Source organism: Vicugna pacos, chromosome X, assembly GCF_048564905.1.
Source record: "Vicugna pacos chromosome X, VicPac4, whole genome shotgun sequence".
NCBI classification, from domain to species: domain Eukaryota; kingdom Metazoa; phylum Chordata; class Mammalia; order Artiodactyla; family Camelidae; genus Vicugna; species Vicugna pacos.
Genome location: NC_133023.1, coordinates 10868376 through 10990271, shown reverse-complemented (window position 1 = coordinate 10990271; position 121896 = coordinate 10868376). Strand labels below are relative to the sequence as shown.

At 41.2% G+C, this 121896-nt stretch overlaps 3 protein-coding genes and 1 non-coding gene across 6 annotated transcripts; 3 read left to right on the top strand and 1 right to left on the bottom strand.

Moving 5' to 3' along the window:
• The first annotated feature begins 3616 nt into the window (after window positions 1-3616).
• PIGA (phosphatidylinositol glycan anchor biosynthesis class A) lies at window positions 3617-17259 on the top strand. 2 transcript variants are annotated; one of them, XM_015246461.3, is made up of 6 exons: window positions 3617-3746; window positions 5664-6443; window positions 10661-10793; window positions 11538-11670; window positions 11818-12024; window positions 14940-17259. In XM_015246461.3, the coding sequence occupies exons 2-6, from the start codon at window positions 5726-5728 to the stop codon at window positions 15204-15206; spliced, it is 1458 nt and encodes a 485-aa protein (XP_015101947.1). In that variant the 5' UTR covers window positions 3617-3746; window positions 5664-5725; the 3' UTR covers window positions 15207-17259. The 2 variants fall into 2 exon arrangements, with proteins under 2 accessions (XP_015101947.1, XP_031527036.1); XM_031671176.2 differs by lacking the exon at window positions 3617-3746 and adding an exon at window positions 3958-4127.
• Window positions 17260-20267: 3008 nt separating this feature from the next.
• ASB11 (ankyrin repeat and SOCS box containing 11) lies at window positions 20268-47280 on the top strand. Its single transcript, XM_006212638.3, has 7 exons — window positions 20268-20465; window positions 31693-31772; window positions 37027-37134; window positions 39871-40021; window positions 42893-43027; window positions 44153-44344; window positions 46710-47280. Exons 1-7 carry the CDS (start codon window positions 20285-20287, stop codon window positions 46832-46834), a joined length of 972 nt encoding a protein of 323 aa, XP_006212700.1. The 5' UTR covers window positions 20268-20284; the 3' UTR covers window positions 46835-47280.
• LOC116277205 (U6 spliceosomal RNA) lies at window positions 25894-26000 on the bottom strand. Its single transcript, XR_004186686.1, has one exon. It is a non-coding gene; the product is annotated as a U6 spliceosomal RNA (small nuclear RNA).
• Window positions 47281-55078: 7798 nt separating the features above from the next.
• On the top strand, window positions 55079-75384 carry ASB9 (ankyrin repeat and SOCS box containing 9). 2 transcript variants are annotated; one of them, XM_015246464.3, is made up of 8 exons: window positions 55079-55216; window positions 55473-55686; window positions 63278-63357; window positions 64661-64768; window positions 68161-68311; window positions 69916-70050; window positions 71488-71679; window positions 75172-75384. In XM_015246464.3, the coding sequence occupies exons 2-8, from the start codon at window positions 55593-55595 to the stop codon at window positions 75294-75296; spliced, it is 885 nt and encodes a 294-aa protein (XP_015101950.1). In that variant the 5' UTR covers window positions 55079-55216; window positions 55473-55592; the 3' UTR covers window positions 75297-75384. The 2 variants fall into 2 exon arrangements, with proteins under 2 accessions (XP_015101950.1, XP_015101951.1); XM_015246465.3 differs by lacking the exon at window positions 55079-55216 and having other exon boundaries at window positions 55321-55686; window positions 71488-71747.
• The last annotated feature ends 46512 nt before the right edge of the window (window positions 75385-121896 follow it).

Sequence of the window (121896 nt, the reverse complement as noted above, 5' to 3'; positions counted from 1 at the left end):
AAAAGAAAGAAGAAATCTTCCACTAGGACATGCCCCAGGGCATAAGCACTTACTGAGCTTCTGCTATATTTCATTTACTGATGTCTCATTGGCCAAGCAAGTCCCATGAACAGGCCTAGAGTCGATGTGAGAGGGGCTTGGACAAGGATGTGAATATAGGAAAAGTGGTTTATTGAAGGCCACCACATAATAGTCTCCCACAAGGTTGGTTCCTATCTCTAGCCACACGTGGAGAGCTGTTAGTCTCTTACTGTTCTGTAAGAGCTAACTCCTGGTCAGTGTCTTCCTGCTTCCACATACAGAGTCCAGGACCCATGTAGCTTTGTTCTGATCACCATTTTGAATTTTGGTTCTGTTTCTGATACATGGAAATGTTTATGATCTTCTTTGTATCACAGCAGTAACATTTGAATTTTCTCATTTAAATTATGTCTCTTATTTTTCTTTATGAAGCAGAATGAGAAGAGAGGAGTATCAAAAAAGTCCCAATGAAAATGTCATCTTGGCTGGAAGTCTGACTCAACATCAAGTCCGTTTTCCTTAGTACGATCCTCTATTGGTTTGCTCCAACCTTCACTGGAAATGACACCTTTCTCCTAACTGAACCCTTCCCCTTCTCCGCCCCTCACCCCGTGTAATTGCACAGCAGTGTTCACTGGACAGCCAGCCTCATCTCTGTACCCTGGTCACATTGTTCTTGGAATAATCTTACTCCCAGCAGTTGCACAGGAGCCCTTTACTTCCACTACCTAAATGTCAGCAGCCAGAAACACTCTGTCCCTCTGAACTGCCCATATTTTTCTTGTATTTCTTATGTGGCACTTATCACTCCCTACCTTTTATCATAGATATTTACAGATGCCTTACCTCCGGCTTGGTTCCTTGGAGGTAAAGCTCATGCCAATTTTTCTCTGCTTTGTGCTTTGTACACAGATAGTAAGCTCTCAATACAAATGTGTTGCCTTCCTACACCAAAATTATTCAAGAGCTAATTTACATACGAATTTGCAAAGAGCTGAAGTTCAAGGAAAAACGATATCTACTTTTATTTTATACCTTCTCCATTTATATGTCATTTTATACTACCACTGGTACTGACTGCCCTCATATTGTATTAAGTGCGATCAGAAGACACTGCATGTGAATGTTTTGATCTAATTTTAGTGTTTTATAAGAAAATTCTCTAAAGGCATATCTTAATGCCATACATTTAGGTAGAACACTATAATTAGAATTATCTCCTGATTTATAGCTTAGTCCTGCTGCTACAACTCTCTTTTGACTTTTAGAAAATAGCCTTAAATGGAGACCTTTGCGTAAGGTGTAACTGACTAAAAATGGAGTCTCATACCCATGTGAGGATTGTGAACCGTACAGAATCATGATTTATTTGTCTTTTAATGTTCAGTCCCTAGATCAGAGATGAACATGATGAATGGGCAGTGTTTTCAGACGTTGTTGAAACCATTGACTTTGTTGGAGCAGCCTGAAGGCTTCTCCGTCCCCTCCCCCACAGAGACTCAGCAACAGTGTGCCTGTGTTACTATCTATTTATAAAGGTCAGCCTACTCTACAGTATTTAAAATACAAAGAATCTTTCAAGAAAAGTGGATTGCTTTTTACCATTGGTAAAAGGTATATAAAACCTAGGAAAGATGAAAAGCTTTAAAAACACACGATGTTTGATATTCCCTTTATTCCCCACAAAGACTTTTACAGAGTAGGCACTCAGTAAATGTTTGAAGGTAAAGACAGAAAATATTTATTCTCTTTTGAAAATAGCTCATAAAGTTTTTGAAAGAGGATGGGCATCAGGATCTTAAAAGATTCACGGTAGAATTTCAAATACATATTGTGATCAGAACTAGGGCAGTGGCAAATCAGAAGCTCAATAAATGAGGCTTAACCTTCATTTATATCTTCCAGGATTTCTACCCACACTCTTTATCCTAATACCTATTGCAGAGATGAAAAGGAGACCCAAGCAATGCTGTACCATCTGGCAGTTCTGGTGTTATCTGTGAAACCAACTGCAAATTATTAAGATTGAATAAGTATTCTTGAATGTTCATTAGCTTTATTCTCTGATGCTTCAATATTAACGCAGGGCACAGTATCCATTCCCGCTTGAGACATACTCACTAAAGGTGACTCATTAATACACTTCAAATCCTACAACCAAACACTCCTTGAATTATATCAGTGCACTATAATTTTTATAAGGTACACCCCTTGAAATATTTTCAATACATTTAATTGGGTATATGTGCCAGGAATTGTGCAAGCATTGAATAAAGAAATTCATTAATACAACTAAAACTTATTCAATATCTATTACCAGAAACAGACCCGGCGTCAGCTTACTATCTGGCTTAGAAGGCAGACATTTAACAAGCAAATGCAATTGCTAATTTTCAGAAAGAAGTCCATGTGAGATCCCAAGAAGACACAACTCTCTAAAGATCAGACCGAGGAAGAAGGGGGACGGCGGCCAGGCAAACAACTTGACTATCACCTCATAAATGGTATACCGGCATATAGCCAAAATACTATTAAAATACAGAAGAGCAAGGATTTAATTCTCTCTGGAGGTTTGGGAGGGTATGAGAAAGGAGCTGAAATCTTCAGGGATGAATAGGCTTTCTACAGGCTTAAAATGGGTGCTGCTAATGATGGAAGTGACAGTGTTCGGGAAGGCATTTGCTCAGCTGGGGAAATGCATGTACCAATTGTGAGAGGTGGGTGACCATCAGAACACTCCCACTGATTCATTAGCTTCTTGCCCAAGCACCAGGATAGCCAGTTAAACCAGTTTGAGTGGGAGTTGTTATTTCAGGTCAGACCTCAGATTTTTTTTCTCCAGAATGGAGTGTTGCCAGATAAAATATAAGATGCCTAGTTAAATTTATATTTCAGATAAACGACGAATAATTTTTTAGTAAAGTCGCCAATATTTGGGGACATACAGAAAAAGTTATTTGTTTATCTGAAATTCAAATTATTAAAAAATTCCGATTTGACTTTTTATTTGTGTATTTTATTTACTGCATCAGGCAACCCTACCAGACTGGTAAGAACCAGGCAGGTCTGCTGTGGCACATATAATAACATATCACCACGATGACCCCAGTTTTCTGTAGCCTTCCCACCCCAAAGTCTCTCCAGTTGGAAGTCAGACAGAACTGGCTTCCAGAAAAGAGACGCTGTTACTAGGCAACCAAGGCGCAAGCCCACCCGGCAGTCCGCAGGATCCGCGTTTAGAAGCGCGGTGCATCCTGGGAGTGAGTTTTCTAAGTTCGGATTCGCCTCCAACGGCCAAGGGACTACAACTCCCAGGAGCGCCAAAGGGTCGCCTAGAGGCACTCTGGGAGTGCTGGTCCTACAGTGTCAAAGGGTCCTGGTAGGCTGGTTGTATAGAAAAGAGCAAGACCGATTTTTCGAGACTCTCAACAGTAAGAATTCATATAAAGGGTTAAACCGAGAGTTACTGTTTTCAACACGGAGAAAACAAGTCTTCCGGAACATCGTGGCGACACGTGCACGCGCGCGCTGACGTTACATCCCGTGCTGAGAGATACGGCCTGAGCGTCGATCCTGCACGTGACCCCAGCGCCTCTTAGTGATTGGCTGTTTCGGGGGCGCGGCGCTCGGGCGCGGACCCTCCGGATTGGTGCTTCGGCACAGCGGGGTGGGACTCCGGCTGCAGCCGCGGGAGGTCCGGACACTGGCGGCCATGGGACTCGCCGGTAAGTGCGCGTCTGACCTCCCCTCGCCGGTACTCTCTGCCGCTTCCAGATGGGACTGGGCTGCCCGCAGGGGGCCGTGGCCGGCAGTGGAGGGGGCGAAGCCCACCCGGCTTGAGGCTCGGAAGTCGGGGTCGAGGGTCTCCGGAGTCGAGTGGGGCTGAGGGTGCGCTGAGGCGGCCGCGTTGTAGCGGGTTCCGCGTCGGCTGAGGCGAGCGGGGCCAACGGCTCCGGGGTCCCCGGTCCCCGGTCCCCGCCCCCTGCCCACTCCCTGACCGTTTCCCTCCCTTTGGTCCTGGCGAGACCCCGTCTGACTCCGGCGGGGTCGCTGACTGAGCGGGGGTCATTCCTTCCTTGGCCCGGGCGCTCCCCAGCGACCTCTCGGTGAGTGAAGCCGGGACGGCGCCCAGGGGATGGGTGGAAGCACCATCCTTTTGACCCCGAGCCCCCGCGACGTCTTCCTAAGGCTCTTCAGGAGTCCCTGTCGCTAATGACTCCCCAGGGACTCGTTGACCATGGATTTTACGGCCATCTCGCTTTTGCCACTTAAGTGGCTGGGTAGGGACCTAGGGCAGATCGCTCAACTTGTTTGGCTTCTCATTTGTAAAATAAGAGGGGTATTCACTAGACCTCCAAGCCTCTCTTCAGCTTTAAAATCTTAAGATTCTGTGGTTGTGCCGTTGAGCTTTTACGCCACGAGGATGTTAAGGCGTGATAACCAGGTAGACAGATTCCTTACAGAATATTGCGGGTTAATGACAGAACTTTAAATGATTTCATTGGGTTTTCTACTCACTGTTTTCGTTATCATTCATCTTTTAAAATTGAATAGAATTGGAAATTCGGGTTTAGGTGACAAACCATAGTAAGAAAATGTTAGTGAAGCCACTTAAAAGTACAGACTTGAATGATCTCACGATTTGGTAATACTGAATCTTAATTAGTAAATTCAGGTCAACAAGCACCTATTGAGTATTTCTGAGAATGTATTTAAAATAAAGATGATTTTATTGGAGAGAATGATTAGACTTTGCACAAGCTGTTACCTGTTAATTTGCATTTTCTGAGTTTATGGTGAAATCAGAAACTCAGACCTTTAGGGTGGCTTCCCGTTGTATAGTTTGAGTTTCTGGAGGCGTGGAAATCTCATTGTAAAACTGAGGCAGAGTTTCACTAACTTTCCAAGAACCCCTTTAGTTTTAAACGTCTGAAAATCTGTAATTGTGCTGAATATTGAGTGAGGATTTTGCACTGATGGGTAGATCTAGGGAACCCCTGAGCTAAGCATTTCCTACTTTAGATGTAGAAAACGGCCCCAGATCCAGTCTTTATCTTCTGATTCCAAACTGAAGGGAGGGACACTCGTGGAGGAAAGACTTACATAAGTGAAAGTTTAAGAATATGAAGGGAGCATTTGGATGATCACCATTCTTGAATAAAGGAGGATAAGATGTGGAGCTCTGCGGCATGTGCTACAGGTGACACTTAAAAAAGCTCTGAGGAGATAGTTCTAACCCCAGGTGTGTTTTAGTGGGAAGCACAAAGTTAATACTAGCACAAGTGGGGTTAACTTTTTCTGTAAAGAGTCATATATTTAATGATTTGAAGGAACTTGTTTGTTAGCATGGCAGATTACTAGCTCCTGTGGTGTAACACATTATTTGAAATTATGTGTAGCAGTATTTTTAGAGCAAGATTAAGATATGAGGGCTTTGCAGAATCTAGCTCTGTTGTATGGCACATAGTAAATGCTAAGCAAGTAAATGTTGTCAAATGCATAAATTCATTATATGCTTTCTTTTATCCCTAGGAGAAAAGCTAACAGATTCACATTAACAATCAAACAATATTTGTATCTGGATTTGGAGTATGGAATGTATTGTGTTTCTGAGCTGAGATCCTGTTTACTCTCTCTTTCAGGCACTAAAGGACGCATATCTTAAACGAGTTGCTCTCAGGACTAATGCCTAAACCATCTCAGCATGGCCTGTAGTGGAGGAGGTGGACCTGACCAGCCTCCCTCAGCCACACTCTCCCATGTCAGCCCTGGAAGTCTTTCCACGAGTATAACTCATACCCATAATATATGCATGGTGTCGGACTTTTTCTACCCGAATATGGGAGGCGTGGAAAGCCACATTTATCAGCTCTCTCAGTGCCTGATTGAAAGAGGGCACAAGGTCATAATTGTCACCCATGCTTATGGAAATCGAAAAGGCATCCGTTACCTCACTAATGGCCTCAAAGTCTATTACTTGCCTCTGAAAGTCATGTACAACCAATCTACAGCCACGACCCTCTTTCACAGTCTGCCACTGCTCAGGTACATATTTGTTCGGGAGAGAGTCACGATAATCCATTCACATAGTTCCTTTTCTGCCATGGCCCATGACGCCCTCTTCCACGCCAAGACAATGGGCCTCCAGACAGTCTTCACGGACCATTCCCTTTTTGGATTTGCTGATGTCAGCTCGGTGCTTACAAACAAGCTTCTAACGGTGTCTCTCTGTGACACAAACCACATAATTTGTGTCTCTTATACTAGTAAGGAAAACACTGTGCTAAGAGCAGCACTGAATCCTGAAATAGTATCCGTCATTCCTAATGCTGTAGATCCTACTGACTTCACTCCAGACCCATTTAGAAGGGATGATAGTGTAATAACTGTTGTTGTTGTCAGCAGACTTGTTTACAGAAAAGGTAATGAAATGATAGCTACAATTGTACTGCACAGCCTTTTATTTTCCTTGTAGAAAGCTGTTGAATATTTGTGTATATACTGATTGTTTGGCTTTTCCTTTTGTTTTATGTTTTTATAACTACTTCTGCATTAAATATAGCAAAGAAGGGTCTAATACTGTTTTATACATACAAACGGAGAAATTTCTGGGACCGTGGTAAATATTACCTTCCCCCTTCCCCCAACCTTTGATATTTTGATTGTTACTTAAAAGTAAAAACAACCTGATGCTGTTTAATAGATAAGATCTTTTGAAAATTTCCCTACATGTGCAGTAAGAAGCACAGGGCCCAGCCCACCACATAACCCTTTCTTTTCATTGCAGATATTTGGAAAACTCAGAAAAGCACAAGGGTGAAAACTAAAATCAGCTGTAACTACCATTCAGGGATGACCCTAATGAATGTTTTGATTCTAGCTTTCCTGTCTTTTTACGCATATGCTCAGAATCAGTGAGCTTGTTCTGCACATTGCTTGTTTTGTAGCTTGCTTATTTTATTTAATCATAGATAAGACATTCATAATGTACTGGCAGGTGAGTGATGGAAGGCAGGAGGTTTAGATGGCCCAGAGTCCGATCCTGGCTCCATCCCTTGGTACGATCGAAGATAAGCTACTTAACACATCCGAGTCTCAATTGTTTTGTATAATTTAGGCAACCATGGTGATCTTGTGAGGGTTCAGTGATGGTTCCTATGAAGTCCTCAGCCCAGTTTGTCCTCGAGAAGTATCTGCTGTTATCAAGGGGGATTATGTTAGCGCCCCTGCAACACTTCATGGGTACGGCAGTTGAATTTGTCGATCCTCGCTGACTTAAGAGTCTGAAATGGTCTGGTTATTCAAAACATAAATGGTCTTCTGGATGGTATTTGAAAACCTGTCCAGCAGTCAAAATTGTCACTGAAAGTAGGGAATTGTTAAAAAGATGATATGTACACTTAACCCCTTTAAAATATTTGAAGTTAAAATATTATTAACATGCAGTGAATTGCTGACAGTTTGATGTAGGCCTGCAGGATTAAGAGTACTGGTCTACTGATTGGAGCCACATCATCTTTCTTGTGTAGTCACATTCAAAAAGCATAAGTTACAATTGCCAATTTGGGTTTCTTTTAAGTGCAGTGAGAACCTAAAGGCATATGGAGTAATGTGCTTCTGGAGTTTTAATTTGTTTTTGATTTTATACAGTGGTTCAGGATACCCTCTGACAAGCACTCTTTTCTATGTCTTTATTGGATTTTTCAAACCTTTTAGCGTAGTTTCACAGAAACTCATTTCATCAATTTGTGTGCTATTTAATTGAATAACCGAGTATAGTAACAAGTGAAATTGGCATCAGAAAGATTTGTGGACAAACGCAGCTGACTCTAGGTAAGCATGAAGCTCAGTGGTGGGATCAAAAATGTCCCAGTGTATTAGGGAGTGGCCTAAAATCCAGATGCGGGCCTTGGTCAGGATGGTTTACCTTTGGAGTGGAGAACCTTGGTCCATGCAGTGATCCACTAAGCGGAGGCTAGTGAGAAAACTACTGCTAAACTGCAATTTCCGGGGTGAAGGCAGTGACGTGCTTTCATTCTTTACTGGAAGAAGATGTGAATGGATCAACATTTTGTGTTCTGGATCTCTTTGGGGATATTGCTGGTGTGTTTGTTGCAACTTAAAACGTGTCGAATTTGTTTTTTCACCAAATAATATACCTTTGTGAGATAGCTAGCTAAGATAGCATGTGTGGTCAAGGATCAGAGCAAAATTAACTTATCTGTTCAAAGACTGAACCCGTAACCTTTACTGATTATGGTATTTCAACCAGCTGATCTAATCACCAGCTGTGACGGTACAGCCTTTCCTGTTCGCAATCCATTAGTATAACTAATATTTATCAGACCCTCTCCGTATGCCAGGCACTGTGCAAAAAGTAACATTCTGAGAAGGAACGGCCACCTCTGTAGCCCAAAAGTGAGTAGTTGTGTTAATGGTCCATTAATTATTAATAAATTGATTTCTTTAGGAGGTGTTCATTTGGACCAGATATCAAAGGCCACTGGAATGTCCTCAGAGAGGATAAATCAAAAGTCCTATCGCCCAGGTTCCCTGGCCGGCCGCCTCCTTCTCCTGCTGAGCCTGTTTTGCTCGCGGTCAGGGTTTCGCAGTGCTCCTGTGCGTGTGCAGGCATGCCCCACTTCTTGCTCAAGTGATAATGACAACTTACATTTATATTCTGCAGTTGATAAAGCCTGTGCATGATACAGTGCCTCACTTGACCCTCCCAACAACTGTAGGGTAGATGTTATCTGCATGTAAGAGAAACTGAGTCTCAGAGAGGGTAAGTAACTCACCCAGGTTACACAGTAAGTAAGAGGTGACAAACCTGAGTTGAGTTCTTCTTGAGTTAAGGTCTCCTGTTCCCTCCACCCTCGGCCCAGCCACCATTATCCTAGGTATAGATTCAAAAGATTCCTCAAAATATTGTTAGACTGTACTTTAAAAGCAGCTCGAATCAGAACTTGCCTTGTCCCATTTTGTGTGAATATGGTGATTGAAAGTCCTTTTGTATGTTCTTTTGTGTTAGACTCTTGTTAGAGGCACCAGAACATTTTTCGTTTGGGGGTGGACCTTTAGTCTTAGAATAACGTTATAGATCATTGATAATATCCATCAGTTCCATTTCTTCTAAGGTAGTTGTCAGGATTAAATGACAGTGCGTTTAAAGTATGTTGCCTGACATAGTAAGCACTCACTAAATGTTAGCTATTACCAGCAATTAGGATTTTTACTGTATATGTGGGTTTTTATTTTTCATTTAAAGAATGGATTCTTAACTTTTGTATTAGAAGGGACAGAGGGGAAGGAAAGGAAAGAATTATGGGAGGTTAAATGTTAAAATTCATTAAGACACCTGGGTTATCTAGAAATCCAGTTGATGGACTTGGTAATAGACTTAAAAGAAAGATAGCTAAGATTTTAATGAGAAGCCTTCGTAATTCAGAAAAGCCACATGTGAATTTATGTTTGCTAATGCAATCATATTTTGAAAATACTAAGTTTATTTAGTAACTCTTACTTTGCATTACTTAATAAAAATGACCCTATATATATTATTTCTTCTACCATGTTTTTAATAATTGACCTCCCTATATTTAGGAAGATTGATAGAAGTGCAGTTCTTGTGTGTGTGTGTGTGTGTGTGTGTGTGTGTTTCTTAAATTAAGAAACTTTGACTGGGTTATTTTACATTTACTTTCACTTCTGAAAGTGTATGATTTGTAACCGTTAATGAACTAAATTCCTAAATATCAACGTGTCTGTCACCTGGGATAGCCACTTTCAGACTAGTCGGGCATGATTTATTTTTACTGCTTTGTGTTACCTGAGATTGTATGTACATATTACAAGAAACATGTTTTCTTTAAAAAAGGATGGGGGTAACCAAGATGTATCCTTTTGTTCTATGGACTGTAATGATGCGGCCCTTGAGGTCTTGGCTTCATTTTCTGTCATTCAGGGAGAGTGGGCTCTGGCACGTTTGGACGGACTATTCTTTAAATTTTGCTAATAGCATAGTGCTTGCTGCAAAATCCTCTGTCCAGACCGCATTTTCAACGAAATGGAATAAGTGGTTATACTTTGCTGCTGAGCCCTTTCCTGTGGCAGAAAGTAGAATCATAGACAGATGGAACTCTGTAGCTGAAAGAGACCTCGGACTTCAGGTACACAGGTCTCTTCATTTTCTGTATTAGGAAACTTTCCAGTCACGGAAGAGCTTGCTTATAAAGAGGGTGGGACAAGACGCAGATCTCCAGTCAGCTGTCCTGCTCTGTAGGAAATTTTAACTGAAATGTTACCTACCTCAAATGCATTTTTTGGCAGTAGGCGATGCATAAGCACAGCTGAGTAACTTAAAGAACATTGTGTTGAAACGAAACAGAATCGGGCACACGTTGGGCGTGTGGAAGGGAGCAATGGATGTCAGTGTGTATGTCTTCAATCGCAACTCTTGGGGAACTCCTGGCAGTTCATGAAAGATTTCACCCTTCCAGGAAAGGTTTAAGAGAATCAGTTTCTCTACTTAGGGAAGGCATAGCTAATATTTTTCAAAGTGAGCAGATTCTTGGTAGTTTTGATGATTTTTTTTAAGTTTAATTATTAATATCTCCAACATTCAACTTTTTGTTTTCAGGGACCGATTTGCTTAGTGGTATAATACCTGAACTCTGTCAGAAATACCCTGATTTAAATTTCGTAATTGGTGGAGAGGGACCAAAGAGAATCATTTTGGAAGAAGTACGAGAAAGATACCAGCTACATGACAGGTATTGATGGATTCCATACTGTCTTGGGTGAGAAAATAGCAGTTACCTAAGTTTAGTTTTGGCTACGTACCTGCATTAAGTGGGCTGTATCTCTTATATGTACTTGATGAAAATGTAGTGCAAGGCCTATTTTAAAATATATATATAATGGGAAATCCTAGTTAAAGCATTCGTATTTTCATTTTTTTCTGTTAGTCCAAAATTATTTGGGGGCAGTGGTTGGGGCACCTTAGAATGCACCAAAAGAAACCCCCACTTTAATTGGAAATGTTTGCAGATTCTCCAGCCATCGTGAATTGTGATTTAAGTAGTGTGGCCCAAATCATTGTAAATTGCTCTGCACGTACAGATTCGAACATTTCTCTTCCTCGGTAACTTAGATGACGTGAGCTGTGGGCACGTGAAGCAGCAATTTAAAAGGGACATTTTCCTTCTTAGAAATTTAACATTTACTCATCCAGGTGTGTTAATAGTTTCATTGAATGCAGACTGCTTTTGGAGAAGATGCGATTTGATACATGCGGCAAAAGTTAGAAATCTGTTAGCTGTACAAGTTTTAACCAAACAACTTTATATGACCTTTTCTTTTAGATCAGAGTTGGATATATTAATCTTTTAAGGTGGAAAACATTAGAACCAGTAAGAATCCAAATATAACCTGAGTAGCACACTTGGCTAGTAAATGATGTTTCTGTTGTCACATGATTTTCACTCCCCTCTTTTTTCTCTTATCTCAAAAATCAGAGTGCACCTCTTGGGAGCCTTAGAACACAAGGATGTTAGAAATGTCTTAGTTCAAGGACATATTTTTCTTAATACTTCCCTTACTGAAGCATTCTGCATGGCCATTGTGGAAGCAGCCAGTTGTGGTTTACAGGTAAAAAGCTTTGAGGGCTTACGTTATTGGGGTCTCTTGTATTTTGAAGAATAATCAGACAGATACTGTAATACTTTTCAAAGTGGGTTTTGCTGCTTTTCCCAAGATACGAACTGGTGGCTCATAGGTTCTTGTTTTCTTTTTAAGGTTGTGAGTACCAGGGTTGGTGGAATTCCTGAAGTACTTCCAGAAAGTCTTATCATTTTATGTGAGCCTTCTGTGAAATCTTTGTGTGAGGGGTTGGAAAAAGCTATTTCCCAACTGAAGTCGGGAGCATTGCTGCCTCCAGAAAAGATCCATAACATAGTAAAGACTTTCTACACTTGGAGGAACGTTGCGGAGAGAACCGAAAAAGTATGTCACCTGCTAAGAAAAGGGTATTTGAAGATTGTGTCTGAATCTTACTTGATGTTTCATGTACATGTTTGCTGCTGCTTACATACGTTTACCATTTCTGCTCTGTTGCTTAAGTTTATGACATCTCTTCCAAATGAAAAGAGATGAACTATGTATTACTTTTGGCGTATGCTAGGCTAAGTTTCTAGTCATATCGTTGCATTTGACATCTGAAAATAGCAGTGATACAGCATCTAGACCTTTCATTAAACTGAGCATAAAGAAGTTACAAAATTTTCTAGAAGTCAGAACGATTGGAGGCAAAACTAATACTAAAATCTGCTCTTAGATGTTTTTTTGAGGCCGTTGATAATTCTAAAGCACGTAGGTCCATTAGAAAATAAGTGGCTTTGTTTAGCCATTGCAGCAGCTTTATAACATGCAAATATTTAATTCAGGCTGCTTCCTAAAACTCTTGTGTCACTTTTGCTAGCTGCTGTGATTTTTCCATAGGAAAGGGACTTTTTTGCATCTTTGGGCTGACGGAGAACGTAGTAAGTTAGAATTCAAACTGCACATGACACATGTTGAAAGTAGGATCACCAATAAAAGGCAGCAATGGAGAATGTCCAAAAGGCAGGTGCACAAGACAGGGTGATGCCCTTAAGTGGGGGAGTACAGTTGTGGGAAATGCGTCCTTATTTCGAGATCAGGACTTCATTTATTCTCCTCGGTTTTGTCCTGTATTTAAGTACCTCTCATCACTTCGTCTGCCTCCTGTCTCTGATTACCACGTAACAAGCTGGGTGGGAAGACTCCGCTTCTTAGTGTATAGAAGCTGCGAACCAGAAAGACAGTCAGTCGGGAGTGTGGAGAAGAGAGTGCTTTATTTCTACTCTCATTGTGCTCAGCAGCTCATTTCTGGCCCAAAGTAGAGAGCAAGATGGAGCTGAGGAAGCAGAAAGGCTTTCTTACTTGCTTTAAATTGTAAATTCCCATACATGAGGTGAGCCCGTATTTGAATCTAAGTCCAATAAAACTCTTTTTAATCTCTAAAAATTGACACATACAATACATTTTCCACTGAAATAATGAGATGTTTGTGTCAGCAAACAGTTTTGACTGAAATATCTCTGAGATACTCAACTTTGGAGAAGTTTTGTGGTATCTCCACCCATATGAGAGAACTACATGTCTTGGCTTTCCTTTGGAAGTTGGGGTGCAGCACTGATGACCTGCTGTGAGCACATGTCACAGTCGCCTAGGGAGACTTGGCAGGCTCTGGGCCTTTCCTGCTCCGGCCCGCCTGCCTCCCCAGCCACTGCTCGGTTCTAACATGACCCTTGAAGAGCAGAGGTGGAATTTGGGAATGATTGGCAGGGATATTTGGTTAGACAGGTTTTTTTCCCATGAAACCCATCCTGAGAGGCATGGCTCTGTAAGTTGTGACTTCATCTTCTTGATTGACATCATGTAAACCTCAGAAGTCTGAGCTATGTCGATAGTCAATTCAGCGCCAGAGAGCTACAGTGACAATTTATCAGCATATGTTAAAGGAGTGAATTAGGGTTTTTTGAAACCACAAATGTGCTTTTAGTTATTCTTAAAATAATATTAAGACATCTGTATCATTTTCGGTTTTACACTCTAGTGATTCGTAGTATATATTCAGAAAAAAGCTAGTCCTTGCCTATAATGGGCTGTCATCCCTGTCATTCTCTTCATAGTGGTAAATTATTATTTTGTCACTTGAGATCATAAATTACTTCGCTTAATTGGCCTAGAAATAAAGGTGGACACACAGGTGAGTTTGTAGTTGCTCTTTTAATTCTACCTGTTCCACGCAGGACATTCCATCCCTTTCAACTCTTCCTTCTTAGTTTAATTGTGCTAGTTAGAAAATTGATCAAGAAATTAAATCTGTTCGTGCTGAAACATTCTTTTTAAGTTTTAATTTGCCAGACTCAGCATAATGCTTGACATAATTCTGCTTAAAATGTATTCCAAATGTCCTCGGGATAGAGGAGCTAGATGAAAACAACCTGTATCTTTCAGAGGCCATTGACGTGTAGAATTTGCACCACACGTCATAACTTTCTTGAGTTCAAAAGGGGATGCTTTACAGGTCTGATACGTGAGAATGAGCACAAGTAATGCTCAAATGCAATTTGAAACACTCGTGCTGGCCCATTTTGTGTATCTGAGATAAGAATTTTCAAAGATCTTTTTTTTTTTAATATTTCTGAGTTTAGTGCTTAGCAGTACTTAAAATAAAAAGCAAGCCACCTACTACCAGTTCTCAGCAATGAGCTTTGTTTGCCAGTGTTTGACCTATACCATCTACCCAAATATCCCCCCCTCTCTTCCCTCTCCTTTTGTTTGGAATCCATGAAACATTTCTTATATCCTCCCCATCTGTGCTCAGCAATGCAGCCGCCGATGGCTGTGGAAAGAGGAGCCTCTGTGTACCCAGAAGCACACTAGATTGTAACCCTGATTGCAGCTGATGTCTGCCAGAGAGCCTCTCAGCCGAGCCAAAGAAGTTTAAAGGGCCAGTCCTGCTTCAGGGAGTCCCTGCTAAATTAACTATGGCCTCGACAGAGGTGTCCCGAAAAGCTGTTCCAACTTCTCAGACTTTGGAATTCTCGTTGTTGATTAAATGTTGATGGTGGTCTCCCGGGGGACAAGAGCCATGGTATGTTCATCTTGGTATCACTCACTATCTACCCCAGTGTCTTGTCCAGAATAGGCACTCCCTAAGCGTTGAATTGAATGGCACAGATGAGTGGCATTTCTTTCACTAATCACATCGTTACTGTAACAACAATGAAATGTAAGCAGCTTCTGTTGACACCTCTAAAGCATTCCTGGCCTGTGCAAGGCCGCTGCTGCTGGTGGGTCAGCGTGCTCATTCTTGGCCTCTCTCCCGCCAGGTATACGACCGCGTGGCAGGGGAAGCTGTGTTATCGATGGACAAACGACTGGACAGACTCATCTCTCACTGTGGCCCAGTGACAGGCTGCATTTTTGCTTTGTTGGCTGTATTGAACTTTCTCTTCCTTGTTTTCCTGAGATGGGTGACTCCAGATTCTATCATCGATGTTGCAGTAGATGCCACAGGGCCCAGGGCTACCTGGGCTCGTCAGCGTCCTTGCAGTAAAAAAGGGGGTGAGAATAATGAGATGTCTAAAACCAGGTAGAAGAAAGCCTGGATTGCGAGAATTAAACATGATAGCTCTAATAAGACTATTGAAAATAACCTTGCTTTTTTTTTCTTTATTTTAAAAGTTAATTTAGTAAGTTATGCTACCTCTATATCATTCAATGTTTTATTTTGTGGAAAGATGAAAACTTATGCAATTCCTGAGTGTTAGAAACTCCTTGCACTTATTTAAAATTTGGGAGAGAACATTTAAGCCACTCAGGTATGCAATTTTTCAGACTACTGAAATCCCTCTAGCCGAGATGTTTTAACGTTCTATTTTGGGAGCTTTGGGTGCTGAAGGGCCAAACGTTTTCTGGGCATTTTTTGGCCAATTTTAAATGTTCTACCATTAATTAGACATTCACCAGATGTTTACAGATTTTCTTTAGGGAAGTACAACAATAATATAAACTGTTTTAAGTCGTGTTCATACTACATTTATTAGGCATTTAAGTCATGTTCTTAAACATTTATTGGGTACACTCAGTAAGTGTTCCATGTATCAGCAGGTTTCTTGAGTCAAATGGTCCATCCGTTACCAGCATGTTTTAAGCACCTACTATGTGTAGAATGCTGAACTAGGTACTTCCTGCGTTGGTTAAGGACCCGGGGCGCATTCACTCTTTGTTTGTCACTCAAATGGCTCACTTTGTCATAGTCACAGTTGACATGAAATGGAAGATATCCACCATGCCAAAAACGCTCATGCTTTTAGTGCCAGGAAAAATTTGCTGGCATACCCCGTGTTCTTTGATCCTGTTGTATGCATTCTCCTAGGTAGAGCTTTTGTCTTCAGTTGTGTGTGTGAGGATCTTTTGCTTTTTCAATACTAGGGACCGATATCACTGTTGATGCTAGTGCAGAGAAACCCTCCCCATCTTGAAGTGCATAATTCAGTCCTCTGTCAATGCCTTGATGTTTTCCGAGCAGAATGTACGAGGTGTGCCATCTCAAATCTGCTGCTACCCTGTACCTTTGATAGAAGTCATTTCCCTTCACTTGTGGCCTAGCTGACATCTGATGAGTATTGTCAGTGTGCGAAAGTCTTTACCCCAGAATGTTTTACTTAGAGCACATTGAGTTGGAAAATGTTAGGAACACAGTCTCTTTGTGGATGGATGTTGTTAACGGTGATTGTTGTTGCCCAGAGCCATGGGTTTTTAAACCCCAAATTATCCACATGGTGTGTCTTACTAATTCTTGGAACTCCTTAGAGTAAGTTTTTGTGATAAAGGACTGTGAAATCACAAGAATGAGGCACTGTGGGTGCGCGAGTTAGATTCTGTCAGTATTAAGATTCTGTACAGGATTTTTTTTTTCTTTTTAAAAAGTATCCTAACATGCCTGTTAATCAGTTGCCACTGATACAGAAGAAATATATTTGTGTTTTGTACTAAAACACAAATGCAAGAGTGCGATTCTTGAAATTTAGATGTTAGGGGTTCTTTTGTTAAAGAAAAACAAACTGACCCAAACCATTAACTCTTACTGGGATTCTTATGCATAGAAACTGACGTACAAATATGAAATAAACAGTGCCAATATTCATGATAAAGCAGGAAACTGTAACGTTTGGTTTTATTTATTCTTATTCTGTTCAGCAATTTTTAAAGGCATACTACTGTTTTTTTTCTTAGGTTTTTGTTTCTTAGCAGTTTTTCAAAGTTGCCATTTAATTATTAAGTTGCCATTTATTTCAGATGGAAATAGGATTTAAAGTTCTTGCATGAAAAATACGTAATTTGAATATTTTCCTTTTTTTATTTTTAAACAAATGGAAGTAAATTTTGCTTGTTCTGGTAAATCTTAATTTTTCAGGCTTCCCGAATACCTTAATTGTAACTGTCAGTGTTGCACTGGTCAATATGTGGAAACATACCGTTCTACCCTGCTACTTACATTTATTTGAAAGTGAACTTGCAGTGATGAGGAATTTATGAAAAATATATTGTATTTCTTTTGATGTTATAAAAAGTAGCACATGTACAACTGATTTATGAAAACATGCTACATGTCCAGAAATAAAGACCAAAATGACATTTTGAGAATTTTCTGAGTTTGTCTTGTTTGATGAAAAGAATATTATTTACTAGTTGAGCATACTTCTACCTCGCCAGCTTTTTTTTTTTTCCAGTGCAATTTGATGTTTTGCTTGGTCTGTTAGTAAAACAGGAAATATCCTTCAGTTGATGAATTACTCTGTCATCTTTTCTTTCTAGAATATTCTTTTACTCATGGAATAACAAGTTCAATTGTGCCTTTGTTTCCTGATCCAAACAAGCCCTCATTTTTCATTACACTAGAGTTACCACGTGAGACAAATGAATACGTCTGTAAACTATCGTGTATGTGAGCTGTGTAATTAAACGTTACATCTTGTGAGCTATTTTAAGAGAAATTTGAGTTTTGACTTCATTTACGGAAGCCCAGTATATGATCGGGCCATTCAGGATGGCTGTTCTCTTGCTCTCTGTACATCCCCTACCTGACCAGTCCCCTGCTTCACCTACACCCTACTCACAAGACTGACCTTCCTACATACTTGCCCCAGGCCCCAGCTAGTGATCTTTCTAATCTTTAGATCAGAACATCTCTACCATGATAGCTTTTCAAAGGGGCTCCACCATGATAGCTTATCAAAGGTGCGGTGAGGGGCATGCCCCTCTACTGGTTTCCTTGGTAACTGATGAGCCAACCTGACGTCAATTCCCCCTATAACTAGTCATCTCCCCCTCTCCCTAGTAGCAGAGTCGGCTGCCATGTCCTGCCATCCTGCTACCTGCTGTCTGCCACACGCAGTGGGCTGTCGCTCCAGGACCTTGCTTCAGATGTGTAAGATCCCCCATCCATGAAACTTGACGTTTCTTTTGCTGATTCTGGGCTCCTTCTTCAGGCTTGAGGCCGGGCAAGTACAGGGCTTGCAGACCTGCAGGGTGCCGCCCAGCACCTGGCTTCTCCCATTCGCTTTGTTGGAAGCAGTGGAGAGCGGTCACCTACATTGATAGGTTCTGATTTATCTTAGACCGAAACTGATTTCTGGCTAAGTCAGGGTATCTAGTGTTTACTTCTGTGAAGTATTCTTAAAGACCTCTTTATCCTCTGTGTTCCCCAAAGAATCTGACTAGATGTTAAACTGATCATCCTGTGGCTGTATTTTTTTTTAAAACGGAATTCTGAAAATTAAAGTCCTGTACAGATTTTGATTTGTATTCAGCAGTACTTTGGGGAGTTGATTTTCCTTTATCCTTTGTATTTGGCTGGCTTAGTAATTCTCAGCTGGGTGTGGCAGTGGTGATTTTTGCCCCCAAGGGGACGCCTGGTATCTCCTGGAGACATTTCTGGTTGTTACAACTGGATGGGAGTCGGGCATTGGCATCAAGTGGGTAGAGGTCAGTGATGCTGCTAACCATCCGACAATGCTTTTGGACAGCACCTCCCAACGCCCGCTACAACAAAGAATTATCTGGCCCCAAATTTTAATAGTGCGAAGGCTGAGAAACCCTGGTGCTTCATATCCATAAAAGATCCCATGAATTAACTCATTTCAGTAGCCTGTTAGGCTCATCTCGAATGTAATGCTCAAATACAGTAAAGATGATGTCTCAGAAAGAGTAGACATCCATTGGAACCTTAAAAAAGTTGAACTTCTCATGGCATGTAAAACAAAAAGTAGAGCCATATTTTAAATGAAGATGAAGGCCAACATAAGACTGAATAATCCTATATACATTACCGTGCTGATATGAATAAATGGTCACCTTCTTAGAGAACAGTTGGAGAAAGAGACATGAAAAGAATTAAATACTTGTGTTCATCCATGTATTTTCATACACTGGCAGCCTACCAGGTAATCTAAGCTTGGTAAAGTTAACCTTATATGTGAATATCTGTTCTTGACAATGGAAACAGCACAAGACAGTGATATACTGAAATGGATATGTTGTATATTATGACTCAAGGCCGTGTTCTCATGCCTTACCCTTTTAACAGTATAAGGAGACAGTTCTTACATAGATTGTAATTCTGATTTGCCTGAGTGCTAGGAGAAACTCATTTTTGCATTAAGCGTTTATTAAGTAAGATTTATTTAGTCATCTATAATTTTATTCTGGCTTATCTTTCCCTATCTGTTGTAGAAATTTAGAAAATCTAATCTAGCTAAGTATGAAAGAGGACACCTAGATTTTTCCTTCTCTGTTTTTCCCAGGTGAGGAAAATTCAAAATAAATCAACTTGTATTGGCCAGCAGATGCATGTTGAAGAGTTAGGGTTACAAGAGAATATTGTTCAGCGAGGGAAGGTATTGATCCATAGAATTTTGGGGTACTTCATCCAGAACCTAGGGCATCTTCATCCATTCCATTATTAAGTCCTCCATGATCAAGTGTAGCCCACATTTTCCAGAAGGAGGCACCACCTTTACTGGCATGATGGGAAGTGAAAGATCAGGAGTGTTGCTGGGGGACTTTGTCATAGATGAAACTATTACAGCAAGTGGTCTAGTGCTTCCAGTCTGGAGAGGCATCCAAGATGGGCCTTTTATTAAATACTGCCTTAGAGTAAATAGTCTTTCTTAACTGGCCATATTGTAAGATTTGGGCTTTATCTCCCACAAACCTCAGAATGAAGAGAAAATGAAATGTTCCAGCGGCTCTTTCCACCAAGAGCATAGGATGTCTTGGCACTTCTTTGTATGACCTTTAAGTAACTTGCTTGGTCCCCATGAGACGTTTGTTTTATCTTTCCGGTCCTGCCTTCCAACATAACGTAGCAAAAACCGAGATTTAGGAATAAAAAAGCTCTGGACACGAGTCCTGTTTGTTAAACTGAGGAATGTAGGTTTAGAACTCTTGGGTGGTTCTGGTTAGAAGGAAGTTTCTTTAGTTCATTTAACACTGCCATGAATGTCAGCACACGCAGTCACCAAATCACAGTTAGCTCAGAATCTACAAACTGAGTTCTCCGTAACAGGAGCACTGAGAGCTAGAAGGTTTAAAATAGATGTCATATGATACCAATTATAACTCAGTGAAATTTTGCAGTCCCAAGAAACTATACAGAGTATAAGCCAAAATGGAAGACGGTCCTGTTTCCTATGGCTTTAAAAACATTTTTATTTCAATGTTTGCTACTTTTTTTTTCTTCAAGCTTTTAATTAAAGTTTTCTTGGCGCTCCTAACCCATTTCTATATCGTCAAAGGAAATAGAAAAGAAGCTGCTAGGATAGCAGAAGAGATCTATGGTGAAATTTCAGGTAAAAATATGTGAATTTTTCCCCAATACTTTAAAGGAAATCTCCTAGATAATTCATGTGAGTAGTATTTCTAGAAGGCAGATTTTATTTATACTTTGGCTTTGAGTGGGTAGTTTTAAAAAATCATTATTTAAAGTAGCAAATGGTGTTGACTGCACCAATTTGTGAAGCCTTTTTAGCTTTTTTTCCTGCAAGTTAGTAGTTCCATTAGTTTTTTTTAAAGAAGTAAATAGGGTGGTGGCTTCCTAAGAGGATTTTGAGAAACCTCATTTCTACTAACAAAAGAAAGACTTTATAGGATTATCTTCTTTAATATTTTTAATGAAATGTTAACAATGCATTCTAACAAAACTGCTTCCCCAGGAAATGGAATGACCAATACATTTGACTTAAAGCAGCAATATATATGCTCTATATGTATTTCTGTGCTGTCATTTGCAATTCAAATTGCTTAGCCACTTGTCACTGTCAGGAAAAAAACCCTCCACTGAATCCATTTATATGCAGCATTAGGTAAAGCACTGCAAACGAAGGTTATTATAATATGAAATGCCAACCTTTGGGTAAAACATTTTAAAGTCTCTGCTTTGTAGAATTTAGTCTCCATTTCTTTCCAAAAATGATTCACCTTAATTGTAGGGAGATGATACAAAAATAAATGAATCCAATACCGTCATTATTGGGGACTGCCACTCGAGACAGGAGTATTTGTTCGTAAACAGAGTTCCGAATTTCCCTATGTATTTTTAGTGTTCGTAGAGGTTCCAGGATTACCTCATTCTTTATCTAGTATCCATTTCGCCTTGCATCCCGGATTCTCTTTCAAAATAGACATATGTTGTGTGATTCCAATACACTAGACAACTTTAAAGACACTAGACAACAGCAGTCTTATCCCAAGAACTAAGCCCTGCAAAGACAAAACAGCAGAATGCTTCAATTAACGGGGGAAAATGAGAAGAATCTCCAAGTTTCAGGAAGTGGCAGAAGGCCCGGAGTGTGGAAAGAGATTTCTTTTGGGGATTATATTTGTCACACATTTCAGGGAGGTATGTTGCTTAGACTTGATTTTACAAAAGTAAAAGTAACTTTCATTTCAAGTTAAGCATAATCTGAAAAGCTATTTTCTAATTTAATCTGTAAATCTGGGCGAGGGCTTTCTCAAAGTTTCAGTAACAGTTTTGATGGTCTCGTAGCTACCTCTTCATGGTTTAAATTAGGTAAAGGCCGATAAAGTCAGTATCAGCAAGATGTTAAAAATGTTTTCACCTAGGGTTCGTGGGCATTATTTCTGCCTTTGTGGTCCTTAGTGGAGCAAGTATTCTCTTAAGGAAGTTTTATAGTAGTCAAAACCTGGAGCCTTAATACAAATCTCTTAAATAGGGCTCACTCATTCTTTAGCTCAAATATCTTTACTTATTCAAGCGCCTAGGATAATAGTCATTTAATTTGCAAGTGGCATGGTGTTAGAAAGTCAAAAACGTATTTTTTGATGATCACTAGCAAGAGGCAGTGGGGAGAATAGTGCCTGTTAATTTCTCAGTTTAATTTCCTTCCTATATACATGTATATGTGTGTGTGGATGGGTGGGTGCGTATACATATACACACCACTCACTCTCACACGCACACACATATGTAATAGTATATCCAGATGTGGTAAATAAGGCTTCCTATAGTAATGTTGGCAGTAACACGCCAGAAACAGTGATTTTTACATGATTTTAACAGCTTTTTTTTCTTTTGATGCTGTTTACAGTCAGGTACTCTATATATTTAAAGCTACATGTATTAAAGACCAAAATTTGCAGATGGTAACTACTATATATAAAATAAATAAGTTTCTCCTGTATAGCACAGGGAACTATATTCAATATCTTGTAGTAACCTATAATGAAAAAGAATAGGAAAATGAGTATATGTATGACTGAAGCATTATGCTGTACACCAGAAATTGACATTATAAACTGACTATACTTCAATTAAAATTAATTTTTTTAAATAAAATTAAAAACATCAACAAAATTTTGTGCAAGTGTTCAACTCAAACCAGGAATCACCTTTGCTGCTCGCTGGTCAGACAAATACTTGCTGGAAAAGTATGTGACATTTAATCAGTAAGCCAGCTAACTGAGTTACAGAAGTCTCAGCCCAAGGTTACCTTTCTTGATTCCAGGAGCATATTATGTCCCTGTAAACTGTCGTCAGCGCTGTCAAAAACAAGGAGAGGCAGTAAAAAGCTCAGCCAGGGCTGAGTTTAGCCTGTCTAGGTCCTGGCACTTTTCTTTTGGAAGCTGTACTTAATATCACATCCTTCATTAAATACCATTTTTCTGGCTGGAAAGTTTTTTCCATATTCTGGAATGCATCATTCAATATTTTCTTTGTGGTTTAAACTATTACATTTGTAAATAACTCATCAGAATTGAGTTAAGCTATGGTTGGTGGGCTGTTACTGGTTTTTTTCAGGCTGCTTGTGTAATTTGTCAATTATATATATTTATGGTTTTATTTTATTTTTTAAATTGACATGTAGTCGATTTACAATGTTATCACTTATATGTGGAATCTAAAAAAATGACATAAATGAACTTATTTGCAAAACAGAAACAGACTCACAGACATAGAAACTAAACTTATGGTTCCTGGCAGGGAAAGGCAGGGAAATAAATTGGGAGTTTGGGACTTGCAGATACTAACTACTATATATAAAACAGATAAACAACAAGGTCCTACTGTATAACACAGAGAACTATGTTCAATAGCTTGTAATAACCTATAAGGAAAAAATATGAAAAGGAATGTGTGTATATATATATATATATATATATGTATAACTGAATCACTATGCTGTATATATATTTTTCAGTTTGAAATGTTGTCTTGGCCCTTGGTATTTTTATATCCACGTGGGTAACCGGCTCCCACCTTCAGCCCGTAGATATTTCTGCAGGCACGATCTCCCTCCTGAGAGATGGTGTATGACTTTTCAACCTTTGCTAATTTGGCCAGAATTGAAGCTATATTTAGTACAGTGACTTGTTCATCAAACTCGGTAAAAATAAAGGGTAGCTACAGGTTGGTAATCTGTTATTCCCAACCCTTGGGCCAGACATGTTTCAGGATTCAGGAGTTTGGGGGATACTCGGTAGATTACACAGTGCGTACACTGTATATCACACAACACTCCCAGGAGGGCCTGGCGCTGTCTCCCATAATAAAAAGTTTTGATAGTTCTCGAGTGAAAATACAAATATTCACACTAAGTGAAAATTCAAATTAAAAATAATAAATTGCTTCACCTGAGTTCTGACCATGTTTTGCTGCCGAAGGAGCTTGGCATCAAACTTGGGGAAAAACTTGGTTTTTGGAATTTGGAGGGATTTTACAAGTGCAGATAAGAGATTGTGGAACTTCTGTGCCCTTTAAAAGAATTAGTTCTAAGTGTTATGCCTAAAATCCGTTGTCCTTGTTTTTTTAAATTCAAAGGACTACCCTTGATTTTTAAAAAAAATATATTTTAATGGAGGTACTAGCAATTGAACCCAGGACTTCATGCATGCCAAGCATGTGCTCTACCACTGAGTTAGACCCTCCCCCCTAGACTGCCCTTGATTTGTGTGTGTGTATATATATATATATATATATTTTATTGACATATAGGCAGTTTACAATGTTGTGTCAATTTCTGGTATACAGCATAATGCTTCAGTCATACATGAAGATACATATATCCATTTTCATGTTCTTTTTCACTATACTTACTATAGGATATTGAATATAGTTCCCTGAGCTATACAGTATAAACTTGTTGTTTATCTATTTTATATATATTAGCTGGTATCTGCAAATCTCAAACTCCTAATTTATCCCTTCTTACCCCCTTCCCCCACTGGTAACCATAAGTTTGTTTTCTGTGTCTGTGAGTCTGTTTTTGTTTTGTAAATAAGTTCATTTGGTATTTTTCTTTCTCTTTCTGGCTTACTTCACTTAGAATGACAATCTCCAGGTCTATTCATGTTGCTGCAAATGGCATTATTTTATTCTTTTTTATGGCTGAGTAGTATTCCATTGTATAAATATACCACAGCTTCTTTGTCCAGTTATCTGTTTATGGACATTTAGGTTGTTTCCATGTCTTGGCTATTGTAAATAGTGCTGCTATGAACATTGGGGTGCATGTATCTTTTTGAAATAAGGTTCCCTCTGGATATATGCCCAGGAGTGGGATTGCTGGATCATATGGTAAGTCTATTTTTAGTTTTTTGAGGAATCTCCATACTGTTTTCTATAATGGCTATATCAAACTACTTTCCCACCAGCTGTATTGGAGGGTTCCCTTTTCTCCACACCCTCCCCAGCATTTATCATTCATGAACTTTTGAATGATGGCCATTCTGACTGGTATGAGGTGATACCTCATTGTAGTTTTAATTTGCATTTCTCTGATAATTAGTGATACTGAGCATCTTTTGATGTGCCTATTAGCCATTTGTATGTCTTCATTGGAGAATTGGTTGTTTAGGTCTTCTGCCCATTTTTGGATTGGGTTGTTTGTTTTTTTCTTATTAAACTGTATGTACTGTTTATATATTCTGGAAATTAAGCCCTTGTCAGTCTCATCTTTTGCAAATATTTTCTCCCATTCTGTAGGTTTTTTTTTTTTTTTTTTTTGCTTATGGCTTCCTTTGCTATGCAAAAGCTCATAAGCTTAAGTAGGTCCCATTTGTTTATTTTTGCTTTTATTTCTATTGCCTGGGTAGACTGCCATAGGAGAACGTTGCTGAGATTTATGTCCAATAATGTTTTCCCTATGTTTTCTTCTAAGAGGTTTATAGTATCTTATGTTTAAGTCTTTAAGCCATTTTGAGTTTATTTTTGTGTATAGTGTGAAGGAGTGTTCTAACTTCATTGATTTACATGCAGCTGTCCACTTTTCCCAACACCATTTGCTGAAGAGACTGTCTTTACTCCATTGTATGTTCTTGCTCCTTTGTCAAAGATTAATTGACCAAAAGTTTGTGGGTTTATTTCTGGACTCTGTATTCTGTTCCACTGATCCATATATCTGTTTTTGTACCAATACTGTGCTGTTTTGTTGACTGTAGCTCTGCAGTATTGTCTGAAGTCTGGGAGGATTATTTCTCCAGCTTCATTCTTTTTCTTTAGTGTTGCTTTGGCAATTCTGGGTCTTTTGTGATTTCATATAAATTTCAGGATTATTTGTTCTAGTTCTGTGAAAAATGTTCTGGGTAATTTGATAAGGATCGCATTAAATCTGTAGATTGTTTTGGGTAGTATGGCCATTTTAGCAATATTCTTCCAATCCAAGAACATGGGATATCTTTCCATTTCTTTAAGTGCTCTTTAATTTCCTTAGTCAATGTTTTGTATAAGTCTCACTTCCTGGTCAGATTTATTCCTAAGTAAAAAATATGGAATGCTTCACGAATTTGCTTGTCATCCGTGCACAGGGGCCATGCTAATCTTCTCTGTATCGTTCCAATTTTAGTATATGTGCTGCTGAAGTGAGCACTAGACTGCCCTTGCTTTGATGGCCGCACCTCTGCCTGACTCATCATCCTGACTCCATTTTTCTATCCTTCCCACGTCAACAGTTTTCTCCTGCCTTCAGTCCATTCTTGCCCAGTCCTCTCCCTTGCCTTGTTCGGTTTTGCTGGTTGTCTCCTCAAGCCTTGGCCCAGCCATCCTCTGAGTGGTTCTCTACAGGTGCCTGCTGGCTTTCCCAAGTTGGGACAAACAGTCCTCAGCAGGGCTCTGCCACCCCACCTGTCATCTTAGCTCAGGTCTCCTGCTCCCAGTGGGTTCAAAGGAGCCTTCTTTCTAACATGCTGCAGAAAAATGTCTGAGGTATTTAGAGAGTATGCATTTTTTAACTCAGTTTTATTATAATATTTTAGATATCTCAGGAAATTTATTGTCATTTTTTCCAATTACCTTTGTTTTACTTAAAATATTGTTCATTCTGCTAGGACCCATATTTGGGGTCAAAATCAAAACTCCTTTTGAACTGTCTTTTCTTTGTTAAATGCTGCAGGAGGAGATACTACTTCAGATGATTTTGGAACTTGAATAAAAAGAATAAAGACTGTTCCATGGGCCCTGGAGATTATAACCAGTGGGGCAGTTCTGTTTTGTTTTTTTTTTTTAATAACAAATCAGTCATCTCAAATACTTGTTAGTCAATTTGGAAGGGTAAAAATTACAAAGAAACCCAAAAATAATAATTGATTTTTATCTTGAATCCTTGGAAGTCAGACAACTGTATTCCATCTGAACCAACTTTGTTATTGAAATCTATGGTTTTAGAAGTTGTCATGAAATTGTAATTCAGAGGGCCTGAGAACTAGAGATATAAATCACATTCTGAGAAAAAGTCAAAGGGGGGAATGAAAAAGGACTTGAACATTTTCCATACACCTCATCAGGAACAAGTAAACATATTTGTAGAGTAAACTATCTTCAAAATGTACTTGCAGCCCTGTGACACAGGCAGTCTGCCAAATAACTAAAAATAGACTGCCTTAGAAGCCGATGATTGATTCCTACTTCAGCATTCATTTATTTGGAGAGCTTAGATGCATATTTCCTGAAAGGAATGGAAAAACTCCCTAACTGCCAAATAACTTTTATCCTCAATTTCTCACAATTAGCTCCAATTTGCAAAACAAGGATGATAAGAGCGAGAGACTGCCTGTTGGGAATAAAAGTACAAAAACAAAAGAGCCCACCGTGGCAGAGTTTCTGGAAAAGGGGTTTGGGTGAAAACTCAAGGTCCTTTGAAGCAAGTGCTGGAAAACAAAGTGACTGAAAGGTGACTTCCTTGAGAGTGGCTTTGTTTCCAGTTGGGAGACCAAAATGATTTCCACATTTAAGGCAATCCAACTGATTTATTTCACGTTATTTATAGAGATGGAGGTGGGTGGAGCAAAGCATCCCTTACCAGTAAATCTCCCATGAAGATAAGCAGAATGGACAACCCAGGAGTTCTTAAAACCCAAACAGGGTGCGTTCTCAAGTCTCAAAACCTTGGATTTCAGTCCTCTTTCTGCCGCTTACCGGAAGTGAGATCTGATTCGGGGCAAAGGGTTGTTTGGAATGTTCGGGTTCAGGAAGCAAGACTCTTCCCTCCTCTCTTGAAAGCCAAGGGATGGAAGGTCCAGGAGGACCGCAAGTTGAGACAAGTAGCCCCTGAAAGGAGGGGAGCCTGGCGTTTCACCCTCACAAGTCAGGAGTCTACTTCAGCAGCCGACTCCCTGAACTGACCTCTCTGCTCCTCAAACAGGGCGAAAGAGAATTGGAAAGCAGTGGCGTGGAGGGAGACACCCCTGGACCACCCGCCGTTCCCTCTTCCTCCGTGGATCGCAAGATGGCCCCACCCCACAGGCTTGCCGTAGCCTCTGGGGGTGGGAGTTGCGGGGCATCAGAGGATGCTGCATTGATGGGGGACACTAGGGGAGGTGGCCAAGTACCAGTGCATAGGAAAGGGACCTGGGATTGAACCCCGGTAAGAAGGGTGGACCAGGAGGGAGGCCTGCGGTTAAGGTAGGACTGGATTCCTCTTCCAATTAGCCGGGGCGCCATCCCCACCCCACCCCCATCCCCGTCCCTCTCGCTTCTCCCCACCCCTAAGGCACCAGGGGAGCTGGCACCTCCAGAAGGAAGTGGGGAGCTGTGTGAGAACACGCTGCCATTCCTCCTGCAGCCGCTCGGGCGGGAGAGAGGGCCCTGCCCTGCCCCAGGAGTGGGCAGAGGAGGGGAGATGAGGGTTTTTAAAGCGGACTGTCCAGTGGACTGGTCGTTTTGAAATCTCTTTACTGAAGTAGGATATAAATACAGATAAGTGCCCACACCCCAAGCAAGCAGCTGGCTGGATTTTCATGAAACGAACACGGTCAGGTACCAGCTCCCAAGAGCAAGACACTGTCTATGACCAGCATGGCCCCCACCATGCCCACCTCCAGTCAGCCCCTGCCCCAACTCGTGGTACTGTTGACTCCTAACGCCCAAGGTGAGTTTGGCCCCTCCTGTACTTTACGTAGACGGAATCCCACTGCACATCCTCTTTTACGTCCAGCTTCCTGCGCTCAGCGTTAGGGTTGTGAGATCTATCCAGGCTGGGTGGACGGAGTGAGTCTTAGGCGGCTGATGAGTAACAGAAAGTTACTATTAGGAGGAAATTGTGGTTAAGGTTCCTGCCTCCCAGCAGGAGAGGGGACGCCGCAGTCCCCGAGGAGGAAAGTTTTAGAAATAGTAAAGCCATTTCATGTTGATATTCTAAGAGAATCGGAGCAAGTTGCCACTTAAATCCTGGTTTTATTTTGGAAGCAAGTACTTAGAGTACCTTCTGGTGACTTGGTTTGACAGGCTATTGTTAGAAGAGAGCAATAACAAAGCCACAGCTGTGGGTTCGCTTCTTGCATTGGTCGGGGTGCTGAGTTGCCATCCGCGGCTAGAGACCATCCTTGCAACCCCGCTGCTTGTGTCCATTCCCGGGAGCCATGAGGCAAGAGGACAACGTCTGATGCACGCTTAGTATTGAATGAGATGGAAATGTAGTCAAAGAAAGCCCAGGCTGACTAATGCGGATTATATGCATGCATTATCTCATTATTCCTAGCTTATGCAAATGGTAAGTGTTCAAAGAGATTAAAAATACTCCACTCATCAACTTTTAACCGACTCAGGGACAACTGGAGATACAATACACAATATCTTTTCGTGTTAAAAGTTTTGTCTGTTCTTATTATAAAAAACATTCTACATGTGAGGAGTATGGATGCACCAGTGATTTGATTAATATAGATACTTTTAATTTGGAACTAATTTCAAAATGACAGGAAGTTAGAAGAGTGGTAAAAAGAATTCCCACGTCTCTTCGCCCAGAGACTCCATTCATGGTTACCCAACTGGCCAATGAATATCCTTGATAACAAAAGGGTTCATTCCAGGTGCACACGCTGCCTTCTGACTCTGTGCCTCGTCAGACTCCAATCTGTTCCTCAGTCCTTCCTGGAATTGGTTACGGGACAATTGTTTTTGAGAATGTCCCTCAGTTTGAGTTGGTTTTCAGTGTCCTCATGATTAGATTCAGGCTATGCGTTTTGAGCAGGAAGCTTGCAAGCGATGCTCTGTTCTTTCCACCGTGCGCCCTCCAATAGAACCTGATACTGCTTGCCGCGTGTTCCTTCAGATGGCACTCTGTGCCCATCTGCTCCAGTGACTTCTGATGTTCACTTTGATCCCCTGGGTAAGGTGGTGCCTACGATTTTGCTCCTCTGTTAAATGACCCCTGTTCCCTTTATAATGGTGTAATTATCTTGTGGGGAGATCATTTGGGGCAGATTCTGTGATTTCTCCTACATCTAAGTTGGTGTTCTACTATGAGGAATGGCTCTCTTTTCTCCCTATTTATATATTCATTTCAGTGAGGCCTTACAGATTCCTATTTTATTTGCTAGGATATAATCATTATTTATTTTGATGCTCAAATTGTCCCACATTCGGATAGTGGAAGCCCCTTCTAGCCAGGTTCTGTACTTTTTGACATTTCCCATCATTCATTGAGCACTACGTTACTCTCTGGCAAGATATTTGACGCCCATCCTATATTTTTCCCAGCCTAGACTTGGAATCAGCCATTTCTCCAAGGAGTCCTGGCTTAGGTTTTCTCAGTGCACAGTGCTATTCTATCTCTCTGTCTAGATATATCAATATATCTATAGATATAAACATATATATATATAGAGAGAGAGAGAGAGAGAGAACCAGATGAGTCATCAGATTCCACCTTCAGCCCATAGATATTTATATAGGCACTATATCTCCATATCCACACATGTATTGAAAATCACATTTTCATACCAGTTGCTCCAATTTCAATCCAACCCTGTAGAGCTCATTCTAGCTCTCTCCCTTTTCATAACCCAAAGGGCTAGAGAAGATAAAAATTGAGTTTCAGTGTAAGAAGAGGACTTATGGAAATAAGCCTGTTGATAACCCTGATTCTCATCCATTGGAAAAGTTCACTCTCTCCTTGAGGACGAGCTATTTCAAGTTCACATGATTTCCTCTTTGATGGGATTGTTTTTGCCAAGGTCACAGGTATGGGAAAGCCTGAATTCTTAGCACGATCAGGATCACCTACAAAAGGGTGACAATACAGGCCCTTTGTGTGGAATCCAAACTGTATTCCATGCTATTCAATGTATGAAGAGCACAGTTATAATTTGAAGAATGCCTACATTCTACAAACCAGTGTAGATTGTTTTCCAAAATGAATGATTGCCCTTTGGCAAGTTTAATAGAAGGTTACTTCTCCAATGCACCTTTAAGCTAGCTGGTTAGTCTTGCTTACTGACAAGCAATTACAAGAAAAATACATTTGAAAGGCAGTTGTGAGGCTGTTCCCTTAGAGCGCTATTCCCCCACGTGTAATTATCAATCTTACATTTTCTTGAGCAACTAACATTATGGATGGACTTTACTGGCCTCATTAGAGACCAAAGAAGCTGCTAAATACTAGATTGCTATACCCCCACTTTACAGATCAGAAAGGTGAGGTTTGAATAATTTTAGTAACTTGCCCATTTTGGCAGAGGAAGTGGTGGAGGCAGGACTTGAACCCAGGCAGTGTGGCTTCACTGGCCCCTTGCTTAGCTGTCACATTCAACTGCCATCACGAAAACTGTTAGGCAGATGATGTCATCTGGAAAACAATATTCTGCATCGTGAAACATACTCTTCCTTACCCAAAGGAAACAGAGACAATTACCTAGGGAATTTCGAACCAAACCATTCCCCCTGGTCCCTTGGGGTCTCCTTCCTGGTGTATAGGATGTTGAGTTTTAGGGTGGGGGGAGGGGGAGAGGCAAGGGAAAGAAGAAAGTGGGGGAGTTCATTGACCAGCTTTTCCCTTTATTTTGCTTCCTCGAAGGTATTGGATGCAATCACTGGCCATTATTTATTTGCATGAAATACATTGCTATTACAACTGTCCCCCTCTCCCCAGAGAGATTGTCTGTGCCCCCTGTGCACACACACTACCAAACCCGCGGACTGTGCCCTCAGAGGCTTGTCACCCTGCGAAGTGGCCGGCCAGAGAACCTCATGAGTGACGCGAGCCTCCCTCCTCTTCCCCCACACCTCCTGTTACCGTGGAGTGAGAGGACTCCAGACCTTGACTCTGAGTTTGATGTGTGTTTCAGATTGCTGGGCTGATCGGTCCCCACTCCATGAAGCTGCGGCTCAGGGGCGCCTGCTCGCCCTTAAGACTCTAATTGCACAGGTAAGTAAACTAAGGATGTGATCCTTTGGGCTTATGCTGTAATCAAGCGTCATTCTTCCTTAGCTGTAACTGGAGCAGAAGTCTTCCTGGCCCCATCTGGGCCCCAGCACTGCCGTTCCTGGTGTACGTGTCCTCTTACACCTCACCATTTGCTCCTCCTGCCCCGCCTTTCTTAGGGAGCTGGCTGCTTTTCTGCCCAGTTCCATCCTTCCCCTTCTGAGTCTTTCTTTGCTTCATACAAAACTTCCCTGAGAGGCTGATGGGGGATGCCCTCAAACTTCTGTTGTACTAACTCGCCTTATACTCTCCCAGTGTTCCTTCAGCAGCCCTAAGGTTGCATTAGTCAGCTATTGCTCTGTAACAATTTACCTTGAAACACAGTGGCTGAAAACAGTAAACACGTAGGTTCTCACAGTGTCTGTGAGTCAAGGAGCAGCTCAGCTGGGTGGTTCTAGCTCCACGTCTCTGGCAGGTACAGGCTACAAAGGATCAGTGGGGGCTATAGGCATCTCACAGCTTGATGGGGGAATGATCTGCTTCCAACCTCACTCATGAGATTGTTGGCCAGCTTCAATGCCTTGATGCATGGGCCTCTCCATAGGGTTGTGTAGCTGGTTTCCTCCATGGAGGGCATGACAGAGTGCCTAAGAAGGAAGTCTCAGTATATAACCTAATCTCCAAAGAGACATCCCATCACTTCTGCCATGTTCTACTCATTAGATGCCAGTCAATAAATCCAGCCCCCACCCAAGGGGAGGGGATTACACAAGTGAGCCAATACCAAGAATCAGGAGCCATCTTGATCACTGGGAGCCATCTACCCTGACGATACAGTATTTCAAGAGCAAACATTAAACTAAGTTGAGAAATGGGTACATCTTACTCCTTTGGGAAGATTTGTCAAAATCTTCGTTCTTAAGACTCATTTATTTTTACTTATGACTGTATCCCTAGTATCTTGAATAATGAATAGAGGCCTAGTAAATATTTGTGGAATGAGTGAAAGTGTACACAGTCCATTTACTTTATTTTAGAGTCTACGTGTGTACAGAGAAGGGAAGTCATTAGATCTCTTTTCCACATCCTAGCTGCCACCAAACCTGGCTTCCTCATTTTGAATTTAGACAGCTGGGTACACTGCTCCTTTTCTCTGGGTGTGTGTGCCTTTTTTTCTTCTTTCTCCTTTATAAGTTGTGTTACTTCTTTTTTTTAATTTTTTAATATTAAGGTATAGTCAGTTTACAATGTTGTGTCAATTTCCGGTGTCCAGCACAATGCTTCAGTCATACATGAACATACATATATTCCTTTTCATATTCTTTTTCACCATGAGCTACTACAAGGTATCAAATACAGTTCCCTGTGCTACACAGTCTAAACTTGTTTATCTGTTTTATACATGTGAGTCAGTATCTGCAAATCTCGAACTCCTAGGAGTTGTGTCACTTCTTAAGAAAGTCCACTCGCTCATTTATTTTTAAGCGCTTAAAATTTTATTTGGTTTGATTTTTTTCCTTCTAGTTTTCTTGAGATATAGTTGACACAGAGCACTGTATAAGTTTAGGGTGGGTGTACAGCATAATGACTTGACTTACACGCATCATGAGTGATTATCACAGTAAGTGAACATCCGTCATCTCTTATAGGTATAACATTAAAGAAATCGAAAAAATGTTTTTCCTTGTGATGAGAACTCTTAGGATTTACTCTCTTAACAACTTTCATGTACAACATAGAGCAGTGTTAATTATCTTTAACATGCTTTAAATTACATCCCTAGTGCTTATTTATCTTAGAACTGGAAGGTGGTACCTTTTGACTGCCTTCATCCATTCCTTGTCCTCCCACCCCTTACCTCTGCTAATCACAGATCAGATCTCTTTTTCTATGAGATTGTTTGTTTGTTTTTGAAGTATAAGACCCACAACACCTGTTAGTTCTTGTTATAGAACACACTGATTCGATATTTCTATACATTTCAAAATAATCACCATGATAAGTGTAGTTTCAATCTGTCGCCATACAAAGATATGACATAATTATTGACTATATTCCCCACACTATACATTTCATACCTGTGACTCACATATTTTGTAACCAAAAATTTGTACCTCTTTATCTCCTTCACCCATTTCTCTCCTCCCCTGACCTCCTCTGCTCTGGCAGCTACCTGTTTGTTCTCTGTATCGATGGCTCTGTTTCTGTCTTTGAGCACTTAACATGTTATTTGTTTTGATTATTTTTAATAGGTGACATAGTCACATAGTTTAAAAGTTAAAATGAAATAAAAAGGTACACAGTGAAAAGTCTTGCGTTCACCTCCTCTGTCTTGGCTCCCCTCAGCTCAATACTTTTATTAGTATTTTTAATAAGCTTAATTTTAGAACCATTTTAAAGGAGAGTTACAAAGACAGTACAGTGAGTTCCAGTATACCCTTCACCCAACTTCCCCGAGTGTTTATATCTTACATATCCGTGGTACTTTAGTCAAAAATAGGAAATTAACATCAGTACAATCATATTAAGGAAACTCCGGACTTTTGGGTTGACATCAGTCTTCTCACTGGAGTCCTTTTTCTCTTCCAGAATCCAGTCCAGGATATCATATTGCTTTTGGCACTTTTTTTTTCTTAATGGAGATACAGGGGATTGAACCCAGGACCTCACACATGCTAAGCATACGTTCCACCACTGAGCTATACCCACCCCCAGCATCTCTTTTTAACTGTACTTCATAAGCATGTTGGTTTCTATACTGTGCTTCACTAAGTAAAGCTCATTCTTCATGGAGAATTCTTCAACCTTTTAGTACATCCCCACTTCTTTACCCTTACACACTAGTAAAAAATGGATTATTCTACTTTATGTTCTCCTCTCTTACATGTAGACAGTATGGTGTGCTGTGAGCAGAACATTAAACCGAGGATCCGGAGCTCCTGCTGATCACACTGGCTGTCACTGACAGCTGGGGAACCTCAAACCTTATTAATAGTTTGAACTTTCTGCTCCTCCATTTTCTCACGCGCAATGAAGGTGATTCACTGTAGATGATCCTTCGGGTCTGTCCAGCATTGCATTTGTACAATTCCAGGGATTCTGAGTTTGCGCCAGTTTCTCCTTAGTGCACTGCTGCCATCTTGTGGACTATTTTAAATTTTTTCTTATTTTTTTCTTGAAATTATGTATGGGAAAAAGGAAAGAAACATTCTTAGATATCCAGTTGTAAATATATAGCACAGCTCTGGAGTAATGATGTCACATTCAGGACATAAAAATGGACAGGACCAAGGAGGCATAGCCAGGCCCTAAGATGACGGGGCTGACAGCAGGTAAAGAGCCAGTACCACGGAGGTCTGGTAGGGGATCATAGGGACCTAGGTTGGGGTTTGAGGTTCAGGGTCATGCACTAGATTTTGGAAGGTTTCAGCAGCTCACGTGCGAGGCAGGGAATCAAAAGCAGAATTCAGCTGGGGACTGGCTGAAACCTAAACCCTTTCACAGATAGAAAGTCATCTTGGTGGGAGATGGTAAAGGCCAAGTTGTTCGAATCAGAGCAGGAAGTCAGAGCTGGCTGGCAGCTAGGCTGAGTCTGTCATCTAGCACGGGGACTCCAAGTGGAGCATGACAGTGTGGAGAGGGCAAGTGTGTAGGACCGGGCGGAGATCTGGGTACGACAGAGATGAGTGTTAGGAGAAGCCCCTGGCTCCAGACCCTGGTACTGCCAAGACCTCACCGCGCAGTGGAGGCGTGGTGGTCAGCATCACTGCTCCTACAGCACGGAAATCCTGGGAGCACCATCTACTTCACTTTCTAGTCTTGAGCCTGTAAGTCACCTGTGCCAATTCCAATTCTACCTCCTGAACCCTGGACTCTGTCACCTGCTCCTCACACCCATCTCAGGTCCGTATCAGCTTGTGCCTGAACTCACCACCATGTCTTCATGGCTCTCCTTTCTTCAATGTCACCAAGCAACCCTCTGTGGTGCTACCAGTGTGCTTTCCCTAAAACATCTCATGTATTAGCTCCAGACCTTCTACAGCCTAACAGGCATGAAAGGCGCCTCATTCCCTGCAAGACCTGCACCCCCTGTTTGGAATTCAAGGTGTTTCACAGTCTGGCTCAAGCTGTCCCCTGCATCAGCCCCCATCTCCTAGTTCCTCCTTTGTCTTCCCCTTTCTCCCACTTCCCCTTTCTTCTTCCGCCTCTATCACATGTGGGCTCTTTCTGATCCAGAAACTATCCAACTGTGGCCCTGCTGTTACCGAGTCCAAACTTGTTCTGCTCGCTGCACAACAGGCCAGTAAATTGGGAGATGAGGTGTTGGGGTGAGAAACAATGACTTTATTCAGAAAGCCAGCAGACAGAGAAGATGGAGGACTAACATTCTGGAAAACCATCTTCCCCAAGTCAGAATTCAGGCTCCTTTTATACTAAAAAGGGGAGGGGGTTGTGGTTGGTTGTTGCAAACTTCTTGGTGTCAGAATCCTTTGTTCTTGCAGCTGTCCGTGTAGGTCAGGTCACAAGGTCCTGCAGACCTCCCACAAGACACATTCTCTGTTGTACAACGTTTTATCTCTGTATGAATGGAAAAGTGTTGCACCTTAAAAGGTCAGAGCCTTGAGAATGGGCTCTCCTGTAGATTTCAGGCTCTAGGCAACATTCTGTTACAAAAGGTGCAGAACCAGCGAGACTCAGCACCGGAAACAGAGCATTGGGTGAGCGCTAAAGGAACAGATCCAATGTGGAGTCAGATTTGTCCTTCCCTGTTACACTGCCATGGTCTCCTTTGTGTCCTGTATTTGCATATCCTGTTCCCGGCTAATGGATGCTCTTTTTCTTTTTTTCTTTTTGCCTGCCTAGCTTGAAATTTTTTATGCTTCAAGACTTAGCTAAATACTACCTTATTTGCTGTTTTTTCTTACCCCCGAGCCAGACTCAAGGAGCCCCCATGCTCCCAATTAAAACTCCCGCAGCCTTGTCTGTCTCCCCACTAGGCTGTTAGAGGAGAGAGACCCGTCATAAGCTTTGAAGACCCAGGTGCTAGCAGATAGCCTGGCCCAGAAGGCTGAGCAAGCTTTTGTTGAATAAATAAATGAATCCAAGGCTCCCAGTCATGTTTGGACTCCCCTGGTCATGGCCTCTGCTCCTCTCTGGATGGTACCTGCAGGCCCTGAACACTCAGAAACATGTCCCACGACCCTGCTTCCTTTCTATCGCTAATGCAACCTTTAATCCATTTCTCTCCAAATTGTAGGGCGTCAATGTGAACCTGGTAACAATTAACCGCGTCTCTTCTCTCCACGAGGCGTGCCTTGGAGGTCATGTCGCCTGCGCTAAAGCCTTATTGGAGAACGGAGCACACGTGAGTACCCTCCCCGCCCGCGGGCCTGGCTGCCCAGGTGCAACCGCTAACATCTAAAGACGCATCACCTTCCGGACGCTTACCCGCGGTGGGGTGCGCAGGCCTGGCCCCAACCGTGTCCATATTCCTGTACGGCTGGGAAACCCTGCTGGGTACACCTCTCTGCAGCCTCTGTGCCCGTGTGCGAACGTTCAGACAAGGTAACTCATAGAACTCGTGCAAAATTGTGATGCGGACTTGAGAAAAACCAACTTGGGCTAAAGTAATTTGAAAACTGGTCTTGGAAAATTCATGGTAAAACATTAAAAAGCTCACATTTTAACAGCAATCAAAAACCATTCTTAATTCAACACCCTACACCCATAACGATTTTTATTGAGCAGAGTTATCAAACAAAATGAACTTTTAATAAATAATACATGGGAAAAACACTATAAAATTAACTTTATCTTATTTTTAAGTTCTCTCCTTGTTTTCAAGGAGTGACCCAGGAGCTGTATGTAATACAGATAGCTGAGTAGAATTCTGAAATTAGTACTTTTGAAAATCTCAGTGACCTTTATTTAGTTGCCAAATATTGTTTTGTTCATTTCATTTTTTTAAACTCAGTCCTTGCATTCTTTGTCTTGTAAGCTGTAATGCTTTTAAGTGCTTAACGAAGATTTTCTTTGCATTTTATGTGGAGCTGGGTTTCTATGTGTAGAACTGAATATAAAAGTCTTCCGTGGGCAAAGCGATTTTCTCTGGTGCCTTGCGGTCATGTGTCTTCATTAGGTTATGTTTCTTTAAATTACCACTTAATCAACTCTCACGTAATGAGGGCAAGGCTGGGTGGGGACCATTTCCCTTCAAGTTGTTGGGAAATAGCGAACAACATTGAGTCGTAGAGGAACCTCTGGGAGGTGCTGTGGGGGACAAAAAAGAGAGTAAGACATAGTCCCTAGTCTCTGGCAATCTTATGAGGGAACAGTCAATAAATATTATGTTACTTAACATTCAAATCAGAATGAGAAGAGGAGTAGGAGAAAGGTGATCAATCAGTAGTCAATTCCTCAAGACTGGCCGTCCCACGGGTACCTCGAGCTCAGTGCATCTGAAACTGCTTATCGTGTTCTCCCTTCTGGGACCGGCTCCTCCTCTTGGATGTCCAGCTTCGGAGACTCGGTGAAACATATTAGTGGTTTCCCCAGCCCCAAACCTCGAATCATCCTTTTTATTCCATCTCCCCATCTAATTAATTACAATATCCCCTGATTTTACTTCCTAAATACTTTTCAAGTCTGTGCTCTCCTTGGTCCTGTGCCTGTTGTGATCTAAAGCATTTATTATTGTATCAAAATTCTCTCTTTTTGTATTTGTCTTCCCTAAAAGAATTCAGCGTATTCAAGGAGAGGTCATGGTCTTACTCACCTTTGTTTCCAAAACACTGGCGACTAATAGGTGCTCAATAAATGTTGGCTGACCTGAGCCAAGAGAGAAACTTACAGGAAATTAAATTAGAAGATGTCCAGGACTGAGGATGAGAATGATACTTAGTTAAAGCAAATCAGACCAGTTCCACTAAATATTTTTCAGTAAAAATGTAAATAGGTTAGAAATCCTTAGAGTGTATGAATTTACACACATTTGTCCCGTCCTTGTCTGTCTCTGCATCTTAGCATCTCATCTTTAACTTTCCAATTGAATGGGGACTCTCCTGGCACTGCGGAGAAAGGTCTTTTGGGTTTAGGATCCTGATTATCACAAGCAGGTGTCCTTAGTTGTTGAGGCAAAAATGGTTCGACATCAGACTCTCCTTGTCCCACTTTTCAGTCCTACCAGCGCCTCCCCACTGTGCCTTGGTTCCCTGATGGTCTTCCCAGTCTGTTGCTAATACTCAAAGATGCCTCCCAGCTGTGCTGGTTCTCACATGCCTCCCGCATCCCTGGAAGGCACTGAGGTTGGTTGGAGACACCAGGTTGATGGCTATTTTCTTTGTGCGTTTTGCTTGGTCATGATCTCTCTAGGAGTCCCTGCAGGCATATGCAATTTGTGTGGATTATAGTAGACCAGAAAGGACGCTTGTGGCGAGAAAGAACTATGGGGAATTGCTGAGGAGATTTTTTAACAAGTGGAGAGTTTGGGACCTTAAGCTAGATGGTTTCTCCAGTTTTGGTTCCTGCCATGTTTGATCATGATTGGGAGAGGGAGTCGGCTCCATATTAATGGAAAATGGAGAGAATTTTTTGACTACTTACTGGGCTCCAGGCAATGTTCTAGGCGTCTAGCATGTAGTAACTCACCTGATCCCCCCGGTAACCTCATGAGGGAGATTATTTATGATCCTCATTTTACAGATCAGGAAACCCAGGCACAGAAAGTTAGTACCCCAACCAAGCTTTCTGAGTACATCAGGGAGAGAGTGGGGATTTGAACCTAAGCTAATTGTTCCAGAGGCCGTGTTCTAACCACAATATAGGACCACTCCTCAACAGTCAGGAGGCTCTTAAGAAGCTCTAGTATACCCATGAATACATTTTAAAAACTGCCCCATTTTGGCCCACTTGTGATATTATTTATAGGTGAGAGTTGAGAGGCTACTGGTACCTGAAAAACATCCGAGTGTCATGATGTTAGAGTTGCCTCACTCATTTACCAGCACGAGAGGTTTCTCCAGGCTGATATATAGGAATACACACCTGGAGATGGTGATAAAGAAACAGCAGATCCTCTGGTTCTCTCTTTGCCCATCATTAGGTCAATGGAGTGACCGTTCACGGAGCCACACCCCTCTTCAACGCTTGCTGCAGTGGCAGTGCGGCGTGCGTCAGCGTGCTGCTGGAGTTTGGAGCCAAGGCCCAGCTCGAGGTGCACCTGGCGTCCCCCATCCACGAGGCAGTGAAGAGAGGTAAATGAGCCACCACAGGGCACACAAAACACTGGTGGGCTCACTCCAGTGTGCACGAAGCAATGATCCAGTTTTCACCATGCAAGGGTCTCCCAGATCTTCCTCACCAGTAAACTGTGTGTGGCTTAGCCGTCCCACAGCGGGAGCTTCCATATGCCTAAGTCTTCAGGAAATACCACTGTGGCATGAAACAGCTCTTCTTATAACCTGGGGTTGGCTCTCTGTCTCCAACGACCTGTTTCCTGGGGTCAGTCAGCAGGTCTTGCTTGCAACTCTTTGCTGGTGTTTTGGAGGCAGCTGGTGGAGTCAAGGCTGCAGGGGTAACGTGCACAAGCTGGAGTGTGTTTATGTCTCTGTCCTTCCTAGAAAAGAATGGCTCATGCCCCAAAGCCCATAAAATATCAACCATTAATATAAAATAAACTACGAAAGTTTCTGAAAGCCAAGGCTGAGAGTATCTCTAATGGAAGATTAAACGTAACTGCAATATACTCTAGATGAGCTGATCGCCATCAAGGTCATTAGTTATTGAAAAAAAAGTTGCAACTTTAAAAAGCGGGGCATTGGAAATCTTGAAGTTGACTCCAGACTTCTATGTTGTCAGTTCCTTTTAAAATGATGGGAAAGAAAAAAAAGAATTAAAAAAAATAAATTAAATGACGGGAAAGAGTAAAACTAATGACTTTTAAAACTATATGCACAGGCATGAACAAGAAGAGCCATTGAAAGGCCAATGGAATGCGTCATAGGTCACACCTAAAATGTAACATTTCTGTGTTACCCACCGGTAGACTAATTCTCTTATACTGAGATCAGAAATACAATGGAGACGTTAGAACTCTGTGGAACAGTGATCTTTGCTGGTTTAATGGGGATTAAAGTCTTTATTTCAAAAGGCAATAGTGAAAGATTTGCCCCAGGTTATGAAACGTGTCACTTGCTAATTTTGTTTTTTTTTGCAGTGGATTACTTTAAATGATAGAAAAGACCCAAATCTCAACATATATAGGGTTTTGATGTCCTGTACATATTTAATAAACATTTGTTGGGTGGTGAGGGTATAGCTCAGTGGTAAAGTGTGTGCCTAGCATGCACAAGGTCCCTGGTTTAATCCTCAGTACCTCCACTAAAAACAAATAAAAACCTAATTACCTCCCCCCCAAATTTTTTTAAAAAATAAATAATTTGTTGATTTTAATAATTGATGTTGGTCATTTCCCAAACTTCAAGTAAGTCCTTTAAGTTGTAGGAAAATAGTTACTTTGGAAATGATATAAGTGTTTAAAATTTTTAAATAAATACTGATTTGAAGCAAAAATGAATCTTTTATTTGTCTTTCCATCCAAATGTTTAAAAATGGATAAATACTGGGAATAGTTTGAATTACTTAAGTAATTCTGCAGTGCTTGGATGGTCATATATGGAGTATTTAGTATCTATGTACCTATTATATATATATACACTTATCATAAATGTGAATTCATGCATTTCTACGTATTTTTTTCTGTATTAAAAACATGTTAAGGAGCAACGTCCACAGAGTGGAAGGATGAATAGTAAATTCATTATTTTAGATACTATTATACTAGTGCCAATCATTAAACTTTCATATATTTATTTTTTAAAACTTCCAGAGAATACTTAAATTTAACTCAAGCTAGGCTCAGTTTCACTGGCAAAAAAAGGGACAAGGATGACTTCAAAATGTTTTTTTAGATACACTATATTTATCAGGCAGATTTTAGGTAACGATTAGATGTTACTTCTGGATTCTTATAGCTTTAAACCTCTAGTAACAAGCTAGGTTAGTCTGAGTCAATACTGTGACAGATTGATGCTATAATCCAGGTATAATATTTACTTATGTGGACAAACAGATTGAATTCGCAAAATCCTTAGTTGTACATTTTCATGCATAATTATATGTGTAATTCAGAATTTGTGATAAATCAAGCAGGCTTGAAACGAAACTTACTTTTATGTTACCTATAAAGAAAAGGGTGGTTAAGTTAATCACCAATGGTGAGTTTTTTTTAAGGAAATATTTAAATCTTCAAAAAGAAGGAACTCTTTATAAAACTCCCATCAATACCTCAAAAGCATTTGCTCCCAAACAAATCATTCATATGCTGCAAATTAATCATATGTATCTATTCACTGGGCAAACTCTCCAAGGAGAATGCTTCCTCAAAGAGTTCTTGTGGAAGGCGGGGGTATAGCTCAGTGATACAGTGTATGTTTAGCATGCATGAAGTCCTGGGTTCAATCCCCAGTACCTCCTTAAAAAAAAAAAAAGAGTTCTTGTTAGCCATGAAACTTGCAAGTTCATTTCAATATATTCTGTACTTGAGGCTTTTTATTAATTCTCATAGGTGTCTACCAGGTTAACCAAAATACAGAGGTTTTACTGCATGGTGTGGCCATCCACCCAGTCTTACATGCATGGGTGAAAGAGAGAGGGAGAGATTTGTAATGGAGAGAGAGGAGGGCTGGGCCTTGGATTTGAGCACTGCCTTTACAGGGTAGCAATTGGATGAGTCATGTATCCCCTGGGTGTTGCAGCCTCTGTCTGTAGACTGATGACTTATTATAGAGAGTGATTTCAGTTGTGCCACTTGGAGCCCATTGTTTGGCGGGAGGTACTGCAAGGGTGGCAGGGAAGAACTTCAGTGGGGGACCCATGGGCATGATCTTCTTTTTAATGGTTTCATTTGGGAGACTTCTAAGATTTCCTCCCCCTGCCCCACATTTTTTTCTGCTTAAAAAAAAATCTGGGTTATTTCCAAAGCCCATTCCAGGGAAGCAATCCTATCATTCTGGGAGTAGTTAATATTTCCCTTACTTGACTGAGGTCATCTTGTGTTCCACCAGGTAATAGAGAGTGCATGGAGATTCTGCTGGCAAATAACGTCAACATTGACCAAGAAGTGCCTCACCTCGGAACTCCTCTGTATGTGGCTTGCACCTACCAGAGGCTAGACTGTGTGAAGAAACTTCTAGAATTAGGTAACTTCCAGAAATCTTTTCATGAGAAGGATTTATTAACCCTGTTGGTTTTCCATGGCTTCAAAGACAAAGTTCTTGTCAGGCTGGACAAAATTCTGACAGCTTTTGATGTTTAAATGCTTAAAATAGAACTGAGAGAAATGAGTGTCTCTGGTTCTTAGTTTGTCTTCCTTTGATACTGGCTCCATTTACCTGGTGTGAGTCTCCTTGGTGGTCTCAAGAGACAGCAAGAGTCTCTTTCCTATAAATCCCAGGGGAAAAAAACCAATTGTGTTTCATTGGCTCTTTTCGAGTCACATGTTCATCTCTGAACCAATCACTGTGGCTGAGGGAATGCAACTCACGGATTGGCTTAGGACTAGATTTCAGTCCATAATACAGTTGTTGGGCTTCACTGGAAACACATGAACTGAGAATCACAGGAGATGATTCTCCAGAGGGAAATCTGGGTGTGGTCACCAGGAAGACGCTGGATTGTAAAAATAACAGCTATTTTGTCACAGACTACTTTAGCTCAGTCCTGCTAAATTATTTAGTAACTTTTTAAATTATAAAAGGCATATACAAAAACTGAATCCAGGGAAAGATAAAAGGTCTTGGAACTATTATTTGGTTAGAGAGTCCCCCCAAACTTAGCCGCTGACATAAAGGTAGAGATTGTAGTAAGAACCTTTAAATAAGAACTTTTATCTCCAAGATTTTTTTTGTCTTTTTTATCTGTTATCATTTAATGCTCCCTACAGTAATTCAGAAAACTTTTTTTTGAGCCCAGAATAATATAAACACTAAGTAAACTTAGCTTTGTCCTTTGCCAAAAAACAGAACAAACAGAATGTAAAAGAAGCTTCAACTATTTAATTTTGTATGTCACACAGGTCATTATGGGAAAGCAAGTAAAGCATTTAAAATGACTAAAAATATTTTTATTCACTTTTCTCATCAAAATATTTCTAAACAGCCTTAATAGGTATTGTTGAGGTTCTAGGCTTCAGCAGTACATTTCCACAGATTTGTCAGATATATCATGGTGTTTAAGCTGTCTTCATCAACAGCTACTCCATTTTAGGCTCGTTCTGTCTCTTCATTGACGTGTGGTGTTGAATTGTGGTCATGTGCTTTGTTAAGGAGCCAACATTGACCATGGCCAATGGCTGGACACCCCCCTCCACGCGGCCGCCCGGCAGAACAGTGTGGAAATCATCCACCTGCTGATTGACTATGGGGCTAACCTGAAGTGCAGAAACGCTCAGGGCAAAAGTGCCCTTGACCTGGCCGCTCCAAAAAGCGGGGTGGAGCAGGCGCTCCTGCTCCGAGAAGGTAAGAAAACCTGGGGCATCTGTTTCTCTTCCAGAAGTGCATTTGCTCTCTCTCCTTCCTGTCTCATCTCTAGACTTTCTTACTTTTTCCTTTTTCTCTTTTTAATTGGGAGTGGCACGTGGGAGGGGGCAAGTCCTCGCATCACTGAGATGGGATTTTGTACGCTGTGTATCTTCACTTACAGCAAAGGGGCATTTACATGCAGCTGGTATGTTGTTCTGTATTGACATTGACAAGGAGATGATCAAAGAACTTTGTTTTCACCATGAAAAGTTTGAATTCCCGTGTCTATCCTGGTATAAACACATGATTGAGCAGACCAAAACTCTGCTTTGTAATATTTGGGGGCAATTCAGGGGAAATGAGAAATACTTGAGTTCGAGACACAGAGTGTGGATTTCAGAAACTGGATGAAGTGCTGAAGTTGTTTGCCTGCTCTCCCTGATCTGGAGAGCTCCGCATCGCCTCGCTCTCACGCCCACCATGGGCTGATACCTCCCCAGATGCCAGAGGAGGGAAGGTGGGCCTTTACCGGGCTTCATATCCCAAATTCTGAAGAGAACCATGCTGTGCCCACACTGAAAGAGAACACGTATCTGAGCCTACACTGTGCATGTGTATGCTTGAGAGACTGTTAAAGCAATAGCAATTATTCAGCTCTCTGTGTGTCAGACATTAGCTGCATTTGAAACACAGATTAATCTCACTGAATTCTCAAAACTTTAAAGCCACGAGGACAATCTAATGATTCACACTTTTTAAAGGTTATACTCCATTTATAGTTACAAATACTGGCTGTATTCCCCATGTTGTACAATACACCCTTGTAGTTTACTGTACACCTAGCAGTTTGTACCTCTTACTCCCCTGCCACGGGAATAAGAGTAACTGGTACTCTCCCAGCTGCAAATGGGAAAAGAGAAGCCTGAAGAGATTGGCTTTCAAAAGGCCACACAGCTACTAAGAAGTATAAGTAGGATTCTAAGCAAGAACTAGGGTTCCACTGTGCCTTCTTAATGTTATCATGCCCCGATCCTGAATCTTCTGAAACAGTTTCTGATGGGGAAGAGTTTAGTTTCAGTCCGCAGTTCCATTTAGTGAAACCACCCCCGTGTCTTATATCCTTTCCAAGTGGAATGCTTGGTTCAAGAATTTTAGGAATACTCTCTAGGTCAGCGCTTCTTGAGCTTTAATGGGCACGCGAATCCCCTGGAGGTCTCATTAAAGTGCAGATTGCAGTTCAGGAGCTCTGGGGTGGGGCCTCCTGCATGGCCCCCTGGCTCCCAGGTGGTGTCATTGCTGCTGGTCTGAGCCCACACTTTGGTCTAGATTATTTCCAATAGCCTGTGTCATGAATGATTGTTCTTTCATTTGAATCTCTACTGGAAGAATGATGATCTTCCTTACCAGCTCTGAGTTGGGAAATACCAGGTACTCAACAGCTATTAGTTGAGAATGTGGTTTATAGCAATTGTCACATTTCTTCTTTTCTTCCACCAAAAATGTTTCCAGGTCCAGGATTGATATTTCTTATAAGCAAGTTCCTCTATCCTCTATCTTCATGAGTACAGCTGCTTTTTGTAGAAAGATGAGCATCAGCTAGGTCAGAGTTCACTCTGCAGGGCTTGAGTCGTGTGACACGAGAGACACTTTCCACTCTTGCTTCCCAAGATTTTAACTAAGGGTGATGGCTTGCTCCTCCAGGTAGCTTTCTGTCACGTGGACCCTCCTTGGCAGTACCAATCCAAGTGATACCCGCCTCTTTGCGTATACAGTCACCATTTCTCATGAGGGGCAAGATGCTGTTACAGTAGGATCTTCTGGAAAAGGAGAACTTTGTATAGTCCAGTAATGACATATATCTACTTGAAGCGATCTTTATTGATACAGTCTAGTTAGGAAATAATGGGGCATTACTAATGCCCCTGTGTAATGTGTATTCCAACCACATGCTCATTCATCCTATTCCACTGTATTTTGGACTCTTACTAGTTTGCTTTTCTTTGGGACTGAAAGCCACGGGCATGATGACTCCATAAGACTCCATGAAACTGAGGTTCAGGGTATAGTAGAGTCTAAGTGATTTGTATTCTTTCTCCCAACTTTCTCTGGTTAGCCTCGTTTTTTCATGATTGGTCATACAACTACCATTGGAGGGTCCACGTAAACATGGTCCTGTCCAGAGGGGCAAACCAGGATCCTTTGTGTGTATTTGGCATCTGCTACTGCACTCGAATTCCTGTACAGACCCAGCTTCTCTTAAGCTTTTAGAAAGTTTCAGCCTCTTCCAGTTCTCTTGTCTCCCCTTCACCCCCAACCCCTCCCCACTGTCAGGAGGTTCACACCATGTTAATTCCTTCCTCAGGCCCACCTACTCTTTCCCAGCTCTGCCGCCTGTGTGTCCGGAAGTGCTTGGGTAGAGCATGTCATCAGACCATCCACAAGCTATATCTGCCGGAGCCACTGGAAAGATTCCTCCTATACCAGTAGTCCCAACTGTCCATGGGAAGATACTCGGAAAGAAACAGGTTGCTGCCTTCTGTACCCAGGGCACCTAGTGTAGACACCCAACAGCTAGACTCTTCACATGAGCTAAGCCAGTTAGAGCAAATCCCTGACGAATCGGAGCACTTGGGGAGTAGAAACCCCTGGCTAGTTTAATGTTTTCTTTAACCAAGGGGCAACCAGAAACCTTTCGGTTTTTAGCTCTTGTTATTAAGAAACTTTAAAAAATTGTGAAGTAGAATGCAAATAATAGGCTGTTTTCCAAGATTCATTATCTTTGATTATCTAATGGTCGTCATTCTGAATAGTGTGCAGACATGTCAATCTGGGTGGATAAGATTAGGATGATTGTAAGTAAGATGTGTTCTTGATTTAGCTCCTCCCCCCTTTCCCCTTTCTTTCCTTCCATGAATAAACCTCTGCTAAAATTTGATTTTCTTGCCTTTTTTATATATAAGAAAGCTAAATACATGAAAACATCATAGTTCATTGAGACTTCCAGTTACTGAGGTCCTGGTAGACGCTGATTACACGTTGAAATGATAATATTTTGAATGTATTAGGTTAATTAAAATTCATTATTAAAATTAATTTCATTTCTTTATACTTTTTAAATGTGACTACAATACAGTTTGAAATTCCACATGTGGCTTTAAAATTCCACATTATATTTCTGAGTACTGTTCTCAAGCTTTTCTGATTTTCACAACTGTGAAATATCAAATAAGTTAATCAGATAGTTAACTATTTGGGGAAAAAAGATTAAATTTTTATTTCACATCAGAGTCTAAAAGCAAATCTCAGTTTTTTTGAAAATGTGAAAAATTTTTACACCATGATATAAAATACTGGAATAAAATGTTCATGAATATACATGAATGGGAAGGTCTTTTCTAAGCATAATAACAAAGGCAGAAACTTTAACAGAAAATATTGAAGAAATTAAAATACATTACCATAGAATATTCAGGAATCAGAGGCTTTCTATCTTCAAAGTGTTCTCCTGAGTGCATGTTCTGGTCAACCTGTATCCTGCTGAATGTCCAAGGTCCATGGTAAGCGCCAGAAGTCCTAGGATGTTCAGTCTGTCTGTGGCCACAAGGAACTTGAGAATCGTGCTGCCACTTTCTGGAATTTCAGACCATGGACTTCATGAATCGTTTGTATGGACCTCCCATCTCTGGTAGGGGTGTGTGTGTGTGTGTGTGTGTGTGTGTGTGTGTGTGTGTGTTGGGGGACAATCTGGAACTAAATCCCAAGAGACTACCCACCAGACCCATCCTGGGTTGTTGGTTGTCATGTTTTATGATTTATGATCGGACACGAGATAGTCTTTCATTTCCCTTTGAGCCCTCCATCCCATCACGCTAGAATGAGACCATCAGATGAGTCATCTAGTTTATATGAGATTACATTGCTTGCTTTGGGGGAGTTCTTTACACTAATATAGATTATTTAACGTTTTCACAGGATGTGGGATGTTTTATTCCCAAAGTGGTGTGATTTCCTACAATTTGTCATACTTGAAGTGCTCTAGGGTAACGTCAATTCATTCATTCAACACATTTTTACTCAGCATTTATTATGTGCCAGACACTGTTCGACACTGTGAAAAAGAGATGAGGTCCTTGCCCTCAAAAAGCTTATGTGTTAGTGGAGGTAACAGAGAATAAGCAACACATACATATCATCATCCCAGGAAGTGATAAGAAGAAAAATAAAGCAGATTGGGGTAAAGAGTGATGGTCAGAGCCACTGTTTTGGATGAGGTGATTAGACAAGGTCCCTGGCGGAGTGACTGAATTTTAAAAGAACTATCCATGTATGTATCTAATATGTATTAGTTCATTTTCACTCTTAAGGTTTTAGTGACTTTTTTTTTTCAGTGTGTTTTCAGTACATCATGGTGGATTTTTGTTGTTGTTTCTTTTCCTGATTTAATGTAGCAATCTTATTACAAAAGTACTTTTTGATTCTGCTTTTCCCACAAATTATGTTGTAATGGTTCTCTAAGTTTCAACCCCTTTGAAACTATCCTTTAAAATGGTTATGTTGCCAGTGAATGTACCCATTGTTCCAGGTTCTCGTCCCGTCCCAGAAAGAATTCAGAGACAAGACGTAGTAGTTTAAAAAAGTAAAGTGAGGATTTATCAAAGGATGGATAGTACACTGTCAAGGGGAGAGTGGGCAGGCTCAGGCGAGTGGCTGCCCTGTGTTTCTTTGGCAAGTTAGTTACATAGGGTGTAAAAATGAATGGGCGGAATATTCATTGGGGAGGGAAGGGTTGGGGGTCGTATTCCCTGATTATCATCCCAACTCCACCTTCCCAAAGGGAGGAGGGAATTGTGTCCTTATTTAGTCTGGATCAGAAGTGTCATGGCATCGGTGTATGATGGGTACTTCTGATCTGCAAGGCTAATTTTATTGAAATGAGGGCATAATGAGCAAAAGGTTACATTCGGACACTGGAGATTCCTGCCTTTTCTCACCTTTCTTTGTTCTTCTCCAGCCACTTGTCACCCCCAAAAGCATGGTCCCTTATCAGCCCCAAAGTTCCCGCTTTTCTTTCTCTGCCCAGGGACCCCCGGTGCTTACATGAGGTGTGGTTTCCTGCATTTGGCCTGTGCCCCTCCTTTCTGCCCAATTCCTGCCATTTGGTCTGCGTCCCCCTTTCTCTGCTCATATCCAGCTATCTGTCTGCTCTAACAGTTGTACCGTATTTCCATATTGTTGATACATAGATGATTTCTAATTTCCTGCTGTTATAAATAACACTAGCGTGAACTTCATTTTTTATAAATCTTTTTAAATGTTTTAAGTATTTCTTAGAAGATGTTGAGAAGTGGTATTTACTGATTCAGAAAGCTATTTAAAGTAGTAGTTTAAAATAATTAAAAATACATACATAATGAATCATTTAAAGAAAAATACTTTCATAACAAAATACCATATATTATCTATTTATATACCACCTGTCTATATATCGAGATAGCTAATCTATCTATCTATATATCATATGTCTATCATCTTTCTATCAATCCATCATTTATCTGACTGTATCTATCATCTGCCTTGACCTATTGTTTAAAAAAAAAGTAAGCTCACCTGTGTTGCTTGAAGGTGGTGTAAAACTCAACTCTTTGAAAATCCCATAAAATATTTTAAAAGTTGGGTATGGCATTCAACGTCTCTAAGTTCTTATTCATATTTTATTAAGGAACTGTTTCTCCCAGAGTAATTCTCCCTGATATTTCTAATATTGCCATGTCAAATAAACCTGAGGATTACAGATAATTATTTTTTCAATGCTCATTGCTGAGATGATTGTATGCACTTAACACAAAGAGAACTGTTGACGCTTCATAGACTTTGCCTGAAGCTGTCTTGATGAGGGAGGAATCGTTGAATAATCACAGCTTGTTAGGGAGGGGCGCTCTCTGCACTGGAGGACCTCACGTTTTCTCCCATCACAAATCATCGCTGGAGGCTGCTCTGCATGGATATTTGCATGTGAAATACCTCATCACGTTCCTTTGGCAGAGTCTACCAGGACAAATACACGGGTCACACTCAGGATAGCAGCTTTGTATTTTAACATGAGTTTAACGTGTACAAAATGTATACCAGGTTTTAATTTTCACTTATTAATTCATTCCTCTGCCATCGTTATATCTTGAAAAGTTTTCAGCTTACAGAAAAATTGCAAGAGAATGATACAATGAATATTTGTACATCTATCACCCCGGTTCATCAATTGATAGGATTTTGCCATATTTGCTTATATCTTTTCATATGTGTGTGTAAGTATGTGTACACATACATGTGTGTATGCATGTGTGTATACACAGCTGTGTAATAAATGCATACGTGTAAGCCCGTGTATAATTACTACCTATACCCATATTTTTTAAATGAACCATTTGTGAGTGAACTGGGGACATCATGATTCTTCTCCAGGACTAGGATTCAGAGGCTAGCAAGGCAAAAAATTTACGGGAGCACCGAAAAACTCAGTCATCAAGACAAAAAAATACTGAAAAATTCAAATGTTAAGGGAAAAAGCCCATGACGACCAAAATATCAAAAACTGTAATAAAGACAGGCTGTCGTTTGTTTTACGGCCCTGCATAATTGCACAATGAGAACAGTGTTGCCAATCAGCCGGAGGTGCTGGGACATGTGGCTGTTGGGTTTTTGAGGAATGATGATGGCTTCTGAGCAGACTGGGTAACGTGGCCTTTAAATACACTAAAGCGTTTTGATTGTAAAGCCTGTATTAACTTTTTCTAGTTGGTGCGAAATGTGTACATAGGGTCACGCCTTTCTCCCCCTGCGTCACGCTCCCACGAGGCTCCGCACTAAGGGCTTGTGCGTGCATCTCTTAGGAACAGATTCTTCTCCATCACCACGGGCAATGCGGTGATCACATGCAGGCATTTTGACTTTGATGCACTATGATGCAATATCCAATAGATGCCCATATTTAAATTTCCATGATTGTGGTATTGATATCTTTTATGTCTTGTCCCTCCCCCCATCAAGATCCAGTCAAGGATGATCTCATTGAATTATCAAGTCAATTCATTCTCCTTTAATCTAGACAGCCCCCCACCCCCCGCACTTTTGTCTTTCACACCCCTGGCAATTTTGAAGAATTGAGCCCCATTGTTATGTAGACTATCTCTCCATTTTGATTTGCCTGATTGTTTCCTCAGGAATACTGTATTTTGCCAGATTAAAAGAAAAAAAACCCACAATTGTTTGAATCTTATCATGTACTGGTAGTCCGAGGAGGACTGAGTGACTGCTTTCTAAAGTAGTGACATCACTAGCTAGGTGTGCATGCCAGCTTTACAAGAGCAACAAAACCAGGATTTTTGCAGGAAAAGCAGATCATTCTGAATTATCAGAGGAGATAGGTACCTTTTAGGTTTTAAAGGTTTTGTGCTAGAAAAATTGCTGGCTGGAATGACAAGAGGTTTCTGCTTCTGGGCCAACTTTGACTGATTAGAGGTGACTTTCAAGGTTCCCCAAGGCCTCGAGAAGAAAGTCTCATAGTCCACGAGTGATGGCAGCTGCCGACATCCGGTGAGGAGCAGGGCAGAGGCACTGGCCAGTGGTGCGACTACACTTCATAAGGAATGATTGTGGCCTTACTGTGTCAGATCCTGAAAAATGCATGAACTTTTCTTGTAATGGTTGTCTAATTCCTGCCTAAAACTGTTAAACAGTTTAAAAAAATCAGTTCCCCTCCTCCAATGTTCACAAGTGTTGATCAACACTGTAAATATAATGAGATTAACCCATGATTAATTCCCTCTGTGGAACGAAGGCAACGACTTGGAAATCTTCTTTGTTGTCATTATGGACAGTCGAGTTCAATTTGAATATGGAAAAACCTTATCTTCTTGGAATTTAATTAAAAGTAAATGAAGAAGCTGTACCATGAAGATTTTGCTCAGAAAGAATGGTGCTGGTATCCAACTCTCCTGCCCCTCTGTTGAACTCCTTGTCAGCCAGTCTACTTTGGGAGTCAGTTTCTCCCTCTGCCAAATACAAGTTCACTCTTCTTCAGATCTTTCCTGGTGCAGTAGTGAACAATGTATATGCCGATGGCCTTCTCAATTAATTCTCCATATAAAGCTGGAGGGTGATTTGGCTATGTTTCTCTCAATTTTTAAGTGTACAGCTTAATTAAGAATTGTAGATTCACATGCAATCGCAAGAAGTAATACAGCGAGATCTCAGCTAGCTTTGCCCAGTTTCCCCCAATGATCACTTTGTGCAAAACTGGAGTACAATATCACAGGACAGTATCAATGTCAGGAAATCAACACTGAGACCATCCACCAATCTCATTTGGGATTCTTGTTTGACTTGTGTGTCTTTAGCACCATAGAAATGATCACATGTGTATGAGTACAACTTTGACCCAGCATGTCTGCTCTCAGGAATCTCACCTCCAAAAGTATTTGCATATTGTTACCAAACTTGGGTCTGCTTGCCTGTACGCAGCAATCTACTGACACCGGGTCGTGGTGAAGGAAAGTCCAGTGTTTATTGCAGGGCGCCAAAGAGAGAGAACAAGCAGCTCATGCTCAAAAGACCTGAACTCCCTTCAGGGAGGGGTTTCTAAAGGCACTGTGAGGGATGGGGCTGTGGGCCGTGTGATCAGCTGGTGCACAATTCTCAAACTGGTGGACATCAAGGTGAAGTTTCAAGCATCATCAACCTTCTGGTTTCAACCAGTCTAGGGTCTACATGCTTGCAGTCAACAATTTTTATCTGGTGGAGTCTACTTCCTGTAAAAGCAACTGAGGAGTATGGGTCAGGGCTTTATATCTTTCAGGGAACTGGGAGTTTGGTGACTCTACTAGGATTTATAGTCTAAATTGTTACCAGTTTCCTGGCCCAACAGCTATTCTTTCTAATGATTAACATCTTCACATTTCCTAATTATTAACTCTTGAGCCAGCTTTTTGAGACTCAGGGGAGGACTGGGAGACCAAAGCAAAAGCCTTTACTTCAAAGGACGGGGACACAGGGGCTGGTATACGGTTTCAGTCCCCTCTTTCCTTTGCTACTCCTCAAACTTGAGTGGAACAGGTTCAGAACAAGAAAGGGAATCAGATTTTGGGTGGAGAGTTTAATCATAAACTTGGCAGAGGAACTCAGTTTTAGAGGGACTCAGTTTCAATATGTGCACAAAGCCAAATACAGAAAAATACAGACTGTGGTATTTTGTAGTAGTGAGGTGGGAAGCCCCATAAAAAGACTGGCAGGACCCCCAAGCAGGGCCACTACTCTCCTGCCAGCACCGTCGGGTTCCCTGGCCCAGAGGCTCTATCTCACTTTTTGCCTCTGAAACGGCGTACTTACCCCTAAAATTCTATTGGTTCCCTGAGCTCACTCTGATTGGTTATTTCCTTCACTCCCGATTGGTTATGACTCTCACTTCTGATTGGCCCACTTCCCTAACTTCTGATTGGCCCATTTGTAGTACTTTATTTGCATGGAGCTCACTCCTGATTGGTTATTTCTCTCACTCCTGATTGGTCTATTTCTACAAAGCTTGTTCCTAGTTGGTCAACTTCTGTTATACTTTATTTGCATATGATGTTGCAAAGTGTAAAACTAGCAGGCTATAAAGGCCTGTGTAAACCTGCAGACGGGGTCCAGAGCTTGGAGTGTTAACTCCTCTGGACCAGCTGGTGTAATAAACCTGAGTTCTCCCAACTCTCTGAGTGCTGCTTGGTTTGTCGCCCTGATCCAGGTTGCTGTCACTACTGAGCTGTAACACCAAGCTGTAAGATGTTTTTCCGCAACTGTAGTAAAGGAAAATGGTAACCTGCAGCCACCGTCAGAGGAATAATGAAATCCTTTTGGCACCATGTGGAATGCTATGCAGGTGTGAATAAAGGATGAAATGGGAAAAGCTCCAAGACAAAATCAGTATAAAAAGCATAGAACGATATGATAATACAATGCAATTATGTGGAAAAGGTTACAAAATAAATGTGTACCCATATGTATGCACGGAAATGCATTTTAAAATATGAAGGACAGTCCTCAAACTTAACAGTGGCTACCACGTGGGTCAACTAAGACTCCCTAAATCTGAAACAGTAAAGCTGCATTTTTGGCATTAAAAAAAAATATCTGCAATCATTTCTCAGCCAGACTATGCTTGAGGCTAACTCTGAGCCTTCCTGAATGGGGAAGAAAAATCCCCTTCCATCTGGAAGAGAGGAGCCGGAAGAGTAAGAGTGGCCATCAGCCTGAACCAGCACCCAGGGGCATGGGGAAACTGTGTTTATCTGAAAAGACACGGACAAAACCCCAAATGTTTTATAAAGGCGAACAGGCGAAACTTTTGCAAAGTAAAACTTTTAATAGCTAATAATTAAAAGAACGAGAGCGGGTGTCCTCCATGCCCCTCTGCAGCCCAGTAATCCCTTTTTCCAATAGCAACCCTGAATTATTTATTTAGAAGTTAAAATACAATGTGTGGAGGAGGGCAAGCAGGACGTTTAGTGCAATCCTTGCAGTTGGAGGAAAGAAAATAGAAGTTCTTTCCAAAGGTGCATTTTTGTTACATATAGACACATTTTCCCATAAGAAACTCCCAGAAAAATTGAAACCACATGTGCAGATGGCCAGGGCGTGCTGTGTGAGTTGCTGTGCAAGCAATTCAGCAGGGCTGCAGCAAAACCAGCTTTCTCAGCTCCTGGGTCCTGGAGCTTGTCTCAACAACAAGAAACCCCCAAACAACAAACGGATCCCAGCGGGGGGAGCAACATTGTAGCCAGCGAGAGCTATTTCCTTCACCCCCACCCTGTTCCCTTGGAGCTCCAAAAGTTACAAACTGTGAGTTTCCTTCCTGATAAACCCCAAGGCTTCGTCACTGATTGGTCTCAGTTTTGGAAAGGACGTGACATCAGCAACTTTGCAGACTTGGGGCTGGGGGGCTGCTGTGGGCTTTGGGCAGCCTCCAGCCAGCTAGGTGGAGTGTGTGTGTGTGCGTGCGTGCGCGCGCGCGCGTGTGTGTGGGCGCGCGTGTCTGACCACAGGTAGTATTCAGATTACCCTGCCTGTTCTGGTCTGTTCTCTGCCATCTGACCAGGACGGTGCAGCTCAGCCGGTCCCAGCACTGGAATTTCCCAGGAGCAGGGGGAGCATGGAATTTGGACTTTCCTGAGCAGCTGAAGTGAAGCGCGGCGCTTGTCAGACCCAGGAGAGCACCATGGATGGCGAACCGCGGGGCAGGGACGACAGCAAGCTGCCGAGGCCAGGAGGCCCTCCTGACGTCAGGCTCCTTTCAAACCCATTGATGGGGGGTGAGTCTAGGGGTTTTGGAGTCTGAGTGCTGGGGAGGTTGGTTAACGTGCTTAGCTGAGAAGAGAGAAGAGGGTTGGGTGATTTCAGTGGCTCCATCTGAGATGTGGTTACCGGGTAGTTACTGGACAGATGTCTGTGGCTTGCTGGTATATATCCTTCACACGGTTGTTCAAAAATGTGTACACCTCTATCCGCAGGTCCTGTAGACCATACAAAGTCAATTATCGCAGTTTATCCTCCAGTAAAAATTTCAACTCCAAAGAATTATTGTTTGTGGGTCAAACGTATCGCTTACATTACATTGGAGGTTTTAAAGTTACTTACAAATAGGAACACTTAGCTAAAACATTTATTAAAAGGTCTTAGGTATTTGGCATTTGAGTGGGGCTGGGTTTGTAAGTGCTGTTCAAACATTGAGCACTGATTGATCCACCTTAAAAGGAGCCCCCCGTTTTTTTTTTTAACTTTGGGGCAATGTCTTACAGCTGTAATTCTCACCTGTTCCGTGGTGTCTTTGCTGATGTATAGAGTCTCACACCTCTGGGACAGCCATTTCCTTTGAACATTCCTGACTGAAGGATTCTGAAAAATAGGTCTAGGCGTCGGAGGAGAGTTTATGATATTCAGCACCCTGGTAGGCTGCCCACAACACTTGTCTGTCAAAGGGACAAAAGCAGGGACCCTGCAGGCAGCTAGGATTTATTGTTCTCCTACTGCTTAGGTGCCGAAGAGGGGATAAACAAAAGACATGAAATGCAAAATACTTTCCCTCTGGCTAATGGAGCAGAATGGTCTGCTCATTCATTCATCCGTTGGTTCATCCACTTTTGCTTGTAAAATGAGCAGGGCCCTGAGTGAGTAAGATTTGGATCGGCACAGGCAGACCAAATGTAACTTTTAAAAATGAATTGGATAAATGTGTTTTTTTAAAGCAGCCAACCAATCAATATGGGGAAGAATCCATCATCTGGTTTACTTTCAGCATGATTATTTTACAGCTGAGCAGTATCATTTATTTTTATTTCCACATGAGAGGATCGCTGGCCACTTTTCACTGCTGAGGGTTTCTAAAGGTCCTAATCCAACCCTGGTTGGGGCTGGATGGGTTGGTGGGGGTGGGGAGGCATATATATAGTATGCTGTCACAACTAGAATGCAGAGTGTCTTAGCATGTCTGTCTAGTGAGAACAAGTTTGGAGAGGTGGAACCCGATAATGAAACTTCAGAACTAAGTGGAGGAGTTTAGCCTTCATGAGGCAGGGAATTGGGAGCCATTGATGGTTCTGGAGTGGAGACCTGGCCATTATGAAGACTGTAAGTAGATTAATTTGGTAGCCACAGTCGGGATAGACTGTGGTGGATTTATGAGAAGTTAGTGTACTAATCCTTTGGTTCTCAAACTCACATCGGCACCACCAAGATGGATTGTGAAAATGCAGATGGCTGGGCTCCCCCTTCTGATGCAGTAGTAGGTCTAGGGTGAGACCTGGAATCTCTTATTTATAACAAGCTCCCCGGTGGTGCTGATGCTGATGATTGCGGACCACACTTTGAGAACCACTGCATGAAGCTGACTGGAGCAAGCTTCATAAATCAGAGAGAAAGGGAAAATAGGGGTGATAATGTCCAATGAGAGAGAAATCAGACTCTGTTGCTTAAGTACTGGGGCTAAAGGAGAGAAGGCAGCCAAAGCCTGAGTTAATGTCAGGTAAGAAGGCTAGATAAGAGAGAAGTTGGGCAAGGGAGCTGGCTTGGGAGCAGGGTGAGGAAGGGAGGAGAGGGAGTTCTCTTTTGAATATGGAAGTGTCAGTGCCAGTGACCAGGGCCCAGCATCATGGTGATGGACAGAGGCCGGGGAATGAATTCAGCTTGAGAACCAGACCTCAGACTGTTCTGCGGAGGGGCTGGGCTGAAATCCCGGGGGAGGAGACGTTGTCTGATGGCTGATTGGTGACAGCCAAGGATGCAGTACTGGGTCAGATCTCCAGTTGAAGCCATAGGACCAGGAAGTTGGCCAGAGAAGTAGGAAGAGACTCGGATGCTGTCATTTCACAGGGACTAGAGGAAGGGAAGTTTTCCAGGAAGCAGAAGTCACAAGCGTAGATGACAGGACCCCTCTGCTCTCCTACCTCCTTCGCCACATCTGACCAGTCAGCTCCTGCCTCCTTCCGCCCAGCCACGCCACCACTCCCACGGAGCCCTCCCAGGCTTTCTCCCCCTCCCTCCCCCAGTGGAGTCTTTCTCTCCCTACTTTGTGTCAGTCCTGCCCCCTGGGCTGAACCTCACTTAGAGCTGGATTGCATTTGTTTATACTTGGGAAGCCTTGACCTTGGTGAAGAGTGGAATGTGAAACACTCAGACTGTTATTTCCAAATGGCCATGACGAGAAACTCAGCTCAGGTGAAGCCGATCCCCCGGCACAGGCCCAGGGCAGAGGGACTACAGGGCCCAGGTGTGGGTCGTTTTGGGGAATTTGGCTGCTTCCCCCTCCACTTGCAGGCTTTGCTTTGCCTCCTCCGGAGGAAGGGAGAAAAGGCTACAAAACTGGCAGCCAGCTCTTCATAGAGATTTAATTCTTCACTCCTCTGCCCAGGAGCAGGAAAAAATTATCTTTTTTTTCCCCCTGAAAATACCTTGTTATGGGTTGAACTGTGCCCCGCCTCCCAAAAGATACATTGCAGTCTCAACCCCTAGTACCCCAGAACGTGACCTTGTTTTGAAAGAGTCACTGCAGATGTAATTAGCTAAGAGGAGGTCATACTGGAGTCAGGTGGGCCCTTCATCCAATGGCTGGTCCTTGCATGAAGAGGAGAGGAGGCAGGCAGGGAGAATGCCAGGGGACGACAGAGGCAGAAATTGGAATGATGCCTCTGATAAGCCAAGAAACAGTAAAGATGGACACCTACCAGCAAAAGCTAGAAGAGTCAAGGAAGGATTCTTCCTTAGACTCTCTGGAGAGAGCATGGCCCTGGCGACACCTTCATTTCTGACTTCCAGCCTTCAGAACTCTGAGGTGATGAATTTCTGTTGTAAGCCACCCAGCTAGTGGTAGTTTGTTATAGCAGCCCTCGGAAACTATCTCATACCTCCTCATAGAAACGTTGGGAAATACACTGAAGGATAAACTAACAGACACGCATAATCCCACAGAACAGGTGATCACTGTTCCTATTTGTAGTGTCTGTCCTTCCGGGTTTTGCCGGCGGACTTACACTTACCGAGAGATTTTCTTCCTCACAAAATTGAGCCCACCCTGGACAGAGTATTCACAATCAAAGCGATGACAGGCATGGAAAGGAGATCATTTCATTTTCTTACAGTGGATTTTAGATGTTGGGGCACCATGGCAGGGGCATGTTTTCTGGGGGAGACTTGCCTGCTCAGACAGATTGGGTGATAGGGTGAGGTCCCTATGGAGAAGGCAGCTCGAGAGGGACAGAGTCAGAGAAAGGAGAGGCTGGGTGATGGAATTAGAGAAATAATTGCAGAGGACAGAACCCACTTGCCCAAGAGCTGCCTCCATGGGCCTTTCTGTTTGCCTGTTTGCAACCATGAGCCTCTGTTTCTCTTCTTCCTACTTTGATTTGTCCTGGAATCCAACCCAGGTCCGCTACAATTGTAAACCCAGCACCCGGATCCTCCAGTGCCGGTGCACACCACTGAGCCAACCCTATCATGTCCCAAAGACTGAAGCCAAATGCTCCCACCCTCTAGGAACCGCCCAGCCTCTCTTTTTGCGCCTTGAACTTGCCAAATGTTTCCCAGGAGGAATACATTGATGCTACTCCCAGCATTCACTGGCGGCTCTCAGAGCTTCGTTAATAGCGCTTTGCAGAATGTAGTGCATTAGTGCATTTTAAATCTCTTCTGAAATAATAGAAATTTAAAAATCATTCCAGAAATTGCAATAAAAAATGAAATGGCAGCCTTCCTAATGTGCTGCAGGGTTTGATGGAGACTCAGTTGAAAAGAGAGGTAAGCTTAATGGCACTAATTAGAGGACTTGTGGAGTCGTTTCATTAGGAGAGCTCCCTGCCCCATTTTAACCATGAGCTACACTCCTGGATCTGTGGCATTGCCAGTAACCCCATTTGGCATCTGTTTCTTGGCAGTAAAACCAGTAGATCCTGGCTGTACAACTCTTGGGGAAGAATCCTTAGTATATACCAAGCGCTAGGATGATGTGTGCTGTATAGATGTAATGGCCCTTGAGTTTCAAAGACTTCATTAGGGTCAGCAGAAAAGGGGATTGTGACCATCAGTGTGCCCTGCATCCCTAGCTTCCTACTGTGAGCAGCGTCCCTGTTCTGGCAGGAATAGGTCCTCTTTCCTACTTAGTCCGCGCTCTCCAGTTGTCAGCAGGAAAGCAGGCAAAGCTGCTTTTGGATTTAATTGCTCATGTGTTGAGCTTGTAGCCTATTGCCTGCTTCTGATGTGGGCTCTGGAAACCCTAGAGAAACATCTGCTGGATATCTCACCAGTGTTTTTAAGAGCTGAAGAGAGTGTGTGGACTAATAATCTGTGTTACAAATTATGGCATTTGCTAAATGAGCTATATATAAAGTTCATGTCAGCCTTTCAAAGTTTCAAGTCTTTAGGTAATCACTCAAGTGTTTAGAGATCTGAGGCTAAAGGCTTTGTATACATCTGAGATGAATTTTGACTTTACAAGGACCTAAGGTTTTCTTCTGGGCTGGAATATAGGCCTGCTATGATAGATTCACCAAACCCTCGACTTTTAACTTAGGAAGGGAAGTCTCATACACTGCTGATGAGAATCTAACGTGATACAGCTGCTTTGGAAAATAGTCTGGCAGTTTCTCAAAAAGCTTAGCACTGGGTGATCACATCATACAGCAGTTCCACTCCTAGCTGTGTACCCAAGAGAATTGAAAACTTATATCCACTCCAGAATTGGTACATGAATGTTCCTAGCAGCATTATTCGTAACAGCCAAGAAGTGGAAACAACTCAAATCTCTATCAACGTATTGGTCTATGTATACAAATACTATTTGGCCATAAAAGGGATGAAGTACTGATACACACTGTGATGTGGAGGACCCTTGAAACATACTCAGTGAAAGAAGTCAGTCACAAAGGACCACATAGTGTATAATACCATTTATATGCAAAGTCCAGGATAAGCAAATCCATAGAGACAGAAAGTAGATCAGTGGTTGCCTGGGGCTGAGGGAAGCGGAAATGGGGGAGTGACTGCTAGTGGGCAGAAGATTTCTTTTTGGGATTATGAAAATATTCTGCAATTGATTGTGACAATGGATGTTCAACTCGGAAATATACTGAAAACCATTGAATTGTACACTTTAAATAGACGAATTGTACAGTATGTGAATTATAAATCATTAAAGCTGATAGAGTGTTCACTCCCCACCATGTGTACTAGGACAACACCTTGAGCTGCTCAAAGACACAGACTGTCTCTGCTTTGTAAACATGGTGTTCTAACGCAGGGGTGCAAAACCCCAGGTAGTCTTTTTTTTTCCTCTTGGAGAAGTACATAACTCTTCATTTACCCTAAATAAAAGGAGTAATGTTTTCATGATGAATGCATAGAAAGTAAAGCCCATTTTTGTCTACACTTGATAATATAATTGCATCGTTTTTATGCAGTCTAGACAGTTGTAATTTAGGACCCAAATGACCTGCCTGGCTGTCAGCTGTAATTATCTGGGGGAGCTTTAAGAAAGGTTGAGCAGTGTGGCAGCTATACTTCTTAGCAGGTGAGCAGTTGGAAGGAAAAATGACTTCATCATCACACACATGGTGATGCAACTGATTTTCAAGACCTTTCTCAATTGGGGGCATGCTCTTCTCACTCAAGATGTTGTGTGGATGGTCTTTTGCCTTAGTGCCAGTGGGGTAGAATGAGTTGCCTTTTCATTCTCCTTTGGAGGTAAATCTTTCCATAGCTGCTGTCTGGATGGTAGGGTCCAAGCACAAGAAGCAGCAATATTTTTCCTAAGAGAATTAGGACCCTCAGAGAAGGCTGTGAGGACACTGATTTTCTATCAAGCATAGGTTTGGAGGATCGGAAAAACCATTTCACTGAAGGTACCTCGTGCATCTTAGTGATCCCAGAAGGAATGCCTTGGCTGAGCAGTGTGTAGGCGGGCTCATTCAGCTCCGTTTTCCCTGTTAAATGCCTCATGAATTCATCTGGAAGGATGGTCGTTTGCTCCCTGGGACAGATTTTCCAGGGGATCGATAGCTCCAGGTGGCAAGCTGACGTCAGCTGAAACGTGTTGAGTACAAAGTGTTCTAGCCTCCTCCTTGATGACCTTCCGTTTGCCAGACTTTAGTCATTCTCCTGGTTCTCCAGCTCTTCTTGGCTTTTAGGCGATCCCAGTTCCTTCACGAGGGCTGACTGTTACCAGAGCATCCTGCCTTGTTTGCCTGGAGCGTGTTGACTCAGGCAGGCAGAGCTGGAGTTGCAGCCAGCTTCAAGAAGCCTCCTTACCTTCTCACTTCCTGTGTACTGGAAATCAGATGTAGCTCCAGATGAGAAAAATTCAGGTCTGCACTACCTTTAGGTGACATGCTGTCAATTAGAAAGAAAGGAACACATTTAATGCATTGGGCTAAGTTTTCCAGGCTTCCTTCCTAAGAAAGTATTCTTTCCGTATGGTTGGAGAATACATTTGCTGTTTTATTTTTTTAATTAAAAAAAATTTTTTTTAGCGGAGGTACAGGAGATTGAACCCAGGATCTTGTGCATGCTAAGCATGTGCTCTGCCTCTGAACTATACCATCCCCTACTCCGTTTGCTATTTTAAATAGCAGTGATTGTGGGTTATGATCAAGACTGTTCAGCGTTAGGGCAGGATAATAATAGTAGCCAATAGGTGTTGAGCCTGGGGTAGGTGTACTGCTGTCCTGACTTGACAGAGAAGGAAACTGAAGCCAGCATCTGCCCAGGGACCCACAGCTCAGAAGTCAAGCGGGTCTGAATTCAGAGCTTTCTCTTCATGGCATTGGCACACTGCCTTTGGGGGTAAATCGTGTCCCTGTTACAAGGTCAGACTGAACTCTGATTTGTGCTTGGTGTTGGGACAGGAGGTAATCCATTAACAGATAGGGTTCTGTTTAGATTTGATTCCAAACCGAATGGTGTATGTAATTACACGATGACTGCTGTTAGTATATGGCACTGTTTGCTGAGATGCCAGAGTTTGTATTTCACGCAGGAAATTGGACTGGCAACCACAACTGAACACACTAATGCTGGTAATTAGTGAAGCCCTCATTTAACTAAATGGACCATTTTGCCTTTGAAACCAGGGTGTGTAAATGGAAGTGCAGTAATCTGTCATCCCAATCCACCTCTTTGGTCCTCGGTTTGGACATTGGCTGTAGTTATTCCTTTAGCTAGCTAGGCATTTCAAATAAACTGTGTACGAGGAACATCCACAGAGGGGAGAGATGCCGGAGTCCTGATTGGAGTTTTGGTTGATTGACTCCAATGTCTCTCCCCAGTAAGACCGGTTAGGCTCTCGTTGACGTGCGAGGATGAGCCTCTGGGTGTAAAGTACGTTAGCAGGGTGTAACCTGGCCCTCCCTTTCCTTACAGATGTTGTATCTGATTGGTCTCCTGTGCACGAAGCTGCAGTCCATGGACGTTTGCTGTCTTTGAGGAACCTCATCAGCCAGGTAGGTGATTTTTGGAAAAAAAATAACTAAGCCCATTCTATTGCTCACTGCATGAAGAAAAAGATAGCGTAATCTGATATTAAGATGTAAATTTTTTCTTCAGCCAAATGAGATGAATCCTGTCCTATCTAACCATTCTTTTATTTGGAGGCTGGCATGATACTCCAGTTTGGTACAATTCTGTGCACATAATTAGTACTATAATATCTATTCAATGAATAGTGGGCAAATTAGTGTTGCCTTCACTTTCTTCAGTAGACTACTATGTTCTTGAAAATCATCAAGTAAAACGGTGGTTCTCCACTGGGGCAGTTTTGCCCCAGAGGAGGCATTTGACAATGGAGATAATATTAGGTTGTCACAACTGGGAGCAGGGTGTTCCTGGCATCGTCTAGTAGATAGAGACCAAGGCTATATATTTTTTTATTGAAGTATAGTCAGTTTACAATGTTGTGTCAATTTTTGGTGTACAGCATAATGCTTCAGTCATACGTGAACATACATATATGCGTTTTCATATTCTTTTTCACCATAAGTTACTACAAGATATTGAATATAGTTCCCTGTGCTATACAGTATGAGCTTGTTTATCTATTATATATATATATTAGTTAGAATCTGCAAATCTCAAACTCCCAATTTATCCCTTCCCACCCTCTTCCCCTCCTGGTAACCATAAGTTGTTTTCTATGTTTGGAGTCTGTTTCTGTTTTGTAAATAAGTTTGTCTTTTTTTTAAGATTCCACATATGAATGATATCATATGGTATTTTTCTTTCTCTTTCTGGCTTACTTCACTTAGAATGATAATCTCCAGATCCATCCATGTTGCTGCAAATGACATTATTTTATTCTTTTTTATGGCTGAGTAGTACTCCATTGTATAAATACACCACAACTTCTCTATCCAGTCATCTCTCAGTGGACATTTAGGTTGTTTCCATGTCTTGGCTATTGTATATAGTGTTGCTATGAACATTGGGGTGCATGTATCTTTTTGAATTAGGGTTCCCTCCTGATATATGCCCAGGAATGGGATTGCTGGATCATATGGTAGGTCTATTTTTAGTTTTTTGAGGAATCTCCATACTGTTCTCCATAGTGGCTGCACCAAAGTATATTCCCACCAGCAGTGTAGGAGGGTTCCCTTTTCTCCACACCCTCTCCAGCATTTATTGTTTGTGGACTTTTTACTGATGAGCCAGGTTAACTTTAAAGTATCTTGTGATGGTTTCATGGCTGGAAACCAGTCCTACAGAACTCTTGCCCTGCACCCCTTACTCTGCCCATTTCCTCTCCTCCAGGGGTGGCCCGTGAACCTCATCACGGCAGATTATGTGTCCCCACTCCATGAAGCCTGTCTTGGAGGTCATCCTTCTTGTGCAAACATTTTATTAAAGCATGGAGCTCAGGTAAGGGCAACTCAAATCACATCTTAGAAACCATGAATGAAAAATGACTATTTATAGCCCTTCTGAATAATTTCCAGTATTTTTGATTAGCATGACTTGAAATATGAACAGGGTTTTTTCAAAATTATTATGTTCATCAAGCTTATTTGCTGTAGTGGTAGATGAAATACTGCATTTTTAGCTAGAAAGTAATGATTAAAGTCTGTATCATTTTCTTTAACAACCGCTACTGATAAATAGTAGTTACATTTCTGCCTTCATTCCTATGGGTGGAAGGTAATGAAATATTGTAGAAAACACATAACATTTGGCTCCATAAGACCTGAATAATGGTCCCAGACCATCTCTACCATTTACTAACGTTGGAAACTTTGGACAAATTACTTAGCCTGTAAGCTTTAGAGTCTACATACGAAAAAGAAAGAAACAGGGAAAATAACCAAAAACATGATGTAGCATATTGTGGTATTGTGAGGATTGAGAGAGAGAAGGCATATTATTATTTGGAGAATGGGAATCAGAGCGGCATAATGAGATCCTCGAGAAGGAAGATACAAAGTCATTGAATTTCAAAGTGGGGACCAGTAGGTCTTAGATTAGCTAAGTCCTCTCATGCTCAAAAGCGATGGGAAAATCTGCTCAAAGATTCGACATGGCCTTCTCATATTCTCTCATCCGGGAGTTACTGAGTATTTATTATGTGCCTAACTCTAGACAAAGATTTTTAGGAATTTATACACTAAATGAGGGGACAACCAGATAAACAGGTAAATTGCTGAATGTAACACTGCTTTAAGAGATAAACCCTGAAATCTCCGTAGCCTAGTATAATAAAAGTTTATTTCTTGTTCAACTCAAACTCCAGTGTGGGTGTTCCCGGCTGGGTGGCTATTTTCCAAGGTGATTCCAGGACACAGGCTCCTCTCATCCTGTTGCTCTGCTGTCTTCAACAAGTGGCTCCCATGTGCGCTCCATTCCAGATGGTTGGAAGGGGACAACACTTGGAGGATTGTGATGGACGACTTTGAAGGGCCAGTCTTGGCAGTGACATGTTACTTCTGCTCACATCCCACTGACCAGAACTTAGGCCATGTCTAATCGCCAGGGAGGCTGGGAAGTATAGTATGGCTCTGTGCTCAGGAGAGAGGAAATAAGTTTGTTGTATGCTTAGCATCTCAACCACAGCAGGCAATTAATTTTTTTTGTATTTTTTTCACAGCAGGCAATTACAATACACTGTTTTTATCCATTAGTTTAAAAAATTTTTTTATTTAACTATAGTTGATTTATAATGTGTTAGTTTCAGGTGTACAGCAAAGTGATTTAGTTATATATATATATATATATATTCATTTTCAGATTCTTTTCCATTATAGGTTATTACAAGATATTGAATATAGTTCCCTGTGCTATACAATAGGTCCTTGTTGCTTATCTATTTTATGTATAGTAATGTGTATGTGTTAATCCGAAACTCCTAATTTATCCTTCTCCCCACCCCTTTCCCCTTTGGTAACTGTGGTTTACAAACCAGAGACTCACAGACATATCCATTACTTTTTGCTGTGTAACAAACTACCCTGACTTAATGATTTAAGACAATAGCCATTTTTTTCTCTCCTAGTTCCTTGTGTTAGCTGGACAGCTCTTCGGTCTGGCCTGCTTCAGCTAACCTCAGCTGGGCTTACTGAGGCATTTGGAGTTAGCTGATAGGTCAGCTGGGGCAGACTGGTTCATGGTGACCTTGACTGGGATGGCTGAGAAGTCTGGGGAGACAGGAAATCTCTCTGTGGTCTCTCATCCTTTTGCAGGAGGCCTGGGCTTTTCCACATAGTAGCAGGGATTTCAAGAGCAGAAAAAGAGGGTCACGTCTCTGCTGGCATCACATTTGTTACTGTCCCATCGGCCAAAGCAATTCATGTGGGCGAGCCCAGATTCAAGGACTGAACGGTCTCCGTCTTGTGATGGGAGGAGTTGGAAAGCCACATTACAAAGGGATTGTGCATCTTGGACAGAGACTCTGTGGTCATTTTTGCCAACTACCCCAATGTAATAAGTATGACTAGTAAGCGGACTGTGGGGAACACACAGAAGTGTTCCTAACTCGTTTATTTCTGATGGAGAAAGAGGGAGTCAGAAGAGGCTTCTTACAGGAAATGATGTCTCACTTGAAACCTAAAGGATCTGTTGGAGTAGCCAGCTGAATGGTGGGTTGGGGAAACGCTGAGTTTTCCACCCATTGGGAACAACAAGTGCAACAGCCTAGAAGTGAAACTGAGCGTCTGGTTCATGACCTCAAATCATTCCTTAGAGCAGCAGAGCAGAGCAGGCGAGAGGTCAGAACACAATGAGCTTGTTGTCCAGCCAAGAAAACGGGCTCTGCCCTGAGAGCCTCAGAGAGCTATAGACGAGTGCATCATCAGGGTTATGTTTTTCTTAAGAAGACTTACCGCAAACTTGAGAACAGGGCCAGGACCAAGCAGACGCAAGAGAGGTGCCAAGTGTGCAGGCTTTAAAGAGCTGCTCACGCTCGGAGTCTTGCAGCCCTTTCATGACCCTGGGAGGGAGCGTCTCCTCCAGGTGTGCACCTGGCCGTCTTTTGTGCCTCACTCGTCCTGGCATCGCGTGGAAATAGCCTGTGAGAATAGAATGCCTTCGCTGTCTTCACAGCATCATTGTTTAACAGATTCACCAAAGAATTACTTGATACAGAAAAATTCACCTGCATTTGGCTTCGTTCTTTGCCATTCGATTCACATTGTGACGTTAGATGTTAACTTGTAAGTTTTAGTCTCATTTCCAGTGTTAGAAAAGATCGCCCCAAAGATGCTAGTTTTATGGCCCTGTAAGATATTAACCAGCTTTGTATCGATTAGCCAATTTATTTCAGCATTGCACTGACTGGCTCTATAAATTCTCCTTTGAGCCAGCCAGTTTTACTGGTTCTCTCATTAATGAATGAGTTGCATAAAATCTTTGGCTTGTGTTCACTCTATATGGAAGCGATGTTTTTAAATTTGAAAAAAAAATTAAAAGATTACTCTAACTGTTGTGGGGAAATTGAATTGGGGTGGGATGGATCTCAGATGGAGTGTTTAAAATAGGAGATTAGTTTGTAAGCTATTGAAGATCCTAAGTAGTTTCAAAGTTCATGTTCTTGGGGAGGGCATGGAGGAGACAGAAGGTTTCAGAGACATTCTTGGTGCCTTACAATCCATACCTCATTCAGCTTTTCATAGCAACTGTGTAGAATTTGTTATTTTTGTCCCCATTTTATAGCTGTGGAATTGAAGGTCTCTGAGAAGTTAAATAATAGCTTGAAAGTGATGGAACTTAGATTTGAATCCGGGTCGCCCCACTCCTTGCCTTCATCCTGGAGCTTTTGTTTCTAGGTGAATGGTGTTACTGCAGACTGGCACACTCCCTTGTTTAATGCTTGTGTCAGCGGCAGCCAGGAGTGTGTGAATTTGCTTCTGCAGCATGGAGCCAGCCCCCACCCTGCAAGTGATCTGGCCTCCCCCATCCACGAAGCTGCTAAGAGAGGTAAATCTGTTGAGAAGTTAAGTTTTCCATCCACTCCTTTGAGGGACCTCTTCCTGTTGCAGGGAAGAGCGAAAGGGAGCAGTAGTTCGCAATCTGGGGTCCTGGGACCAGAAATACCCTCCCAACCTGGTGTGCAAATGCAGATTCTTGGGCCCCTATTCCAGACTCCTTGAATCAGTAACTTTGGGGGTGGGGCCCAGCCACCTGTGTTTTGTTGAACAAGCCCTCCAGGTAATTCTGATGCACAATCAGTGCGAGAAGCATCCTTTTCTAACATTTGGAATGCTGTTCACGGCTGTATTTCTGGAACAGGGCCTGTCACATGGTAGACTATCCATCAACATTTGTAGAATATATTATTGAACCCATGACCCCATAACATCAAATTATTTTATAAAACAGATTACATTCTATTTTAGGGCTTTAATGAATATTGTCTCCGGGCCACCTAGGTTTGCTAAGTGAAAACAAACTTGGAACTTTTGGAAATATAAGATGTTATATACAGTATGGGGTAACTCTCCCCAGCCCCAGCTTTCTTGAGGTATAATTGACAAGTAAAACTGTGTTTATTCGAGGTGTACAATGTGATGATTTGATACACATATCTATTGTGAAAGGATGCCTATAATTAAGTTAATTAACACATCCATTGCCTTGTACAGTTACCTTTTTTGTGTGGTGAGAAAATTTCAGATCTACTCTCTTTCAAGTCTATAATACAGTATTAGTGACTGTAGTCACCATGTTGTACGTTAGACCCCCAGAACTTACTCACTGGGGGTAGTTCTTTTCATAAAGTCACAGTTTTCCTTCTGTTCTGAACTCTAAGACAAAAGACAAAATTGCACGTTTTGTTTGATTTTCCTCCTCCTCTTCCTTCTCATAGTGATGACCATACCTTGCCAGGAGGGCTGTTCCTATCTTGTTGACAGCAGCCCTATTTGACTGGATCCACCCATATTATACTTAGCTCCTGAAGCACTGGCATTTCATCACGAGGAGAGATGCTATCTCATCATATTCACTGAACACATAGAACTAAAATGGTATAACGAGAGAAACGCCAAGGAGCAAATGTTTCAACTACTGACATTCTAGAGCAAGGAAGAGTGATTCTGCTTTCACTAAACCTAGCTGGCCACGCTGGGTGCCACTCATGTTGGACCTGGTACCTTCTTCTCAGCCTCACCTGTGCCCACTGTGGCCTGTTTCTCCCTGTCCCATGGCCTACACTATGCCCTCTTCAGATCCACCTTTAGTCTCTGTTCTTCCACACCTTTCCCCAGTTCTCACTTCGATTTCAGCACTTGGACTGATTACCGAGCCATAAACAATTGGAAAAGGTGGATGGTTGCTGGTTGCTTTACTGTGACTGGTCAACTCAAGTGGAGTTCCACCCAGAGCTGTAGGTCACATCCTATGGTCAACCCATTAACTGGTGCCAGTGTGGAAGGTCATTTCCTATTCTAAGTAAAGGAAACAGCTTTTGGTCCCTGGATAAGTTGTTGAAAATTTTAAACACACAAAAAAATGGGCAAGGTGATGTTTCCCTGGCTAAGAGAGTTTGTGCTGTAACTGTTTGCTCCCCCTTTGGGCTGCAGGCCATGTGGAGTGCATCGAGTCTCTTGCGGCTCATGGGGGCGACATTGACCATAACATCAGCCATCTGGGCACACCATTATATCTGGCTTGTGAAAACCTGCAGGTAGCCTGTGCCAAGAAGCTTCTGGAATCAGGTAAAACAAAAAGCAAAACATAGCAAGGACAGTAAATGAAAAGGAAATGAAAGCTATTTGAGAGCTCTTTCTCTCGTAGCAGAGGGATGAGTGTGGGCGGGGGAGTCGGACGGGATCACTGCTCATACTATGTTCCCACGGGGAGTGACTTTAAACTGACCTTTAGTTCTCTCACTGTAATAAGCATGATGATAATGATGCTGGTGTCTTCTCCCAGGATGGTCCTCCGTGATGACTTCTCCCTTTCCTCTGCCTCCCTCTCTCCGGCCAATGACATCATTAGGCTCTGCATAGCTTGCACAGCCGCTGGGTTAGGGCTGAGTCTCCCTGTTTGGGGCCTTCCTCACCGGTTCTCTTTGATTTGCAAATAGAAGTTGACCCATTTTTAGCCCACTGTAAATACTATGTTTTCTTTGAAAGGGCCTAAGTCGAATCATTCTTTTTCACCTTCCTGCTGTGTGTCCAGTCCCTTCTTCAGCACTTGGAATACCATTTCATCACCTCTTTAATTATTTAAGTCCTGTTTACTGTTTAAAAATCCAGCAATCTTTCCTGCCACCAAATGTTCTTAGAGTTCTTATTGCCTTCTACTCAGTTGGTAACTATTACCAAGAATTAGGAGATTCCGTCTCTCTCCTTCTCTCCCTCTTTCTCTCTTCTATCACTGAAAGTGGATTTTAAGCCCCTCGTTAGGAGAGGACCAGATTTTGCATCCCTCACAAAGCTGAGTACAAGAACAATTGAGTTAACATTTGTTGGATGGCCAAAGATTCCCAGTTTATGAGAGCGACAGCCACTCAGGCAAAGCCACATGTCCCCACGTGTAAGCCAGCATCTGGGCTGGTGAGGGGACTGGCTGAGAGTGTAGGGATGGAATTGGGTGGGGATGGTCCTAGAAATCTGCCTTCTCCCTGAAGAGGAGGACTTTGCCACCTACCCTGGGATCGTGGGATTGGCCACCCCAATGTAGGCAATGCTGTCATAATTGGTTGCTCTTCAGAGTCCCAGTCGCACAGTCCCAAGTCTCAGGTTTCAGCCCCACAGCAGCTGCTCCACATGTGAATGTGGCTGCCTGCCGTAGATGGGATTTCCCCATCTGGCCTCACTTCTGGCCTGGCTAGTGTTTGGGCTCCATGAGTAATGAATGTGCAGCGTCATGCCAGCAGGATTTTTCTTGTAGGTATCACACTGGTGTCTGGTGCTCCAAGGCACCATGTTGACCCTCACAGGCTGTACAGCATGTGCTGTGTGTTCAGCCATCGTCGGGGCATTTCCCCCACGTTTGTAAATGGAGTCAAGTCATCTCCCGTTTTCTCCGGAGAACTGCCATGCCCACTGGGATGCCCTTTTGTCAGGGAGCCCTGAGGTGCAGCGCTTTGACAAGGGGATGCTGGGACTCTGCTCCTCGGCTGAGTCTCTGTTCTCGTGACTGTTTAGGAGCAAGTGTGAACCAAGGCCGGGGACTGGACTCCCCTCTTCACGCGGTGGCCAGGGCGTCCAATGGGGAGCTGGCCTGCTTGCTCATGGACTTCGGAGCAGACACTCAGGCCAAGAATGCTGAAGGCAAACGTCCCTCGGAGCTGGTGCCTCCAGAGAGCCCCCTGACCGAGCTCTTCTTGCAGAGAGAAGGTGCTTCTTCTTTGCCTGAACCTAAGTCCTAATCCATAGAGACTCCTGTGGGCTCTAGCAGGAGGCAGGTACTTACTGAGTTCTGACTTCTGGTCCTGTTAAAAAGATCGTGCTCTGCCATCACCGCATGTGGGGAGCTGAGATAACTGAGTATTCAACAAGGTACCGTATGAGTTACATAGTAGATAACCATCCTGCTGTTTGGTGTGTTGGAGACAGGCTGTTTTGGACGATCTAATATTGATATGTGGGGTATGCCAGCTTTTAAAGAATTAAGATTTTGTTTTAAAATGTTTGTATTAAAGTTATCTAGGACATGCTTTAGAATGATGCAGCAGAAGCCTCCTTGGGGTTGTGCAGTGCCCCAGGATGTCTTCCTGCACTACAGATGGGCTGAACCACTGGGCATTTGATTTCTGGGGGTCAGGATGCAGCTAACTGAGCATGACATGGTATTACTTCATGATCCACAGCAATCTGAAGAACTTTACTATTTTTTCTAATTGAAGTGTAGTTGATGTACAATGTTGTATTAGTTTCTGGGGTACAGCAGAGTGATTCTGTTATGTGTGTGTATATATATATATATATACACATATATATATACATATACACACACATTTTTTCAGATTCTTTTTCATTATAGGTTATTACAAGCAATTGAATATACTTCCCTGTGCCATACAGCAGGACCTTGGTTATCTATTCTTATATGGTAGCTTGTATCTGCTAATCCCAAACTCCTAATTTATCCCTCCCCCGCCTCCCTCCCCCCGCCCCCAGCTTTTCCCCTTTGGTAACTGTAAGTTTGTCTTCTGTGTCTGTCAGTCTGTTTCTCTTTTGTAAATAAGTTCATTTGTGTAATTTTTTTTTACATTCCACATATAAGTGATACCATGTGATATTTGTCTTTCTCTGACTTAACTTCACTTAGTATGATAATCTCTAGGTCCATCCAGAAATGTTTTAATTTCTTTTAAAATCAGGAGGAACAAAATTAATAGAATATAATTTGGCTTGTATTCATCTTTATACAGACACAGTTATCAAATTACTGGCTGTAAAATACTTTTTTTTTAAATTAAGAAAGAGATCCATAAAGGCAAAAGTGCCTCAGGGTTCCTGAAAGTCATAAATCATAGATATAGACACACACACGTGTGTGTGTATGTGTGCCTTTATATATAGAATCCCCCCTCGCCCCATCAAATAATCACATTGGATATTCAAGTTGCCTCCACTAACTCGTCCCTTCTACTTTATTTCCTGAAGCCCATTCAGAGATACCTCCGTGCCTTTAATTTACATTTTGGTGACAGTGTGGTCAGTGAGCCCACTGTTTTGTAAAATACCACTTGCCGTTGGAGAGAATTGCCACTTCTTTTGCCTCCATGAGTCATTTTGGGGGTTCCGGTGAAGTTACCTCTCCACAGGCTGGAAGGGCAGAGGAAGTGGGGCTGGACAAATGCTGAAAGGCAGATATGTAGGTTTAACATAGCCACTTCTGTCTCCGGGTGTCCCCGGACAGGAGTTCAGCAGTATGACCACCCCACCCCTTGCAAAGCATCTAAAGCCGTGTTTACTCATGACACACAATGACAACTAAACATGACTCTCTAAGCCCAGCACGGCAAGAGCCACCCGAGTGCACTCGATCTTAAAGCATCATGAGTGTTGCTGGAGGAGAAAAAGGAATTGACACCCAAAGCCCACTGATAAATGTAGAATGAGCTGCTTCCCTTATTGAGTAAAGCAAAGCCCCCTGTGAATACTTTCAGGTGCCAGCAGGTGGCTCCAAAGCGGTAGTAGGTTTCCAGCTCTATTTATATGGCATGAATGAAGGCTATACTTGAACACCATCCCACTTGTGATAAACAACAGATACTCAATTTGCATCAGTAGTTATACCGAGCTTATTACTCTGATGTCCTGTTTTTCCTAATTCTCCATTAGGCTTGCTCTGATGTCTTGTTCTTTGTAATGCTTTATTTTTATTTTTAAATTTATTTTCTTTATTGAAGTATAGTCTGTAAGTCTTTATCAGTACCTCCTACAGTTGTCCCTGACAGTGGGTCTGGCACCTACGATTAGTCATGTGCTTCAACATTCCTTAGTGAGATAAGACTCAGTTCTGTTTCTGCACAGTATGCTTCTTGCCATTTGTTAATAAGTGCTTTGAGTACACTGGGAAAGCGTTCATCCATCTATTCCTTGAGTTCACGGAGCATCATCTGGAAGGTGCCCTAAATTCCAGCTGGGACCTTGTAACTGTGTTGTGAGGACCTGATTGAAAATACGGCATTTCTTTCTTTCCTTGTTTATATGTCTATTTCCACCTCTCCCTCTTTTCCATCACCTGAGAAGTATGCCACCCAGTTTACCCAGGAAATCAGAGGCCACTGAACCTTCTTGGTGGCATTCTCAACCATGGCCACACTATAAGATGACCTGGGGCTTGTGCCTTTACAAGATCCAGATGCTGGGGCCCCACTCAATGGTAGCTGAAGCAACATCTCTGGGGTGGGGCCCAACAGCATGTATTTTAAAGCCTTCCCCCGCCCCACCCCCAGTCTGGACTGAGGGCTATAGCTTTATGGGATTCTGGAGGGTCTATAGCTTTGCTTTTTAAAAAATGTTCTCAATAACCAAATGAGAATTCCCATTACACATTAGTGCAGGGGTGAGGATGGGAAATCATTTCCCATCCTTTTACCCTATGACAGGGTTCTTCAACCTCAATGCTGTTGACATTTGGGGCCAGTTGGGGGTGGTCCTGTGCACTGTAGGATGTTTAGTGGCATCCCTGTCCTCTATCCACTGGATGCTAGTATCACCCCACCCCCAAGTTGTGACAAAGAGAAGGGTCTCCAGACATTGCCAGGTGACCCTCAGGAGCAAAATACCCCTTCGCCATCCCCATGGCAAACCACTATCATAAGATGTAAATTCTTGGCTAGATCCCTCTGCAAGGTTTGTGCTCGTTCACTTTTCACCTACGAGTTGAAGTCCTGAGACAGCTCTGAATGCAGATGATAAAAACAAATGCAACTTAAGGTAACACTTTTGCTTCATGGAAAACTCGTTATATTTGTATATCTTCCAATTGCTAAACTATAAAAGTACTTGCATCCAAAATATGACCTTTTTTTAAGGTAAAAGCCAAGAAAGCCATAAAACATGGATTTTTATTTTCATCGCTGGGGATTACATAGCTTTGTAATCCCCCGGTGCGCTTCCAGAAGCCTCCATTGGTAAGATGGAGCTTTGAATTTCTTTCAGTCTGTTGTAAATCAAAAGCTAACAAACTCATTTCAATTCAATACCAGAAAAGAGAACATGGCCTATAAACGCCTCCTGCAAAAAACCAGAAGATGATCTTAAGCAGTACCACAGTATTTCCTTATAGTAGTGTTATCAGTTGTACGCTTTAAAAGAAGGAAAGTCTTAGCTCCATGAAACCGATGTGTGACTTGTCTTCCACTCTTTCTCCAGGGCCCCCTTCTTTGATGCAGTTGTGCCGCCTTAGAATTTGGAAGTGCTTTGGAATCCAGCAGCATCATAAGATCACTGGCCTCAGCCTCCCTGAGGAGCTGAAACGGTTTCTCCTACACATTTAAGTGTGTCAAGGGAATGGAGTCACAAACAACAGACAAACGTTAAGGGTTGAGACCCCTGAGGTTTTAAAATAAAATCAGGTTTATAGAACTTGGCTAGTTTTTTTTTTCAATAGGGTTTTTATTTTTAATGGAACAGACTGGGTACTTTTGTATTATTGGTTGGAAGGTACAAAAAAATTTTTCCCGCTTGCCTGGAAGAGGATGGCTAAAGTAACAGCGGTGGTCTTGAATACCTCCTACATGCCAGGTGCTGAGCTTGGCACGCTTTCTGCTTTGTCTGATTGATCCCTGACAGCTACCCTGTCAGGTGGGTACCATTCCCCCCGCTTTTCCAGCTGAAACCCTGAGACTCAGGGAGGTCCATTTGTCCAGTTACCCACAGTGAGCACAGGGAAGGCAGATTCCAGTGTAGGTTTTCTGATGCTAAACTGGGGACTTTGAAGTGAAGCAGGATTTTCCAACATCACTCTTCTGGCTCCATCTCCACCACATGGGAAGGAAGATAAAGAAGAAAGACATTTCTTTGATTACATCTGACTTTACTTTTTTTAACCTTCCTTGTCCTTAAGACGAGCCCACCACTGCCCTAGTATTGTATAGTGGCCAGTTCTTTTTCCTCAACCAAAATGTACTATACATATCAGGCATATTCTAGAACCGGGCTATTCAGTACAATTGCTACTAGCTCAGTAGTTCTCAACCAGGGGCGATTTTGCTCCTTTGGGAGCATTTGGCAATGTCTGGAGACTTTTTGGCGGCCACAACTAGGGGTGGGGTACTCCTGGCATCTAGTGGGTAGAGGCCAGGGCTCTTGCTGAACATCCTACAGTGCCCAGGACAGCCCTCACTGCAGTTATCCAGTCCAGAATATCATTAGTGCCAAGGTTGAGAAACCCTTCACTAGCCATAGGTGGCTATTTTTAAGTGTAAATTAATTAAAATTAGACAAAATAAAAAAATCCAGTTCCTCAGAGTCATTAGCCACATCTCAGATGTTTCCCAAGCACACACGGCTAGTGGCTACTGTATTAAATGAAAAATCCAGTTCCAATGGAATACTACTAAGCCTTAAAAAAACCCAAAATAATGCTATTTGCAGCAACATGGATGGACCTGGAGATCATCATTCTAAGTGAGATAAGCCAGAAAGAAAAAGAAAAATACCATATGATATCACTTATATATGGAATCTAAAAAATATAAAAGACAAATGAACTTACTTACAAAATAAACAGACTCAACAGACATAGAAAACAAACATGGTTACCTGGAGTGGGGGGTAAGAGAGTAGGAAGGGATAAATTGGGAGTTCAAGATTTGCAGATACTAAGTACTATATATAAAATAGATAAGTTTCTACTGTATAGCACAGGAACTATATTCAATGTATTGTAGTAACCTATAATAAATATGAAAAGGAATATGTGTATGTATACTGAACTATTATGCTGTACACCAGAAATTGACACAACATTGTAAACTGACTATATATACTTCAATAAAAGTAAAATCTAGTTCCTCAGAGTCATCAGCCACATCTCAGATGTTTCCTAAGCACATAGCTAGTGGCTACTGTATTGGATAGCACACACCGATAAAGATCATCACAGAAAGTTCTGTTGCTCCATCGTTACATAAATTTCTGTTGGACAGAACTCTTCAGATGCTCGACAAATGGAGTTTAACTCTCTCCGTTTATGATTTATATGAGACTCATGATACAATTAAGTACTGATGGCTGTAGTTTCAGTCTTCTCTCTGAGACGTGACTTTGGGGTGCTGTGGCATCAGTAGAAAGATTGTACCTACTTAAGGAATATCCTTACCTGTAAGATGACATATGGCCTAGATGATCTCTAAAGAGATTTCCTATATAATTTTCTGTCATTGTAAATTTAATTTGCTATATGAAAAAAAGTTTTTCAGAACTGGTTGTAACTGTCCAACTGGTTACCCAGCAGATGGCGCTGATGCCACATAGTTACTTAAGCAAACGGGTTGCTCCTCATAAATGACCCATTGTTAGATGGTTTACAACATAGGCTCTGGAAATTTCCACGAGGAATGAAAACTTTGTAGTGATAAATTCCACTGACACTGAGTTTTCTTCTCTTCCAATGTGCTCCCAAATTCACATGTGACGTCACCTCCCTGCTCCTTTTTTTGGCTTTGATCTGATTGTGTTTACATTTATAACTGCTCAGAATTCAGATAGAAAAGGACCACCAGCACCCTACCACTTGCTAAGTCATTTAGTTTCATTAATTTGTTTAATTCCTTTATTCAGGACATATTTAGTGAGTGCTGGTGTCTATGCCAGGCACTGTTCTAGGCACCCATAGGATGCCCATAGTTAAGGAGGTGGGCAAAGATACTGACTTTCTGGACCTTATGCTCTAGTCTCGGGAATCATTTGCTAAGGAGTAAGGAACCTAGGCGTTTTGCTATAGCTTTCTTTTTAAAAACAGTTTTAAAAAAATACCCTGATTTCTCACATAAAATGTATTAGACTCTTGCTTATGTTAATCTTCCTTTGGCCAAATCCTCTGCGTTTAACCCAGGATTGTACGAAATTATTAGAACAGCATTTTTCTTCTCAAATCTTCCAGACAATTAATCAATTTATAAATCCGTATAATAGATGGTCATCTCCACAAATGGGAAAAACACCATCCCCACCAACTCCCTCATTACAATTTAGGAAAATCTCAAATTACTTCACTTAGCAGTGCCCAGAAAGAAGATTCTATTTCAATAGGAAGTCTATTTTTATGAGTCGAGATGTGGTTATATTTATAGGTGACATATACCTTTGAACGCTTTATCATCACAATCTGGCACAGCCTCGTAAATCCTGTCATCAAAGCTAGTTCGGTGACATTTAGTAGAACCCCACCTTCTTGAATGAGGGATGTAAATTTTTAGCATCATAAGACCATCTTTTAAAAATGATAATTACTTTGTTTTAAGAGTGCAAACTTACCCCCTATTGATTGTAGCCCATTCTGTTGGTTTACATCATTCCCTTGGTTTTCTCCAGCAGAAACACTGACCAGTTGGTACGAATCATGTAATTATGAAAGAAGAAAGTAAGAAGAGGTAGGCACAAAGGGTGATTGATTTATTCTGGATTTATATTGGGGCTGATCGACATGGTCTGATGTTCCATGTACCAGGCTGGTGTGGTTAGTCATTAAGCAGTCACTCGGGCTCAGAATCAAGGGACCAAGATGTGTTCAGCTGTCTGTTCTGGGGCACGGGGTTGGGCAGTGATAATATGATGAAAGCCCAGCATGAGGGCTTGAGTATCAGACCCGGTCAGCATCTCATCGGCTAGACAACAGCTCACCTTTTAGAGTGCTTGCTCAGAGTTAGGCTTCATGCACCGGGGTTTTACAAGCCTTACCCCCAACCTACACAACTCTTATCCCCGTTTTACAGATGGGGGTGCAGAGCAGTTAAGGAGTTTGCAAAAAGTCACACAGTTAGGTGGTGAAGCCAGAGCTGAATGCACAAGCCTGAGCTCTGAACCAGTACCCGCCTTCGGGTTCCCTCAGTAAACCCCAGCGCTTAGTTCCTGGGTCCTAAAGCCCCCCGCTTCATTTCCCGGCAGGCCTTGGAGCTGGAGGTGGAGCCGAGCCCGTAGGTCAAAGGTCTCGGCATAGGGTGAGGCGGCCGTGCCAGGCGTAGGTTCGCCGCCGCCCAGCCCCGCCTCCGGCCGCCTGGCCCAGCCCGGGAGGCCCCACACTTGCTGCTCCTTGTGGCCGGTGGGTCCGCCTCGCCAGGCCCACGGCGCTGGTGAGTACGGAACCGTGCCTTCCCGTGGGACCAAGCCCAGGGTGGCGAGTGAATTTTCCTTGACCTGAGAGTGTTTGGCATTGACTTTGTCAGTGACGAAAATCTTTGTCGTGTGTAGAGCAGAGGGCAGGCTGACTGACTGGGCTTTGAAAAGCCCTCTGACGGCTCATTTGCTACTTCCGTGTGTTTTTTTCTTTTTTTCCTTGCTGTGTGCGTGTTCTATTGCTGCATGACTAACGAGCTCAAGCTTCGTGGCTCAACGCAGCACAAATTTATTATCTCCTAGTTTCTGTGAGTCAGAAGTCCAGGAATGGTATGACTGGTTTCTCTGCTCAGGGTCTCACAGAGCTGAAATCCAGGCATTGGTCAAGGCTACAGTTCTCATCTGGGGCTCGGGGTTCTTTCTTCAGGATGACTGGTTGTTGGGAGAATTCAGTTCCTCGCGCTCGTGGGACTCAGGTCCCTGTTTTCACGCCTGCTAGCTGTCAGCTGAGGGCTGCTGTCAGCATCCAAAGGCCACCTACAGTCCCCTGACCCCCCCCCCCCCGCAAGTTCACAACATGGATGCCGGCTTTTTTTTTTTTTCCAGGCCAGGTGGAGTGCATCTTCCTGCATTCCTGTAATCACCTGGAGGAAACGCTCTCCTTCTAAAGGGCTCACCTGATTAGGTCAGGCCTCCCTGGATAATCTCTTGATTTGGAACCTAAATTAACATCTTCAGAATCCCTTCAAATGATCACCTAGATTAGTGTTTAATTGAGTAACTGGCAGGAGTGTGTGTACCGGGGCCCAGAATCTTGGGGGCTATCTTAGAATTCTGCTTACCAGACCTACTAATGGCTAATAACCATCAATGTTGTGTCAATTTCTTTGAAGTCCAGTATATAATAACATGATAATGATTACTTTTTGTTATAAACGTGTATAAACAAACATGTATATAGTGCTTACTCTATGTCAGACAAGGCTCTAAGAATTTCACAAACATCAACTCACACAATGCTTATAATTATCCTATGACATAGATATGTTACTATATATATTTTCCAGCAAGGAGGCAGCCATAGAGAGGTCAAATAACTTCCCCTAGGTCATACAGGTCTGTCAGGGACCACGTAGTTCCTTTAATCACATCAAGTGTAGATCGATGAGTTTGGCAACAACGACTGAAGGGTCAGGTGTGGTTAAGACGTGGGACTTCTCAGCCCTGCCTCTATTCCCTTTGGAGCTGGCTCACTCAGTACAAGGTCACTGGCATGTCCGCCTGGGATGAGGGTAGGGGGAGTGCTCTTCTCTCTTGTGCTGGCCTTCGCGACTCTGCTGTAAATCTAGGCATGTTCCAGACTGAATATGTGTGTTCCCTACCCAATTCAGATGTTGAAATCCTAACCCCCCAAAGCGATGGTATTAAGAAGTAGGGCCTTGGGGAGGTGATGAGGTCATGAGGATGGTGCCCTCATGATGGGATCCCCTTATGTAAGGGGATCCCTTATAAAAGAGACCTCAGAGAGCTCTCTCATCCCTTTTGCCATGTGAAGTCATAGGAGGAAGATGGTTATCTGTGAAGCAGGAAGCTGGTCCCCGGCAGACACCAAATCTACTGGCACCATGATCTTAGACTTCCCAGCCTCCTGGGCTGTGAGAACTAAATATTTGTTGTTTAAGCCACCCAGGCTGTGGTATTTTTGTTATGGCAGTGCTAATGGACCAAGACAAGGAAGGTCAGTTTCAGCTTGGCTGATTTTACAGGAGACTTCCCTAAAGTTTGTAGAAACCAAAAGGGAAATGAGGTAACATGGTTATGAAGTGCAGCTAAGTTTGCTGCTGGTCCACCTCCTGGCCTGGCCCTGGCCAACTTCCCTCTGGCAGAAGACATCACCCCTTACCTCTCCCGATGTCCCTCAAGCACTTACCTGTGGTGCTCCTCCATGCCCAGGAGAGTGAAGGCCGGAGATGAACGGGAGCCTCCTAGTCGGCCTTCTGCTCCAGGCCCACCTTCCATACTCTGGTTTCCTGTCTGATTCCCTGGTTATGTCACTGGGGGTCACCAGCCCCCGCTCACCAAAGTGTGGACTTACTCTGTAGCCACAGATCTGTCTTATCAGATGACCCACCAGCTCCCAGATGCCAGAGGCACTCACCATCAGAGGCAGGATAAAGGGGCCGTGTGTTGGATGTAACGTGCAAGCTTGTTTTGGTGAGTCAAGAACAGGCCCTCCCAGGACTTCCTGTGTCTTTCTCCAGTTCCAGCTTTCAGAATGTGGAGGCAGAGGCTGAGGAAGTTGCACTCAGGTTTGGCTTCTGCCGTGGACATGTTGTGATGAGGAAAATGGCAGACATTGTGGGCATGGTCTGCTCAGTACAGAAAAGGGCCCAACCGTCACTCTGTATCCTCCATGATGTGCTGGAGGAGAGCGTCCTCTTGCTCAATACACCCTCCAAGACCTTAGACTTCTTCAAGTGTATAAATTCTCACTGATTTGACAAGATTGATTTTCTGCCCTTTACTTTGCAGGATCCATTGTGAGGCTGAAGCGAGTAAATTGATTTCCACTCATTTTCCTCCCCACCCGAGGCCTTTTTGCTCACTTCTGGCGATAAGAGATTTTTCAACTCTATGCCCTTTTGAAAAGCTTTTTTTTTTTAAGTACAGTGAAATCAGGTGGTTCTACAGGCCTGTGCATGAATTTTAATGTGATGTTTTAGGTGTCTAAGCTTCATTGGCTTAGAAGATGCCTCTGTTGGTAGCTTAAGTATTTTAGTTGTAAACATTGGAGTATGACCATGAAAACTGGAGATAATACCATCCTGCTTTTTGTCCAATTCACATGTTGTTCCTTTTACTTAAGAATGCATTTCAGAAAGCCACCAGTGGAAGTTTATTCCTCTGAATGGTATTGTATAGAATCAAATGTAGTGGGTCTGCATTTTACCCTTCAACATGGGATATAGGAAATGTCCCATTTCTTTCAGTTTTCAAGTGAGTTTCATTGGTCCCCAACCACTATCAGCCTGGCTGGAAATTCAGCCTAGTCATCATATAGACCCCACTGAAAGGTTAAGAAGAGGTCTCAAGGGTCTTACGTTGCCCAGAACATCAAGGAGGGCCTCCGGGTCTTAGGTTTCGTGGGCACTGATGATGTTTGTTGTCTAGGCGCATGTGGTTCCTTGGAGACAAGAGGCTCTCCGGCAACCACGTGACCTACTGCTCAGGCAGAGGCTGAGAGCCCTGGTACCTGGGACCCAGCCTCCCTAGAGAGACCCTGAAGTGATTCTTTCTTAGTGCTGTGCTGTGCCGCTTCCCCAAGCTGTTGTGTGGGAAGAGGACATGAGCACATACTCCTGGCACCCACCCCAAAACTGGTGTCCCCTTTCAGTCTTGGGAAATTAACGTCTCCCTGTGTTAGCAAATTCCACCCAAGGTCTCCAAGTGTTCTCTCCCTTCCAGCTCTGGGAGAAACCTAGCATGGTCCCCCTCAGTGCGTTTCAGAAATGCAAACCAGGGAAGTGGTCACTTAATACAAAAGATGCCTGCCTTTGGGGAACCCCAGCCTCCAACCCCGCATCATAAATGTTCGTGAGCTCAGGGAAGTACAGGCTTGGGTAGTTGTTATTTTTCCAATGAAACAGGAAGAGTGAGTAGAAGGAGTGACTCTGGAGGTCGGAGGATGGAAAAGATGTGAAGTGGTTGTCTCCGAGAGTGGAAAAGTTAACTCTCCCAGGGAACCATGGCGGGGCGATTGGGTATGCAGAGTACCCGCCTGAGATCAGTCACTATGGTTGTGTTTCTCCTCCAGCCACACTCAGCGCTCAGGGGCAGCTGTGGCCCGGGTGCAGAACTGGGAAAGAGGCACGAAGGAGTGAAGCAGAGTACACGGGGGGTATGATTACTGTCTAACCTGAGCAAGGAGGGGTGGGAGGATGTGGGAGGACAAGGCTGGCGCACAGGAAAAAAGTGGTAGAGCCAGTGGATTGGAAGTTCCAATGACCTTAGTGCATCAAAGAGCTATTGGTATGTAGAGTAGATGGGTTAGAGAAAGAGGGTTGATTGTTAGTGAGAGGCTCGAAATCAAAATTTTGGAGATAGTCTGGTTATTGGAAATGACAGACTCTAGGAGAAAGTAGGTGGATTAAGTAGGTGGTGGATTAAGGAAAAGGTCACTGGAAGTGAAGGTTGCCAGGGACAGAGAAGTGAGGACCTAGGGTTAATTATTTTCCCCCTGAGTGGAAAAATGGCCAAGAACAATGACAAGCAGAAAAGAGTGAAAGACAGAGAGCTAGGTTTAAAAACCAGACATTTGTTGGTGACCATCACAAGGGGTGGTGGGTTGTATTCTCTGATGATATACATGTAAAAGGAGATAGAGGTGTGAGGGCATGGGAAGAGAAATGGTCTAAAACAGAGGTTGGCAAAGAATGACTAGCAGACCCAGTCCATCTTGCCTCCTATTTTTGTAAATAAAGTTTCACTGGAACACAGCCACACACATTCATTTACATATGCTCTATGTCTGCTTTGGCACTGTCGAAGTTAAGTAGTTGTGACACGGGCCATAAGGCCTGCAAAGCCTAAATTATTTACTGTCTGGCTTTTTACAGAAAAAAGTTTGCTGACCGCTGAACTAGAATTAGTAGTGAAGAATATTAACCCCACACAAAAAGTAAGCATGATTAATAGCACAGTAACTTATCTTGCCAGACACATGTCAAACGGCTCTGTTCCTTTTGGTCTGGGTCAGCTCTGGGTCACCAGATCAGCCATTTTGACTCCATAGGTTTTTTTTTTTTTTTTGTCTAACTCAGAGAATCAGCCGATTGGATGGCTGAAATGACAGAATGGCTGGTCGCTTTAACTTCATGCATGTATATATTTTTCCACGTAAGCTGGAGCCAGTGTACATGATTGTAATGTATGAAACATACAGAGGTAAATGTCATCAGGTGCAAATCCAGATTGCCATTCATTCAAAGATCAGCTGCAGGCTACAGGGTAGTGGCTTGTGAGGAGACTGAGTAAAGATGCTAGTGGATCTGTTTTCCACAACCAAGTTCCTGTTCTAGCTTACCTTGTTCCTAAGTCTTAAGCATGAGAAACTGTCCTACATGGCTTTGCCAAGTATAAATGAGACAGGCGTGCACAGAATTCCCAGAGCAGTCAATCTGAGGTTTGCCAGTGGTTACTCACATTTCTTCTCTGGAAAAGTTGAACCAAACAATACGACGACTCAGAGAATGGTCAACTGAGTCAAGTGAATGGTGGGACATCAGGTATTCACATATGCCTATTGTTAAGCTTCTTGAAATTATCTTTTTTATTCCTGCTCTTCCTGGAACCTGAAATTTACACAGCTTCTTTCATGAAATCTTTGTCCTTCTCCTTCAACTAGCTGGAGCAGATTCTGTTCCTTAGAACCAAATGATTACTAAAACAGTCTGAGTGTCAGGTTCTTGGTCACAGGAGGTGGCCATTGCCTTGTCTCTTCTTGGTTTTCAGATAAGATGTATTCCCCTGGCCAGTCATCCTTTATGCCCTTTATCATAAGGAGAAAATGATATGGAGGGAGCAACACAAATGCAAATCAGTCTTTAATCTTGGGAAGACTACCGACAGCATGAACCCAACGGAAGCAGAGTCAGTAGGTACACTTTCTGGAACACACACTTTTCTAGTCTGAATGGGAAGAAGTGACACTCGAATAGCAAGAGCCACCGGGGTTATTTGCCATCTAAAGATAGCCGAGGGAGTCTCTCAGACAAAGTGAAGAGGGAGCATTTGAGCTGCAAATGGTTTCTTTGGAAGATTTTTATTAACTAGCACATCACCTTGGTCGTTTTCCTTCCTGTGTTTTTCAGAACTGACATTAAACTGTGGTGTTTGTAGAAATGTATTTCAAATGTGATTGTAGCTGTCAGGCTCTGAACCTGTCAAACTGCTGTGATGGAAAAAACTAAGAATTCTCCACAGCCCCTAGCTACTGACAGTTACTGATGGAAACGGGCCCTGTTGTGCCTTTTGGCTCATTAATAGATTCTTCTGATCCAATCACTCCCTCTTTTGGTTGAGTTTAGTGAAAATGTGTTACGCTGTTTGGGGATTTAGCAGCAGAAAAGAGGAGGAACCAAACACGTGTACTAGTGCCAGCTACTGCAAAAACACTACAGTGGAGATTTGGAAATCTTTTGACCAGTGGAAATCCTGATGTCTTGGATTCCAAGGCTCTAAGGAGTCTCTCGTTTCCATGCCTGGTCAATGATGATGGCTTTCCCTCTGATAAATGAATGAGCAACTCTCTGTCTTTAGTACAGTAAACTGTGGATGGAAGGCAGCTGTCCCACCATGGTGGTGATGCCAAATTGGCTGTTCAGTGAGGTTGGCAGATAGTTTCCTGGGACTGTGGGTTTCCGTGTCTCATGGGATGGCCACTCTAGGTCAGGACTAGGGACAGCTACTTTAGAAGTGAGAAAAACTTTAGTTTGATATGAGACTTCCAACCCTACCATGCTGGGAGAAGTTATCCAAACAAATGACTGTTTCTAAAACCTTCATCGTTTTAGGCTTGTCATAAGGAGCAAAGGTCCCTCTTTAAGTGGAAAGTCGTGGCATAATGAGCTTCTCTGAATTAGTTGTTCAGGCATGAAAAGAATGAGTCAGAAATTAGGAGGCTTGTTTTCACCTGATATGGAATAACAATATTGGATATGGGCTGCTCTCAGTGTAGAAACTCCTTCAGTAATGACAGTTCGTCTACCTTGGCATGGTCAGTAGCTTTTTTTTTAAAACGGATTGGGATATTAATACTTGACTATACAGAATTTGTAAACATGACTAACGGAATTTCATAGAATATGGTCAATAGCTTTTGATAGTGATATGTTGATAGGTGTTTAATACCCAGGTCTCCAGAGGAAAAAAAACAAACATCTGATTTGTAGTGTTTACCAATTTCTGTGGTGTAAATATGCCCATTGTGGCCCACTTCAGGCCACCGACCTAATGCCATTGAATGTAGAGTTGGAAACAAATGTGACAATCAGCTTTTAGGAGGTACCACTGTCTTCTAGGAATGGTTAGACCATACGCGAGGCTGGCGCCTGTCAGCTGCTGCAGAAGAATGTCCAATGGAGAAAAGGAGGATTAAGGGAGATATTTTGATGATGTCGGCTTTAACCATGTCTCACCTTTATGGCTTAAACACGAGCTCTCTAACTTGATGCAGATTCATTTGGCCACTCTAGGTAAATTGTATGTGACCTCTACTTCCGTTTTTCATTGTGGCAGTACACAGTTGTGGAAAGAACTTTGTATTGGAGTGTGGGTGGGACACATTGGGGGAAATATCTTGCTTCTATCTCCAGCTCTTCCAAGTACCGACTATTTCACACGTGGACAAATCATACGTCACCCACCCCCTTCCCTGCCGCCCCATCAACTTGTAACATCCAGGCTCCAGCTTCTTTCCAACCAACTCAAAAGCAAACCTATAGGGCTGTGCATTTTACTTTTATGTTTTCCCTACTGTCCTTCTGTAAGTTCAAATAATAGGACAATACATGAAAGACAGAAACATGTTATCAGCAAACTCACCAACCCTGGAGCAAACTGCACAGTCTCCTCTGAAGGGATCTCACCACTTCGACACTTGAAAATATGAAGTACAGCATGGTGACTGATAGTTCACAGTTAGTGTCGTATACTTGAAAGTTGTAAAGAGAGCAGATCCTAAAAGTTGTCATCACAAGAAAAACAATTATGACTATGTGAGGTGATGGATATTAACTAGACCTGCGGTGTACATTTCACAGTATATATGTATATCAAATCATTATGTTCTGTACTTTAATACAAAGTTACCTGTCAGTTTATCTCAGTACAGCTGGAAAAAACTAAAAAATAAAAAACCAGATTCCTTGGAAAAAACATAAAAAAGGAGTTTTCCCCTATAACTCAAAAGAAGTGAATATAATTTGCTCATTCAAATTACAGATCACTTTTGAATTTACTACTACTTAAGTTTTTTTCACTTTTTAAATTGAAGTAGTCAGTTACAATGTTGTGTCAACTTCTGGTATAGAGCATAATGTTTCAGTCGTACATATATGTACATATATTCATATTCATACTCTTTTTCATTATAGGTTACTACAAGGTGTTGAATATAGTTCCCTGTGCTATACCATATAAACTTGTTTATCTATTTTATATATGGTAGGTAGTATCTGAAAATCTTGAACTCCCAATTTATCCCTTCCCACCCCCTTCCCCCTGGTGACCATAAGTTTGTTTCTATGTCTGTGAGTCTGTTTTTGGTTTGCAAAAAAGTTCATTTGTGTTTTTCTTTTTTTAGATTCCACATATAAGTGATGTGGTATTTTTCTTTCTCTTTCTGGCTTACTTAGTATGACAATCTCCAGGTCCATCCATATTGCTGCAAATGGCATTATTTTATTCTTTTTTATGGCTGAATGGTATTCCATTGTATAATTATACCACAGCTTCTTTATCCAGTCACCTGTTAATAGACATTTAGGTTGCTTCCATGTCTTGGCTGCTGTATATAATGCTGCTGTGAACATTGGGGTGCATGTATCTTTTCAAATTAAAGTTCCCTCCAGACTACTTCTTTATAATACAATTTGGAGAAGATATTCCCCAACTGTAAAATTGCACACAGAGATTCTAAAAATACTGATATTTCAGATCCTGCCTCAGACCTGATGATTTAGAATCCCAATGAGAGTGGGGAGTGGAGAGAGGAAAGGCAGAGCCTATATTTAAAAAATTTCTTCCGATGATTTTGATGCAGCTGAAGATTTGAAAATCACTGCTTTAGACCAAGGAGGGACTTTGTTTTTGCTCAGCTAAGCAGCCCTTAGAGTTAGGCTGTGTTTTCTAGATCAGCGGTCGATGTGGGAGCCCAGAAAGACTGAGGCGTTTACAGATGAATGTTGCCAGTAATAGAAACCAAAATATTAGGGAAACTGAAAGAGGTGCCTCTTGGGGGTGACTCTGATTGCCTTCAGAGGCTGCAGTGGCTGTCAGAGGAGAAGGTCCTAGCCACTTATGGCCCTTCATGGACATCAGTTTTGGGTCTTTGAATCAATGTAGATTAGGTGCATCAATTCGTATTGCAGCCGACTGTCAGTTAACATCTCTCTCCCTTATGATAACTGACTTGAGGATAATCAGCAGGTGAACACACTCTCTATCATTGTCCATCTTGCTAAGCTTCTGTCTATTGATTTTCAGCCTCAGAGCTGGGCCAAAACAGCCTTGAACTCTAAGTGATTTTTTTGCTCTGCCTCTTTCTTCAATTAATTCATTTAGTCATCAAGTAAGAAATGCAGAAGGTCTGCTATGGTCCAGAGATATGGTTCAGAGTGAAAAATAAAAATTAGACCAGAAACCCTGCCCTCATGGAGTCCCCCAGTGGGAGGACAATAAGAAATAATAAGCAAAGTAACAACCAGTAAATATGTAAATGTGATAAAGAAAATCAACAAGTAAAATACACAGTCTGTCAGATGGTGCTAAGTACCATGGAGACAGGGAAACCAGACAAAGAACAGGGAAAGTTGTGGTCAGGATTGGGCACTAATGGTGGCAGTTAAACAGGGTTTAATTGCTCAGGAAGACTCGTAGGAACATCAGTGACAATGCTTACATATCTGGAGTTTATTACAGGATAAGAATATTCACTAGAGAAAGAGCATTAAAGTGGGGCTGTGCATCACAGCCGGAGACTGTCTTGTAGCAAGGGATCTGCAGAAGTCAGGGGCGGGGCTCTGTTGTCCTTTGTCTGTAAGGGCTGTGGCACGAGGCACGCTTGCTTTCTGATCCAAGAGCCATAGATGTGAACATGGTACCCCTGGGAATCAAAGATCCCAAAATGGAGTCTCAGCTGGAGTTAGTTAAATTTTGCTGGTTACCTATGCCTTTTTCTGCCCTGTAACCAGCGTTAACAGCAGAGACTTCTGAGGGGGTGCATGGTGATCGGGTGCAGATCATTAGTCTCTCTGTTGTCAGTAAACAATGCTGACAAGCTGGAACAAACCTCCTCAAACTCCTGCAGTTCATGGTCACACAGCAGCACTATTCATCAATAGGCTTCATGTCTAGACCAGGGGTCAGTGCCATACAGATGCATTTATTTCAGTAGAACAGCTTAGGCCCATTCTAGGCATGTAGCAATTAACTTTCACAGCACAGATTGCGATTCTTTTCTTTTTTCAATTGAACTATAGTTCATTTACAATATTGTGTTAGTTTCAGGTGTACAGCAAAGTGATTCAGATATATATATATATACATATATATATATATATATATTCTTTTTCATATTATTTTCCATTATAGGTTATTGTAGGAGGGACAAATTAGGAGTTTGGGATTAACAGATACATGCTACTATATGTAAAATAGATCAACAACAAGGACTGACTATATAGTGCAGGGAACTATATTCAGTATCTTATAATAACCTGTAGCAGATGGCATTTCTAAATATTAAGTCAGGGAGAGTTTCATTGAGATAGTGACATTTAAGCCAAAATCACATGACAGAAGAAGCTATGTAGAAGTCTGAGGTTAGCTCCCCACACGGCTCTCAGCAGAGATCAGCAAGTGCAAAGGCCCTGAGGCAGGATCATATTCCAGGAAAAGCAAAGAGGTCTCTGTGGTCAAGGCTGAAGGAATGATGGGCAAAAACTTAGTAGATGATCTCAAAGAGGTAAGGATCAGACACTTGGTGGAAATCTGAATCATGTTTCTGGACTCTGCCTTGCTCTTTCCTTCATGTTGCAATGAACTATGACAGTTCATTAGATCAGGAATCCTTAGCCTATGAGTCTATGGATAGAATTCAAGAGGACTGTCAATTTAAAGTTTTAAAAAAATCTATATTTTCACTAACCACTAACTGAAGGTGAGCATTTCTTACAAGCAAGAATTCAAGGAACCAGAGTAGTATTTGCAGTACTCGTTAACTCTGCTATCCTTAGAGCTCAGATATTTTTATATCACACTGTGGTTGCTGCAAATATTCCGAAGTATGTTCTATGTTCCTCACTTCTTTGAAATGACTGTAGTTGTTGACCTGCTGCTGGACTGCACGTGACCATGACCTTCCTGTCTCTTCAGTATTTTCACAACTGGAATTAAACTCAGAAAGTTCTAAGAGAGTAGATTTGAAAGCTGCTAAGAGACTAAATCTTAAAAGTTCTCATCACAAGAAAAAAAGTTTATAACTGTGTGGTGATGGGTATTAACTAGATTTACTGTGATCATTTCACAATATAGACAAATATTGAATCATTATGTTGTAATATTGGTATATTACATATGCTGAAACTAATATAATGTTATATATCAACTATACCTCAATTAAAAAAAAAAAGCCCAACAGCACCACCACCAAACAAAGAGCAAACAAAGAACAAATGAAAAGATAGCTCTGGAGATTTCGGATGTCTTACAGAGATTATCTTCACCTTGTAAAATGAGCTATGCAAGTTTAATTACATTTATAACGGTGTATCTCTATGGATTGACTTTTCAACAGTGGTAACCATTAAAACAAACAAACAAAAAGAATGTTGATTATGTTGATTACTTATCCAACACGATGTGCCTACAACCTTATCAAAGAGCACTCCACAGTCCAGTGTTTTTTCTTGAAACTTAGCAACAATAGTTTTCACACAAAAATGTCTTTTAAAAACTCCTGTAACTTGCATATATATGTTGTATTGTTATTTGTTTTTATTTAGGGTGATGACAGAGAAGCACTTAAGTTACATGCCATAAATTGATTCATTTCCTTTACTTTTTAAGATTCATAGAAGTATGCTTTGAGAAGAATTCGTAGAACTTTACCAGCTGCAAAAAAAAAAAAAAACCTCAGCAAGAACATTTCCTATTAGCTGTTCCAAACAGATACGCGAGGTCTCTAGGATAACAGCTGGTATCTTGAGAAATTGAATTTTCCAGTGCCAGGTAAGGTTGATGAGATATTAGCTCCTGAATGGAATATATCATATAAGATTTGACAAGCTTGAATTAATACCTAATGTTCTCGAAAGGGGTGGGAAATGATTGGAGAGCAATCAGAGAGTGTTCCCAAAGAGGCCACACACAACATGAAAGCAGATAAATATGAAAATGCACCCCATTAGCAGGTCACGAATGGACCAGCATCGGGCTTGTTATTGCTGAGGGTAAAATGAAAGCTTGAGGAGATGTGTGAACACAGCAGGGAACTGGCATCTCTGCTGATTTTTCCCTCTCAGGTAACCAGAGGTTTGTTTATAGAGCTTGGCTCTTCAGAATGCTTGTGGCTGAAGATTCCATTTAAATAAAGAAAAAAGGCCTGCTCAACCATGCCCCTGATGCTGAGAAGGATGCCCCCCTTGGATTCTGTTTCAGTTATTGATCTGGGTTCTCATCACATCTGACAGTCATCTAAATTCAGCACTGACAACCAACATCTAATCCAGCAGCCCTTTCCCCACCCTGTGCAGTGTAGTGGAATCTTCTGAGGTCCTCTTGGGCTTACTGATTTCTTGGGCCTGTGGCTGTCCTCAACTGGGGGTATTTAGCCCCTTCCTAGGGGACATTTGATAATTCCTGGAGATAATTTTGCTTGTCACAATGGAATGCTGCTGTCATCTAGTGGGTAGAGGCTAGGGGAGCTGCTAAACATCCTACAATGTTTAGGACAGCTGCCACAGCAAAGAACCCTGGTCTAGAATGTGAGCAGTGCCAAGAGGGCGAAACCCTGGTGTAGGGGAGGGTGCACAGAACTGCCCGGTAGTGTCAGGCTTGCAGAGAGAAGGGTTTCAAAGGAGGAGCAAAGCAGGCAAGTAAAGAAGGGAAGGAAAGGTATACCATTTTGTCTGTTCTGACCCATTTTCCAAACATGACTCTGCTTGGGACTTAGGATTGTTTCATGGAAATTACTCACTGCTGTCCAGCTTTCAACTTTCCTGTGCATAAAAAGGGGCAACCAAGATCAGGGGAGGCTACAACAAGGCTCTGGCATCACCCAGGAGAGACTCATACTTGGAGTTTGTTTGTTCAATCATCTTACGCTAAAATATTGATAGACTATCACTGAATATTGATCTGTCATATGTCAATCATATTGTGCATACTGATATATGTCATCCTCCTAATTAATATTATTTTTAGCTCCTATTCAAGTAAAGAACTTGAATGCAGTCGTAACTCACATAGTGGAGCGACTGGGTGATAAATGGGTTTTCAAACAATATTTCAACTCTGACCTGAAGTCAGAGTTTGAAGTGCTCTGACTTGCCCCATGGAATGGAAAGGCCATGTTGGGACAATGAAAATGATGGCAGGGAAGTATAAGGAAGCATATTTTTACAGGGTTGTGGGAGATGGTATTGGGACTCAGACCAGACCTACGGCAGATTGAAAAGTAGGGCAAACTTGTAATAAGTGGCTGTCCTTAATCACCTCTTGTGGTCCCTTTTCCCACCACAGAATCCATGATCCATTTATGCAACCATCTTGGGGTCCACTGGCTGCTAACTTTTCCTGGTCTGCTGTTTGTTAATGAAAGCCCAAGATACTCTCTAGCAAAGTATTTGATGATTCTAGGAAACAGAAAAGTCTTCAAGACACACAAAAATAGCTTCCAATATCATAGCTACTGATAGGTTGGAAGAACAGATGCTGGAGCTCAGAGGGGCGTTGAAAGAATCCCTTCAATCCCTACCTAGGGTGTCCTCTGTCTGCTCTCTTAAGCAACATGGCTTAATCATATACCACACTCCTTATGATCCATGAAGCTCCAGGTGGCTTCAGCCAGCCCCATGGCTGTCCTAAACATAAGAACTGAGAAGTGGCCACCTGATTTGGCCATCACCAGTACAATAAACGATAACTTAGCTTCATTGAATTTGAAATTTGATCAAGGCAGGTTGAAAACAAATGAGGGTGAGTTGAAATCAAATGGTAGAAGAGGAAGTGGAGACGGCCTCTCTTTCAAGAAGAAACCAGTGATGAAGTTCAGGGAAAGGGAAGCTTTTGGCTGATCTCTTGAGGAAGATGCCTTTGGTACCTGTGTCTTATCTACCTCTGATTTCAGCTACAGCTGAGTTGGACAGTTCCTTGCAAATTTTAGACTGTTTTCACTTACAAGGCTCCAGCTCAAACACACACCTTCCTGCATTCTGCTTCAGAATCTCTTCTGATACCTTGGAACTTCAGTAGGATTTTGTATGAGCACATCTCAGAAATATGAGGGAAGTACTCCCAGGGACTACCTTCACTATAATGAAAGGAAGCTGATGTGTAAATGCTCCGGTCATTTTTTCCCCACTTTTGTGGTGGAATGGAGGCCCCATTTCTCACAGCAGTGACTTTGCAAAGTCACCCCAGGATTGGCTTTTCCTTCTTCCCTGTTCTGTTTTCCCCACTCACTTATTCATTCCTGACTATTATTGCCAAATACTTTTTCTTAGATCTTGTCATTACTAGCACAGAGTGAGCTCTTGGCTCTGCAGTCTTGTCACTTTAGTGTTTTACTGAGCACGTTCACATACTCTACTATATATCCTCTGTGGATACCGTCAGCCTTCCTGAGCTGTCCTTTGTACTGCAGGGGCTGAAAGACTAGAAACTACGTCTCCCAGATCCCTTGCCATGAGGGTTCCAGTTTCATTCTGTTAATGAGAGCACAATTTGGAAAGGCATTATCTTTCAGTGGTGGTTGGAGGCAGGTGGCAGGAGCTATATATGAACCGTTGAATATTGCTCACTTTAATACTGCAGGCATCTGAGGTCATGGGCAGCAGTTCTTGTGACTTCACTACTTTATGATTACTTTCCCTGACTTCCATTCCTGTAACCTTTCCAGGAGTTGTGTAAACCTCTAATTCCCTATGGCAAATCCCTTCCTGTTCAAAATGCCTAGAGTAGTTTCTGTTTTTGTGGCCAAATCCTGACTGATAAACATATAGTCTAATTTTATTGGGAGAAAAGTTCTAAGAAGTTGATTTGCCAATGTTGATGGTTAATAGGTGAGGGGAAGATAACAAGATCCAGTTCAGGTAGCAAAGCAAAGGTAGTTTTAGAGATGTTAGAACACTGAAGCAAATACATTACATTAGAAGTCAAGGTAAAAATTATTTCAAGAGAAAGGAGATCCTTGATGATAAATATTCCCTTGTCTCCCAAGAGATGCCAGCCTGTATCAAGCTGATGGATGTAAAACACTGCAGGTTTTAAAGTCATGGAATTGAAACCCTCTATAAATCTGTGCAAGTGAACAAAGAAGGAAGGTTGAACCTACTGTGGACACCTCATTAACATGCATGCAGTGGTTGTGTTATCTGAATTCTCACAGACGCTGATGCAGTGATACCTAGGAGTTGTGTACTGTGTGACTGTGAGGTGGAGAGTACAGTTTACTGCAAAAAATGAAGAATTATAAGTGATGCTGCAATTCATAAATCTGTCACATAGTGCTTCCTTGATGGATCAGGAAGGTGGTAGTTTTACAGATAGTTTTTTGGGTTTGAAGGGGTTTGGTTTTTTTGTTTTTGTTTTGTAGCTCTTTGGCATGCTGGAGAATAGGATGAACGCTTCCTTTCTACTATTTGGGGGGATAAAATAGTGCCCTATTCACATGAGTCCGAAATGCCTGAGTCATATAAAAAAATGAACACTTAAGTTATTGTATTTCCAGGGTAGACATTTTCTGTATATAGCTTTTTTTGCACTATTTGCCCAGAGATTTGGGACAGAGTTTTTTAGCTAGTGATCGTAATTTATGATCAATGGTTTGGTAGATTATTGATGATAGACTTAAAGAAAAAAAAGACTTCAATAAAAAGCCATGTGAATTAGTCAGTGTTCTCCAGAGAAACAGAACCAATAGGATGTGTATATACATATATATTTATAAGAAGTTAGCTCACTTGATTTTGTTGGCAAGCTGGAGAACCAGGAGAGCTGATGATGTAAATTCCAGTCTGAGTCTGAGTCTTGAGAACCAAGAGAGTTGATGGTGTAATTCCAGTCCAAAGGCTTGCAGATTTGAGACCCAGGAAGAGCTGATGTTTGAATTCAAGTCCGAAGGCAGGTTAAAAAAAAACAAAACAATGTTCCAGTTTGAAGGCATGCAGGTAGAAGTTCTGTGTTGCTTGCACAAGAGTCAGCCTTTTGATTGTATTAGGTCTTCAGCTGATTGGATGAAGCCCACCCACATTAGGGAAAGCAATCTGCTTTCCTCAGTTTACTCATTCAAATGTTAATCTCGTTCAGAAACACCCTCACAGACACACCCAGAATAGTGACTGACCGAATATCTGAGCATCCTACCTGTGGCCCGGTCAGGTCAACACACAAAACTAACCATCACAGTGCTGTGAGGGAGAACACATCATTTCTGGTTAAGATCACCAAGAGTGTGTGTGTGTGTGTGTGTGTGTGTGTGTGTGTGTGTTTATCTACATATACATATTCATTCAATATATATATTCATTGTGTGTGTGTGTGTGTGTGTGTGTATTCATTTGACAAACATTTCCAAGCCAAACTCAGGAAGAGCTTCTGTTTTAGTTGCCGGAGATACAAAGACAGTGAGCCTATTTTTGAGGATTCCCTAGTCTACTAAGAGTAGCAGACAAGATTTGGAAAACTGTGCATCTCAGTGCAGTAGAGAGAGGTATAGTCAGGATGTGGAGGGTGCTCCAACAAGGTGCCTGCAGGGAGCTGAAGATGGGCTCCTGGAAGAGATGATGCCTGATCTGTGTCTTAAAGGGCAAGTAGCCTTTAGCTAGACAGAGAAGAGACTGAAAAGGAAATGTTAGATGACAGAGACAAGAAAGAGAACAGCACATTCAGGAAATTACAAATAGTTATCATGAGGATGAAATGAAATGATGCATTTAAGCACCAGTGGAAGAACAGCTCTAAGCACCAATATCTGACACTCAGTAAATGTTAACCCTTGTGTGCTTTCCCTCTTTCTCTTGTCATTGTGTATTCTTGGGGGAGACAATGAGATTTTCAAATGTCGGACGATATTTGGATAACCGAAAAGTACTTCCATGTAATTCACTGCACTTAAAGAAATCGTTACTGCCTTGTAGAAGCTGCACCTTAGCAGATGTTTCTGGGTGAATTTATTCATCATATCAAGCATAGCCTTGCAATGTGGGATGTGTTTCAAAAGCCCCTTTTCGGTGAACAGATTGTGTTGCTGCTGAGGGAATTCACGGCAGTGAGGCAATCACTGTAATTCAGACAATTTCTCCTCATTTAAGAGCACCACTGTTTGTGTTAAGGCTGACATGATCCATTTATGAAGCATCTTAGCAGAGTCGTCTGAAGTTCTTGGCTGTCAAATGGTCATCAGAACTGATTTGGCTTTAATTGCAAGCAAGATCCTTCTGATCTGTTTATCAGAACCTTTACTGAACAGCCTCCATGTTTGGGTTGAGTTGGCTGGCTTGTGTATGATACTACACCACAAGAAAAGTGTGGCCTGACATCTTTATTAATTAAGCAGCTTATTTATTATTTTATTCAAATACCTGCCATGCTATGGCAGCACTAGGAATACAGAGGTAAATAAGCCAGCCCCTCAGAGAGTTCTCAGTCTGGTAGGAGAGAAAGATACATAAACAAATCACTGCAGCAGAATGTGGTCCTTTAAACAGTATATACTGGAATAATGACTTACTGAGAAGGGAGTCCATGAACTGGATTTTGTTTTTTTTTGCTTCACAAACATACACGTTCAATACAAAGCAATAAGAGGTGAAAGAAGAGGGTTCTGTGTGTAAGATACCAAGAAAAGGAAAAATATTTTGAAAGATGAACTGGATTTTTAATGTAGACAAGGCAGGGAGAAGGAGAAAGGAAATGTTAGATGCTGGGGACAGCATTACACCCGGGGATGGGAGGATAAAACAATATAGTCTATTGAGAAAAGAGAAATTGGCTTGGCATGGTTGTAACATGTTATGAAAAGGTAAGATATGATGTTGGAAAGGCGGGCAAGGACCAAATCAGGCCTAGGAACTGTGTGTGTACGTGTATGTTTGTGTGCATGCACTCATGAGATTCCCCTTAAAGCACCTTACCTTTGACATTTATATACCACACTGTCACAGTGGGAGCTATATCTGCTTCATAAACATTGAGTTTTCTCAAAACACATCATTATAAGAAAGAGATGAATTCTTTGCAGCTCAGTAAGATGACAAAGGTCCTCTTAACAACTTCTTGATCATCTGTCCAATTCCCAGTTTAACTTTCACTTTTCCTTCTCATTTCCTTTACTCAGAAACATGTTGAATGAAGCCCATCTCAGCCTGTTTCCTCTGATGTTATTGGGTCTGAGAAGGTAGGGTAGTGGTCACTTGAGTAGCCATGGCATGCCTGGGAATTTGGACCTTATTTTCTAGAGAACAATGTGCGGAAGAGGAACAATGTAACAGAAAGATCATTTTAGCAGTGGGATGGATGGTAGATGAGAGGGCAGGGATGAAATTGGAGGTAGAATGACTAGGAGATGATGATATTAAATCCTGAGCATTGATGAGGTCTGAATCAAGCCTGTATCATTGGGGCGGAGAGGAGGGGCTGGATGTAAAAGAGGAATTTTTTTTCTCGCTTTATTGAGATATAGTTGACATGTAACATTGCATAAAGTTAAGGTATACAATGTGATGATTTGATACACTTACATACTGCAAAAAGATTAGCACGTTAGAGTTAGTTAGCACTTCCTTCACTTCATGTAACTATCTGTTAGTGTGTGTGGTGAGAATATTTAAGATCCACTCTCTTAGCATCTTTCAAATGTACAGTACACTGTTAACTATAGTTACCGTGCTGTAATTAGCTCCCCAGAACTTATTCATCTTAAAACTGAAAGTTTTTACCCTTTGACCAACATCTCCTCATTTCCCCATCCCCTTAGCCCCCAGCAACCACCATTCTACTCTCTTTCTATGAATTCTACTTTTTAAGACTCCATATATGTTAGATCATATGGTATTTGTCTTTCTCTGTCTGACTTATGTCACTTAGAATAACATCCTCCAGTTTATCCATATTGTTGCAAATGGCAGGATTTTCTTCTTTCTCGTGACTGAATAGTGTTCATATCTATCTGTCTATCTATATATGGTATCTTCTTTATCCATTCATCTGTTGACAGATACCTAGGTTGTTTCCATACCCTGGCTATTGTGAATGATGCTGCAGTGAACGTGTGAATACAGGTATCTCTTTGAGATTCTGTTTTAATTTCCTTCAGATGTATACACAGAAGTGGAGTTTCTGGATCATATGGTTGCTCTATTTTTAATTTTTTGAAGAACCTCCATACTGTTCTTCGCAGTGGCTGCACCAGTTTACATTTCCACCAACAGTGCACACGGTTCCCTTTTCTCCACATCCTGGCCAATACTTATCTCTTGTCTTTTTGATGACAGCCATTCTAAGGTGTAAGCTGATATCTCATTGTGGTTTTGATTTATATTTCCCTGATGATTAGTAATGTTGAGCACCTTTTTATGTACTTGTTGACCTGGTATGTCTTCTTTGGAAAAATGTCCATTTGGGTCCTTTGTCCATTTTTATTTTTTTTAAACATTTTTATTGATTTATAATCATTTTACAATGTTGTGTCAAATTCCAGTGTAGAGCACAATTTTTCAGTTATACATGAACATATATATATATTCATTGTCACATTCCTTTCTCTGTGAGCTACCATAAGATCTTGTATATATTTCCCTGTGCTATACAGTATAATCTTGTTTATCTATTCTACAGTTTTGAAATCCCAGTCTATCTCTTCCCAACCCCCTTTGTCCATTTTTAAAGTGGATTTTTTTTTGCTATTGAATTGTATGAATTCCTTATATATTTTGGATATTAATCTTATATTATTTACAACACTATCAGCTAAGAGTTAAGTATAACAAGTAGTCACTTGTTCTGTTGTGTTTTCAAGACATATCAATTATTCTTTTTCTGTATAAGATATTGTGCTGGTTATAAAAAGATGAACAGAACATAGTCCCTGATTCAGGGAGCTCATAGCCTAGTGGAAGTGTACAAAATTTTATGCAAAGCATGAGTGAGTCCTCAGAATGCTTGCAGACTGGTAAATTGGAAAAAATAAGTATGTAGGTTTTGTTTTAAACTCACTATTTATGTATCAGAGTAAAACTAGCCAGTATTTATTGAGTGCTTACTGTACCAAATGCTATTGTAAACACTTTACATGAATTAATTTACTTAATCCAAATCATACTATTAGAGGGTATTACTAGTCCCATTATACAGATGAGGAAACTGAGGACTGAGTGGTTGAGTAACTTGAACAAGGTCACATAACAAGTAAATAAAAGAACTCAGGGTGACTCCAGAGACCAAATATTTAACTGTAATATTACACCACCCATCTTTCTACCTTTCTATAGCTCTGTGTCTTCTATCTCTCCTACCCATTCATCCATCTACCTGCCCATCAATCCACCCATTCAGAACTCCATCCATTCCATCATCTATTCCAAAAGAGGAATTAAAGACACAAAGAAATAAGCAGCTCACCATATAGTATCAAAAACTCCATAGGAAATAATTAGGTTGAATGGATCAGGAAAGTTTTGGTGGAACTTTAAATATGGATATGATTTTGAAAGTTTGGGGCGAAATGGGGAGTAAGAAGGGGACATTTCCAGCAAACCTGATCAAGGACCAATGTATGTGTAAAATGGAGGCATTGTTGTGGATTATGGTGATGCTGATAATGATGAAGATAAAACTTTACTTCTCACCTCTTCTGATTTGATTCTTATGACCACTCTGCTAAGTAAAATAATAGTGCTATATAAATGATAGAGTTCTTTGCAAATGTAAGGTATTTTTATAGAGGAGGGTGCAAAGTCGCCATCTTTGTCTCATACATCTCTACAGTCAAGAACTGTTAGGTCTTGAGCCAGGGGTTGACCAAGAAGTTGAGTAGTTGGCATTACTGATTTATGTGTATCTGAGGCTTTAATTATATTTTGCTGTTTCTGCATTTCTGGCAAAAAATGTAGTGGAGCATGGTTTGTTAATCTGTACACATGTGGACTGCAGCTGGGGTTTAAATAAAGCCCCTTTTCCCCTATTCCTTGCCAAAATGGAGCTGTAGAATCTTTTTGAGTCGAGCAAAATTATAAAGAGACTCCTCCCAGAAGACTCTAGTTTGTAATGTCATCAAACAACAGCATCCTGCTGCTTTTCTCATTGTTTCCAAGTACCCATCTCATGATGAAAAGTCACCTGGGCTGGGCTGCTTTCTTGCCTGTAAATCACTGGGTCCTAAGATCTCACTTCTCTCCTAGTCCTTTTATAGCCCCAGCGTGAAGAGGCTCAGATAATAAGTTTTGATTGTTCTGTTACTGTATCTGCTCGTTTTATCACAGCCTTCGAGGTACTGGGCTTTCCATTTGCTATGGGATCTCTGTCAGGGTAATAGACCTTTGATTGTACGCTTTTGGGGATGAGGCTTCACTGGATTGCTCCTGTCTGTTAAGACTATTCTGTCCTAGCATATGGATTAATTCTGGTCAGATTTCCAGCTGGTCAGTTTTTTCAAGCCGTCTGGAAGACACCTGACATTTCTGGTCCTGAGCTTCACAGTAAGGCTGCAGCTCCTTTATGGCCCAGCATGGTCCTAATAGCCTGCAGGAGGCTGAGGTAGAGAGAGAATGGACTGAATAAATTGATTGAGTGCTGTTTTTGGTGAGGATCATGCCAGCATCAGCAGTTACAACCCATTTTCATGAAGTTCTCAAGTCTATGGATAGCTCCTTCCAGTTTGTAGGCTTATGGCTAACATCATCTAGTGCTGAAAATAACTTTTGGGGGTGGGGATGAGCTGTATAAAGTAGATGGATAACTTTTCTTCACAACCCCCTGCTCTCTGTACACATGGTCAGCCCACTTCTCAGCGTTTCTTGAGTTTACTTGTAGCGCTGCAACCAAGTGTGACCAGTGGAATGCAGGCAGAAATGGGAAAAGGCACATCAAGATGTTGCTGGTGGTTAGGTTCTTAATTCGTCACAGAAAGAATTCAGAGACGAGACATGAAGGTCAAGAAAGTAAAATGAGGATTTATTAAGAAATAGATAGTATACTTTCAAGGGGAGAGTGGGCAGGCTCAGGTGAGCAGCTGCCCTGAATTTCTTTGGCAGCTGGTTACATAGGGTGTAAAATGAGTGGGTGGAATATTCATCGTGGAGGGAGGGGTTTGGAGTCATATTCCTTGATTTTCATCCCAGCTCTACCTTCCCGAGGGGTAGAGGGTTTTTTGTCCTTGTTTAGTCTGGATCAGAAGTGTCATGGCGTCAGTGCATGATGGATACTTCTAATCTGCAAGGCTAATTTTATTATAAAGAGGGCATAACGAGTAAAAGGTTACATTTGGACACTGGAGATCCTGCCTTTCCCCACCTTTCTTTGTGGGCCTTCAGGCCACTTGTCATCCTAAAATGTGTGATTCAATCTGGAAGTTCCAGCTTTTCTTTTTCTGCCCAAGGACCCCCATTGTTCACAAGATGTGTGGTTTCCTGACATTTGGTCTGTGCCCCCCTTTCTCTGCTCATACCCAGCTATCTGCCTGCTCTAACACAACCTGGCCCTGAAAACCCCACTGTGGTCCTCCCTACTCCTCCTCTGGTGGGTTGGAATGGAGGGCACCCCGTGGAGGACACTTTGGGAGCTATACCTTAAAGACAGTGCAGCCACGAGATGGACAGGATCTGAGCCCTGAATCACCACTTTGAGAAAAGCCACATGACTGGTTACGGTACGTGGAAATGTTATGTGAGTGAGAAGTAAACGCTTATTGTGTTAAGCCACAAAATTTAGGGCTGTATCTGTGAAAGAAGCTAGTATTCCCTTCTGTAATTTATGGTATGAGGGACTAGGTGTTATGTAGACTTGATTGATGCTGGGATGGATTCTGCTATAGAAGAAGGAGGAATTCCACGTGAATGGTTTACATGCTCGCCCATGCATCACAATACTACCTGGAGGTCTGGTGACAAATTCAAGTCCCTGAGTTCTGCACATGAGAGGATTTCCTTTAACAGAGCTGGTAAGTGGCCCAGGAATCTGCATTTTAATTATCAACCTCCACAGTTTTGCTGCAGGTACACCAGGAAGGCTATTGTCAGGGCTAAGGAGAGGTTTGTCAAATGAATGACGAAATGAACAAGATGTGGGGGAAGAGAGAGCAAAAATGAGATTACAAGTGGGGAGATGTGAAAAAGAAGTAAACAGCTGGGGAGAGCCTCACCCTGCGGCACATTAGAAGGTGGGGGCATTTGGTCACAGGTGGCTGTGGCTGACGATGGTAGACCCGGCATATGAAGTGTGCTCCTGAGCTGGCCAGCCCTAATTTCCCAGGGGAAAGCCCTCTGTTTTGAGGGGCCTGCTTTTTATCAGGCATTTTATGTATGTCCTGCTGTCACTGTCCCCTAACAAGCTGCTCCTCTGCTAGATGCATTTTCATCGCTAATGGCATTGACTTTTTTTTTTTTTGGAGATTCTGGGGGCAACAGAAAAACACTATGTAGGCAGATAGATTTAAATCAATTTCCATGTGCCAGCTTCTGCTCATTTGCTGCACAAATTTAATTTACACCAAAGAGATGACATCTCTCTGGTCCTGCAGCATTTTCATCTTGTTTTCCTGATGCCTGGGTAATAATGAGCCCTCCTTTGATTGGCTGAAGTAAAGCGCATTTTGTCAATAAGGAGGCTGAAGGGAAATCCACCCAGAGCCCATATGGTGCTAATGGCCAACCAGAGTCAGGCAGAGAGCCAAGGAATTCAGCTGGCATCAGGAGCTGAGGGGTCAGGTTGGAATGTATCTTGAGTGATGGGAGCAGATGCCAATCAGAGGCTAGAAGTGATAGAGACAAATGACAGGATATGAGGATGGAGAACATGGACAGGACGTGCCAGGTGCTCTGACAACTCCGGCAGGCTGCCTGTCTGCTGCTGTGTTCCCCCAGGCATTGCACTATATACACCTTTCCAATCAGACTGTCTTAATGGTCTCGTGTGTTCTCTACTAATGTGTCCTAATAAATTCCTTTCAAAAGAAATGAAATGCTTTTATGTCCAAAGGTCACCAGTTGATTATTAATATTTTATCTTTAAGAATTTGAGGTTTGCTGGTATGTTGGATAAACATTCTTCCAGGAACATCAATTAAAATTCATCTTTGCTTCTTAAAAACATTATGGTATAAATATTATCTTTATAACGTCACGTCAATTCATTATAATAAGAACTATGATTTCTCGAACATTCAATGTGTGGCTCATGTTGTGCAAAGTACTTGACATATGTTGCCTTATTCATTTCTGATAACAACCTTGGGACACCAAGATCTTGACTGTCAGGTTAGAGTCAAGGAAACTCAGTTTTAGAAAAGTAAGAAACATGCCCGAGGTCTCAAATCTAATAAGCAGCAGAGCCAGCATTTGAGCCTAAGTCTGAAGACAATTGCTTTAGTATCAACATATTTAAAAAAAATTACATTATGCTAAGTGAAATTAGCTAGACAGAGAAAGACAAGTACTGTATGATCTCTTGTATGTGGAATTAAAAAAAATGCCAGAGTCATAGAAATAGAGTAGATGGGTGGCTACCAGGGCCTGGGAGGTGAGAGGGGATGGGGAAGTGTTGGTCAAAGGGAATAAGGCTTCAGTTATAAGATGAATAAGTCCGGAGATTTAATGTACAGCATGGTGACTCTGGTTAATAGTATAGTGTTGTGTACTTGAAATTTGCTAAGAGAGTAGACCCTAAGTGTTCTTACCACACACATGCACACGCACACACACACACACACACACACACACACGATAATTATGTGAGGTGATGGATGTGTTAATTAGCTTGATTGTGGTAATCATTTCACAAAGTATATGTATGTCAAATCATCACACTGTGCACTTTAAAAATATACAATTTCATCTGTCAGTTATGCCTCACTAAAGGTGAAAAAATAACATGTAAACTCTTTAAAAATATTTTTCAGCTAATTTTTATTAAGAGAGGTAATGAACTTTATACATATCTCATCCTTTAATCTTCCCAACAGCCCCATGCAGTAGGCATTATGATCTTTATACTGAGATGAAGGAAATAAGGGATAGAGACATTAGGTGACTTGCCTGAGATCATACAACTCTTAAGTAAGACAGAGCTGTGATATGTTGATCCCAAGGGTTTCTGGCTGGGCTTTTAACAGCCATTCTCTGCTGCCTGACATGTAAGTCAGGCTGCAATTTGCAGCTCCCTAATGCTGATATCCAGTCTCCACTGTCCCAGCCTGTCAGCCTGTTATATGCACCATCGAGGGAGGGTATCCTTTATTATTTAAAACTCCAGTTTTGAAGTTGCTGATACTTTAGACTTAGGAGGCTCTGGGGAGCTTGTGTGAGGGGCCTGGGAGATTAATTTTGGTGGAAATGCTGGCAGAAGAACGTGAAATGGTGGATGCTTGAGAGATTTAAAATAAATTGCTCTGTGGGTGTTATTTCCTTCTCACCTCCCTCTTGGGGGTTGGCTAAAGGAAAACTATCAAATGTTTGCCTCAGCGCCGTCCCAAGAGCGGTAAAAAGCCTTGTCTGAACTGGGGCCAGGTACTTGCCTGCAAAAGGAAGTCAGGCATGTGTAGAAATACACACACAGCTGGCAATGAATGGGGGAAATGTTTAATCTGCCTTTTGAATGGATTAGCAGTTGGCTTTAAGAAGGCGCTTCTGACTTTTGGCTGTGTAGACCAGGAGGAGAGGCTGTGTTACATAATGAGAATGAGGACCAAGGGGGAATTAGTTGTGTATCTGCAATCAGCAAAACATAACCATGAAATTATTTTCGTGGAGAGCCCGACTTCCTCGTGTCAAAATGAGATGGAAAAAAAATCACCCACATAGGACCCTTTCTGTCAGTGTTGGAAAGTATTTGCTTTCAAAAGCAGTGTGGCACAGAGCTGGGCTGCCCAACACAGTGGCTCCTAGCCCCGTGTTGCCCAGGAGAGCATGTAATGTGACCAGTTCAAATTGAGATGTGCTCTAACGGTAAAAGACACACCAGATCAAAGACTTAGTATAAAGAAAGAAAGCCAGATATCTCCTTGATAATTTTTTTACACTGATTACGTGCCAAAATGATAATATTTTTGCTACATCACACAAAACAAAATGTGTTATTACGATGAGTTCCAGTTGTTTGCTTTAAAAAATGTGACTACTAGAAAATTTGAAATTGCATCTGTGGCTCACATTGTATTTCTATAGGAAGGCAGCGGTCTAGACTCTGAGCGTGGGCTTTGAGGTCCAACAAACATTGGACTGTAAGTATCTCTGCCACTCACTTGCTGTGTAACTCTGGCAGGAGAACACCTTTCTGAGCTTCAGTTTCCACTTACATGAAATCGCAAAGTACTACCTCTATTTTAGGGTTATTTTGATGGTTAAATAATGAGCATATTGAAAGTGGCTGGTGGAATAGCCTACATTAGATAAATAATAGTTTTCTGCTTCCCTTCTCTCTTGCCACATATTTTTTTTTTAAACTTGAGGGAAATGATTTTGAATGCTATATCCTGGCAGACTACCGTTCAAGTGTAAAGAAAAATAAGACTTTTTGGATATTCAGAGATTTGTAGAGCCACTTAGAAAGCATTACTTAAGGATGGATCCCAACAGAATGGAAATGTAAGGTGAGAGAGACAGAGAGATGTGGCATAAGAATGACAGTGGTAAGCAAACAAAAAAAAAAAACCCCAAAACCCCAGAAAAAAGCTATTGATAATTGCACATGATTATAGAGGTAAAAGTAAAATGATACTAGTACTAATATAATCCAGGATCTAAAATCCTACATGTTAAATGAGAGATAAAAGGGAGAGAAGGAAGTGAGATTTCTGTCTTGTTCTAGAGGAGAATTTAGATATTGGTTGCCTTTGAGTACAACTAAAATACTACAATTTAAAATAAGCTTTTAAAAATTTAAGAATATTAAGTAGCAAAGGAGAAAAATGATGACTAGTTCTAGGTTACTGAAGTAAAATTAAGTGAAACAAAAAACAATCAACACAGTAGGCAGGAAGTTAAGAGAAGAAATGAAAAGTGATAAATAGAAAAAAATGAAATGAGGTGATATGAATAAATTCAAGAATGCTATTGTCACATTAAGTGTAAGTAGGTTAAATATTCCTTTAGAAAAAGGAAGAACTTAGATTGGTTGAACAATTTAAAAAATCCAGCTATATGCTGTTCTACAAGAAATAACCTTAAAATCAAGTAACATAGAAACATGAAAAAGTAAATGATGGGAAAGGTATATCATGAAATGCTAAAAGGAAAGAAAGAAAAGGTAGAAATATTAATATTGTTAAAATAAGAGTGATAGTCAAAAGTAGTGAAAGAAAAAAAGTTCATATTGACAATAGATACGTTTCTTTAAGAAGACAAAATATGAAAAGGAATATATCTATATATATGCATAACTGAATCACTATGCTGTACACCAGAAATTAACACAACATTGTAAATTGACTATACTTCAATAAAAAAGAAGACATACAGCTATGAACAATTGAATTTTGTATATGGTGTAAGGGAGTGTTCTAGCTTCATTGATTTACATACTGCTGTCCAGTTTTCCCAACACCATTTGCTGGAGACTGTCTTGAAATATGTAAAGGAAAAACTAATGAAAATACAGGAGAATAGACAAATTTCCAAACATATTGGTAGAATTTAATACAACTTCTCAGAAACCAATATAAAAAACACAAAAGCATTGGTATATAGAGCTTTTAATTGCACATTTATGAAGCTTAGCATGATATATTTTTATAATCAACAGACCAAAGATATTCCTTCTAAACATGTATGATGACAAATTCTCCAAGGCAGAAACCACAAGCCATATTTTTCTGATCACAATGTAATAAAATTAGACATTAATGACAAAATAAAAGCCAAAATAACCCAAATTACTCTTGCAATGAAGAAGAAAACAAAAAAAATTATAAGATCAATCAAGGTCAATGAGAGCTCTACAAAAAATGAAACATGTGGGATACAGCCAAAAAAATGCCTGAAGAAAAATATACAGTTATAAATATATTTCCTGGAGAAGCAGCGAAAATGAAATTAGCATTGAAATGTAAAACCCAATAAAAGAACAGTAGAAAAACCTTAAAAAAAAGTATAAGTAAATATATAGGTAAAGCAGACGTTAATAGTATTTTTCCAGAAATTATAGAGTTGATCAATAGAGCACAAACCTGATTATTTTAAAAGATCCCCCCAAATAGTCTATCCTTTAAGAAGTCTAATATCAAGAAAAATAAAGACTTAAATAGATAATCTTATACTCAGGTGCTATTTTTTTTTAGTAGTTTCTCCAAAACTTTCAAGGTCAGATAGCTTTCATGTTTTGTAAACTATTACAGATCGTGTAACAATACATAAAGCTTCCAAGCTCATAAGTTTTTGAGGCGAGAATACTGATAGAAAAATCAGAAGACTACCTCTGCCCCCAACACACACCCATTTGACCAGTCTCACCTTTGAGCTCGTATGCGGAAATCCTAAGTAAATTTAGCATTTGAAATCCAGTAGTGTATTAAATCAGAATTACATAATGATTAGGTAGGGTTTATCTAAGGAATGCAAGAATGGTTTAGAATTTGGATATTTATATATGTTATTTATGACAGCAACAGATTAAAGGAGTCAAACTTAGTAATCACCTCATGCATACTGAAAAATCAGTTGATAATTAAATTTAAGACTGATTTATCCTGTGCTTACTAGAGAAATGTAAGAAGCATTTTTATTAAATCCAAGAATACAAAATGCCCATTTTCAGTGCTGTAGTTCCAAAGCAGGAAGACAGAGAAAAGACACTAGAGGCATAAACATTGAAAGGTAGAGAGAAAAATGTCTTTTCCTGAAGACAATACTGATTATTTGCTTTGAAAGTCCAAAAGATTTCCCTGAAAAATGATTAAAACTGTTAATGTTCATATGATTAAGGAGACATAAAATAAAAATACAAACATTAATAGGTTTCTTATACTAGCAACCTATTTTAAAATGGAATTTAAGAAAGATTATGTTCACAATATCAACAATAGCCATAGACGTAAAAAAAAAAAAACACCCCAGAACTAAACCTAATGCAATTTGTGAGGTTTTTATGAAGAAAATACAAAAAGAAAAATTTACTAAAAGATACTAAATAGTATCTGAAAAATGCAGTTATGTCATATTTCTAGATGATAATACTCAGTGTTGTCAAAATGTAAGCTTTTGTCAAATTCATTTAGAAGGTCATTGCTTTCCAACTCGAAATTCTGACATGAAATTTTAAAAGGAAGTTGACAATCCAACCCCAAAATTCATATAAAAGTGACAATGTCTTAAAAAGAACGAAGACTAAATGTCCATCAACAGATGACTGGATAAAGAAGAAGTGGTATATTTATAAAATGGAATACTATTCAGCCATAAAAATGACAACATAATGCCATTTACAGCAACATGGATGTCCCTGGAGAAAGTCATTCCAAGTGACTTAAGCCAGAAAGAGAAAGAAAAATACAATATGAGATCGTTCATATGTGGAATCTAAAAAAAAAATGAACATAAATACAAAAGAGAAACAGACTCATAGACATAGAATACAAACTTGTGGTTGCCAAGGAGGAGAGGGGTGGGAAGGCACAGACTGGGATCTCAAAATTTGTAGATACTGACAGGCATATGTAGAATAGATAAACAAGATTATATGGTATAGCCCAGGGAAATATATACAAGATCCTGTGGTGGCTCACAGTGAAAAAAAATGTGACAATGAATATATGTATGGTCATGTATAACTGAAAAGTTGTGCTCTACACTGGAATTTGACACAACATTGTAAAATGACTATAACTCAGTAAAACATGTTTTAAAAAAAAGAACCAAGAGACCTTGTTGTTGATCTATTTTATATATAGTAGTTAGTATCTGTAAATCTTGAACACCCAGTTTATCCCTGCACCATCCCTGCTTTCCCCACCGGTAACCATAAGTTTGTTTTCTGTCTGTGAGCACAGTGAACTATATTCAATACCTTGTAATAGCCTGTAATTTAAAAGAATATAAAAAGGATTATATATATATGTATGTGTGTATATGTATATGTGTGTGTGTATATATATATATCACTATATATATATATAAATTACTGTGCTGTACACCAGAAATTAACACAATGCTGTAAACCAACTATACTTTAATAAAAAAATTTAAAAGGAAATAACAATATACTGAAAGAACCAAGAGAGTTTTAAAAAAGAATATTGAGGATAACTTACCATGTCAGAAACAAAATATTTTATTAATACTCTCTGAAGCCGCAGGATTTCAAATAAAACCTTAGCACATAAAACTAACAGAAATGGGTTAATTGATGAGAAAAGGGAATCCAGAATCTGATGCATGCTTATTTGTAATTAATTCACACCATTGTATCTTTTGTATCTTTATTTACATTTTTTATTTACTAAGAAATAAATTGCAGTTGGATTCAAGAGCTAAATGTAAAACCAAAATTTTGAAAGAATTAGATAAGATTTAGCAGTCTGTAAATGACATAAAATAATCTCCAAACTTTATTGTTCAGTAAATGGAAAAAGATCACAGCAAATACATGTCATGTGTCATATCAAAGTAGGGAAAACAAACCTGGACAAAGAACTAGAAGGATCTATAGCAATATGCTTAGAGTGGTTACTTCTAGAAGCCACCTAAATGTCCAGCAGGAGAGAAATAGTTTTAAAAAATTATGAAAATTCCTTAAAAGCAAGATTATTCAGCCATGAAATAAGAATTAAGGGTATCTGTATTTACTTACGTGGAATGACTTCCAGGACATTTATTTAGTTGAATTAAAAAGGCAAGTCACCAAGCAGTATGTGTATGTATATATATTTATAATGTAAAACCATAGAAAAAGTAATATAGGATAGAAGGAGGGCTGGAATGATACATGACGATTCATCAGGAGTGATGACCTTTAGGGAGGGAGTGGCGAAGGGGTATGGGCAGTGATTTGGGTATTTTGCTTGTTAACTTTCTTTAAAAATTGAAGTATATTTGATTTATAATATTGTGTTTCAGGTGTACAGCAAAGTAATTCAGTTTTATATATATATATATATACCAATTTTTTCAGATTATTTTCCATTATAGGTTATTACAAGATATTGAATATTGTTCCCTGTGTTATACAGTAAATCCTTGTTGCTTACCTGTTGTATACATGGCAGTGTGTATCTGTTAATCCCATACTCCTAATTTATCCCTGCCAGCCAGTACCACCCCCCTTTCTCCGTTGGTAACTGTAAATTTGTTTTCTATGTCTGAGTCTGTTTCTGTTTTGTAAATAGATTTGTTTGCATTATTTTTTAGATTTTACACAGAAGGGATATCATAATATTTGTCTTTCTCTGTCTGACTTCACTTAGTATGATAATTTCTAGGTCTATCCATATTGCTGCAAATGGCAATATTTTATTATTTTTTATGGCTGAGTAATATTCCATTGTATATATGCACCACATCTTTATCCAGTCATCTGTCAATGGACACTTAGGTTGTTTCTATGTCTTAGCTATTGTAAATAGTGCTGTGATGAACATTGGGGTGCATGTCTTTTGCTGGGTAACTCTTAAGTGCTATCCAATAGAACTTTCTGTGATGAGGGAAATGTTCTGTGTCTGTGCTGTCCTGTTAAGTAGCCACTAGTGACACATAGCTGTTGAGCACTTGAAATGTGACTAGTGTGACTGAGGAAATGAATCTTTAATTCTACTTAATTTTTAATTTAAATAGCCACACATGACTAGTGCCTACTGTATTGGACAGTGCAGCTCTATATCCTTATGTATTATTTCAGAAAAAAAAACTCTTACTTTTTTAAGAATAAAAATGCCTACCTCTGTTATGGTTTAGATCATGCTGTGATGACAAACTGCCCTAAAAAAACCTGTGACTTACAGTTGCTTGTTTCTCTCTCATATTGTGCATGTTCATCATGCATTGGCCGCTGGGCTCTGCTCCATGTCTTGTCATACTAGAACCCAGACTGACGTCCTGCTAGGTCCCAGGCTGCTGAAGCCTGCACCTTGAGCTTCACTGGTCACCATGGTGAGAGGAAAGAGAGATACAGGGTCTCATGGTGGCCATTTAAAGCCTTTATCTTGAAAAGAATGAACGTGTATCCCTTTTTGAATTTTATTGGCCAAAGCACGTGTAATGACCACTCTGAGTCTGAGAGAGTGGGGAAATAAAAACAGACCATGTGCCCTGAGCAAGGAGAATTTGCATACAGCTCTAATGTCTACCACATTTGCATAATTTTCTTTTTAATGAAGAAAGGACAAAGGAAAACCCAAGTGAGAAAACTGGAGTTCAGACCTCTGTGGTAATGATCACGAAAGCTTAATCGGTATTCAAATGTCACTCCCCTATCCCCTTCCTCATCTGAGTAAAAACTGTTCATCTTCATTTACAGAACTGGAGAATTTAGAATATGCTGAAAATGTAGGTTGTTGCTTCCACGGTGATTCTGGCTGAATACCTGGGGAAATATTTCAGTAGGATTTAACATGTCTCATATGGTCAAGTATTCAGGCTGATACTGAATACATACCTATTTTTCCCAAATAAGAATTTATTTCAAGAAAATATACCAATTACTGATAATACTATGATTAATGATATTTCTACAGCGGTGTGCATGTGTCTTCTAATAATATGATAGTGTATGATTTTGATGGCATCTGGAAAATTGGTTGAAGTGAAAATTTACTGCTCATTTCCATTCTTCAGTGACTGCAAATGAAAGGGATGTCATATAAGAGAGTATAAAATACTCATTGGGAAAAAATGTGAAAGTAAATGAAGCAGGAATTCGGGCCACAGTCACTCTAAAGAATAAGTCTCTGGTTCCCTGTGAGAACTGACTTTGCTTAGTCTGTGCAGGTTTGAGTCTGATAAGGAGCTAATGTGGGCGTTGGAGGATGCATTTTATCCTACAGAACCTTACTTTATCTTGTTGAAGTCTAGGCACTAATAGGAGAATAAATTCAGTTACTCTGAATACATTACTGACTATCCTGTTCAGAAGTTGTAGAAAAGGAACAGCATGCTTTATCAGTGACTGCTTCCTGCAGCTGTCTCGTACCTAGCACGTTGCCCAGCTTGGGTGAATCCTAGCTTTATCTGGTGATATCATTTAAGGCTCCTTAATGCTGCTTAGCTGTGCTTGAAATTCATTGTGTTTCAAACCTATGTCAGAGCACTTAACCCTTTGAATAGGAATGAGTTACCGAAAAGTGTGAGATATAGACACTGAACAGACATCCCAAGAACAGACTTGTACTCAAAGTTAGTTTTATTGAGCTTGTTGCCACAAGAAATACCATCTCCAAGAAGAACTATGAACAACTCAGTAAGAGGGCTCTAGGAGGGCATCCTTAGAGGGTTTGGGCTTGGACTAAATCCTCTAAGGAGGAGTTAAGAAATTGGGGCATCTTCTAGCTTGCCTGTTATCAACAAGCTTGAACAACTTGGTGACTGGGTATCTTAATAATGTTTATTTTGGAGGCAGGAGAATTAAAGTCAGGCTTGAGTGTCATTGATAAAGAAGTAGCAGTCACTCATGTTGGTCATAAGAGAAGCATGTTTAATCATTTTTGTGGTTGTGGATTGGCCTTGTTCCAGACGTGGTCACAGGGTGGCCTTGTCAGTTCATTTTTTTGTCAGCTTTGCTTATGGTCAGTTGAGAGCATCAGGACTGCCTCCAATAGGGCTGGTGTTCATTTTCCTGGGCACATGGCTGCCTCCTTGCTCGGTACGGCATTACGACTTGCCTCTAGCCTCCTGTATTTAATTACTCCAGTAGATTCAGTTTCAGTAGAATTTCAAAGAAAGAATGAACTGTTGAGGTTTTTGGAGGAAAGAGCTACCTTACCAGATTTTAATAGGGTGCTGTAGGATATGATAGGACCTCAGGTGGAGAACAAGCTTAGAGACAGAACTCGGAAAAAAACAACTATTCAGCTCTAGAAATGAGTTCACTGGGTGCTGATGAGCACTGGCACATGCTGGATCATCCCCTGTACCCGCATGGAGGAGGATGGTGGTGATTGTTTTTTTGGCCCCAATTCTTCCCCCTTCCCTACAAACGTACTCTTGTGTTGGTCTTTTCATAGTATGTATCCTCACCTTTTAACTTTAGACTTGGCCATGTGACTTGTTTTGGCCAATGGATTTTTTAGCAGATGTAATGTAAGCAGAAAAGCCTTCTTTGAGGAAATGAATTAAAGCCAAGGTGAGTAGGGGTTACGTAAAGAAAGGAAAGGGGCAGGCCTGGGGAGAATGAGCTTTCCAGGAAGAGGGAAGAATACTAAAGAGATCAAGAAGAGGAGAGCACAGAATTTGATGGTGAGGGGGTGCATTAAGACTGGCGAGAAGGCAGGGACTAGAAAACAGCCAGCCTCACAGGCTGTACTGCAGATAGGGGAATTTATCCTAACATCGATGGAAGAGGTTGAACCCGGGAATAACATGATCTAATTTACTTTTTGCAAGATCGCTTTGGTTGCAGAGTTGTTATTATAATTGGGGATGGAATTTGGGACAGATGAATCCTAGCATTTTTCCATCTTTGTCAGGGTGCCACACAATACAAATCAGCTCTCTCATTTGTTCCATTAAAATCAATGATTTTGTTTAGGCAAAGTGGCTCCTGGACATCATCCCAGAGAGAGGTTAGAAGGGTTCTTCATAAAATTCTAAATTTACTAAATGAAAATTAGAGAGTAGCTAAGAGGCTTGATTTTGGGGCAAGCCAAGAGTCCTTGGTGGTACTGGGCCAAGCAAAAAAGGGCCATTAGGCTGGGTTTGGAAGGCTATGGCCATGAGTTACTGAGAGGATGACATTTTTTTTCCAATGGTGACTCATTCTGGAGATGAGATTGATAAGAATAAATAGAATTTTTCTGTATGAAAACTAAAAAGACACAACCTTTTCCAGCATAGCCTCTCTAATTATTCAGATTTGGATCTCATCTGGAGATGCACTTTGAGGCTATGTCATATGTCAGGACATTAGCTTCTCTCATTTAGAAACTCAAGAGGGCTTATAGCACATAGCCTTTCATAGGAAAATAAAATTAAGGCAAAAGTAAGATCAGATGACACTAAGTCTTAGAAATTTGAAATTTTGAGAACAGGAAATTAAATTACAAGAAGAAATTTGGCTTACTTTTTACAGTTGGCTTCTTTGTTTTTAAAAATGAAGAATTTTAGAAACATTCAAAAAGTAGACTGTAGATTGCTGATTTTGCTAGTTAATTAAGGTTTGGGCCTTGGCTTGTCTTTATAACCTGATGTACCCATGCTTTTATTTCCAGAATGAATGACTTATGAGGGGAACCTTGGTGGCACTGAAGTTGTCTGTAGGCTAAAATGTTATATAATTGTTAGGAGAGCATAGTTTTAGGAAGTTGAATTGTGCAAGCACAAATTGTGTTAAATGTTGACAGAATTTTTAAGAGTTTCTCAAGTTGAGCCCTGCTGACATGTCGGGCTAGATAATTCTTTGTTGTGGGGGCTGTTCTGTGCATTGTTGGATGTTTAGCAGCATCACTGGCCTCTACCCACTAGCTGCCAATAGCCAATATCCCCCTCCAAGTGATGACAAATAAAAATGTCTCCAGATAGTGCAGATGTTTCCTGAGGTGCCAGATCACCCCAGGTTGAGAACTACTGGGTTAGACACTGTCTAAACATGAAGTGACTATTGGACAGATTTTAACTGTTTCTTACTTTTAAAGTTATGCGCAATTAGAAGGTAGGCTATTTATAAATAGGTTCAGAGCTCCACACCAGCCCAAGAGGAAGACTTTTGGATATGTTGTCCTGTGGTTTCCATCATGGCTGAAACTGTCAATAAACACTGGGGTGAAACAGAAGAGTTTGTTGAGTTTTAGAAAATCTTTCAGTGGTTTCCGATGAGGGTAGAAAAATTTAAAAGGGGTGTGCGTGTGTGTGTGTGTGTGTGTGTGTGTGTGTATGTGAGAGAGAGAGAGAGAGAGAGAGAGAGAGAGAGAGACAGGGAGAGAGACAGAGACAGAGAGAGACACACAGAGAGAACACGAGAACGTGAGGAGCCTCAGTATCCATTTTTTAATGAGCTTGGAAAGGTCTCAGAATTCAATGTATTTTACGCATGTGGCAGACATGAAAAAATAAATATTCATTGAATGAAGTATTCATTAAAGTCAAGTTTGCTTTTTCTGTTTACCTTTAGATATTAGAACAGGGATTGAGAAATGCTGTGGATTACCAGGATGAAGGGCTGCTGACGTAGGTCACATGTGATTGTGTTTTAAGAACACGTAGGAAGGGCCAAGTAAAACTTGTGACCACAAACAAGTGATAAAGGAAATTGAGAGGCAGATTTTAGAAATGACTTTCATTTAAAGAATTACTGGGATATGAAATGAGCAACTCACCTCTCTAGAGAAATAGCCAAAGTTACCAAGCATCAAGTAATTGGAAATAGGGAGGGATGACTCATAGCCTGTCTTAGCAGAGTTTGTCTAGCCCTGAAATACTAATGGGAAGATTAGTCCAGGAAATTAATGAGCTAAATGTACATGTTGCCAAATTACCAAAGACAGCTAAAGATGAAAATGGCAAATACAAATAACCTTTCTTTAAAAGAGAATGGAACACCCGTGTGCAGATAACTCTGCAAGATGCTAACATGGAATCCCACTCTCGTAGCTGGAAGGAACTTATAGTGGTTGAGGATGTGAGCACCTCCCCACTTTTTTTTTGAGGATATGAATTCTTGAAATAGGCTGACCAGGGTCAAATCCCAGCCCTACCACTTATTAGATGTCTAGCCTTGAGCACGATACTTACTTTCCTCTGTGCCTCAGTGTCCTCATTTATAAAATGGGAAGAATAATAGCAGTGCCTACCTTATAGGGTTGTTGGGTGGATTAAATAAGTTAAAACATACAGAGCAGTTACAACTGTTTTGTTCTATTTAGAAAATGTTAGCTTTAATTCTACATAGAAAGTGTTAACTATTATTATTAATCGAGGCTCACGGGGACTGTGACTTGCCTATAGTCGTGGATCTAGCCAGGTACAGTGTTAGGCCTTGGATTCTCAGTTCACATCATTTACTTTTATGTCGAGCTGTTCTGTTCCATGTAATATATTTCTGTACGTGTATGTATGGATCGGGGGAGATGAGAGATAGACACGGAAGCCATAATAGCAGAACACAATTGTTTGCGATTTGTTATATCACTTCTATAGCACTGTCATATTTGACTCTCAAATCAACTTTATGATATAAAGTTAAAGTTTTTCCATTTTATAGATATGCAACAGAAAAGTTAAGCAATTTGCCTTAAATGTCAGAGCAGAATTGTAGAACTGGAATTCAAAACCAGGGATTCTGACTCCCGTTCCATGCCTCTTTCTTTGCACTCCACTCACCACCTATGGCTAAAGCTGAATGCAGGAGGAATGACAGTAGAAGCATAAGTGGAGTTCTGGAAGCACAGTGGAAGAAGGCCTGTGGTCCTGTGGGCAAGGGCCATCAGGGAGGGCACGTTGGAAGAGAGGACACCAGTGTAAGTCCTTTTCTCTTCCTCCTCCAAAGAGCTTTGGAATCTATTCATACAATTCCAACTTCCCCTTCCATGTCCTCCATCATCTCTTACCTGGACTCTTCTGACTGGTCGATCCATGCTTTACATGCAGTCATAATGATTATTCTAAGAAACAAATGTGATCATATCCCTTCAGTGACTCTTCATCCCCTCCAGATCAAGTTAGCCACCTCCACAGCAGTTCCACTCCTTTAGTTCTGGCCTGTGCTCTTTTATCAAGACCTGCTTTTCCCCACTACTGCTGTGCTCCCTCGGTGCTGAAATATATTTCAGCCTAGAGAGGCTCCACATCATATGTCATCAGGGAAATGCAAAGGAAAACAGCAATGAGATACCTCTGTGCACCTACCAGAATAGCCAAAATCCAGAAAACTGACACCACCAAGTGTGGACAAGGAGGTGGAGCAACAGGAATTCTCATTCATTGCTGGTAGCAATGTAAAATGGTACAGCCACTTTGGAAGACAGTTTGGCGGTTTCTTCCTAAACCGAACATACTCTTACCATATGGTTAAGCGATTGTGCTTCTTGGTCTTAAGTCAAAGGAGTTGAATACTTTTGTCTATAAAAAACCCTGTATGTGGATGTTTATAACAGCTTTTCTTGTAATTGCCAAAACATAGAGGAGACTTAAATGTGTATTACTAAGTGAAACAACCAATTTGAAAAGGCTACATACTGTATGATTCCAACTATATGACATTCTGGAAAAGACAAATCTTTGGAGGCAGTGAAAATGTGAGTGGTTGCCAGGGGTTAGGGTGTAGGGAAGGATGAAAGTCAGAGAACAGAGGATTTTAAGGGCAGTGAAGCAATTCTGTATTTTACTGTAATGTAGATACATGTCATTATACATTTGTCCAAGTCCATAGAATGTACATCACCAAGAGCGAATCCTGATGTAAACTATGGATTTGGGTGATGATGTGTCAATACAGGCCCATCAGTTGTGACAAATGGGCCACTTGGTGGGGGTGTTGATAATGAGGGAGACTGTACATATGTGAGGGCAAGGGATATATGAGAAATCTCTGTACCTTCTGCTCAGTTTTTCTGTAGACCTAAAACTGCTCTTAAAAAACAGTCTTTTAAAAATCACGATATAAGTTATAGCAACTTACATGACAAAATTAAAAGAACCCACAATAAAATATATATGTATATTTTAACCTTCTTTAATGTATCATGGTCTCTTTTCTTTCTGCCCTCTGCATATAACCTTGCAGCATTTGACACGTTGTATTTTAATTGTCTCTGTGGACTTTGAAAAATGAGTAGTTTCATCAGGCAATGAAACTTGGGCAGAAGGCCTTGGCAAAATCAGACATTATTAATATTTAACATATATTAAACATTATTGCTCTGGGTAGATGCTATAAATTGGCCTTGGAAGAGTTATGGTTTCTGCTGGTAGAATATGTTTAAATTCTAACCTTGGAGCCAACATTTCAGAAAGGATCCTTCACCCTTTGTGAATTGGAAGACCAAAAAACTCTCCAAAGGGATGTCTGCGCTCCCCAACTTCTTCACCTCCTCCCCAACACGAGGGCATCTCTGAGTCTCAGAGATGGTACATCTGGTTGTATTTGCAGTCCGGGCTCCCGTCTCTGGCAAGTCTGTGTGCATGCAGCCAAACACTATAGAATCCATGCCTTTCCATGGCCTTCCTTCCCGCATTTCTCCAGAATGGAAACTGAGGGGAGCTGGTGTTGCTGGCTTCATCCGTAAGCCAAAGCTTGTGATCCCCTCCCGCCACCCTCCAGTGCTCTTCAGTTCTCAGTTCCTTCTGGGCATGCTCAGGCTTGCTCACAGTGTCTCTTCTTGCCCCTCGAACCGAAGCCCTGCCTCTCCTCCTCCTGAGGGTTAATGTGCATCTTTGAGATCAATAGAAGTGGCAAAAGAGTTCATGAATGGGGCATGTAATTACATTGGCTCTGGCTTATCTGGACACATTTTATAATCATAAAATATTAAATCAATCTGACCAAGAAAAGAAAAATTGATCTGGGGGACTCACTCTAGGTCCTTTAGATCTACTTAAGTGCGGGAGGAAATAAACTGACAGAAAGAATTCTAACTGCAGATGTTCTGAATCTTCAGGGCAATTTAGTAATATAAAGCAAACTAAGGTTTTGGGCTTTCTTAAGAGGAAAAACTATGGAGATTATAGAAATATCCCATAATTATATGGAAATTGCTGTTCAAATCATAATTATTTTCTCTCTTAATTTTCAGGTCCATGGTGACATCTGAAAGAACCTATTTTTTCTAAGCACCGTAAGTGATTATGGTTTCTTTTTAATATAAAATGAGAGTAGATGAAAATGGAAAAGCATCTTTTACTTCCATTTGTATATATGACGTATTGAGACAATGTTCACTTATAACCTAGTAAATCTAAGTAGAAATCTTGTTCCCGAGCATAACTAGAAATATCTCCATTCGTGTTCTCAAATATGAAATGATCTATAATATAAACTTCATTTTGTTCTAATTTTTTGTTGCCTTTGTACCACTTAGGCACGTTATCTCATGTTGCTAAGATTTGAAGTCTTACCCGTGCTTGTATAAGTCGCCTACATGACTCTGATTTCCAGATAATAGGCGGTCTTTCTCATTCTTTCCCTTTCTGTATCCAGCCCTACCTCTGGTAGGACCTTCAGTTAGTATCATAGGAGGCAAAGGAGAGTGATTTGGAGTATAAAGCTCTAGATGAGTGGTTCTCAACCAGGGGTGATTTTGCCCCCGCCCAGGGGATGTGTGTAATGTCAAAAGATATTTTTGGTTGTCACAACTGGGGAGGTGGGGCACTACTGGCTGTGGTGGGTAGAGATCAGGAATAGTGTTAAACATCCTACCGTGCACAGGGCCGGCCCCCACAATGAAGAGTTAGCTAGCCCAAAGTGTCAGTCATGCCAAGGTGCAGAAACTCTGATCTAGAACCATGTTTATAGGCTTTTCACATGCAAAAAAAATAAAATTACATTACTATCTCGCACTACATATGGTCCAGGTACATAGAAGATGTAAATGAGGAAAGTACATCATTGGAACTACCTGAAGAAAATACATCTTTGGGGCATGTAGAAAATGGAAGAAAGCCCCAGAAAGGAAGCCTACAGAAATAGCAACTTGATAGGAGATTGAGAGAGAATTAAAAATTAGATGGAAAGGAGAGACTGTATATAGCAATTATTTTTCCTTTTTACGAACAAGAAAATTAAGGCTTACAGAATTTAAGTAACTTATTCCAGCTCAACAGGTTATAAGTAATAGAGTGAGGTTTTGAACCAGACATCATGATTATGCCTTGGTGTTGGAAAGGATTTCTTAAACAAGATATGGAAAGCACAAACCAGAAAGAAAACTTGGATAATTTTGACCATAATAAAATGTAAAGCTTCCATATGTAAAAATATCCCTTAAGAGACAAATAACAGACTGAAAAGGACATTTGCAATATATATAATGTACAAAACATTAATATCAATAATGCACAAAGAATGCCTATAAATAAATGAGAATAAGTTAAATATCCCACTAGAAAAATGGGCAAAGGACATTGTGATAAGCAAAATAATGGCTCCCTCAAAATCGTCCATGTCCTAACCCTTTCAATCTGTAAATATGTTACTTACAAGGCAAAAGGGACATTGCAGCTGTGATTAAGTTAGGGATCTTGTGATGAGGAGATTATCCTGGATTATCTGGGTGGGCCCAGGAAAATCACAAGTGTCTTTATAAGTGAAGGAGGGAAGCAGGAGGATCAGAATCCAAGATGGAGATGGGAGGATGGAAGCAAGAGAGGGGAAGGATGCAGTTGCTTGCTTTGGAAAATGGAAGGGTGCCAGAAGCCATGGAAGGCAGGCAGTCTTGAAACCAGTGGTTCTCAACCAGGGGTCATTTTGCTCCCCAGGGGACATCTGCAGTGTCTAAAGACATGTTTGGTTGGCGCAACTGGTTGGGGGGTGGGGCTACTGGCTCTAGTTGCTTTCACTCTAGTGGATGGAGGTCAGGGATGCTTCTAGACATCCTCCAGTATACAGGACATTGAGGAGGTGGATTCTTCCCCAGGGCTTCCAGAGGTGCAGTCTGCCATCATCTTGATTTTAACCCAGTGAGACCCATTTTGAACTTGTGACCTCTAGAACTGTAAGATAATAAATTTGTGGGTTTTTATTGAAGTATAGTTGATTGACAGTTTTGTGTTAGTTTCTAGTGTACAGCAGAGTGATTCAGTTATACATATATAAATAAATACTCTTTTTCATTATAGTTTATTGCAAACTATTGAATATAGTTCCCTGTTCTATACAGTAGGACCTAGTTTTTAAAAATCTATCTTGTATGTAGTAGTTTGTATCTGCTAATCCCAAACTCCTAATTTATCCGTCCTCCCCTTCCCCTTTGGTAACCATAAGTTTGTTTTTATGTCTGTGAGTTGGTTTCTATTTTGTAAATAAGTTCGTTTGTATCATTTGTGGATTCCATCTGTGATATCATGTGATATTTGTCTTTCTCTGTCTGACTTACTTCACTTAATATGATAATCTCTAGGCCTATCCATGTTGCTGCAAATGGCATTATTTCATTCCTTTTTATGGCTGAGTAGTACTCCATTGTGTGTGTGTGTGTGTGTGTGTGTGTGTGTGTGTTTACACAACTTTTTTTCCAGTCATCTGTTGATGGACATTTAGGTTGCTTCCATGTCTTAGCTATTGTAAAAAGTGCTGGTGTGAACATTGGGGTGCATGTATCTTTCCAAATTAAAGTTTTCTCCAGATAGATGCCCAGGAGTGAGATTACTGGTAACTCTATGTTTAGTTTTTAAAGGAATCTCCATACTGTTTTCGATAGTGGCTGCAGTATTGAAAATTACATTCCCACCAACAGTGTAGAAAGTTTCCCTTTTCTCCACACCCTCTCCAGCATTTATCATTTGTGGACTTTTTAATGATGGCCATTCTGACCAATGT

What these genes read in the sequence shown, in the direction of transcription:
- ASB11 (XM_006212638.3), top strand. Translation starts at nt 20,285, where the DNA reads ATGGAAGACGGTCCTGTTTCCTATGGCTTTAAAAACATTTTTATTTCA. An exon ending in TTAAGACTCTAATTGCACAG is followed by an intron (nt 31,773 to 37,026) that starts GTAAGTAAACTA and finishes TCCAAATTGTAG; the next exon opens with GGCGTCAATGTGAACCTGGT. An exon ending in TATTGGAGAACGGAGCACAC is followed by an intron (nt 37,135 to 39,870) that starts GTGAGTACCCTC and finishes GCCCATCATTAG; the next exon opens with GTCAATGGAGTGACCGTTCA.
- ASB9 (XM_015246464.3), top strand. Translation starts at nt 55,593, where the DNA reads ATGGATGGCGAACCGCGGGGCAGGGACGACAGCAAGCTGCCGAGGCCA. An exon ending in CAAGAAGCTTCTGGAATCAG is followed by an intron (nt 70,051 to 71,487) that starts GTAAAACAAAAA and finishes GTGACTGTTTAG; the next exon opens with GAGCAAGTGTGAACCAAGGC. An exon ending in GCTCTTCTTGCAGAGAGAAG is followed by an intron (nt 71,680 to 75,171) that starts GTGCTTCTTCTT and finishes CTCTTTCTCCAG; the next exon opens with GGCCCCCTTCTTTGATGCAG.
- PIGA (XM_015246461.3), top strand. Translation starts at nt 5,726, where the DNA reads ATGGCCTGTAGTGGAGGAGGTGGACCTGACCAGCCTCCCTCAGCCACA. An exon ending in CAGACTTGTTTACAGAAAAG is followed by an intron (nt 6,444 to 10,660) that starts GTAATGAAATGA and finishes TTTTGTTTTCAG; the next exon opens with GGACCGATTTGCTTAGTGGT. An exon ending in TTGCGGAGAGAACCGAAAAA is followed by an intron (nt 12,025 to 14,939) that starts GTATGTCACCTG and finishes CTCTCCCGCCAG; the next exon opens with GTATACGACCGCGTGGCAGG.